The 116828-nt window shown below is 46.2% G+C and overlaps 2 protein-coding genes across 6 annotated transcripts; one reads left to right on the top strand and one right to left on the bottom strand.

The window, feature by feature from the left end:
- Nucleotides 1-10308: 10308 nt before the first annotated feature.
- On the bottom strand, nucleotides 10309-52772 carry DHX30 (DExH-box helicase 30). Of its 4 annotated transcripts, none has more exons than XM_061587779.1 (20): nucleotides 52556-52772; nucleotides 48449-48503; nucleotides 35467-35597; nucleotides 32010-32120; nucleotides 29471-29826; nucleotides 27889-28012; nucleotides 26610-26759; nucleotides 25574-25726; nucleotides 23749-24570; nucleotides 22930-23008; nucleotides 22099-22203; nucleotides 21276-21451; nucleotides 20915-21121; nucleotides 19547-19628; nucleotides 18843-19036; nucleotides 18601-18760; nucleotides 15964-16121; nucleotides 15739-15842; nucleotides 15482-15621; nucleotides 10309-10643 (listed from the first exon to the last, which is right to left on the bottom strand). In XM_061587779.1, exons 2-20 carry the CDS (start codon nucleotides 48474-48476, stop codon nucleotides 10408-10410), a joined length of 3516 nt encoding a protein of 1171 aa, XP_061443763.1. In that variant the 5' UTR covers nucleotides 48477-48503; nucleotides 52556-52772; the 3' UTR covers nucleotides 10309-10407. The 4 variants fall into 4 exon arrangements, with proteins under 4 accessions (XP_061443763.1, XP_061443764.1, XP_061443762.1 ...); XM_061587780.1 differs by lacking the exons at nucleotides 48449-48503; nucleotides 52556-52772 and adding an exon at nucleotides 41565-41890 and having other exon boundaries at nucleotides 23749-23943; nucleotides 24118-24570; XM_061587778.1 differs by lacking the exons at nucleotides 48449-48503; nucleotides 52556-52772 and adding an exon at nucleotides 41565-41892 and having other exon boundaries at nucleotides 22930-23005.
- A 4183-nt stretch (nucleotides 52773-56955) lies between these two features.
- LOC133365596 (KAT8 regulatory NSL complex subunit 1-like) lies at nucleotides 56956-111988 on the top strand. Of its 2 annotated transcripts, none has more exons than XM_061587782.1 (13): nucleotides 56956-57762; nucleotides 77283-77424; nucleotides 79066-79263; nucleotides 84129-84256; nucleotides 90037-90241; nucleotides 92464-92629; nucleotides 94654-94794; nucleotides 100757-100923; nucleotides 104202-104320; nucleotides 106868-106922; nucleotides 107638-107750; nucleotides 108708-108933; nucleotides 110829-111988. In XM_061587782.1, exons 1-13 carry the CDS (start codon nucleotides 56978-56980, stop codon nucleotides 111108-111110), a joined length of 2727 nt encoding a protein of 908 aa, XP_061443766.1. In that variant the 5' UTR covers nucleotides 56956-56977; the 3' UTR covers nucleotides 111111-111988. The 2 variants fall into 2 exon arrangements, with proteins under 2 accessions (XP_061443766.1, XP_061443765.1); XM_061587781.1 differs by having other exon boundaries at nucleotides 104199-104320.
- The last annotated feature ends 4840 nt before the right edge of the window (nucleotides 111989-116828 follow it).

Raw genomic sequence — 116828 nt, 5'->3', positions numbered from 1 at the left:
AAATGAAATGAATACACGTAGCTAACTTGGGTTCATTAATTTCAATGGGTTTACTCTGAGTAGAAGTTGGTGGACTAAGAAGACCCAATAACAACACAACCACCACCACGCTTCCTTCAAGAACCGACTGGGGAGCACCAGAACAAGTGAACGCAGCAGCTGCATATGGTCGATATCAAAAGAAAAAGGGGGAAACAAGACAAAAATGTCTCTGATCTGAACTTGCCATGTATATATATGCCTTCAAGTCGGTTACAGCTTATGGCGACCCTATGAATCAGCGACCTCCAAGAGCATCTGTCGTGAACCACCCTGTTCAGATCTTGTAAGTTCAGGTCTGTGGCTTCCTTGATGGAATCAATCCATCTCTTGTTTGGCCTTCCTCTTTTTCTACTCCCTTCTGTTTTCCCCAGTATTGTTGTCTTTTCTAGTGAATCGTGTCTTCTCATGATGTGTCCAAAGTATGATAACTTCAGTTTCATCATTTTAGCTTCTAGTGACAGTTCTGGTTTAATTTGTTCTAACACCCAATTAATTGTCTTTTTCACGGTCCATGGTATGCGCAAAGCTCTCCTCCAACACCACATTTCAGAGGAACTGATTTTTCTCTTATCCCTTTTTTCGCTGTCCAACTTCCCCATCCACGCACAGAGATCGGGAATACCATGGACTGAATGATCCTGACTTTGGTGTTCAGGGATGATTTTTTCTAGTTCTCTCATAGCTGCCCTCAGCGGCGTCACCAGGGTTGGTCTCACCTGGTGCGGTAACTCATGGTGTCGCCCCCATGGACCTCCTCCCGTATCAGACCATACAGAATCCTCAGTAATGTTTTTTGTACTAATGTTACTCGTAAATCGTAATTCCCATATATCACTGAATGTAACGGCAATAGTAGTGACATAAACAACTAGCAACATTAAAATTACACCTTTGAATTACAATATCATACGCACAGCTCAAATTCTTGCTCTTATCACTAATGGGAGTTAATTATCTTGCATATGCCCATAGTAAATTTTCAGATACTTTCAGACCCTCAGCAATTTTCAAGTGGTCTATGTAGAAGAAAGTTTTGGGAACCCCTGGAATAAGACACCTGCTTATGTCCCTATGCTGCTCTCACCCCTCATTTAGGTGCCTGGGATGCATGCGTGTGGACATACCTCCTTACAATGATGGAAAGTGATTCTTAATGATAAGTCTCCAGACACAAAGTTACCTAGGTATTTATCAGTTGTTTAGTAGAAAATTCAGAAGTGCAGAGTCCCTTCATGATAGTTACAGCTACATACACCCTTTTTTGCTCCTGGATTAAGAATGAGATCTTTGTTAATGCATTCTCTCACAACAACAAACATCTCTAGGAGCCAATCAGCATGAAAGTGGAGAGCGTTAGCAACTGAGAAGAGTCTTCTCAGTGGCTGACTCACCTCCTTTCACTCTGATTGGCTCCAATCTGCAGAAAAGGGAAGGAAGCCTATTAGAAGACTCTTCTCAGTGACTAACACACTCCCTTTTCATGCTGACTGTAGGATGCTTGGAGACATAGGGACCCTGCTCCCAAAAAAGCAGAGGAGCTAAGACCCCCTGGGTGACTACCCTCCTGGTGTTTATGGACATGACCGTAATATATTTTGTGATGTGCAAGTTCGATATTATTTATTAAGTGTGTTTAGGATTACACTGATGGCATTCCCAAATATGTACTTTCACACAGACTTTGGTTTTCCATAACACAATGTTTGTCCAAGCCTCCACACTTGGGGGGGGGCACTACTTGCACACCCCTTCCATAAGCACATCAAGGTTGGATACACACCTGAGCCAAGACCCAGACAACAGGGCACTCAAAACAAAAAGGTAATTACAGTGGCTGAGTAGATCTTGTGCAGTGGTTATACTGACTGGGCAGCCACTATCCTTCACATTTTACAAAATACTTTTTCCTATACAAAGATTAAATTTCTGTGTATGAAAAAGTAATATATGAAGTGGTCTCAATAGTGAGAAAAGTAAACAAGTGAATGGTAATCCAAATGTTTTTCATTCTCACGTTATGAAGCTAGCTGCCAGATGATGTATCACCTTCCCTATGCATGCAGCGTAGACTGAAAAAACAGCACCCAAGCCACCATTCAATACGTGCACCTGTTCTTTCCAACATGAATCTACAGGTCTCAAAAAGTAATGTGTGACAAAGTCCTCAAACACCTTATAACATGCCTCAAACATGGTCTCTTGTTCTACCAGCATGCCTCCACACCATCACTTTGCCAAAACATAAGGATAGGTAAATTGCTTTTAGGGAGGTTCACAATTATGATTTTATTTATTTTTATTTATTTTATTTTATTTAATTTATATACCGCCCTAAGCCCGAAGGCTCTCTGGGCGGTGTACATAAAAGGTAAAAGCAGGCACAATATATAAATACAATAAATATAACAACTCAAAAAAACAAAAACACAAACAATACGAGAACCAAACAACATCCAGAATAGAACATAGTAATAAAATACTGTAAAAACACACTTTAAAATGCCTGGGAGTATAAAAAGGTTTTCACCTGGTGCCGAAAAGACAGCAGCGTTGGCGCCAGGCGCACCTCATCGGGGAAACCATTCCACAGTTCGGGAGCCTATTTCCTATTTATTTAATCTAAAAAATTTAAATACATAAAAACAGCCAGGGGAAGATATTGGAGAAATATAAAATAAATACAAATAAAAAAAGTGGGGGAGATGAAGAGACCTTAAATGTGCTACTCACCATCTCTCAGCCTATCCTCCCCTCAGGATGAAAACAATGGAGAACCATGACCACCCCCAGGAAGAAGGGCACACTTAAAATGTAGAGGGAAAAATCATCTACAACCATAGTGTGAAATCAAATACTTATTGGGACACAGTATGAAGAAATATTTATATAAACATGACTCTCAAATATGTTTGTGAATTACACAATCTGTAAATATATTTATAGTGCAATCCGATGTTTGTTTACTCAGAAGCAAGTCCCAATGTATTCAAGGGGGCTTACTCAAACTGGGAAGTGTGCAGAGAACTACAGCCTCAAGTGATAAGGAACTTTTTCTTTTAAGTTGAGACCTTATCCCAGTCTGAGTCTGTGTTGGAATTGCTTTTTAATATGTTTTTAAGCCTTTTCTTTTTTTAAAAGCTTTTAAAAAATATTTTCAAAGATGTTTTAATATATTTTAAAGTCTGTTTTTATGATGTTTTAAAGTGCTTTTAGTGCTTTTGTTTGCCGCCCTGGGCTCCTACTGGGAGGAAGGGCGGGATATAAATCAAATAATAAATAAATAAACTTCATTCACCGAACCCAAAATTCAGAATCATGCCTCTTTAGGCTGTTTTCCAGCTGTTTATTCTTGCTTTATGGTTATTGGATTTTAAATGGCTTTATTTCTTGTTGTGAGCTGCCTTGGTTTCCAACCCGACCTCACAGGGTTGTTGGAAAGACTACACACACACACACTGCAGATGTATAAATACATACAGCCCATATAATCCTACAGAATAAAAACTGTAATACCTAAGTAAGCCCTGCCTACTTGCTTTAAAATAGGACTGGAGGAGGGAGGGACAGAAAGAGAACACAAACACAATTCTTTTTACATTCACTCCAAAGTCCCATTGATTTTGAGCACATTCATAACCATGTCTACTCAAAAGTAAATCCTATTGAATTCAATGGGATTTACTCTGGACATATGGGATTAGCAATGCTTTTACCCCCACAAAAGCAAGTATTGGGAAGGTTTTGAAAACACTGCCCAGGATCTGACTCCTACACACAAGAGGGGAAAAAACTGAAATGTATATACTTACCCAATTTATGAGATTTTCAGATAAACGGGGGGGGGGGACCACCATTTTCTGGCCTTGCAATGAGGTTTACTAGACACTGCCACAGGTCAAACAAACACTTCACTGATTGGCTGCAATCCTGAATGGGCGGGGTTAAAGCTGCGAAGTGCTATACAGTAGTTTAAAAAAAGATTTAAAGGGGGCGGCTGAAGTTTTTATGTATATCTCGAGAACCGGACCACCTAGAAACTTAATTTTTTAAAAAAATTAAAGCTGAGACTCACCCCCCTCTGATGGTGTCACCTGGTGCACTCTGCACACCCCGCATGATGCCACTAGGGGGCAGCTGACATTTTTATGTATATCTTGAGAACCGGACCACTAGAAACTTAATTTTTTTTAAATTAAAGCTGAGAGTCACCCCCCTCTGATGGTGTCACCCGGTGCGGTCCGCACCCCCTGTACCCCCCTAGTGACGCCCCTGGCTGCCCTCCCCAGTCCTAGCCTTCTTCTCATTTCTTAAATACAAAGCCTCTTACCATATATGGACCGAGAAATGCCAGACGTCCAAGCCGGATTTAGAAAGGGAAGAAGCACTAGAGATCATATCACAAACATACATTGGATAATGGAACAGACCAAGGAATTTCAGAAGAAAATCATCCTGTGCTTTATAGACTACAGCAAAGCCTTTGATTGTGTAGAATAATGAAAAACTATGGAATATTTTAAAACGACTGTGAATTGTGCAATAGCCCTCAGTGTCTTATCACTTTGTTAAAAATGTTGGCCAGATCCTCCCGCGTTTGCAGGGCATCTTATGCGCCCAATGACTATATTTTAAAATCTCGTAGTTTATTAATCCGTAGACTGGGGGGTGACCCTGCCAACAACAACACCAAAAATAATGTTAAGGTGAAGAGCACCTTCTGTCTTCAGCATGTAATAGTGAAAACTTGAAAGAAATATCTTGCTAGACACATAGTCTTCTACCCACACCCACCCCAATGCACCTGTAGCTTTCTTAGATACTAATCACCGCAGGAAGATGGTGTGCAGATGAGTTTAAATTTAATAGGTCTCCTAGGATCTTCGCATGAGTCGGGCATGGCACATATGAGAATATCACGTTCAGCAAAGAACAAGTAAAGCAGAAGATTGTTAACAGCGGAAACTTAACCAGGAGATATCTGGAACTCCCAGAGAAAGGACCGAAAACCCTCAAATCTTTGTGCTGCCATCCTCTGCTAAGTAACATAAGAATAGAAGAAGAGTCTGCAGGATCAGGCCAGTGGCCCATCTAGTCCAGCATCCTGTTCTCACAGTGGCCAGCCGGATGCCCCGATGGGAATTGGAAGGGGCCTATAAGGCCATCAAGTCCAGCCCCCTGCTCAATGCAGGAATCCAAATCAAAGCATTCCCAACAGATGGCTGTCCAGCTGCCTCTTGAATGCCTCCATTGTCGGAGAGCCCACTACCTCTCTAGGTAATTGGTTCCATTGCCGTATGGCTCTTAGCCATTATCCATTGTGGCTAGTAGCCATTGATAGCCTTACCCTCCATTAATTTTTCTAATTATTTTTTGCTGCTCTGGGCTTCTTCGGGATGAGGGGTAGAATGAATGAATCTGTTGGATAACTCCAGAGACATAAGGAGGGGCAATCTCTCACAGAGTCAGAACTAACAGTTTCCCCAAGGTCACACAGGTGGGAGAAAAGATGTTTAGAACTTTAGAAATTATCCTCTTTTTTTCCCCATGAGAAGCCCCCACCTTGCTTCAAAGATTGGAAAGTGCTAGATTTAGCTCGTACAAGTAGAGTGCCCACCCCACTCTCTTTTATGTGGAGTGTCTTGGAGCAAGAGCTTTGTTGTGACAACTTTCCATTGCTTCCATAGCCAGGTGGTGTTCTGAATCCTGATCCATGCCTAGCATTTTTTTTATGTTACGTTCCTCTCTGGCCTCTGGAATAAAACTCGGTGCAAAACCCATTCTAGGAGTCCTGAGTCTGCTTCTCTGATCAGGATCCAGGACAACTTTGGGGGCCTTTGGGAAAAAATAATATTACATAAATAAACCATAGCATGGATTAAGAGACATGTTATTCTGGACCAGGGCCGAGATATTTTTATTACATACACAGGCCTGAGGATGAAGTAGATTATCTGAGCATTGCAGCACACCATAGTATAGTATTCTGGAAAAACTGGATGATCCTGTAAAATCACATATTGCTTCTTTATGGTGGGGATATTGTTGGGCAAAAGGAGGATTTCACTACACGAAGGGTGAGAAAAATCCGTGCTTGTCAAGAACGCAAGGAAAATCTTCAGAGGAGCTTTCATGGTTCAATATCGAAGAAGCACCCACAGAGATAGAAAAGACATATCCATGCCAAGATGGGACAACTATTTAAGGCTCAAGAAAAAAAAGTAAGAAAATCCCTTTTTCTGCCCAAAGCATGGAAATATATCGCTTACATGTAGATGGAAAACAGAGATTGTCAGGAAATTGATAAAACAGAGGTTTTCTATCAATAATGTGGAAAAAGGTGTAGTGCAAAGATATCTCACTAAGTGCCAGTGAATCGACACAGGCTGAAAGACAAAGTGAACCTTTTGCTCCATCCAAGATAATTTATGCAGCCTTAAAATCTGCCAAAAGGGTTAGGCTTCTTAGTTATCCTATGTTTTATTGCACACCTGAGAATTGATCCTCGGAATAAACTTGCTCCTCTTTGATTGGTTTCAGGGTAGGGAAGCCCAAGGGATAAGAAGCTGTGACCCTCTTTTAATACCCAAATGGCTCAGACGTATTCCTGAAAGACCTGCAGCCTTGGTAATTATGTAGTTAGGATTCCATTCAAATTCAGTTGAAATGTGGGATTAAAAAAATGTCATCTGTGCACTAGCACTAGAGAGATAGATGGGGATAAAATGGAAATGGACTGCCTTCAAGCCAATCCCGACTTATGGCTACCCTGTGAATAGGGTTTTCATGGTAAGCAGTATTCAGAATTTCCCATTGCCTCCCTCTGAGGCTAGTCCTCCCCAGCTGGCTAGGGCCTGCTCAGCTTGCCACAGCTGCACAAGACAGCCCCTTCTTTGTCCGCACCTGCCAGCTGGGGGGCAACTGGGCTCCTAGTCACTATGCCGCTTGCCCACGGCTGCACAGGTGGCAGGGCACGTAACCCCTGAGCAGAGCTTGGAAAAGTTACTTTTTTGAACTACAGCTCCCATCAGCCCAATCCAGTGGCCATGCTGGCTGGGGCTGATGGGAGTTGAAGTTTTAAAAAGTAACTTTTCCAAGCTCTGCCCCTGAGCCACTTACAGTGGGGGTGATCTTTAGCTGGCCCTTGACAACCAGGAGACACGAGCGGGGATTTGAACTCACAGACTCTGGACTCCCAGCCAGGCTCTCCTCCCCATCATGCTATACCAGCTGTCAGATGGGAATAATGCTGCCCTATATCTGACACAGCTGCAGTCTTTGCAGAGCTGTGAAGAACTGCAGCTTGAAATTCCCTCAGCCCGTGCTGCAAGCATGAGGTTTGGGCTACAGATTATCAAATGCTTTCTGGTAGTATATTAGTTGTGTGCCCACAAGGCTGAACTGGTGCATGCAACAGAATTCCTTTGCTGTAGCAATCTCACTGGCCAAGGTGGGTACTTGGAAGGTTCTAAGATGAGAATGACGATGCTGTGGGCTTCCAGGTGCCATTGGACCCCATCGTTCCTCAGAAATGGCTATGCTGCCTGGGGTTGATACTGGGCCAGTCTTCAGCAACATCTGTACGGCTACAGGTTCTCCACCCTGGTTCTATAGAGCAGTAAAAGGGCTCTTCTCCAAGCTGCGCCACCAGTTTTACTTCTCATGAAGAAACCAAGAAGGGAGAGCAAGAGGGAATGTTCAGAAGACCACAGACACCAGGCTGGGGGGGGGGAGAGAGAGAGGCTGCTTTGGGACCAGCTCTCTTCTCTCACCTGCTGTCACAGATGCTCTGTCACAGATGCTCTGTCACAGAGACAGTGAGCTGAGACATATTTTCCTGGCTTGCAGTGTTCAATAAGCAGATGGGGGTTGGGGTTGGATGGCGGCTCACAAGGTGTTCTCTGCCCTTGCACAGGCCAAGAGCAGCCAGTGGCAAGTTGGCATCACTAACATCTCAGGTGACAGAATGGCAGCTGAGATTGTGAGAGACTGATAGCACTCCCACGCCATGTCTCCTGTGCAAATGTGCAAAAAAGAAACATTTTCAAGAACATAAAACATGCTTAGTTTTGTCTTCATGTGCATGATTCAGATAACATAGTTTTTCTTGGTACATAATTTTTAAACCGTGGTGCAGAATACTCAAGATAGTTTTATTTTCTCACAGTAAGACCTCAGAGAAACCCAGGCAGATGTATTCATCCCACCCCCCCCAACAGCTCAGTTGCTGACAAGGGAGAGGAGGATGGTGCTTCTGGCTAATGGATAAGGAGACACATACACACATGGGCGCACACACACTGCCAGCCAATAAAAGAGTCAAGGCGGTTACTATTTTTATCCCTCCTTTTATTATCTTTAGATGAGGGTGTAAAAAGATTCAGAACCACGTAATTGTTGAACTTCCCAACATCAGTCAAAAACCAGCTCAGAGCCATTCCTCCCAACCACTGCTGTGGGTTTTCTCCTCCCTCCCCAGTGGCAGGGGGGTTGTGACACACCCACCCCTCCCACCAGCCTAAGAAGCAATAACAGCCACACTGGTCAAAGGCAGAGAGATGGGAGATGTGAAGACAGCGCCAGGTGCCCAGGTGGTAAAGGGCCTGCTGGCAACAGATCACAGGACACAATCCACACAAAACCCCCTTGCTTGGAAATTCCCCTTTTCCCAACTGTTGGTGACTGCTTCGACCACGTTAAAGGCTAGGCATCCCTCTCTCATCCTGGGACTTGAGGATTATACACGCGGCTGGTGATGGTGGGCTGAGGGGCTGCCAGCTTTAGCAATCTCCCTTCAGAAAGAGAGCAAATGAGCCGCATTCACCTTTCCCTGAACCTTGTCTCTCAAGGACGGCCAGGGCGTAACGTGCAGGGGATGCTGGGTAGGTCAGGATCACCAACCCCTGCCCTCCTGGCAAAGGGCTTCTTCTGTGTGTGCATCCAAGGCTACTTTCCCAGCCCTCATGTGGCCACATTTCCCCTCTGCTGTTGCACACACATTGCAAACGACACAGGCAACATCCTAAGCAAACTCAAGGGCTTGGGCAGAGACACTGGTGGGGATCAAGAGCTATGGGGGGGGGGAACTGGGAGCTCAGCACATGTGATGGGAAGGCTGGGGCTGCTGACTGGGAAATTATACCCCCTTCCCCCGGCTGCCAAGGGCCCTGTTTCCAAGAGGCTAGAGTTTGGGAGGGCTTCTGTTGGGGCCTGGGGGTGGATGGGCTGTGGAGTTGGTAGAAATGTACTGACTCCAACATTAAAATAAAAACTCTCATAGGAATTTAGGAAAGTTTTCTGGTTCAGAAATTTTAATCAAATAAATAAATCTAGCCTGATAATTCAAGTGGTAGTGATGAAATGGCTTGTGCTACCATTTTACTACAGTAAATTTGTTATTACTAGTTAATATAGATTTGCCATTTATGACGGAGTCGGACAGTAGAATAATAGAGGAGTCGGAGTCAAAAGTTTGGCGTACCGACTCCACAGCCCTGTTCAAAACCACCACAGATGGTAGCACAGGAGCGTCTCCCATGCCTGGCCTAGTTCAAGGAAAAACAAAGGGGTCGCCCTGCCATCTGGCTATGCCTTATTCCACCTGCAGCCACACAGCTTCAGAGCAACCCTCTCCCCCCCGTTTCCCCCTCCCTGCTTGCTTGGGGTGAGCGAGAGGAAGCGTGCTCTCAGGCCTGGCCTATCAAGGCAGCTGCTACAGGGTGCAGAGGGAACAAGTCCCTCTCAGGCCAGCTGGAGCAACAGGGCAGCTTCTGCTGCACCAGAACTAGCTCACCTAGAACCAAATGCGTTTTATTCTTCTAAAAAAAGTGCATGATGAAAGACTCCCCCACAGCGACACCCATCCTCGGGCAGGCAAGGGGGCCGACGGTGGGGGGGATCCCCCTTCCTGCAAGTGCAACGTTGGCTCCTGCACACTTGAGGACTGGCTTCGTGCTTTCCCACACCTTCAAGACCTGGAGACATGTTAAGATGCAACAGACCAAGCCAGGGCAAGCTTCTTTTCTCCGCGCAGGTGGCAAGTAATCTGTCCTTGTACGAGGACCCCCCCCTACGGGGGCTGAGCAAACACGGCCACAAGTGAGTGGCCCCAACCATCGGACTGTTCTCTGGGGCCTTGACCCGTGCAACTGGCATCCTCCGTCCTTGCTTGCAGGTAGGCAGCTGTCGCCTTTTCCCACACCACGGCAAGCCGCCAAAGGCCACAATGGGAGAGCGGACACTATGAATCTTCCGGGACGGAGAGAGATGTCACAAGGGATAAATAGAACTTTATTTAAATAAACATTTGTCAACATCTTTTTACAAATTACAAGTCCCCGTGTCCAGATCCTTGGGCTGCTGCCAGATCTAAGCTCCAAAGCTGCCTGGAGGCCCTTTGAGTAGGTCCACTAGGATGTCCAGGAGCTGGCTGTGCTGGTGGTGAAGATCTCCAGGAATGGCGGCCATCTCGTAGCAAAGGCACGTCTCCACCATCCTGGAGAGGGCCACACGGAAGTCACGCAGGAGCCGGATGGTGTAGGAGTCCCCTTCCAGTACCAGCAGGTCACTGTCAACGAGGGATACGGTTGCTCGCCAGCCATCATCTGGGGGGAGAAGGAAGAGAACCTTACAGAAGAGTCCTAGTAAGGTACTGGACCAGTTCCCTGTTCCAGGAAGCAGAGGGTGACGGCAGCTGACCTACTGCCCTCACTTTTAGACTCAAGGCTGAGGCCAAACAGTCTAGAAACCTCACCTCAAAGAGAGCAGGAAAGGTTCAGAAAAGGGCAACCAAGATGAGCCAGGGGATGGAGCGACTCCCTTGTGAGGAAAGGTTTTAACATTTGGGGCTTTTCAGTTTAGAGAAAAGGCAAATGAAGAGGGACATAGAGGTGTGTAACATTATGCATATCATGGAGAAAGTGGATACATAATTCCCATCTCTCATAACAGATTGGTAACAGGGACCTGATGGTTTAAACACATAAAACCAATTCTGGCCCGCTTGCATTGGCTGCCTGTATGTTTCCGAGCTTGATTCAAGGTGCTGGTTTTAACCTATAAAGCCTTACATGGCTTAGGACCACAATACCTGATGGAACGCCTCTCCCAACATGAACCCACCCATACACTATGCTCAACATCAAAGGCCCTCCTCCGGGTGCCTACTCCGAGGGAAGCTGGGAGGCTGGCAACAAGGAAGAGGGCCTTCTCAGTGGTGGCCCCCAAATTATGGAATGATTTCCGTGACGAGGTGCGCCTGGCACCAACACTTATCTTTTCGGCACCAGGTCAAGACTTTCCTTTTCTCCCAGGTATTTTAGAATATGTTTTTAAGTTTTTAAATTTTTTTAAAAATTGTGTTTTTAAATTGTTTATGTTTTAAAATGTGTATATTAGTTTTTAATTGCTGCAAACCGCCCACACAGCTTCAGCTATGGGGCGGTACATAAATGTAATAAAATAAATAAATAAATAAATAACACTGGGACTGGTGGACATCCAATGAAGCTGAACATTGGAAGATTCGGGACAGACAAAAGAAAGGGCTTCTTCATGCAGCTGATGCGAGTTGTCTGTCCAAAACACCTGGAGGGCACCACATTGGGGAAGGCTTCCCTAACAATAGTCCAGTCCTTAAGTTTCTGCAATACAATATTCCCTCCAACTCCAGCAAAATGCCCTCCATTCTGTAACAAGACCACAGTTGCAGGTTAGCCTGACGTAGACCTCTTGGAAAAAGAATCACAAGGGGGTTGGACTTGATGGCCTTATAGGCCCCTTCCAACACTACTATTCTATGATTCTATAAGCCAAAGGCTGTCAGCCGATACAAGAATCTACTGGTTAAAAGGCAGATGAGCAATCACTTAAGTAAATCCATTGTCAACGCAGGACCGTACTTTTTTAGAGACAGCGAACGATAAAAACAGCTTGCTGCTAGTCACAGTTAGAAGCAAGGATGACAATTTCTTTCATTCTCTGCTGCACACCAGAATTAAGACACTACAAAAGCACATGCAGGACAAACAAAAGGAGGATGACCTGAGCGCTCAGCTGACTGAAGCTTTATTCAGGTACCAATAGAATCTTGTAGTCCCTAGTGAAACATCTAAAGACCTCCTCCCTCCCCCCCCCCCCCCCCGCAACATATACCACACTAACTAAAATATTGGAAAACCCTGGGCTCATAAAGGCTTGCCCAGATCAAAGAGCCTCAATGCTGCACCTGGGAGAGAGCCTTGGGTCACCTGGTCAGCCTGGTGACCCAGTGCCTGCAGGAAGAAGGAGAACATCGCCACCCAGGGAAGGAGAGCCTGCTGTTGCTGCTGCTGCTGTTGGAACACCACCTCCACCACCCTTCCCAGTGGGACTGCTGCCTGGCAGACGTGCCTCCTGCAGGACCAGGTCCCAGGTACCCAGCCAGCTGTGACTCATTTCCATCACCTGTCCCTCTTGGGAGGGATACATAAGCCGGCTGGCTGAGGTGGCCTGGGAGACCCAGCGCCTGCAGGAAGAAGGAGAACATCGCCACCCAGGGAAGGAGAGCCTGCTGTTGCTGCTGCTGTTGGAACACCACCTCCACCACCCTTCCCAGTGGGACTGCTGCCTGGCAGACGTGCCTCCTGCAGGACCAGGTCCCAGGCACCCAGCCAGCTGTGACTAATTTTCATCACCTGTCTCTCTTTGGAGGGATACATAAGCCGGCTGGCTGAGGTGGCCTGGGAGACCCAGTGCCTGCAGGAAGAAGGAGAACATAGCCACCCAGGGAAGGAGAGCCTGCTGTTGCTGCTGCTGCTGTTGGAACACCACCTCCACCACCCTTCCCAGTGGGACTGCTGCCTGGCAGACGTGCCTCCTGCAGGACCAGGTCCCAGGTACCCAGCCAGCTGTGACTCATTTCCATCACCTGTCCCTCTTGGGAGGGATACATAAGCCGGCTGGCTGATGTGGCCTGGGAGACCCAGTGCCTGCAGGAAGAAGGAGAACATCGCCACCCAGGGAAGGAGAGCCTGCTGTTGCTGCTGCTGTTGGAACACCACCTCCACCACCCTTCCCAGTGGGACTGCTGCCTGGCAGACGTGCCTCCTGCAGGACCAGGTCCCAGGCACCCAGCCAGCTGTGACTCATTTCCATCACCTGTCCCTCTTGGGAGGGATACATAAGCCGGCTGGCTGAGGTGGCCTGGGAGACCCAGTGCCTGCAGGAAGAAGGAGAACATCGCCACCCAGGGAAGGAGAGCCTGCTGTTGCTGCTGCTGCTGCTGCTGGAACACCACCTCCACCACCCTTCCCAGTGGGACTGCTGCCTGGCAGACGTGCCTCCTGCAGGACCAGGTCCCAGGTACCCAGCCAGCTGTGACTCATTTCCATCACCTGTCCCTCTTTGGAGGGATACATAAGCCGGCTGGCTGAGGTGGCCTGGGAGACCCAGTGCCTGCAGGAAGAAGAGAACATCGCCACCCAGGGAAGGAGAGCCTGCTGTTGCTGCTGCTGTTGGAACAGCACCTCCACCACCCTTCCCAGTGGGACTGCTGCCTGGCAGACGTGCCTCCTGCAGGACCAGGTCCCAGGTACCCAGCCAGCTGTGACTCATTTCCATCACCTGTCCCTCTTGGGAGGGATACATAAGCCGGCTGGCTGAGGTGGCCTGGGAGACCCAGTGCCTGCAGGAAGAAGGAGAACATCGCCACCCAGGGAAGGAGAGCCTGCTGTTGCTGCTGCTGCTGCTGGAACACCACCTCCACCACCCTTCCCAGTGGGACTGCTGCCTGGCAGACGTGCCTCCTGCAGGACCAGGTCCCAGGTACCCAGCCAGCTGTGACTCATTTCCATCACCTGTCCCTCTTTGGAGGGATACATAAGCCGGCTGGCTGATGTGGCCTGGGAGACCCAGTGCCTGCAGGAAGAAGAGAACATCGCCACCCAGGGAAGGAGAGCCTGCTGTTGCTGCTGCTGTTGGAACAGCACCTCCACCACCCTTCCCAGTGGGACTGCTGCCTGGCAGACGTGCCTCCTGCAGGACCAGGTCCCAGGTACCCAGCCAGCTGTGACTCATTTCCATCACCTGTCCCTCTTGGGAGGGATACATAAGCCGGCTGGCTGATGTGGCCTGGGAGACCCAGTGCCTGCAGGAAGAAGAGAACATCGCCACCCAGGGAAGGAGAGCCTGCTGTTGCTGCTGCTGTTGGAACACCACCTCCACCACCCTTCCCAGTGGGACTGCTGCCTGGCAGACGTGCCTCCTGCAGGACCAGGTCCCAGGTACCCAGCCAGCTGTGACTCATTTCCATCACCTGTCCCTCTTGGGAGGGATACATAAGCCGGCTGGCTGAGGTGGCCTGGGAGACCCAGTGCCTGCAGGAAGAAGGAGAACATTGCCACCCAGGGAAGGAGAGCCTGCTGTTGCTGCTGCTGTTGGAACAGCACCTCCACCACCCTTCCCAGTGGGACTGCTGCCTGGCAGACGTGCCTCCTGCAGGACCAGGTCCCAGGCACCCAGCCAGCTGTGACTCATTTCCATCACCTGTCCCTCTTTGGAGGGATACATAAGCCGGCTGGCTGAGCTGGGCTGGGGTTTTGTCTTTTGTTTTGTTTTCTTTTGGGTGCCATTGGTTTTAGCTATGGGTGGGTTCGGTTTCGTTTTATATTGTAGTTCTTGGGTTTTTATGTAGTTTGTATGTTGTATTTTACTTTATCTTGTACGCCGCCTAGAGCGGCCGCTTGTGCGGCCAGATAGGCGGCCTCGAAATAAAATTTATTATTTATTATTATTATTATTGGGAGCAGCTGATGGGCCAGACTGGTACCTCCCCCACCCCTTGTGGGCCACGTGTGACAGGTAGACGGAGAGGCCCATCTGTCAAATCATCCGATGTCACAATGACACCAGTGTAACTTTTTTTCCTACAGGGGCCTTATGAAGACCGTATGAAGTTCTGTTGTGGGCAACACTTTACATGGGGCTCAGCTCCACCGATCAGCTGACTGATGGTGCCTGAAAACCCCCTTTTGACTGAGCCAGGTTTTCACCTGCCACACACCTGGCATCATGTATGGCATCAGGTGTAGGGCAGGTGGGTGTTGCTTGGCTAAAATGCTCTTGCGGGTCAATTGGGGAGGCTTGGAGGGCCAAATGAGGTGGTTTCTCATCCCTGGAGTAGAAGATGACAACGCAGCATGAAATGTGGATGAAGTCTCCCCAACCTGTGTGCTGGGGGGAGGAGACAGGGACAAATGTGGACATGAAACCAGGTTGGAGCTCTGGGGAACCTCAAGAGGAAGAGTGTGCCAGACCTGTGAGGGATTCACTGAGAAGGACTCTCCAGGCAGGTAAGGCCCACAGCCTGTTTGACCTTTCTAAGAGCCAAGGGCGCGGCTGGGCCTTGCAGGAGCAGCAAGGGGGGAACCCGGAGGCCGTGTCCGCGTGCAACCGTGGCGCTCACCCCGCACGTGGATGTCTGTGTCCGTCATGAGCAGCACGGCCAGGGGGTGCACCTGCGAGGAGTCGCGCACAAAGACGCCGCCGTTGGACTTGACCGCCATGAAGTACGTCAGCCAGCGGCTGTAGAGCTTTGAGGCCTCCCTGCAGGGAAGAGGAAGGAAGAGACCTTCTCACGCCTGACCACCCTGCCCCTCTCGGCCCCCAGTGCCTGCCCAGCTGCCACCTGAGCTGGAGCACGCTTCGGCCGGGCCCACCCACCTGTTGATGGTCGACTTGTGCAGGAGGACAGTCCCAGCCTTGGTCCGGTACGTGTAGCTGTTGGGCTTGAACTTGCCCTGCCTGGTCACTTTGCCTTGCCTGACCTGGGAAGGTGAGCAGCAAAAAGGATCTGTTAACCACACGCCTGGCAAAGAGTTGATGGCTGCGTGGCCAACGGGAATAAATTTGACACTGCAGCTCAGTATGTATTACCGCCTCTCTTACCTGGATGAGGTTGGGGTACAGCCCAGCCATAAGAACACCCTTCACCAGCTCTTCTTCTTCACTGTACTGGTTGCAGACAGAGGAGGGCAAGAGGCAGCCCGAGGGGGTTGGCACCAGGTAGGCCTCGTAGAGGTTTTCTGAGAATTGCTTCACCAGGCCTGCAGGGGACAGAGGAGGCACAGCTGAGCGACAAACGCAAGTGAGGGAAAGTGCCCGGGGCAAGTTCAGTCAGGGGCTCTGTGATGTCCCTGTATATATATAATACCGTAAATATGGTAAGTACGGGTTTATTAGAGTATATGTGGTAAGTAGACTAAGTGAGAGGGGGGAGTACATGGGTACATGTTGGAGAATGTTGGCTGATGATTGGCTGAGAATTTGAGCGTCTGAAGGTATAAATGAGAGGATGACAGTTCTGTTGCTTCGGAGGGTTCTGGAGGGTTGGTTGGTTTTGGAGAGGGTTGTTGGGTGGATTGGATTAGGCGGGTAGTGAGGCAGGTTATTTATGACTAAGAAACACAAAGAGTAACGCATCTTATGAAATCACACGCTTGCTGACTAAACATTTAAGTAATCTTGTTATTCCCTGTGTATATAAATAAATATTTCTTGGTTTACCAAAACGCCTGTTCCTTGGCTGGGTTTACACAGACCAGAAGAGTGGGCAGGGCATATACCAAGTTGGGGAAACAGTATCAATGGTGGCAGCGGTGAAGAGATAGTGTAACATCATCAGGTATCCAGAGCAACCTAGGGCTGTAATCTTTACAGGCACAAAGATACAGGGGGGTTGAGGCCTGTAAGTGCACCCAGACACAAAGTAGCAATAAGCCAGGAGGAGACGAAGGCACAGTCTCAAGGCAATATTGTTTACAGGGAGTGTCTGGTGGTGCTGCCTAGCAGTGGGATTTTGAGAGATCTTTGCTACAGCCGGTGAGAGAACCGTTAAGAGACCAGGACCCTGAGGTGGGACCATGACAAGGCAGTGACCACACGGGAGGGAGCCTGACAGGCTCCTCCACTGGCTCTTTCCCCTCCACATTGACAGAGGCAGGGCTGTGAGGCACAGAAGGCAGCAGTTGCCAGCAACGCCCTTAGCAAGGCAGGACTGGGGGAATGGGAGAGATCCAAAGCTCTGTGGTGCCCTTCCTTTCACCCAAAGGCCCAAATTAAATCTCCCTCTCTGCACCACTCACAGCTCTCTCACTCAGATCCACAGCAACAACCCTGCCCACTCCCTCAGAAGTAGGCAGACTTTCTCAAGGGCACAGTTCTTCTCTCTTTCATCAACAAAGAAGATGGGTGGGCATGTTGGGAACATGGTGCCAACGGGGATCCAGGGCTGCCATTTAACCCAGAGTATGGCATGGATGGAGAACCTGTGCCCCCCCCCGAGATGTTGCTGGACTCCAGCTCCCATCAGCCCCAACAAACATAAGTCAATGGCCAGGAATGTTGGGAGTTGTAAGCCAGTAACATCTGGAGGGCCTCACAGACATTCACCATCCCTGCTCTGAAGAAGCACAGCAATATATTTTACCTACCAACCTTTAAAAAAGTGCCAGGCTGTTGAAGCGACGAACACATTATGAACAAGGCTACTGAGTTTGTCCCAGAATTCTTTTAAGGAAAAACAATCAGAGGTAGCTGGGGGGGGGGGAGAGAGAGCTTCAATGCTATCCAGTCTATAAACTGAGTAAAATCTCACACGGCAATTGGCATTGCTGTTCCCCTCCTATTTAAGAAAAAGGAACGCCTGTGTTTTTGCATGGGTCTGGGAAAGAACAGGCCTTTTCGCTACAAGAATTATCCCAGCCTTCACCAACCCTGGTGCCCTCCAGCTGTTCTGAACTACAAACTAGCAGAACAGCTGAATTGACCTTCGAAGGTGTCACCCTATTTTGTGTGTGTGTGTACGTAAGGGAGAGAGCAACATTACTGGGTTAACACAGCCTTTCCCCCCAACACGGTGCCCCCCCAATGTTTTGGACTACAACTCCCATCAGCCCCAGCCAGTATGGCTATGCTGGGTGGGGCTCACAGGAGGGGCAGTCCAAATAACTGGAGGCCAAGAGGATGGGGAAAGGCTGTCCTAACGCAAGAACAGTTTTATCGGTGTAAGCTGCTTCAATTAAAAAAAAGTCCACTGGACAGACAAGGGGCCACTTAGATGTTCCACCTCCAGGCACTCACTGAAGGAGCAGAGGGCTGTGCAACGGGGAAAGGAGCCGTCTAGGCCAAGGCAAAAACAAGTCATGGGGGGAAGGGCTGGTGCTCAGTTGCAGACCGCATGCTCCAAGGGATGGTCTGAAGGCACACAAGGCCACCACCGCACTGAAGCCAAGCAGGTCTGGGCCTGGTGAGTGCCGGGATGGAAGACCACTTGAGAACCACGCGTATCCTGCCTGGGGTTCCTTGAGGCGGGGTATCAATGTAAGGAAATAAATAGATAAATGCTTTGCTTGCCGAAGGCCCCAGGATCAACGCCTGGCATCTCTAGGTAGGGCTGGGAGAGACTCCTGTCTCAAAGCTGCTGCCAGTCCGTGCAGACCGTGCCGGCTAGACGGACCAAGGGTCTGACTCAGCGTCATGGGGCTTCCTACGTTCCTTGTACGGGAAGGGCACCCCTCCACTCACCGTTGACGAAACGCAGGCTGGGCGCATAAAGGAGGTAATCCTGCAGGTAGTTGTCGCGAGCTCGGCTGTCCCTGCGCCGCAGCACGTCCTCCCAGCCGGCCACCGCCCGCACGAACGCCAGGTGGTCGCTGCCGCTCTCCCGGCTCAGGACAGCCTTGGCCTAGGAAAGAGGAAGGCTGCTCAGATGCCTGGTGGATCCTCCCTCCCTCCCTCCACTCCTCCCTCTCCGTGCTGGCCCTCACCTTGTCCACCTCCGTGCGGTTCTGCAGACTGCTGCTGAACGGGTCCCTTGTGAGGCAGGAGACGATGACCAAGAGGGGATGGATGCAGCGGTAGATGGAAGCCAGCACTATTGCCTTGGCCAGCCGTGGGTCCGTGGAGATCTGAGCCAGGCGCTTGCCCAGAGTGGTCAAGGCCTCCCTGTGGTCCAGCACACCTGAAAGAGGGGCAGCATCAGCAAATGACTGCTTGGGAGACCGGCTAGGAGGGGAAAGGGCACGGCTGTCTGCGCTGTCTGCGCAGCCTCAGTGGCCACAGGACATACGGAGAAGCAACCCAGCCCAGCCACAGGCAGAACGGCTGGGGCTCAACAGCAGAAGGTCCCTAAGCCAGGCCCCAATGGCATCTCCAGGGAGGACTGAGAACGACCCTTGTCTGAAATCCTGGAGAGTCGTTGCCAGTCAGTGTAGGCCAGCCTTTCCCAACGTTTGGGTCCCCAGATGTGGCTGGACTACAGTTCCCATAATTCCTGACCACTGGCCATGCTGGCTGCAGGGGCTGATGGGAGTTGCAGTCCAGCATCATCTCTGTGTGGGGGGACCCAAAGGTTGGGAAAGGCTGGTGCAGACCAGACTGAGGGATGGCGTAGCGGTCTGACTCAGGGTAGGGCAGCCTCCTTACATCCTTATGAGCTCTCCGTTCCCCAGACAGCCTCCCTGTAACTCACCAATCTCCTGCAAAAGGATGACTGCTTCATCCACAGCTTTGATGTCAGGACTATCCACGGCTTTGGAGAGGAACTCAACGGCCTGGGGACAAAAACCACACAGAGAAGCCCCATAAGCTCCAGGGAAAGGGGGCTCCGGACAGCCCACAGGCCTGAACGTGGGTGTGCCAGTTTTGGCCTTCAGGGACATCAACAAGCAAAGTCAAGCAGAGAGCAGCTCACTCAAAGCCTCTCTCGGTTCTCAGCCTTTGCCAACCTGGTGCCCTCCAAACGTCATGGACTCTAACTCCCATCAACTCCTGGGTGATGCTGGGGCTGATGGGAGTTGCAGTCCAAAATATCTGGAGGGCACTGGGTGGGCAGAGGCTGAGCTAGAGAAACTGCTGGCCTGATTATTTAGCAATGCCTTCCATTTACAGCCTTGAAAGCTCAGGAGCAGAATATCAACAGTCACGGTTCTGTGTCTGCAGCGCACAAAGCCTGAAGATGGCCAACCCTTCCAATAATGGAGAGATGGACAACCAATAGTTACATTCCCACACCTCAGGCACAATTGGCATCACGTACAGGTTTTGTTTTTGAGATGTTTTATAGATGTTTTTAGTGTTTTCTTGTTTGTTTGCCGGTGGGATATTTATCTATTTAAAGGCTCTCCGTAACAAGATCGTTTTCAGAAGTCTCCAGAAAACCATCAGGGAGGGAGCAGAGAGGGCTTCTTGGGGTAGAATATTCCAAAGCCTGGGCGCCACAGCTGAAAAGGCTCTCTCCCATGTGCCTGTCACTCTAATTTCTTTCACTCCAGGCACGCAGAGGAGACCAGAGGCAGATGATCTTAAATCCCGGGCAGGTACATATGGGTGTAAGCGGTCCCTCAGGTAGAGCTTTAAAGGTCAGAACCAGCACTTTGAATTGGGCCCGGAAACAAATTGGGAGCCAGTGGAGTCAATAAAGCCCAGGGGTGATATAAATTTAATAAATCATCATCATCATCCAAGGCATGGGATGCAGGGTAGAGAGGTGACAAGAAAGATGGGACAGCTAGGAACCGGAAGATGCAAATATACTATCTCTTCCTGACCTGGACATCCAGCATTTCCTTCTAAGTGCAATAAACTCTTTGACAAGTTGAGCCTTTGGCTTTAAACAGCTCCAAAATGGCTCAGAATCCTGACCTAGACACCTATTCAGACACCATCTAAGCATTTGGGGGTTTTGTGTGTGCAGTTTGTAAGCTCAGATCTCCTGGCTGCCCATTAGAACAAGCCACAGAGCAGGATAATTGCTTGTGTTGATGCTTCACTGTTACCTTTATCAACAGTAAAAATAAGAAATGAAGAGGAGCCCTGCAGGCAGGGGGCCTCTACGTACTGTCTTCTCCGGCATGTGTATCTTAGCTTGAACCACCAGGTTCTCAAGGGGGGTGCGGAGGATCTCAGGCACTTGGAAGGTGGGCATCCTTTCCAGGCGGCTGCGAGGGAAGAGGTGGTAGGCAAAGCCAGACTGGCAGCGGCCGGCGCGCCCTCGTCTCTGGATGACGTTAGACTTGGATACCCAAACAGTCTCAAGGCACGAGACCTGGGGAAAGAGACGCGTTACGATCCCACCCAAGACCTCCACTCTCCCCCTGCGGATCAAACTCTCTTCTCATTTCGTGGCAACCTGTGATGAATACACCTCTCTGGAGAGAACAGTGCCCCAAGACAGACTGCAGAACAAGCAAGAGATGAACCTTGGTCTTGAGATCGTAGCGCTCCTCCTTGTGGGTCCCGCTGTCCACAACATGCACAATGTCGTTGATTGTGATGGAGGTTTCGGCAATGTTGGTGGCCAGGACGATCTTCCGTACGCCGGGAGGAGGACGTGGGAAGATGCTCTGCTGGTCCATCATTGGGATGTTGGAATGCACTAGTGATGGGTGGAGGGGAGGGGAGTGAGGAGGAGAAACAGCAGTGAGCATCTGTCCCCCTTCCCTCCAACCTAGGCCAGTGGTAGCCAAAGCGGTGCCATCCAGATGCCGCTGGGCTACAATTCCCAGAAAAAAGAACAAATAATGCAAAGCCAGGAGAGCATCCAAAATGAACACAAAGCCAAGAAGAGACTGTATCTCAGGAGGCTGAAAAATGAATTTATTTTTGAAACAGCCCAGTGCATTTTGGCCAGTTAGTATTTAAAGGCCCTCTTCAGGGCTCCAATTGAAAAATGGCTGCAGAGATGTCTGAGACACATTCACATTAACCGGCAACTGAAGGCGGCCTTTAAATTGGTGAAAACCCGTTGGACTGTTTCTGCTTCTCTCACTTCTTCAGCATCTTGAGATACTGTCTCCTTTGTTTTGGGGGTCTACAATTCCCATCGGCCCTAGCCATCATGGCCAGTGGGAAAGAACGATGGGAGCTGGAGTCCAACAACATCTAGAAGGCACCATGTTGGCTACCTCTGATCCAGGCAGTTGGTCTGAACAAGACATGTCGTCCTACTCCCAGCACTAGTCCACTCTACCCACACCCCAGCAAATCCCACAGTGAGGCAGACAGAAGGCAATACCACCTCACCTGGTAAGACAAGGTAGCGGTTGCTGTGAGGACCAAGAGTCTCCAAGAGACGCTGCTGCACTCCTTTGATCTCCTGCCAGCCAGGGAGGAAACACAGAATCCCGCCTGCAACGAGCAAAGGCAGGACGATGCCTCTTTATGAGGATGATGGTATCTCCACCCCTCCTTCCCACCAGGGAGCTCAAGGTGGCATGCGGATGGGGTGCAGTGCGGTGGGGGGCTGAGGAGGTTTCCCATCCAGATACTGACCAGACCAAGGCTGGCTTAATTTCAGCAAAGCCGCAGTGCATCACCTTTCAGTTTGCCTTTGGCTAATGCTCCCTATTCAGAGACAATGTCTGACCTTCCAAATGAATCAGTAGGGAGAGGAGAGCTGGGCCTAAAGCAGTGCCTGACCCCCTTTGCTGGTCACTTCGTGCCAGTGGGGTAACCTCTGCCAACCTGGTGCCCTCCAGCTATTTTGGACTACAACTCCCATCAGCTAGCTGTGCTGACGGGAGTTGTAGTCAAACAAAGCTGGAGGGCACCAGGTTGGCAGAGGCTGTTGTATGGTTTAAACAGTCCTTCCCTCTCCCCACAGGATTAGGCCAGGGTTACATGCACACCTATTCTTCCCCACCCCACCCCGAAACCAAAAACTGTACTTTGCTCAAATTTTTACTTCCTCCCACCCCCTGGCTTGAATGAGTACTTTTAAACTCCTTCTGCCCCACGTGCATTTTTACAGCCCGATCGTGCTTGCCCATCTGAACTGGGTCTCTCCCAGTAAAAAGCCCTCTGGCCGATCAAAGCAGAGGATGAAGGCTGGGAAGCGGCAGCTCTGCCACCTACCTGGCTCTCCGTGGGCATCGATCTGAAGAATGAGGTCAGTGATCAGCTCGAGGTCAAGGACACACTCCTCATCCGACTGCTGAGGGATAAGAAGAGGCAAACATATGAGGACCTGCGCAGCAAGCGGGTGAGAGCACGAGGGGGAGAAGTCCGGGAGACCCTCAAAGCCAGCAGCAGCATAACTGAACCGTCAACAGAACACAGGAAGCGGCCTTATAGTGACTCAGACCATTAGTCCATCTAGCTCAGTGTTGTCTGCGCTGACTGGTAGCTGCACCCCAGGGTTTCTGGCAAGCAGTGACCGAGCTGCCAGCAGCCACTGGGTATAAGCAGAAAAAGGGGCAGAGGCAACAGAGGAAACAGGAAACAAAGCCTTATGAGGAGAGACTGAAAGAACTGGGCATGTTTAGCTTGGAGAAGAGAAGACTGAGAGGAGATATGATAGCACTCTTCAAGTACATGAAAGGTTGTCACATAGAGGAGGGCCGGGATCTCTTCTCGATCGTCCCAGAGTGCAGGACACAGAATAATGGGCTCAAGTTGCAGAGAGCCAGATTTCAGCTGAACATCCTAACTGTTAGAGCCATACGACAAAGGAACCAATTACCTAGAGAGGAGGTGGGCTCTCCGACACTGGAGGCCTTCAAGAGGCAGCTGGACAGCCACCTATTGGGTATGCTAAGCTGGATTCCTGTATTTAGCAGGGGACTGGACTTGTTGGCCTTATAGGCCCCTTCCAACTCTACTATTCTATGATTCTAGGATGAGGCAGAAGCTCAGAGAGCACTTGCACTACCTTCCAAGCAGCCTTGGGCTCACCTTGACCTCGTAGTGCCGGTGCCTGTGGCGCCGCAGCATGGCCATGATTTCCTCCAGGTAATACTCTTTGACAGGATACATGAAGCCTGGCACCTTGACCACCGGGCAGTCCCCAAAGTACTGCGAGAACCGCTGGTTGTCCCCCGTGGCGCTCATCAGCACCAGCCGGAGCCCGGGGTTTTGCTTCTGGATGCCCTTGAGCAGGATGAGGAGGAAGTCAGTGTTGACATCGCGCTCGTGCACCTCGTCCACAATGATGTGGCTGACCCCCTCCAGGCGAGGGTTGCCCTGCAGCTTCCGGAGGAGGATGCCCACGGTGCAGAACAGGAGGGCTCCCCCCCGGGCAGGCGGCTTGCTCTCCAGCCGCACCTGGTAGCCCACGTTTTTCCTCATGTTGGGGCCCAGCTCCTGAGCCACGCGCTGGGACACGGAGATGGCGCTAATGCGCCGAGGCTGGGTGATGACCATGTTGCACTGTGCGCCGCGCCCCTCCAGGATGTAGTGCTCCAGCATCAACTGGGGAATGCGAGTCGTTTTCCCGCAACCCGTGTCCCCAGCTATCACCACTACTGGGTTCTGCTCCACGGCCGAGAGGATTGCTTCCCTGTGGGAATCCACAGGCAGAGGGTGGGTCTCCTGCCAGGCAGTGCCTTTCCGCTTCCAGAGGGACAGGAGGTTCTGGCCGAGACGCACTTCTTCGGACTCCGACATGGGGATGTAGCTTTTGCCCGTGATGGCGTCGCTGAGGGTGCCTGTCTCCTTGCTCAGGTTCATCATGTCATCTGCAAGGCGTGGCCTGGACTCCCTGGTGTCCACTGGGAACTGAGAGAGGGGAGGAAGTCAGCAGAGAGGCCTTCTCTTCAACCTCATGCCTTTGTAACACACTTCTGCTGGCTAAAAACACCCGCCCACAGCTGCTCAAGCATCATGGCTCTCAAGTAGGGAGAAAGCCCTTTTCCAGGGTTCTCTGGGACAGATTAAACATGGGCAACAGTTATTAGTGGGGAGAGAGAGGGGACAGTGGCCTCGTCCTCTGACTGCTACATAACCTTTACGAGGGTGGAGCCTTGCTTCCATGTTTAGCATGGAAGAGCTGAATTAGACCACTGGGTTGGCTATGAATTTACTCACGGGGCTTGGGCTGCCCACTCTTAAAACTCGCTTCTTTGTAATATTTACTCATCCAGATTATTGCAAGGAGAAGAGTATCTGCATAATGCAGACACTACAACCACTAACAATAGGCAAGCTTAAGAGGCAGTTTTGAGTCCTGGAGGGAAAATGTGGGATACTAGAAACCTGGAGAGAAAAACTTGTCCGGCTACATTCAAATAAATGTGAAACTAGCATTCCGCTTCCCACCCCAAAGTGTCTGCAATGCTCTAAAGCTCTCTTGTCTACCTGCTTTCAGACAGGCTCCCTTGTGTCTCCATGAGCCCCATAGCCCTTCCTCAGGTCAAGGGCTTGAGGGAAGCTGTTCTCCCACCTGAAGTCTGGATTCCAAACTGACCTTTTGTTTCACTCACAGAAGTTCTGCTACTGCTCAGTATCAGCAATAATACTTTCACCCCAAGCAGTCAGAATGTTTACCAACATTCCATGACACCACAGCTGCTCAGCCAATGATGTGTGGGGAGGCACACTTGCAATAAGGAGGCAAGACAAGATTTCTTCAACTGTTTCCCTAAGCCAGTGACAGAAAGAGAACCACGTTTGGCTGCTCCCAGATATATCCGTACACACATCCTCTGCGATGACACACATGCCAACATTCCGATCTGGAATCTAAGCTCAGCCTGCTCTCTGTGACACAGCCACGGCTTACATGGTTCAGGTAGTTCTCGATCTTGCGCAGCGTGGCCTCGGGGACCTTAATGTGGCAGGGCTTCCGCTGGTTCTCGCCCAGCTCCCGCAGGGACGTCATATTGTACATGGCATGGCTCAGGGGGTTGTTGTTCTTGTCCACTAAGCCGAGGCTCTGGAAGGGAGGAAGGGTGAGGTGAAGCTAGAAGACGGGGAGACAGGCCAACCTCATGCCTGGGCAGGCGGATGGGAGACGGCGCCTCCTCGGGGAGGGAAATTTCCTGCTCTGGAAAGGAGACTGGCAGGCAGAGGTCCTTCCTGGCCCAGCTACCAGAGACCAGCGCTGGCTGGTGGCCACTGGGACAGGCGGGACAGAAGGCAAGGAGCCCAACAGTAGGTGGAGTCAGAGCCAACGACAGGCAGAGTCAACTAATTCCGCCTGAGAGTTCTGCAAGGGAAACGCAGATTAAGGAGGAAGCTGACAGCTAGGGCCACCCACGTAAGAAGGCAGGCAGCTGCAGGCTGGCTGAGGGCAAACCAGGGCTGGTGGGGCAGTGCCCCCTTGGCCCTAAGGGGCCAGCCTTCACTGACAGAGCTCCTTCATCAGGAGATGCTGGGGAAGGAATCTTGGGCCCCTGCCCCACCCAAATCATCATTATCTTCAGAATGTATTACTCGCCCTTCACCCAAAGGGCCCAGGGAGGGTTACAACAATTTAAAAACACATAATTAGAAACAACCTGAACAACATCACAGCAAAAAGGGTTGTCCCTAAAAATATACATATCAGGTGGCGAAGGCCAGGGTAAAGAGATGCATCTTCAGCATTTGCCGAGAGTTGTACAATGAAGTTGCCAGAGGCACCTCGGCGGGGAGGGAGCTCCACAGCTTAGGGGCCGCCACAGAGAAGGCCCTCTCCGTGGCCACTCCTCCCCCGATGGTGGGACTACCAAAAGGGCCCCTTCTGCTGATCTCAACCCACGAGAGGCTCCGTATGCCGCCTCCTTGCCTGCCGACTGAACTGGAGGTCCTGATTAGGCCCTGTGCCGGCAACTCACCTTCAGCTTCTGGCAGGCCAGCGCGGCGGCTTTGTTCTCCGCCTCGACCTTTCGGCGCCCCTTGGCAGCAAAGGTCATGGGGCAGGGCCAACGCAAGGTCAGCTTGCAGATTTTGGTCTTGGTGCCCACCGTCCGGAATTGCATGTACTCCTGGCAAGAAGAAAACAGAAGGCTCAGGAGGGGGTCCCCCTTGCAGTGTGTGCTGCCTCCCTGCCCCCTGAAGTTTGCAGAGCCAGGGCTGCTGGAAGATTCCCCTGTTTAGGGCCACAGCACCTGGGGATTGGTCCCTACTCCTAAGAAAGCGACTCGCCAATCTCCCCGCTGCCTGAAGGCTTAAGGTTTTCAAACAACTAAATCCTACTCAGAGTAAGCCCACTGAAACAAGTGAACCTAAATTAGTTAGGCCTATTAATTTCAGTGGGTCTACTCTGAGCAGGACTAACACTGAGCACCACCTTCAGTAAGTGCCAGACTGAGCATTCTTGTGTCTCAAAGCAAACATACAAGTCACAGTAAAGTACACCAGAAACATTATTAAAACCCCCAAAATGATTAAAAGTGAAGCACAACTGGAGGCAATTAAAATAAGCATCCAGGAACTGAAGCATCCTGATACTGAAGACAAAAGGTGGGAACTGCTGAACATTGCCCCAAGGACTATTTCAGCCTTTGCCAACCTGGTGCCCTGCTTTGCTGGCTGGGGCTGCTGGGAGTTGTAGTCCAAAACACTCGGAGGGCACCAGGTTAGCAAAGGCTGGACTGTCAACACAGAGAAGCCAAAACAGAGCCTGCTCTGAGGATTTCCCCCGGGGCAGACTAGCCTGTGATCCTATAGGTGCTGGCATGCCCTTGCAGACAAGAGCGTGTGGCTGCGCTTGTTGGCTCAAGTCACGCGAAGTCCTTTGCTCTGCAAGCCCCTTTGGATGCTGGGTTACCTGCTCACTGCTTATTATCTATTATTGTTATTATTAATTACATTTCTACCCTGCCTTTCTTTTCATGATTGAAACCCAAGGTGGCTTCCATATGGTTCCCAGGAGGTCTCCCATCCAGGCACTGACCAGACCTGACCCTGCTCAGCTTCAGCAGGGTGCTGGCCTCACGTGCCTTCTGGCAGCTCCTGCTTTGGCTGCCAGTGCTCGCACCCTGTTGCTGTTGGAGCTCAGTGTCCCGGAGGCTCAAGTCCCATGCCCCCTTTGGCTGCTTTAAGAACAGCCTCTCCAAAGGGAATTGCCTCCGTCCTCTCTGTAGCTGGATGTCGTGACCCACAGCAACTCACCTTGACGGTGGACGAAGAAGTGGCAATCTGGATCACCTGGGCCAGGAGGTTCTTGGGCAGAGGAAACTGGGTCAGAGCTCGGAGGGCTGTGTTGTCATCAGTCATTTCAAGACAGAACCCATCCCTGCAGGAGGAAGAGGGAAGAGAAGGTGGCTGCTAGATCTCCTCTTCCTAAATGTTGCCACTTTCCCTCCATCTGCTGGTGCCTGCCTTGTCTCTAGATTTACCCCTCCCACCCACCTGGGATCAATCTGTAGCTGCAGGCACCCAAGAGCTTGTTCTTCTGTTTTATTATGGGCTGCAGAGTTTGCCTTGGGGTGAGCATGTAGGTGACAGATAGGAGCAGAGGAATCTGAGGAGGGCTACGGGGAAGAGCTGGAAGCTAGGTGAAACACGGTGCCCACTCCCTGACCACAGGCAGCCACACCTGGACAGCCCTCCCATCGTGGCTCCAAAGCACACACAGTCTTCCTGGTTTTCAGTTTTCTCTCTGTAAGTGGCAGGAAATGACTTCTGGTTTTCCCCTCCTATTCTTTTCAAAAGTAAAATAAGACAGCTGACATTGCTACCAAAGGCCTGTACAGAGACAGACATTTGGGCAAGGTGAGCCTCTCACGGACGGTCACCCAGAGGGCGACCCTGCAGGTGCCTCTCGCCATCAAAGGCAATGCCATTCTGTGCTCTGAATATTGTTTGCATCACACTGACTCCAGAACCCTGGAGCATTCTAGAATGTGGCCAAGACCACTTGCCTCACACCTGACTAAGAAGGGACCACGCAAGGTGAATGAAGGCTGCATTTGCAGGCTGCAGCAGCAGCAAGGCACACAGCAACAGGTTAGGTTCACAGGAATGGGCTTTGGTTCCATGTCTGCACTGGCCGGGGGGCGGGGAGGAGACTCTTGCTGCATGTCAGGTGACAAGATTAGTCTTCCCACCTCACTGCTCTCCTGGCCACCACAGGGCTCCAGAGGGACATCATGGAAACAAACGTAGCAAAGACTGATGAACTGCAGAGACGTAAGAGCCCAGAGCAGGGGGTGGGGTGGGGTATAGAACCTTTTCTGGCCAGATTCTTATCTCCCCACCGAATTTGGAAGCCCAGAGTCGTTCCAAGCAGGGGAACAGGCATGCACAGCCAAACTGAGGAGGATTGAACCCTCTGCTCGCCAGCTGGCGAGTGGAGAGTTCAATCCTGCTGGCCGCAGGGGGCTGCTTCGACAGCGCGTTCCCCACAAGGGCACAGGCTGGCAAAGCAGAACCCGGCAGGATTCAGCCCCACCCTTTTGCCCACCAGCTGACTGCACCCAGTGACATCAGCAGACGGACATGTGGGTGTGGGTTGGGCCAGAGGTCCCCCACCCGTGGCCTAGAGGATTCTCAAGAGATCCTGCCGTCTTGATCCCTTAGGGCTAGACTCCAAGGTGGTGTTCTTGATTTGACGCGATCCAGTGCTGCCTCTTCTCGCTCCAAGCCTGGCAACCACAGCACCACACAAAGCAGAGGCCCCCACTGATGCCAGGGGGCAGCCGTGTGCGGACAAGGCCCCTTGCCCGCCCTCATCAGTGTTACATGGTAGTACCTCATGTCTCTGGGTGGGGTGTGAGCCCCCGGATGCGTCATGGACAGGTAATCAGAAACGTCAATTGCGTCTTCTTCCAGCTCGCCCTCCTCCAGCTCTCCTTCTTCCAGCTCGCCCTCCTCCAGCTCTTCCTTTCTGATGGGCTTTGGGAGCCTGTTGTGCTCCAAGGGCTGGATGGGCTCGCTGGGCTCCATCCGCCGCCAGCAGGTCGAGAGGTCGGCCAGAGACGGCCCAGACTTGGAGCGCCACCTGCCCTCGGAGTACCACCTGTCATCGGGGCAGCCCAGCTGCTCGGCAAGGATGCGGTACTTGGCAGCGTCGAAGAGCTCGTTTCTGGGACCCAGCAGACCCCAGCCCTGCGAAAAGGAAAAGACGGACTCTCAAGGTCACTGGGGCACATGAAGGGGAAAGAAAAGGGCATTTTAAACATGCAGCAATGAAGAGGCTAGATGGGGAGGAAATGTGTGGGTTTCCCCCCTGAGGATTCCCTTGCCTGAGTCTCTCTGAAGGAGAGTGAGCTCATTCCGCTTGTTCTCTGCTTGCATCCCATCCTGCCACCTTATAGTCTTCTTTCACAAGTAAGAGATCTTACACTTCCAAGCTCAGTTCCACTCAGCTGAAAAGGCCTTCGCCACCTGATGCTGATTTACACCGAGCTGGACTTATCTGGCCCAGTACTGCCCACTTTGACCACCAGCAATGGTTTCCCAGGTGTCAGGCACAGAAGAGCCTTTCCAATCCCTTGCGACCTGATCCTTCTAGATGGACAGGGAGGGCAGAGATCTCCAGGGACTGAACCTGGGACCTTCAGCATCCACAGCGTACGCTTTGCCACCATGACAGGGACCTTCTCCTGTCGGCACTTTGAAATAGAAATGGACTGCCTTCAAGTTGATCCTGACTTATAGAGAACCTATGAATAGGGATTTCATGGTGAGTGGTATTCAGAGGGGGTTTACCATCGCCTCCCTCTGAGGCTAGTCCTTTCCAGCTGGCTTAGGGCCTGCTCAGCTTGCCACAGCTGTGGTTTGGACCACAACTCCCACCAGGCCCAACCAGCATGGTCACATGATGCTGGGGCTGATGGGAGCTGTGGTCCACAACACTGGGAGGGCGCCAAGTTGGGGAAGGTTGGCTGTATTGAGAGCTAGTCCTACTCACGAGTAGATCCACTGACACAACTAACTTAGATTCATTAATTTCAGTGGGCCCGCTCTGAGTAAAACTTAGTTGAATGCATCTCAGGGCAAGGTAGTGAGGCAGCATTTCAGATTCTGGAGTGTGGGGGCAGAGGGGAGGAATTATTTACAGCAAGTTTCAAATGCATATCTGTATATATAAATTCAAGATGACATTGGGGGAAAAAAACAATCCAGGGTTTGGGAGCATTTGAGGGAGATACTTTTTATACCTGTAACCTTATTTTACAACCCCCCCTTTTTAAAAGAAAAGTAAAGGTATTTTTTCTGCCTTTGACATGCACGACTAGCGTCTAGGCTGACTGAGTTATTGACCTCAACAGTCACTCAGTGTGTAAAACCATTTTGCTGACCCAGGAAGGGTGTGTGTGTGCGAGCACCAGGGCTGTGGAATCACAGAGTCGAAAGCAATTTTGGGTGGAGTCGGTAGAAACGTACTGACCCCGAGTTCAAAATAAAATTAATATATTAATATTAATTTATTAATATTAATAAATTAATATACATTTGTCGTTTGTGAAGCAGTCGCAGTCGGACAGTAGAAAAATAGAGGAGTCGGAGTTGAAGGTTTGACATACCGACTCCACAGGCCTGGTGCGTGCGCTTTTGTTGCACATGATCTGAAGCACTGGTGGGGGAACCCTCAACAGATTAGCTCAAATGATAGGACAAGGGCTTTTGGTGGGTGTGCTGACCTCCCCCTGGCCCCCAGGACGCTTATCCCATGGCTACAGGGGGCTGCCTGAGCCTTTTCCCTGCCATTTGAGCTTTGCCATAACAGAAGCCAGAGGGAAGGCAGGATTCCCCCCCCCCTTTTTAAATTAGCTTTTGAGAATCAGAGGCAAGCTGCTGGAGGCCTGCAATTTTATTTAACAAAATTAATGTACTGCTTGAATGTAAAAACCTCCAAGTGGTTTACAAAAAACATTAAAATTATCAATCAGTTAAAAACAGGTAATTAAAACATATTTATAAAACATTAAAACAGCCACTAACATTTTAGTAGATGAAGTGGGGCGGCTAACATTGGTCTTAGCGTATTGCAATGGGACCCATCCCAAGCGTAAATAAAAGTGGATGAGATTCTGCGCTTCCTCTCTGTGCTCTCTAAATGGAACTAAACTCCCCCACCCCAAAAGGGAAGTCCCATTTCTAATGCATTACTGGTCTTCGGCACCAACCAGAAGCCCACATATATGCCCTGCCAATCATAGGAGCAGATAAGAAAGCCACTGAGGAAACAAAAGCATGAACAGACCACAGGACAAGGGCCGAGCACGTGGGAGAATGAGTGGCTGCCACTGAATAGGGGCAAGAAGGGAAGAACAGCCCCTGATCACCTTGAAGAGCTGGCAAGCAGCGGCTGCAGCCTGTCGCTCAGCATCAATCTTTTTGGTCCCATAGCCTTCCACTTCCACATTCTTTGGCCACTTGATGAGCAGCGTGACTTTCTGCAGAGAGATGAGAAGGGCAAGATGTCAGACATACTGTATGTGTACATCTTTTGAGCTCATACTTTGCTTTTAACAGATGACTCAGGGTACCAGGGAAGGAGAAGGTTTCTCCCCATACAGCACCTGATCTCTTACAAGATTTATCGTTGCACCAAATTAAGACACATTTTTCATGGAACTGCAGAGCTGGAAGGGGCTGTGGTGCTTATCTAACCCATTGCCCTACTCAAGGCAGGACTGGCAATGCAGGATGCAGCAACAGCTTCCCCAACAGATCCCCCCGCCTCCCTCTGCTTAAAGGAGAGCCCACCACCACCACCTCCAGAGGCAGAGTGCCCCACTGTCAAAGAGCTCACACTATCCGGCCGTTTCTCCTAATGCTCAGCCAGTCTGTCCTTCCTCGCAACTTCTATCCTTTCATTTTAGCCCTGCCCAACGAGGAAGTAGAAAGGAAGAAGTCTGCTCCCTCTTCCGTGTGGCAGCTCTTCATACATCTGAACACTGCTGCCATGCTTCCCCCTTAAGTCTTCTCTTCTCCATGCTAGACACGCTGTTTCCCCAACCATTCCCCCTAGGACTGGCCTCTGGTTCCCCCCACTGTCCTGATTGTGCTCCTCCTCCGGACAAGCTCCAGTTTGTCAATTCAATTCTCCAAATGTGGAGTCCTGAACTGGATTCACAATACATGAGATGCAGCTGGCGCAGCACAGAGTAGAATGGAACCATGGCTTGTGGGTCACCTGGACCCGGTGGTTCTGATAAGACAGGCCAAGGCAGCATCTGTTTTCCCCCCCTAGCTACATCACACTACTGGCTCAAGTCCAGCTTGTGATCATCACCTAGATCAGCCTTTCCCAACTAGTGGGCCACCAGATGTTGTTGGACCACAATTCCCATCTTTCCTGACCACTGGCAATGCTGGCTGAGGCTGATGGGAGTTGTGGTCCAACAACATCTGGAGGCACACTGGTTGGGAAGGGCTGACCTAGATCCTTTAAAGACCCACTGATGCAAAGCCAGGTCTCCCCCAGATTTGTGCCTTTGATATTTTTTGTAGCTAAATGCAGCATTTTACATTTGTTGAATTTCATCTTGTTTATTTATTTTATTTATTTATTTATTTTATTCAGCTTATATCCTGCCCGCCTAGCAAACAGCTCTCTGGGCGGCAAACATAGAAACATATACAATAATAAAATTACAAGATCAATATAACAAATATAAAAGTACATCATCTAAAATACCAATTACAACATTTACATAAATAACTTAGATTAAAATGCCTTGTTGGTTTCGGCCTGGCGCTCCAGCATGTCAAGACTGCCTTGAACCTTGATTCTGCCTGATGGAGTTAGCTGCCCCTCCCAACCCTCACGTCACTTGCAAACAGAATAAGCGCCCCCTCTACCCACTCACTTCCAAGTTATTTATCAGAGATGCTGAACAGCACAAGGGCTAAGGACCGAGCCCTCTGACATTCCACACGAGACCCTCCTTCCAGGTTGATGCAGAGCTAGTGAAGTTGGACAACCAGCTGTGGATTTACAGCTAACAGCCGATATCATCCAGTCCTCAAGGATATCAAGGGGTGAAGAAGTGGAAAGGGAGAAAATCTCCTGCCGAGAGCCAAACATCTGGAACAGGACACGACCCCCCCCAGCCACAGCTTCCATCTACTGCTGACTCTGGTCCCTTCTTTGGGCAACCTGGCTGCTGCGTCACTGCCTCTGGGGGTAGTTTACTTCCCAGGGAGCTTTCCCAGCCCTCACCCCTCTTGTGAGCGCAGCATCTGTTTCTCCTTCCAGCTCCTCGGCCTCGTGTGAAGGTTCTCTCTAAGCCAACATGCTCTTTTGCTTCTTAGATCATAGAATAGTGGAGTTGGAAGGGGCCTATAAGGCCATCAAGTCCAACCCCCTGCTCAGTACAGGAATCCAAATCAAAGCATTCCCAACAGATGGCTGTCCAGCTGCCTCTTGAATGTCTCCAGTGTCAGAGAGCCCACTGCCTCTCTAGGTCATTGTTTCCACTGTCGTATGGCTCTAACAGGAAGTTTTTCCTGAAGTCCAGTCGAAATCTGGCTTCCTGCAAATAGAGCCCCTTATTCCATGTCCTGCACTCTGGGATGATCGAGAAGAGATCCTGGCCCTCCTCTGTGTGACAACCTTTCAAGTACTAGAAGAGTGTTATTATATCTCCCCTCAGTCTTCTCTTCTCAAGGCCAAACATGCCCAGTTCTTTCCGTCTCTCCCCGTAAGGCTTTGTTTCCAGTCCCCTGATCATCCTTGTTGCCCTCCTCTGAACCCGTTCCTGTTTGTCTGCATCCTTCTTGAAGTGCAGAGACCAGAACTGGATGCAGTACTCAAGATGAGGCCTAACCAGTGCTGAATAGAGGGGAACCAATACTTCATGCGATTTGGAAACTGTTTGAGCAAATCTTGTGCAGAAGCTACACATCAACATTCTGAAAGCCAGGCCAAGAGACTCCGAGAGACAGCCAGGGCAAGCAGAGCGGCTGGAGTGTCAGAGTTGAACTCGGGACAGCTATGTTCAAACCCCTGCTTAGCCATGAAGCTCACTGGGTGGTCTTGTGCCCACCATTATCCTCAGCCTAAAGTACCTTCCAGGGTTGCTGAAAGGGTAAATATGCAGGAGAGAACCACCTATGCTGCCTTGATCACCTTGGAGATAGAAGACTGATAAATAAAATCAATAATAAATAGTTCTACTGCCAATTTCTGCCTGCTGATGTTGAAGGCTTTTCATAAACATTGGTTCATGACAGCTCAACCAATGGCTTGAAGGTGAACTCACAGGGAACAAATGAAATATTTTGTAAAAGTTTGTTGTAATCCAGAAATGGGGAACTTTTGGCTCTCTAGATGTTGGTGAGAGGTTTTCTCCAGCTGTACCAAACGCAAAATGGTCTGCATAAAACGCCCATGATCTGCCCCTGAGCTATAGTCCTTACTTCCTCTCAGCTTGTCTCTCCACACCCACTGTCACAAACAGCAGGAAGTGGCTTCTGTCTCCCTGGTCCCATAGGAGGATTTTCTTACAAAACGTTGATATCCCCAGGGGAAAGCCAAACAGAGTTTGGCTGGGAATTCCCCTGGTGTCTTTGGGTGGGAGTGGGCATAGCTAGATCTGGAACGAGGCTTCCTGCAAATGTCCACGTATTTCCACTATTATCTGGAAACAGGAAATTTCTATACATTTGTGGATAATTCAAAAGTGAGAAAGAACAACGGTTCTGAGGCAGGGATTGGAAATTAAGAACTCTCTTTAACTGCTTGCCCCTGAACCATCCTAGGCCACTGTTCGCTGGCCATTCAGCACTGGTTACCTTTTTCCGTGGCCCGTTGGTGTGGATATATACCAGCTTGTCTCTTGCATGAGATATACCAAGTGCTCTTCCAATGACACTGTTGAGCAAATTTTTAGGCTGGGGAAATTCCTTCAACAAATCTCTTGAATCTGAAAAAAAACAGTGGGGTGGGGGTGGAGATTAACTTCCTATCAATGCAAGAACACTTCACAGGATAAATGAAACATACAATGGCTGTACCATCCACGTGAGGTCAGCAACGTCCGATTTTGCAGATGGCAGAATACACAGAATTTAAGTGGCTCTGCCTTGAGGTCTATATATCAGGGTATGAATCACCAGGAAAGAGGCACCCTATCAAAACATCTACAGCTAAGCTACCCCCCATGGAGGCTGATTAACATAACAGTGAGCTTTCCATGTGTGGTGAAGGTGCATTGCATCAACTGCTCCTCTTTTTCAAGAACTCCACTTGCTCAAATCACTTTGTACACGCATCTAGCTAGCTCCGGTGTTTGAGCTGGAAGCAGAGCTAAAGCATCCTCAGAGTTGTCACACAGCAGATTACAGAGAGCAATCCTTTGGAGACACACACAAAAGCACACCAGCTATTGCAGCCGCTAGACTTGCCAACCGCGGAGAAGGGAAAGTGGAAGTGACTCACCTACTTGCATTGTTCTATCTAAGAGGAAAACAAGAGGAAAAAGATCCAGAATAAAGAAAGATTTAAGAAAACGGAGCTTAAACAGAAGGATATCCCTCTGTGTTTAATGCCACCCCCAACACCCTCACAAAACAGCAACTTCTTTTTTGTACCAGGACAGAATGCTGAGACACTGCCATTAAAAATTCAGCAATGGTGCCATACATTGTAGGGAATTAATATCCCAACCTTTGGACAAAGCTGGGCCCTCAAGGAGGATCTCAAGAGGAAACCAATAATAAAACATAATTAAATTTAAATACAGAACAAACTCTAAAACCCGCAGTTGGGAAACCCCGCTATTGGGACCAACAAAGTAAGCTGTTACACAAAGCGGGTGGTGAGGGGAATAAGGAAAAATAAAAATGTACAAAAAATTCGATTGATGAAGTAGTCATGAGGTCAGCTTATAGACCAGGTATGGAGAGCTGGATCTGTCAGGCAACCCAGATCCTCAACTCCCCTACCACCGCTCCCTGGCCCCAAATCACGTCAGGTCAAGTGGGGATTTGAAGCACCAGCCATCAGCTGATTGTTGGGACTTCAAAAGTGCTTGCAAAGAGTCCTGTGCTGTGCTTTGGAGCCCAGCTGATCATAAGTGCTTCAGAAGCCCCCCTTGGCCCAGCTGCCTTTTATTTGCCAACACCTGACATCAGACGTGTGGCTTGGCCAAAACGACCTGGTGTACCCCATTAAGCCTGTGGGCCAGAGGTTCCCTACCCTTGATATAGGCTCAGTTCCAAGACAGAGACTGCAGGCTAAGTAATCTTACCCAACTCAGCCCAGATGCTATAGATATTAAAATTCTGGAATAAAGAAGCAACGACTACTCCACATCTCTGAGAAATAAAGTCTGTCTCCTAACCCAGATTCAGCTTGCAATCTCCATTTTGGAACTGGTTTGCATAACATATTGCCTGATGAAAAGTTCTGGAGAACTTAAGAGCACCTGCCACAATTCTAACTGTGGATTTTGAAGATTGTTCTTATGGACCAACACAGCCACCTTTGCTTTTTAAAGACAGAACAGTGACCAACTGAAACTGAAAGACAATAAAACCCAGCAATTAAACAACAACAACAACAACAACCAATCAAATAATAAAACAAGCCCTGCAGTAGGATGCTCATATCAAAGTTTTTTTGAAGTTAAAATCTCTACTGATTGCAAAAGCTAATAATGAATGGGTCTTCTGGCCCTCTCTAGTAAGGGAGATTGCAGGGGATAGGTGACAACGCGAGAAAACCAAGTGAGTTGTAGCTACCAACCCGGCCTCTGAAGTATGAGGCATTCAGAGCAGAGTCTGCTTCAGATGTTGCTCTATCTCAGGGTTTCCCAAACGTCTGAGTTCACTGACTCTGTGATGAGCGTAAAAGTTGCCATCAACCCCCAGCCCAAATTCTTAGGAATGTAAATGAAATGAAGTCAAGAAATATCAATATATAATCCTTCTCCTGAGAGGAAGGGAAGGATATAAATTAAATAAATAAAAAACAATAATTTATTAATTGGCAACCACCATCACTAGGAATCATAAAATGTAAAAAATAAGGAACACAATTGTAGTATGGAGCCATCGTATTAAATATAATGGCAAGGGAGGTATGCTCTGTATATTCCTATGCCCTTTATTTCTGAGGCTCACCATTCTTTTTATGATGATGATGATGATTATAGTGTACCTCATAAACTTCTTTTCCATCCAGGCATTTTTCAATCACCCCCTGCACAGTCCCAGCAACACAAGGAGGTCAGTATCAACCATTTTGGGAAACCCTGCTCTGAACAACACGGAAGGCAGATGGGGAAAAGGAGCACTCCCACAGGAGATAACGGCTTTTTACTGGGTGCTACGGCTTAAGCCATCATCCCCCATTGATTCCATATTTATGGATCAGAATGCTTTCTTTGTTGAAAAAGTTGGAAACAGCCACCCTTCTACTATTCTTTAACCAGCTTGATTGGAGGTAAGTCAAGGTTTGGATCAAGAAGCAACTCATCCTCGTGAAATGATTTCTTGTATGCAGCCTGAAACCCCAAAGAACGGTGGGTGGGGTTTGCGGACAACCATGTGGAATGTTGGTGGGTAGAAAAATAGGATGATTATTATTGATTAGACTTGCATTAGAAAAATAGGATTTACCAGAAGTCAGCTTGTCAAACAGAAAATTAATTAGATCCCCTCCCCTGATTATCCTGAAATGTAAAACACATTTCCACTAAAAAAAGAAAATGTTCAGTACAAAATGGGATGGCACAGGTGACAGACCTAACACCACAAGGCAGCACATTCCCTAAGTTTTGGTTACATTCAAATCTCAGACTATGTTTTCAGATTTATGCCTTTTAATTTATATATATTCATAGAATCATAGAATAGTAGAGTTGGAAGGGGCCTGTAAGGCCATCCAGTCTAACCCCCTGCTCAATGCAGGAATCCAAATCAAAGCATTCCCGACAGATGGCTGTCCAGCTGCCTCTTGAATGCCTCCCGTGCCGGAGAGCCCACTACCTCTCTAGGTCATTGGTTCCATTGTTGTATGGCTCTAACAGTTAGGAAGTTTTTCCTGATGTCCACTGCTTGTATTTCCATTGCCATTCAAACAGGTCTTTTGCCTATTCTCACATAGGAATATTTTGTTCCAATAAGTGTATTCACCGAAATAAGTTGCTACCATTGTACCCTACAATTGTGTGTGTTGAAGGGCGGAGCTTATCTCAGGGGTACAGCATTGGTCGTGCATGTAGAAGGTCCCAGGTTCAGTCCCTGGCATCTTCAAGTAGGACCCCTGCCCGGAATCCTGGAGAGCTGCTACTGGGCAGTACAGACAATGCTAAGCTGGATGGACCAATGGTCTGACTCTGTATATGGCAGTGCCCTAACACAGGGTGTCTGCTGAAAAATAATCTGGTACTTCGAAATCTTTACACTCCTCTCCTTTGCTTATGCAGTAAAAACTGCTCATTGACAACGCACCCTATAAATGTTTAAACTGGTTCTAACCACAAAATACTACCAACGTTTTGTGAGTAATTAGAATAAGGGTAATATTCAAGCGTTTCAACCCATATTTGAGGTAGTCAAGGTAATAATGGCACACAAATAGGCCTTTGTTCTAATAAAAGCTAGAGATCATTTCTTCACCACTATATGATTGACATCTTTAAAATGTTCAAATATTTTGAGGTGGTGCAATGCTGTGGCCAAAAGTGCTCTATCTTCAGAAAAGCCCAAATATGTACCTTTTCCTTAATAAAATGACACAGAACTTATGTGTCTTAAATGAGCACAACAAAGAGTTGCCATTCTTAAACTACACAAACATATCATCATCATCATCTTGCTCTCCGCATAAATGTCTCAAGGTGACATACAAAATATAGTAAGAAGAGCAAAACACAACAACACAGAAAACAATATGCAGAAACTATCATACACAGCAATTTTTAAAAGGCACATTAAACCCATACAGTATTTTGCAGTTGGAGAAGAGACCCAACCACAACCAAAACTAGGTAAAAGGGAAGCCCAGTAACCAGGTATTTTTACTACTTCAAACTCCTAGACAAATACCCAATGACTTTTCATTAGATGTGATGCCTTCCTTAAACATGTGGAATGGCCATAGCTCAGTGGTAGAGCATCTGCCTTGCATGCAGAAGGTCCCAGGTTCAACCCATGGCATCTCCAGGTAGAGCTGGGAGAGACTCCTGCCTGAAACCCTGGCAAGGCACTGCCAATCAGTGTAGACAATACTGAGCTACATGGACCAATAATCTGTCTCAGTATGAAGCAACTTCTTGTTTGTAAACTCACAGGTTAAAGCAGAGCAGGTGAAAACACTAAACGCTGTTAAGAAACATTAGAGAAAGTATCCATGACTTGGAGCAAGTCTGTCAGAAGACTGCAAATGATAACAAGCAGAAAGGCTGTGTATACTGTACACTGGGCACATGTACAGATGAGAACTGGGAGGATAACACACAGACACAGAAGGTTTGCTCAAAGGAGAGCTGATTGCTGTTAGGTCTGATGATCTTATCAGTTTCTTTTATACCCATAGCCACATATTTTAATTGCCAGTTTTATAGATATTGGTTTGTTTATGAAACTGACTACGGTTCTTTCAGTTCTACTCCTCAAATGTGATTCTGGATTCCTCTAAAGGATACTTTTATTCAAAATCTTCTAAGAGTAGGCAGATAGTAGATTGGGACACATTGGTAGATCTCTGGGCAATCTGCTCCTTTCCCAGAAAGAACATCTCAGAGGCCAAAGAAAGAACTGTTGAGTGGAGGGGTGGCCTATATGCCAACTTTTGGACCCCCTGAGAAACTTGCCAGACTAAATTTGCTGTAGCCTAGAACTGGGTGTGGGCAGTGCAGCTGAATGGGACACACCTGTGGGCAGCCTGAGGAAACTCTATCTGCTGTAGTGCTGTCATAAAAGCAAACCTAGAGTGAGACACTAGGAGGATGTAAGCAGATCCCAGGAGTCCTCTTTGTTGGAGGTGTTTTGTGAATTTCTATGAGCCCTGGATGAGAGCCAGGGTGGGTGCATGGAGCCTCAGAGACCTGAGCAGTGTTGAATGGGGAGAAGGAATGGATATTCGTCTATATTTATTAGTAATTTGTATTAACGGTTTTATTGTGTATTTTTGTAACATGTCTTAGTCTTCTGTACACCACTTAGAGATATTTTTATATATTAAGGGGTATAGAAATAGTCTAAATGCTAAATAAACAATCTGCAAATGGCTAAAGTAACATTTTCACTAAAATGACTTCCAATGTACTGAAATTGGGGGGACAGGAACCAGGGAGTGGACCTTTGCGTGAACGCTCCGCCAGCTCCATTCCCAGGCTCTGGGTGACCTTAGCCGCTCTTGGCTCTGACCAGCAGACCAGCTGGGGGTTCTGGAAAGAAGACCCGGCAAGCTGAAGGCCTGCCCACCTTCCTGACCCCCAAAGCATCCCCCAGTGCTTATTGTTTATGGGATCCTCTTTTGAGCCTGAAAAGGCCCCGGTTGCCGGGGAAGCAGGGCCTACCAGCACACGCGCGGCGCCTCTTTCAGCCCGAGACAGCTCTTTGGACGCGTGACCTTGAGCGCGTCTAGCTCCATCAGAACCGCACCAGAATGCCGGGCCGCCTGCAGGGCAGAGGAGAGCACCGAAGCCCACCTAACGCATCAAAGGAGGAACACTCCGGGAAGGAGGGCGGGGGGCTTCCTCCCCACAACCCCCCCGCACCCCGCCGTCTGGGCACCTCCCCCCACCCCTTCCCTGAAAGGAAGCCTCGCGATCAGGCAAGGAAGTGCTTGTGCACCAGCGAAAGAACTGTCCTGCGCCCCGCCGCCATCATCCCCACCGCCACTGCGCCCCCGGCCCGCAGAGACCCGGCGCTCGGCTCACCCTGGCGGCCCATTGTGCCGTCGCCCTCGTCGTCGTCCTCCGGCTGCTGCAGCTGCTCCACCCCGGCCGCGCGCTCGCACAGGCCCCTCCGCAGGGAGCCGCTCAGCCCGGGCCGCGCTCGGCATAGCGGCCTTGCCGCGCCATCGAACAGCATCTGCAGCAGGAGCCGGCTGGACGCCGCCATCTTGGGAAATTGGCACGCACGCGCCGCCGAAGCCGCACTTAGTCCCGGAGCAGACGAGCGGGGAGCGCCGCGCGCAGGAGCCAAGCCACAGCGTCACCTGGCGGGCACCTGCGGGAAGCGCGCGGAGGCCTTGCAGAGAGGAGGGAGGACTTGGCCGAGACTAAGCCCTCCCCTCTGCAGCCAGGTGCTGCCCCACCGGGTTTGGACAAAGAGGGCAGAAGCGCACCTGACGAGGCCAGCGAGCCTCAGCTCTGCCCCCAGCTCTCTAAAAGGAAAGCTATTTTACGGGGGGGGGGTTGGTGGTGGCGTGGGCGTTGTCATCAGGAGGGCTGCAATACCCACAGCCTAAAAGGTGAAGGCTGTTCTTTTCAAGGTCAGAAGGGCTTTAAACACCCATCGACATGAAAGCTTACGCTACTTCTTCATAGAGCATTCCACAGGGAACAGAAAACCTGGTGGCTTTGTTTTACAGCATAAAATCACAACTACTTTTAGATAGTCAAGGCTTGCAAAAAGAAGTTGTTAGAATTACAAGAATTCAGACGGCTGGTGCCATCCTGGCAGAGTTGACTCCATTGGAACCATTATATTTATGCCTGAATGTGGGACAGTCATACACAGGTTCAGTGAACAAATGGCCTCTGCCAAGGTTTGCCCATTTTCTTGACTTAAGCTGTCCATACAGAGCTGCTTTGCTCCGTTGGTAAGACCAAATGTTTGGCCTGCAAAACACCCCAGGCAGTCTGTTAGTCATAAAACTTTATTACATGTAGCCAAAGGCCATTACAACTACCCTAGCAGACTGAGGATGACGTTGCTCTGCTTCAGGAAGCAACAGTGTACTGGCTTTGGGGCAATTGTGCTTGATCCAGAGTGCTTCTTTGCTACAGCACAAGTTCACAGGATTGGGTCATAAGATAGTGGCTGATTTTAATAAATAATCAGAGCTTCACAAGAAAAATATAAATGTGGCTATCCCTTGCAGGGAGACATGGAAGGAAGGAAGGAAGGCAACACCCCTCCCAATAAGGAAATTAGCTTAAACAATGTGTCTTGCGACACACAGTAATTCCTACCATATCCAAGGGTAGATTTCTAAGATACAAGACTGGAGGCTTCCCATTCTTAACATGGCCTCACTGCTCAATTCTGTTCTTTGCCAAGCTAATGAAGCTAAACACCAGACTGACATTGTGCAGAGATTGTAAAACAAGATCATGACCACACCCTTGCACTGATTGGTGCAAGGCTGTGCTGTAGGTCGAGACACAACAGCTGCAGGCATATCAGCAGCATCAAGGCAGCACATTGGAAGATGACAATGCTATGTACACTACATGTGAAAGGGAAGAGCAACACACTGTTTTCTTGGGATACATGAGAGTGCTAGCGGTGGGTGTCTGAAATTATGCCATGGGGAGTAATGTTGAAAGGGTACCAAGCACAAAGGGAAGTGCCCCACAACCCAGTGTCTTGTGCATTTCAGATTCCTTTTACAGAAACTCTGCATGGGGCCTTTGAACATAAATAGCCCAAAGGAACTTCAGGGCTGTAGCTGCAACAAATGGGTGCAAGGACACGGAGCTTCCCTCCTAATGACAGAGTGCCGCTGAACAACTTTCCCCTAACTGCACAAGAAAGAAAGGGAAGGGACAGCTGCCTGCTTATTACCTAACACGACCCCCTGTCTATTGCTATGGGAGATGGGTATAGCCATTTGCAGTCTGAATCCTTTGTTTTTATGGGTTCTTAGGGTGGTAGGGACAGCAGTCTACACCAGTCATTACTAACTGCTGTTCCCGATTGAGAAAGTGGTAACAGCAAAATAAATACATAAATAAAATCCATGGCAATTTAGAGAGTCCCAGAGAATGCCAATGGAGGCAAACTCCAGGTAAGCCTCTACTGTTGGCAGGCACAACACCTCCTGGCTGGACAGTTAGCTCTGTCTTCCCCAGACACACAGCCAGGGGAAAAGCAGCCGATTAGTCCAGGACGGAAGACTAATTTCAAGGCAGCGTGGCAAGGTATGATACAGGTTGGTTGCTCCTTCCACAACCCAACCAACCAATCCACCCATCACTTGGAAGACAAGTACTTGGTACAGAGATCAGACCAGGTGTATACAAAGAGAGCTGTGCCCATCTCTCCATGGCAACTGGAAAGGGAAGAACCAACCTCTCAAACAAACTGTCTTCACAGTGGGATACTCTCCCACGGGAAAAGCACTGAATGCCCAGCCTCAAGGAACCAGCAAGGGAAGGGCTCAACATCTCCCCAGGAATCAGTCACCCAAAAAGAAAGATGACTGCCAAGCCCCAGCATCCAGAAGGGAAACTGTTTAATATTCACTAGCCATGGCTGGAGAAAAATGTTAATACTGCCAGGAATGCAAAAGCCAGCCTTTGCCAACCTGGTGCCCTCTAGATCAGTGGTTCTCAAGCCTTTTTGTGTCATAGACCCATTTGTGAATTTGATGAAAGCTACAGACCTCCCATTAATAAATACATACATACAACCCCCCCCCTTTAGAGGTGATTAAGAGGGTTGTGGCGCAGCAATTGCAAGTACTCTCGGATGAAACAATATCTTGACCCATCCCAATCTTGGTTCAGGCCTGGTTATGGGACTGAATTGGCCTTGGTTGCCCTGATGGATGACCTTTATTGGGAGGACAAGGGGAGTGCGACCATGTTACTCTTACTTGATCTCTCGGCGGCTTTTGATACCATTGACCATGGTATCCTTCTGGGCCGACTTGGTGAGATGGGTATTGGAGGCACTGTTTTGGAATGGTTCCGATCCTATCTCTGGGGTCGTTTTCAGATAATAGAATTGGGTGATTGTCTTTCAGCCCCCGGCAGTTGTGCTGTGGGGTGCTGCAGGGTACTATCTTGTCTCCAGTGCTGTTTAACATGTATATGAAGCCCTTGAAAGTGGTCATCAGATTTGGGGTGAGGTGTCAGCAGTACGCTGATGATACCCAGGTCTATTTTTCTGTAACATCTGAATCAGGAGAGGCCGTGCAAGCCCTGGACCGGTGCCTGGACTTGGTGGTGGGCTGGATGAGGGCCAATAAATTCTAGCCAGGTGGAAGTGCTGTGTGTTGGCAGTTCCTGAGTTTGGATGATTGGTCAGTTGCCTGCTTTGGATAGGGTTGTACTCCCTCTGAAAGAGCAGGTCCATGTCTGGGGGTACTCCAGGATCCATCTTTGTCGCTAGAGGCCCAGGTGACCTCAGTGAGTAGGAGTGCCTTTTACCGGATTCAGCGGGCAAGACAGCTGTGGCTGTTTCTGGACCGGGATAGCCTGACCACTGTTGTCCATGCACTGGCAACCTCCAGGCTGTATATCTGTAATGTGTTCCTATATGGGGCTGCTCTTCAAGTTGGTCCAGAAGCTGACGCTGTGTGAAATGCAGTGGTACGACTGCTCACTGGGGCAGGGTATCGCCAACATGTTACCCTGCAGCTGAAAGGACCTTGCTCGCTGTCAGTTAGCTACCAGACCAAATTCAAGGTTCTGGTTTTGGTGGGCTAAGCCCTATGCAGCTTGCCACCACGATAACTGAAAGATTGTTTCATCCCTTATATATCCACTTGATCACTGCACTCTGCAGGTGAGAGCCTCCTGAAGATACCATCTTATCAAGAGGTCCATTCCGCACAACATAGGAAGCAGAACTTTCATGTTGTGGCACCTATCCTTTGGAATTCCCTCTCCTTAAATATTAAGGCATGATCTCTGTTATCTTTTTGGTGCCTACTGAAGCCCTTCCAGTTTCAACAAGCCTTTTAAGTAGAGACCACATCTCAGTCTGCTTCAGTGTTGGCATTGCTTTTAATATATTTTTAAAGCTGTTTTTTAAAAAGATGTTTTAATATGTTTTAAAGTCTTTGTTTTCAATACATTTTAGAGAGCTTTTAGTGCTTTTAGGTTTGTTTGCTGCCCTGGGCTCCTTCTGAGAGGAAGGGCAGGATATAAAATAAATAAATAATACAATTAATTTTGTTGAATTGGAAATTGATTTTCTTTGTGCCTGATTCATGGGCCATGGGTTAAGAACCTCTGCTCTAGATGTTTTGGACTATAACTCCCATCAGCCCCAGTCAGCAAAGCCATATGATACTAGGCCTGATGAGAGTTGCAGTCCAAAACATTGAGAGGGCGCCAGGTTGGCAAAAGCAATATTGCTGTGTGGCAACTGAAATTTCCCTTGCAAGGAGTGTCACCCAGGTAGACCATTGTGTTAGGTGAAACAGCTGTGCCGCTGCAATGGAATCCGTAGGGGATGTCTTGTTATTTCTGTGTTTGAGGTTCTGTACTTACTGCTGTTTCCAAGTGATATGTCCAGTTGTATACCTTTTAGCCCCTCCTGACATTAAAAGGAAGCACTTTTCTCCTTATCCCAAGTTGGCATTGGGGCTGCTCACACCATAAATAGGCACAATTTCTACCCAACTGAGTTCTACGAGACCCACTGAAATTCATGGCCCCAAGTTAGTCATGTCTATTAACTTCAATGGGTCTACTCTGTAGGAGCAGCATTGGACATCACCCTTTGGTGGTGGCAGCACACACTATAAGAAAGCAAGAACAAAGAGTCCTTTTTCCTGGTCTAAAGTGAAGGAAAGGCTAGTGATGCTGGTGCGAAAGATGTAATCAAACTGCTAATGCGGGAAGAGATGGTAGGCTTGCCCCCCCTCCCCAGGGATTACTTAAGAAGGACAACCATGTCGTGAAAGGAGTGATCAAAGTGTGAGGCTAAAATTATACGAAGGGGCAGAACTAGGAATATGGGAAATCCGGCATATGAGGGAACAGGCTGTGGGTATAGAATAGTTCAGCTACCAGGAAGGATTGGACACTAGATTCCCCCCCCCCATGTTTCTAGAGAGAGAGAAAGGAACTAGGTGAGTAAAATACGTGAAAAGAGCAGCATCTAGAGCCACATCTTTTGACAGGAGGAGGACACAGCTGGAGCACAGAAAATGGAGGACGGAAGGAGAAGGTGAGATGATGGACGACCAGCTACGCATGAGGGGGGCTAGTGGTTTGTCACGGAAAGCTAGTATAAAAGCTTGCAGCTCCGAGCACGCCCATGTGTAGGAAAGATGCCAAAAGTAAACAATCTACTTATTTGAAGTCACAGAATTCTTTTTATTAAGCAATGTAAAGCATTTAACAGCATTTAATTTCGACATTTTACCTTGTGGCCTGTCAGCTCGGGTGGAAAGCACAAATAGCCTCTCTCATCTTAAGGGGGTGGGGATGTAGATCCAGCAATGATCAGGCCTTTCTGAGACAGACAGGAAGGTAATTACTCTATTTTCCTCTCCAATCACAGCACCACCATGAAATCCATGACAAACCACTAGCCTTGTTATGAGGACTCCTGCTCTGCTTTGGGTCTCTGGCCACAGTCTGGATTTAGAAGGTTTTTTTCAGATCCTGCAGTTGGTGTTCATTCAGCCATTGCCATAATCAGCCAACTCATCTGACAAATGAGCCAAATGTGTGTTTAGGAAAAGAATCCTTGAATGCATTGCTCTTAGTGATGACAATTTGCAGTCTCCTTTATGTCAGAGGGCTGCAAAGGTGATATGGTACTTCACTGAGCGGACAGAGTAATATCTCTCTCGCAGCCACCACTAGGAATTCTTTATTCCTGCACGAGCACCTCGTTTTAAGATCAACAGACAGGAGCTCAGAAAGAGCAACAAGGATGACTGACGGCTTGAGTGGCTAGCGTGGAGAACTAATAATGAGCTACATGGAGAGTGTGGTTAGGCAAAAGAGGAAAGAGACAACATGATAGAGGATGAGAACATGTTGTAAAGATGTTGTCAACACGGAGGACAGCAGTCTCACTGAGGTGGTATGAAGTAGCATAACTAAGCACAAGGGATATATGAGATTTTAAAAAGAGAATGTCTTTGACTATTTCAAATCAGAGGGGGCAGTCAATTTGAAAAACCAATATAAATGCTAAGTTGGACGGAGAATTGGGCTTGCAACACACATGAGTTCTATATCAGCATGGTAGTCAAACGCCACCTGGATCTTTGCAGGGAGGAAGAGGGCCACTATCCATGCAGCTACTGAAAATTTACAATGTGAATCTTTGAACCTGTGACATTATTAATACGAGAATAGTTACATGTTCACAGGCAGGTTCAATTGCTTTTGTTGTGCATGGTTGAAATGAGCCTTGACGGAACGTCTGAAAAACACTTCTGGGACCATGGACCAATTGAGAGCCTGAGACATGACATGGTTTTCAGCTCAAGAGATGACACACAAATTTCCTTTCCTAACCCCTCTCCTCTTTTTTTCCAGGTAGGACATTTAAAGGACTAGACTATGTTGTACGCCAGGGATGGGGAACCTACAGCTCTCCACATGTTGTTGAACTCCCGTCTCCCAGCATTCCTGAGCACTGGCCTTGTTAGCTGGGGCTGATGGGCTGATAGTCCAATAGTGTCTGGAGGGCACCAGGATCTCCATCCTTGTTGTAAGCTCAGCATCTGAACCAATGTGGGCAGAGCATGCCTGGAAATGTCATCCACAGCCACAGTGAGAAGCTCAAGTCTCATAAATGGCTGGACTGATGGATAAGAGACCCAGCTACAGTGCTTCTTGCACTAAAAATAGTGCCCCCCCATGTCCCCTCCCTGGCCTCCAGTCAGGCAGCTTCTTACCTCTTCTACATGAATTCAGGGAGAACATCGCTGGCAGAGCGAAACGGTCCAATTCCTGGAAAAACAAGAGGGTGAGGAGATAGGAGATAAAATACATCAAGGAAAGCCTTACCAATTTTAATCAATCCTCCAGCCTGAACTTTGTGTAACTCTTATGTCTGTGAGAAATACAGGAAGCCAAATGTCTCATGGTTACGTTCTTATCAGAAGTGTAGCCAAACTTCTGGTTGGAGTTCAAAAGTTTCCTTTTGATCAATTTCTGGAAGGAAGTGTTTGTACCACTTTTAAACCAGCTTAGCAATATCAGAGGATCCCAACATATCATTATCTAACCACATACATAGTAGATTCCCCTGTTGTGATTGCACATTGCCTGAGATCCTTTTAGTTGGAGGTGCTGGGGATTCAATCTGGGAACTTCTGCATGTAAAACATATGCTATACTGTTGAATTATCCCCCACTCCCAAGAGAAAAGCTATACTTTTTGTTAAATGTGATACATTTTAATGTCAATATGTTCCATCTAATGTTTTTGTTTAATTTGCTGTTCTTCGTCACTGATTTTATTGTATATTGTATTTTAATCCTGTTTTGTTCACTGCCCAGAGAGCTACTCGCTATGGGCGGTTTAAAAATGAAACAAACAAACAAATAAATAAATAAATCTGTCCTTTAAAAAACATTAAATAGCAGTGTATGTGCTGCAGACCCTCCCCCACCCAACTGTCCTAATGAAAATAATCTCCCTTTGAGAGGATCAATACCACAAGGCAAGGAAAGAGTTAAACCCTGCCTGATCTTTCTCCAGCTGCTACTTGAAGGTGTTTTTTTTTATATAAAAAAAACATGCATAGCCAAGTGAGGTGCATTTGTTTCCATTACTATTCAGAAGGAAGTTGAAAACATTTCTGTTTAGCCAGTCTGATGGCTGAAGGGGACTGCTCTTGGCAACCTGAAGATCATTGATGAAATAACGTTTTAAATTGTTTTTAGTATGCTTTTCTTTTTCTTGTTAAATTGTTTTGTTTATGTTTGCTGCCCTGGGCTCCTTCAGGAGGAAAGGTGGCATATAAATTCAATAAATAAATTAATAAGCTATGCATTTAACCTAACATGTAGTTTGACTCCAGCCAGTAAGTAGTCTGTTGATTACTGGAATGAAAGAAAATTCAATATAACCAAGGGAGTTGCAAGATCCCCATGATATTTCTAAGAGCCATCCTTAACTATTATAATAATCTACAAGCTGCAGGGATCCCAACGACCTGAACAAAGCCAGGCTGGCTGGCTCCTCTACTTTTAACTGCAGCTTCATCTGCAGAAAGCCAGTGGATGAATCTTTTTAGGACATACAAAGTGCCACCTGCCAATGTGGAGGGAGCCAATGTGATGGCCTCCAGATATTGCTGGACTACAACTCCCATCATCTCTAATCATTGGCCATGCTGTCTGAGGCTGATGGCGACTGTAGTCCAACATCTGGAGGACATCTCATTGGCAATCCCTATGCTAATGTCTTTACTTCAGCCTGCTGTTAACGGCCCAGGAGCAGAGGATACTACGGAAGCCGGCATCCCTACTGACCGACCTTTGTAACGGAAGGCAGGCATAGCAGTTTGGGGCTTTGCTTTGGGAAGGTCACAAGGATGTGAGCAAGTTTAGGCAACATGTAATCCATTCATTTTTTCTAATAGTGCCCAAGGCTGGCTAAGTGCATGGAGGCCCATTTAGAGTCCATACATACAATGCTCAAATAAAATACACATTTTCTACAATCATCACAGTTAGTGTGATCACAGACAAAGGATAACATGGTTCCAGTGACGTTCAAGAGTGGTGCAGATAAGGCTTTTGGCTGACTTGTAATGTAGGGATGGAAAAAGTGTACCCACTGAAATGGCCTCTTCTACACCACCCTTTTGCCCTTTATTGCATACATAGAGCTGATGCAGAGCCAAAATCCCAAATTCCCAGGACATACTGAAAACAACTGTGGTTGAAGAGCCATGCAGTAAATAGCATGGCACCAGCTATCCTAGAATTTTCCCGTCATAGCTACTCCAAGTGACGGAAAAGATTACTTTCTTTCTTTCTTTCTTTCTTTCTTTCTTTCTTTCTTTCTTTCTTTCTTTCTTTCCAAAACTTGGTATAAACCAGAGATCAGTACTAGTAATAGTGGATTGAGACTGGTGCTGATTACGGAGTTCAGATTAAAATCCTTGCTAAACCCTGGAGCACAGTTCAGCTTTTGGCAAGTCACCACAGATCTCAACCTAACCTACTTCAGAGCTGTGCTGAAGATGACTGTTTAGGCTCCATGTTGGGATGTTTGGCACACGCTGCCAGAGGTAGGTTCTCTTCATTGCTTTGACCAATCACGAACTGACCTCTGCCAATTCTGATATTCTCTACAGCTATTAATTCCAGCCTGCCTCTGCCCTTCAATGCCCCATTCATTTCTGCTCCATTTATTAAAACCTAAGAGGTATGAACAAGCTAATGCTGCCAGCTATGGCTCTCCTGCAACTTACGTTTCAAGAACGTAAAGAATTGCTTCTCAACTGCCTAGCAACTAACAAATTAATCCTATGCCAGCCTTCACCAACCTGGTGTCTGCCAGATGTTTTGGACCACAACTCCTGTCAGCCCTAGCCGGCCATCAGCCTCAATCTGAGCCTTGCAGCTTTTACTCCAATGTTAAAATGAAGCTTTTACAAATTGGAACACCCAACATTTACTTTCATCCCAACTCTATGTGCCCCCCATTCCCCTCCTCTTCTTCCATAATCACACAGGATTTGTACCTATTTGTGATCTGATGTGTTAGCCGTTTATCTGTCCCTACCACACCATGAGCAACTATCATTATAGATAATATAGCTTTTTTCTGAGTATGGAGAGGCACCTGCCAGCTACTTCCTTAAGCAGAATTCTGCCCCAGACAGCAGACCTTGGGATGGCCCAGAATGGCAAATCTTACGATGTTGACGCAGCCCCCTCAGATTCAGACTCCCACCAAACTAACCTTTGCCAAACCACCAGGCTTCCTTCCCACCACCTAAACCCTCTCCATGGCTCTTTCCTCCTCCTCCTCCTCCGCTGCTGCTAATCAGATATCCCTTCACTACCATCAGCCGCAGCACTACCAGCTTCCTGTCCTACTCTTTCTTCTCCAGTCCCTCCCATCTTCCCAACACCACTTTATCCATCCATCCATCCATCCATGGCTGACACAGTCACCATCTAGGTCCCCACCTCAAGGACCCAGACCTGATGCTACTCATCCCTCCCATCTTCCTGAAAGATCCACCCCCTCCCCATCCCATCCTTCCCTCTACTCTTCTCAGTCCTCCCCACTGCCCCATGCCAGACCTACCTGTAACTCTCCCATCCCTAGCCCCTCCCCCACCAATCAAGGCTCCTCCCATCTTTGAGGTGGGTCCCAGCTGGGCCACCTTTCCCAAGCTGATAGTGTCTTCATCCAGATTCTCTCTTGTGCTCCAAAAGAGATACTCTTTTTCAGCTCCACGCCCCCCTCAACCGTGACCTCCATTGCTACCTCCTCAAGCACCCACACAACCTCCTGCAAACTCTTTCACCCCACATCACATTCCCCACGCAGCATCCCACCAGACATCCTCCTTCCTCCCCTGCACTTCCAAGCCTCCCTTCTCCATCGTTTCGACTTGGCCCCATTCAATGCCTACTCACACGACATCCCCTCCCTAAATTCTTCCTCCTGACTCCTCCATGTCTTTCTCCCCCCCCAATTCTCTCTTTTTTTGTAACTCTCCGCCCCCCTTCCAAGCCTGCCTCCCTGCCCATCATTTCGACTTGGCCCCATTCAATGCCTGCTCACACGACACCACCTCCCCCAATTCTCCCCTTCTGCTTCCTTCATCTCTTTCTCTCCCCCTGCCCCCATTTTTTCCTCGCTTCTTCTGAACTCCCACCACCATCAAGCCAACCCCCCTCCCCGCAGCGCCTCACAACAGACGCCGGCTGGAGGATGGGGAAGGGGGCCGGGGGGCCCGCGCACGGCTATCCTGACCTGCCCCCTTCCTTCGCCGCGCCCCCGCCCACTCCCCTCCCCCGGGGCCACCGACCTCCTTCCCACCGCAGCTCTCTTCACCGCGCTCGGCGAGGGGCAGAGGAAAGAGAAGCAGCAGCGGTGGCTGAGCGGAGGGGGCCGGAGAAGGGGCGGTGGGTGGGCCGGTGGTCTCTCTCTCTCTCCCTTGCTCGCTGGCCGGCCGGTTCGCTCATTTCCCTCTCAGGCGCCGGGACTACGGCTCCCAGCAGGCGCCGCGAGGTGCCGCGGCTTCCGGTTCATCAACGAAACCGGCACTGAGGTAAGAAGACGACGAAAAAGAAGAAGGAGCGGCCGGGCGGGCGCTGGCCGAGAAAGAGCAGCGGTGGAAGGGAGCGGGGGGGAGGGGCTTGTTTCTCTCCATGGCAACGGAGCACGCCAATGGGAAGCGGAGTGGGCGATGCTGGCAGGAAAAGACGGAAGGTGATGGGCAGGCCCGGAGAGGGAGGAAGAGGAAGACGAAGATGCTGCCGGCGTCGGCCGGTAGATGGATTGAGTGAATGAATGGGGGGCTGAGTGGGACGCCCCTTCCTCTCTCCGTTCCTTCTTCCTCCTCCTCGTTGTCCCATCCACCTTCCACTTTCCTGGTCTGTACCTGTTGGGCTGCCACCTGTCCCTCCTCCTCTCGCCCCTACCAAGTCTGGCAGGCAGAAAATTTGTAGGTGAGTCTGTTTCCTTCTCTGCCCAGGAGGGGAACAAATAATAAAAAACTTTGCCTGCTAGGTTCCTGCAAGCCAGGCTGCTGTGGAAGCCCCTCTGCTATGGATATTTTATTATTATTATTGCTGTGGAAGCCCCTCTGTTATGGATGATATTATTATTATTGCTGTGGAAGCCTCTCTCTTGTGGATGATATTAGAATAATAGAATAGTAGAGTTGGGAGGGGCCTATAAGGCCATCAAATCCAATTCCCTGCTCAATGCAGGAATCCAAATCAAAGCATTCCTGACAGATGGCTGTCCAGCTGCCTCTTGAATGGCTCCAGTGTCGGAGAGCCCACTACATCTCTAGGTCATTGGTCCCATTGTTGTATGGCTCTAATAGTTAGGACGTTTTCCCTGATGTTCACTTGAAATCTGGCTTCCTGCAACTTGAGCCCATTATTCCGTGGCCAGCACTCTGTGTGGCAACTTTTCATGTACTTGAAGAGTGCCATCTTACTATTATTATTATTATGGACTCAGAGCTGTGGTTATGATCCTTTTCATAGGTGTTACAACTCTATATGTTTATTAGTCTTGAGTAGAAATCTGTTTTTGTGCTTAAGCTTCAAAACTTACAATCACAGTTGTTAAAAACATCCTTCTAGGTTAAATATGGGTGAACCTAAAGCAGAAGGAACTTACTTTGATGTCTTCATTGTGGACTGCAGTGCGGTGTTGCAATTCTTTCGGCACTTCAGAAATGGATGGGTCAGAAAGGGGAGTCTCGTGAAGGTAAGAACCTCTTATAGAAATGGCTTCTTGTGTTGCATATTATGTTTGTGTGAACAACATACTAATACAAAGGAAAGATACAGTTAATCAAACGAAACAATATAAAATAGTACAGTCACCAAATACCCATCAATCGCATTCATGCTCTCGCTGCAGACGCAGGTCCTCAGCATTCTGCCTCTCATTTGGCAGGCGGGTTATCTCACATACAACCCCAGCCCCACTCTAGTCTCTCACATAGGACCAAACCAATCCACAATCAATTACCCAGTTGCCCTCGCTCTCATCACACCACAAAGAAGTGACCCAAAGGGTAGATTCCCATTTATGTCATCCCTCTTGGAGCTGCCCGTTATATAAATTATACCAAAGTAATGTTTTCAAGCTGGGGCATGCATCCAGAATGAGCGAACACACACTGCAAGGGAGTATATGAGAGCAAAATATGTTTTCCTATGCTAGTTATTATCTTTTATTACTGCTGCTTCTGTTTTTAATCATATTGTGCTAGCTGATTGTTCATGCTATACATAAGCAAGAAAAGGCATAGTCTCTGCCCAGAGGTCTCTCTTGTGGTCTTTATATGCTTTCATATAGCCCAGTCCTATGCATATTTACTCAGATGTCCACTGAGTTCCAGGGGGAGTTACCTCCAAGTAAGCAGGGTTCCAAGTGTGTCCTAGTTTTAAATAATGTTAAAAGAGACCAAATTAGATCTTCAGGATACAGACAGAATAACTGTCAATGCTGTCTGCCGAGCTTTAAAGTATACATTTGTTGTGAGGGTTCTGTTGTGGATTTGGGATGCTGCTTATATCCATTACAAGGTGCTTGTGTGTGTTAGCAAAGAGCAATGTGACAAAATGGCAAGACATTTCTAAATAAGAAGCATGATGCAAACTCCATTAAATGCTAGTGAGCATGCTTCTTTTTTAATTTCATCAGTATTGTGTGGGGTTTGTATGAATCTTAATTTAAAACAGTTTTATTTATTTAAAAATATAGAATATCCTAAAATGTGCTCTTGAAATAATAATGGGAATCAAAGAGTAACAACATACTCCAGCAAACAGTAGCAATGAAATGTTATCATTTGGAGCCCCCCAGTAAAATGTGTTCCAAAATAAAGCTTTATGCATACCATGGACAGATAACTGGGTGTTAGAACAAACTAAACCAGAACTATCACTAGAAGCTAAAATGATGAACTGAGGTTATCATACTTTGGACACATCATGAGAAGACATGATTCACTAGAAAAGACAACAATGCTGGGAAAGTAGAGTAGAAGGGAGTAGAAAAAAGGAAGGCCGAACAAGAGATGGATTGATTCCATCAAGGAAGCCACAGACCTGAACTTACAAGTTCTGAACAGGGTGGTTCACGACAGATGCTCTTCTTCTTCTTGGCAATCACTCGTAACCGAGTAAGATTGTCTTCCAAAATAAAGTCTTTAACAAAGGATCTGTCTGAATCTGTATCCACCACCGATGTACCAGTTCATGACTAGGAGCTTCTGGATTTCACAGTCCTGCTCCCGTCTTCATTCACTGATCACCATGGGACTTTTGTTATGGAAGATGCCTGTGCGTGAATTTGTTTTATGTGGGGAGATCGGCGCACCACGATCAACACACAATCTTGACAGAAAAAGGCTTTGATCCAATGGCATGGGGACCTTGACGATTGGAAGTCCTTTATCTGCTGCATCCTTCATCTGCCTTCACAGGCGTTGTAACATACACATTGTTATCCTCCGCCTGTTCTGCCATTGAGGACAATCTTGGATAGTTCTTTGTCTGGTTCCTCTCTCTTGACCTTACCGCCATGGGTGACCCTGCTGGGAGTACATGACTCCCGACGGCATCGCTCATAGGGTTCATTGGAACACGGAAGCCCACTCACGACTACAACGTGACAATCCAGCGAGGGGAGATGCTGTTGGGGGTCGCCGATTCATAGGGTCACCATAAGTCAAAATTGACTTGAAGGCACATAAAAGCCAGTGTGGTGCGGTACTTAAGGTGCTGGACTCCGACCTGGGAGACCAGGGCTCGAATCCCCACACAACCATGAAGCTCACTGGGTGACCTTGGGCCAGTCACTGCCTCTCAGCCTCAGAGGGAGGCAATGGTAAACCCCCTCTGAATACCACTTACCACGAAAACCCTATTCATAGGGTCGCCATAAGTCGGAATCGACTTGAAAGCAGGCCATTTCCATTTTTTCCAACAAGAACAAATGTTGTTGGAGCTTCTTTGCATAAGCTGTTTGATGAGAACAGAAAACTTGCCATTAATCTTCTTTTGTAAAGCAATAAAACTGGTGTCGAACAATCATGGTAAAAGAAGAGTGTTAGAACATGGTGGTCAGCAGTTGGCAACCTCCTGGCATGCCTGACAACTTGGCATTAAACAGGGGTAAGAAGGTTGTCAGGCTAGGGCTTTTGGAAGAAGGGGTTACATGCCCATGATGAAAGTAATTATTCAGTGACTACAAGAGTGTTTCTTTAGGGATAATTCCTGCACCACTCTGTGTTCCCTTAAAAAAAGGAGCAGCTTGCTAGCATATAACTAAAATGACTGGATAGGGATTGGGTTTTTTTTCTGTGCATATTCTTTGTTTCATGGTATCTGGTAAAAAAAAGTACTCTTCAGTTGTATTGCCATTTTTCTCAGATGGGCAACAAGCAGAAATTCAGAAGGTGAAGCTTCTGGGAAACGCGTCACGTTTTGGATTCCTACCTGTTGTGCACCACTGTGGCCCCTGTACGCAGGAGGTTGTGGCTGTTAGTGCGCAGGCGCTAGCTTGAAGCGCCTGAGGCAAGGCTGGGCGTGTAGAGCAATGGCTGTGCGCATGCGCCTCCTTCGAGTTACTCTGCCTGGCAGGGCAAAAACTGCTACGGCGACGACGTGTGTCTGCGCATGGGCCGCGGCCAAGCCCTCCAGTCACGTGCGCTGGAGAGGGTGCAAAGCTGTGGCCGTTCGCAGGTGCGCACGCGCAGATGCTCGGCCGACCCCTGTCGGCCGCGCACGGCCTGCGGGCGCGAGCAGGCTTGTCCGTGCGTGGGCTAGCGAGCGCAGCGCGGCCGGGGCTGGTTGGGGCCGCCCTAGCGGCCCTCCGGATCGCCCGTCTAGCGCATGCGCGTGCGGCGCGGCTGAGGGGAATCTCGGCCCCGGGCGCGCGCTGTCTCGAGCGAGCTTGTATTGTCCCGGCTGAGGGAGTCCATGGAGAGCCCGGAGCCGCCCTGAGGAGGCGGAAAAGGCGGGCGGCGGCAGCGGCGTCGCCCGCCGTCAGGCCGACGGCTCGTTTCATGGCGGCGACGACGACGACGGCTGGGCCCGCTATGGCGGCGCCTGAGGAGGCGGCGGAGGAGGGTCGTCGTCGGCAGGCGGAATCGCGGGCTCGGCAGGCCGCGCTGTGGGCTCGGGCGCGGAGCCTCTGCCGCCGTCTGCGGGCGCTGCAGGCGCGGCAGGTGGAGCGGCACGTTCGGCAACAGCTGGCCGGGCTTGCGCGGAGCGTGGGGCGCCCGGGCTCCGGCGCTGCGGCCGCCGGCGGTGCCCACCTCCCTTCTCCCGCCACGCTGGGCTCGGAGTTGCGGCAGCTGGCCGCCAGCGCCACCGCCCGTCTCCGCGCCGCCCAGCGCGCCTGCGACTCGGACGCCACCGACAGCGCCAGCATCTCGTCCTCGTCCTCTTTTTCTTCCTCCTCCTCCTCCAGTTCCTCCTGCTCCTCTTCCTCGGACAGCGAGAGTCCCGAGCCACCGCCCGAGCGCCCCGTCGGCGAGGGGTGAGTGGGATGGGGCCAGCGGGAGAGGCGCGGTTGTTCTTGGGGCGGGGGCGTTTTGGAAGAAGCAGAAGGGGGGGTTGTGATGCGTCCTTCTCAGGCTCTCCCTGTCAGGTTCCTACCTGCTCGTGGTTACTGTCTGTCTCTAGGCACCACCAGGGACTCCACCAGTCCAGACCGCTCTCTCTTATGATTTCTCTCCCCGCTCTAGCACAGATCTCAACAGATCCCCCTGCTAGGCAACCGCCAGTCACGTCCCAATACTAGTATTCCCAGAGACTCTGAATACTGGTATTGTTATTCTCTTCACCGCTGCCACCATTTGTTACAGTTCCCCTTCAGCCTTGGTCATTACCTTACCCTCCCTTCTGGTCTGTGAAACCCCAGCCAAGGATCAGGCCTTTGGTAAACCAAATTAAGTATTTATTAAAGATAACAAAGCTAACAAGATTAACAAGATTTCTTCTTAAGGCACATAAGCATATGGTTTTACTCAATGCTAATCCGAACTCCACCTCCCTCCTTCTTCATGCTCTCCTGGCAAACAACTCTCTCAAACCCCACCAAGCAATCCACTCTTTCTCTTCTCCCCCCAGATTCCACAATTTACCACTTCACATTTCCCAAATTTACCTGTCATCCTTTCATTTATACTGTCAGCCATTTTAAACATTCAGCCAATCATCAAGCATTCTATTGCCCATTCACTCCCCCTCCTCTTTCACCATGTATACTCTAAACAAGCAGCACTTACCATATATACACTAATATATAGGAACATCACATTTCCCCCCCTTAAACAACGGCAGAGTATTATTCCTGTTCCAGGATTTATATGTCGCGTTAACAAATAAAAGTCTCTATGGGGAAAATGTCTTTCTTTGTTCCTCTGTCTGGTCACGTCACTGCAGTCCCAGCCACTTGCCTGGAAAGTTCATCGGCCAGTACATTGTCCTTGCCTTTGATGAACTGGAAGTCCACTTGATAGTCCTGTAGGGCCCAGGACCACCTCTGCAGCATAGTGTTATGGTTTTTCATAGTCTGCAACCATAACAAGGCCCGATGATCCGTAGTCACTGTGAATCTTCGTCCCCACATGTATGGGCGCAACTTGTTCAGTCCCCACACGACCGCTAGGCACTCCTTCTGGACCGACGAATAGTTTTTCTCCCTCGGCGTCAGCTTGCGACTCAGGTACGCCACTGGATGTCTGGTGCCTTCTCTCTCCTGCAGCAAGACGACTCCCAGCGCCAGGTCCGATGCATCTGTAGCCACGATGAATGGTTTCTCATAGTCTGGTGCTATTAATATGGGTCCTTGGCACAAGGCTTGCTTCAGTAGATCAAAAGCCTTCTGACATTCATCCGTCCATACCACACGCTCAGAACACTTCTTCTTTGTTAAGTCATGCAAGGGGGTTGCTATTTCCCCAAAATTTCTCACAAACTTCCTATAAAATCCAGCCACACCCAGAAATGCCCTTACTTGTTTTTTGGTTAAGGGGATCGGCCACGCTTGTATTGCCTCCACCTTGCTCCATAAGGGGCTGATTTTCCCACTCCCCACCTTATGTCCTAAATAGATTACTTCCTTTAGTCCAAACTGGCATTTCTTAGCTTTTATTGTGAGGCCTGCTTTTCTTAAGGCCTCCAATACTGTTGTCAGGTGTTGGACATGCTCAGGCACCGACTTGCTAAAAATGGCCACGTCATCGATATAGGCCACTGCAAAATCTGACATGCCTCGCAACACAGTATTGATTAGCTTCTGAAATGAACTTGGTGAGTTCCTTAGTCCCATGGGTAAGGTCACAAACTCATATAACCCATCTGGTGTACTGAAGGCAGTTTTGGCTCTGGGTTGCTCGTCTAGTTCCATTTGCCAAAATCCTTTACAGAGATCTAGTGTAGAGATAATGGTTGCTGCCCCCAATAACTCTAACATTGCGTCTACCCTAGGCATAGGATACGCATCTGGGACAGTAATTTTATTGATTAGCCGATAATCAATGCAAAACCTTGTCGTTCCATCTTTTTTCGGAACCAGGACAATACTTGAGGCCCAGGGACTGATGGATTCCCTGATCACTCCTAATTCCAGCATATCTTCCACCTCCTTTTTGATCTCATTCAAAACTTTCCCATTCACACGGTACGGAACAGATCTGATTGGGGCATGATCTCCAGTATCAATGGAATGTATAACTATACTGGTTCGGCCAGGTTTGTTGCTAAAGAGATTCCTATAGGTTTTCAAAACTCTCAGAATCTCCTCTTTTACTTCCTCCTTTACCTCCTCTGACCATTCCACTTGATCTACCCCTCCTTTGTCTTTGCTTTCCTGTACCAAATCTGGAAGTTCAGGCCCACTTCCCTCAGGGAATAAGGTAACTTGCAACACCTTTGCATCCCTGGTATGGTAAGGCTTTAACATATTTACATGAACCACTTTGCTTTTGTTTAATTGGTCTGTGGTGATTACATATGTCACTGTGTCAAGCCTTTCTCTGATGGTATATGGTCCTTCCCAGTTAGCCTGTAATTTGTCATGTTTCCTGGGTATGAACGTCATAACCATATCTCCCACATTATACACACGTTCCCTGGCTGTTCTGTCATACCAGTAACTTTGCTTCTGCTGTGCTTGACTGGGATTCTTTTTCACCACCTCCATCATTTGTTTCACTGGTTCACATTCATCCTTTCTCTCAGTAGGCATCCACAGTCTATATAAAATCCCATTCTCACACCCAACTTGATTCCTCAGTTTGTCAGTGAAAGGAATCTGTTGGGCCAGAGCCTGTTCCTTTATTTGATTCAAACTGGTATCGTTATGCAGCTCTTCCCTGAATTGATCTGCTTCTTCCCCAGAGACCACTTGATACAGTTTGTCTTCTTCAGCAGGCCTGCTAGTGGTTGCTATGGTGACCTGAGGCTGGTTAACAGATTCCACCCTGTTCGTTTCAGCCCCCCTTAATATGGCTTCTTTTTCTCTGCCAATTTGCTGTCTGGTCACTACATATATTTTCCCCTGTGCCCCCATAACATCTCTTCCCAGTATTACTGGTTCTTGTTGCTGGGCATTAATACCAACTTTATATTGGCCCTTTCGGCCTCTCCATTCCATTTTCACTAGGGCCACAGGCAAACTCTCTGGTTGACCCCTCACTCCTTGGATAGTCACTGTTTCCTGAGGTAATATTTCTTCAGATTTTATTAAATCTGGCCTCAGTAACGTCTGAGCGGCAGCAGTGTCAAGCAATGCCCAATAAGTTGCCCCTTGTACACTCACTTCCTCTCTCAGACTTGAATCCAGGTCTGTTACTTCTGTCCAGTTTATCTGGCAAAACTGAACCTTTTTCGCTGCTTCTAAAGCCTTGGGCTCTGTTTTCACTGCCCTTGTCTGAGCAGGATTACTAATGGGGTTGGCAACCTCACATTGAAAATGTAGGTGCCCCGGTCTACCACATTTGTAGCATAATTTCTCCTCACTTTTAGGGTACACAGATCCACTCTGGGGTGTCCTGTGCCCTTCAGATTTTAATGGAGGACTCACTCGCTGTGGTACCACATCCCTTCTGCCAGCACTATATGGTCTGGGTTTAAAATCTCTTGATGTTTTCCCCACCCAGCCAGTTCTATTGGAGGCGAAGTGATCCGCCAACTCTGTGGCCTCCTGCACAGATGTAGGGGAACGGTCTTTGACCAGGAGCCTTATTTCTGGTGGTAACTGATGGTATAATTGATCCAGTATCATGAGGCTTTTCACCTCTTCCACTGACTGAGCTTTGGCACTACTCATCCACTTTCCAAATATATCCATCAACTTTGCTCCCAGTTCCACAAAAGACCTCCCTGTCTGTATCTGGCAGTTTCTGAAAAGCTTTCTAAAATAATCAGGCCCCAGTCTGAATCTTTTAAACACTGCTTCTTTGAATTCAGCATAGGTGACGGGCCTGTCTGAGGGGAAATATTGGTATACCTCAGCCAATTCCCCTTTAATCAGATTTGATAAATACTGCATGTATTAATCTTCAGGTAGCCCCCACAACTGAGCTGCTTTTTCAAAAGTGCTGAGGTAAATTTGAGGATCTTGACCAGGCTCATAGACAGCAAAGTCCTTTGGAGTAATTTTTATTTTTGCTCCATCTCTCTCTTTCCTTGTCTCCTCAGAGTGAAATTTCTCTCTATCAAATTTTAACGTTTCTACTTGTAATTCAGCATCCAATGCTCGTTGCTTCTCCCTCTCCTCAAACCCCAATCTCATTCTCTCAGCTTCCAACTCCCTCTGCTTGTCTTTTTCCTCAGCTTCCATCTTCAATCTCTCAGCTTCCATCTTCAATCTCTCAGCTTCCAACTCCCTCTGCTTGTCTTTTTCCTCAGCCTCCCTCTTCAATCTCTCAGCTTCCAACTCCCTTTGCTTGTCTTTTTCCTCAGCCTTCCATCTTAACTTCTCTCTCAAGTACTCTATATAAGCGGGATTGCTTAAATATCCTTCTGGGGTCTCTTCCCTGACAGGTTGTTTTTGCTGGGCAGTTGCAAATCCTATAAGTGCTACCCTCAATTCATCTACCCCTTTACCCTCGTGAGGTAAATTGAATGTTATGCACTTCTCCACCAGCTCCTCTCTTTTCATTTTTATGTATTCAGCCATGGTCACTCACTCTTTGCCACACACTCTTTGCCAGTCACTCTCACAAGAAATCTTGTTTTGTTATTTCTGTTTGCCACACCACTGTATCTGGATTCTCTGTTGTTCGTATCTGGATTCTCTGTTGTTCGTATCCCACCGCTACCACCACATGTGATGCGTCCTTCTCTGGCTCTCCCTGTCAGGTTCCTACCTGTTCGTGGTTACTGCCTGTATCTAGGCACCACCAGGGACTCCACCAGTCCGGACCGCTCTCTCTTATGGTTTCTCTCCCCGCTCTAGCACAGATCTCAACAGATCCCCCTGCTAGGCAACCACCAATCACGTCCCAATACTAGTATTCCCAGAGACTCTGAATACTGGTATTGTTATTCTCTTCACCGCTGCCACCATTTGTTACAGTTCCCCTTCAGCCTTGGTCATTACCTTACCCTCCCTTCTGGTCTGTGAAACCCCAGCCAAGGATCAGGCCTTTGGTAAACCAAATTAAGTATTTATTAAAGATAACAAAGCTAACAAGATTAACAAGATTTCTTCTTAAGGCACATAAGCATATGGTTTTACTCAATGCTAATCCGAACTCCACCTCCCTCCTTCTTCATGCTCTCCTGGCAAACAACTCTCTCAAACCCCACCAAGCAATCCACTCTTTCTCTTCTCCCCCCAGATTCCACAATTTACCACCTCACATTTCCCAGATTTACCTGTCATCCTTTCATTTATACTGTCAGCCATTTTAAACATTCAGCCAATCATCAAGCATTCTATTGCCTATTCACTCCCCCTCCTCTTTCACTACTTACAATGTATACTCTAAACAAGCAGCACTTACCATATATACACTAATATATAGGAACATCACAGGGTTCCCTTTTATTTCTGTCTGTTCTTAGCTTACTGAGTTTTGTTGCCCTTATTGTGGCTTTAACTCACAGCAGCCCTGTGAGGTAGGCCGCTCTTGTTCATTTTTGTTTAAAATAGGCTGGGAGTTATGGCTGACATGTCCAAACTTGAAAAATCCCCCTGGGTGGCCGCCTCTTCACTGTGACCTCTTCATTTGCACGGAGGCCAGAAGACTAGCCTCTGGCTATGAGATGGGGTAATCTTGCCTCTCCACTGCAACGTTTCCTTCTTTTCTGCATTACCAGCCAATTGTGGGAGGTGTTTGCCACAGCGTGGTAATATGCCATGTGCATAAATTGCTATCACAGAGGAAGTAGTACTTTAAGTGTTCATGGGGTAGGAGTTGAACTATGATTCATCTAAGGCCAGCATTTGTATATGATCAAGACCACAGGCTGGGTGCTGCTTAAAATAAAATACTAGGATGGGAAGATGCAGGTTCAAATCCCCAGTCCCCAATTTAGTTAACTGGGTAACCATGGACGACTTATGCTCTCTCGGCCTGATCTTCCTCACAGGGTTGTTGTATGGATAAAACGGAGTGAGGGTGCTTTGGGGTAAGGGTGGGGAAGGAAAGAATCCATTGGCCCTGTGACAGTTCTGACTTCCATGCAGGTAAGAACTTTTTTCTCATCTTAGGGCTGATTCTTAATTGCTGCCACTCCTTTTGTGTTTGGAGTTCAGGTTGCATTGGTAATATCTGTAGGAGACTTTTAAAAAAAATGTTTTATTTAAATTCTGTTCTTCAACATGAATGGCTTACAATGATTAAGCATTAAAACACTGAAAACAAAACGAAAACCCTGGTTAAAATAACAGCAGAGCAAGAACATAAAGGAGAAATTGAGACAACCATGTGAGCAAAGCCATTTCCCATGCCAACAGAGGCAAGACAACATTGGCATGGTAAGTAGCACATTAATCACACCACACATATTTTATCTTATGGATGCCACCAGTGTGATCTGGGAAGCAGCTTCCACATGGTGAATTGGTCCAAATCATCCTTGCAGCAAGCCTTGTGAAGGAGTATTGTTTCTGTTCGTGCTAGTGAAAGTGAAGCTAAAAGATAATGTATTGTTCAAGGTACTATGGATTGGATTATACAACCAGGATTAATGGATTTTATTGATCTAGGATTATTACCTGGAATTGGCAGTCTCTGCCTTCCGAGCCTGAGCATCTCCAAGAATTCTTCCAGGGTGGTGATGGTGAGGGGGGGGGGAAGTAAAATACTGAAAAGGGGAGGGAAGCAGGCTAGCTTGTTGCACACAAAAAATGGAAAGAATAGTGTCTACATTTTGTCAAGTGTATCGAGTACTACAAACTCTAGAAACATGCTTCTTTAAAAACGAAATGAAAGCTGGGAATCAGGGTGGGTGTGGGTGGGATGCCCATGTTTCAGAGAACAATATTTTCAGGGAATTTCAGACAAAAATCCCTGTTTATGATTTTGGATGATTCAGACACTCACTATCTGTTTGTATGGAACCTTGCCTGCCAGAGATTTTGTTTTGTGTTTTTCAAGAAAATTGTCCTGCTGTTCTGTTTGAAATGACTGGGGCAGCTAACAGTTGGGGTTAATAAATATCATACGATGACAACCATAAAATAAACAACAAAAATGAAACAAGTGTCCTCTCAAAACCCAAGAATTAGACACTAAAATCTGGACCTAATTATTCTGACCAGTAGAATAAAATAACCAGAAAGTAAGCACAGCAGCAGTCATCAATTCATCAGAAATGACTGGCAAAAAAAGAGCCAGCTTTTTGCTTGCACTTAGAGGTATAGAGTATGTACCTGGAGAGGGTATTGCACAAGGTTGGCTTGGCATCAGAACTGGAAAAGCCCTGCTCTGTATGGATATCTGTCATACCGATGACCAGAGGATGATGACACACACGGGAGAAGGTTGTCTTTGTTTTCTGGTTCCCGAGCTGTTGAGGACTTTAAAGGTCTTCCCTTGGCTACAGAATTGGGGAAGGGTTATGAGAGCCAGTGTGGCGTAGTGGTTAGGGTGTTGGACTATGACCTGGGAGACCAGGGTTCGAATCCCTACACAGCCATGAAGCTCACTGGGTGACCTTGGGCCAGTCACTGCCTCTCAGCCTCAGAGGAAGGCAATGGGAAACCCCCTGTGAATACCACTTACCGTGAAAACCCTCTTCATAGGGTCAGCATAAGTCGGCATCGGCTTGAAGGCGGTCCATTTCATTTTTTTCCCTACAACGCACACACACACACATGAGAGCCAGTGTGGTGTACTGGTTAGAGTGTTGGACTTTGACCTTGGAGACCAGGGTTCGAATCCCCACACGGCCATGAAGCTTGGGCCAGTCCCTGCCTCAGCCTCAGAGGAAGGCAATGGTAAACCACCTCTGAATACTACTTACCATGAAAACCCTATTCATAGGGTCTCCATAAGTCGGAATTGACTTGAAGGCATTCCCATAGCTCAGTGGTAGAGCATCAGTGTAGATGATACTGAACTGGATAGACCAATGGTTAGACTCTGTGTAAGGCAAGTTGCTATGTTACATAAGAAAATCCTTGCTGGATCAGACCAAAAGTCCATCTACCCCAGGTCCTGTTCTCACAGAAGCCTATAGGAAGCCTGCAAACAGGACATGAGCACAACAGCGCTCTCCCTGCTTGTGAGTCCAAGGCATACAGTCTCCCGATACTGGAGGGTAGGACATAGCCATCATGGCTAGTAGCCATTGATAGCCTTATCTGTGAATTGGTGTAAACCCTTTTAAAGCCGTGCAGACTGGTCGCAATTATTACACCTTGTGGTAGCAAATTCCATAGCTTAACTATGCTCTGTGTGAATAGCATTCTGGTTAACTACATGCTATATATGTTTAAGGTGTGCGTTACTCAAATAATCCTGGTTATGGGTGATTCAGAAATAAATAAAGCTAGCAGTTTAAACTGGATACTTAACTATTTGTTTCTGGGCTTAGTGTAAATAGAGCAAAATCAGAGTAACATGTTGTAACTGACTCAAGTCCAACAAGCAACTTGATGGCAGCATTCTGTACTAGTTGAAGCTTCAGAACACTTTATAAGGCCAACCCCATGAAGAGCACATAGTAATAATTAAACCTGGAGGCAACTGGAGAAGGTAGGGAAGGGTGTAGGTAGTGAACCCGCTCGAACATTGCAATCCTTCCCTTGCTTGTTTTCTTGAGTTGAAAGAGACAAGATCTAAGAGTCCTTTCTTCTTGTCATTGCAGCATCTTTGTGAACAGATCATGCAAGAAACAAGTTAAGGATTGTGTATGTGATCAATAACCCTTTAAGACAAAATGTATCAGTGTAATGAATGTAATTTACTCAGTGGCAGTTATAGTGGTGGATTTTACCCAGTCGATATGCATACCCAGTGTATTTAACTGTGCTGAATTTGAACCAGGCAGGGTCTCTTCAGTTTTCAGTTCAATTTTCTTTCCTTTTGACTGTTAAGGTTACCTAGAGAGGGGAGGTTTTGGAACTAAATTGCTTTGTAATGATTTACATTCTCATTGTCAGCTAAATCCTTTGCACATGGCAGAGTTTGGTTATCAAAGGCATCAACTTTAGAAAGTAATCTTTTGACATACTTGAAGATTCTAGATTCTGACATTTCATGTGTGTAAGTGTGAGTGTGGCATGCCCCAAATGGGAGACCTAGTGGGACAGTTTTCACCCATGGACTGGAGATTCTTCAGCACTGATCCAAAAGTTAATTCAGGTCATGTTTGCATAGTGTTCATAGGGAGGGAATTCCATAACATCAGAGCTGCCACACTTAATGTTCCGGTTCTGGTGCTCACAAACTGGAATCGTGTAGCATTGTCAAAAGTGCATTTCTTAACTGTCATGATCATCAGGAAAGAATGTAGGGTGCAAGGCAAGCCCCTACAGTAAACTGGCCCCAAGTTCTTTAAGGGTTTGTATACTAACAGAACCTTATATTTCGCTTGAAAGCATATTGGCAGTCAGTGCAGGTCTTTCAGGAGAGATTTTATATGCTGTCAATGGTCTGCACCCATCAACAGCCAAGTTGCTGCATTCAGCGCTAGCTGCAATTTCCGGACCAATCTTAAGGACAGCCTTACATAGAGGCTGTTGCAGTAATCCAATCTCAAGGATACCAGTGTCTGAACTGCTGTAGTTAAGCTGCCTGAGGAGCAGCTGGTAAATGGGACTTTTAGACGCTTAGGGCTGCAGCAACAGATGGATCTAGAAGCACCCCTCTATTGTGCACTTCCTTCAGAGGGAATGAAACTGCTAAAGTAGGTAACTGTCCTATCTCCCAGACATGGGAAGCAATCACATATAGAGTCACCATCTTGCCAGGATTCAAACTAGCCCACTGCTGCCTTCAGGCAGCGGTCCACCTTGCAGAGCCATACCTGATTTGAATGTTATGAAGAAACAGAGTAGGATTCATACTGATGACAGCTTTCAACAGCATTGTACAGATGTTAGATAGCATTGGGGTTTATATTGTGCCCTGCAGCATCTCCTAGCACAAATGCCAGGAGGATTAGGAGCGCTCTCCCAATGCTGCTCCCAAGCTGGTTTATGGGGGTAGGATTGGAACCCCTGCATTACGGTGTTCCTGATATCTGTCCAACAGAGCACGCCCAGGAGGATGCCATTGTTGATGGTATCAAAAGCTGCACAGAGATCAAGAAGACAATGCAAGGTTGCACTCCTGTTGTCTCTCAGTAAAAGTCATCCATCAGGTAATCCATCAGAATGACCAACGCTGCTCAGTTCTGAAACCAAACCTGAACCCAGACTGAAATGGATCTAGATAATCAGTATTCTCCAAGAATTCTTGCAATTGCCTGGCCGTGACTTGCTTCTGTAAGAAGGGGTTGGGACTGGTCAGTACTAAACCAGTGGATCAGAGGCGGGCTTCTTTATTCAGCACACACACACAAAAACCCTTGTGTAGTCTCACTCGGATAACCACAAATGCGTTGTCTTGTGCTCCTGGGAAGAAGGATGGGGTGACAGAGATGGTAAATTGTTGATTGTTGAGTGGAGGTGGAGTAGATTTTTGTTGCTTGCTCCAGTATTGTGTTGCACCCATTGGTACAAGTTATTCATGAGCCTTAATTTGCTTAAACCTTCTCTGAGGAACACTAGAAACTGCCTTTTATCAGGTCGGGATATTTGTCCATGAAGCCCAGTAGTGCTCTGATTGGCAGCAGCTTTCCAGTATTTCTGAGAAAAGGCTTTTCTCAGGCATGTGCTACCTGATCCTTTTAGCTGGAGATGCCAAGAATTGAACGTACAAACTTCTGCATGCAAGGTTTGTGCTCTACTACTGAGCTATGACCACTCCCCAAAGGTGCCCAATGAAAGCCAAGTTCATGTATCCCAAGAAGCAGTCCTGTTACCCTCAGTAATCGGATCCTTTACTATCTAAACTGGTTCTGGGCTCAATTTAGGATGCTGTTTTTGACTTGAAAACCTTGAAGTTCTGAGACCAGAGGAATCAATATGAGCCTCCCCAGCAACTCATTTTTACTTCATACGCCCTTGTTCTGTGCTCGCACCCCCATCTGATGGGTACCAGGTGGGCATCAGAGACAGAACTGTTTTAGTTGTGGCACTCAGAAGTGCATCTGGCTCTCTTTTATTTCAGAATATTGCTTTTAAGGATATATTGCTGCTGCTGCTTCAAAATTGTTGCTGCTGTTTGGTTTGGATTTTAGATTTTTGTGTTTGTTACTATTTTATCATTTGTAAGCCATCTCGACTACAACTTAGAAGGGCAGAATAGAAATTCCATACCTCTGTGCAGAAAACAAACGTGTCATAAGCACCAGGAACAAAAAAGGGATAAAAGGCAATCCGTGTACAGTATTCCAAAACAGATGCAGTCCAAGTCTTAATATTATTCAGTCTTATTTACTGTTTTCAGTCTTCAAGTCATCAGTCTAGGAGGTTACAAAGCAGTTAAAATTCCAAATTACACTGCTGGTTTGCTTCACTTAGGGATGTGTTTATTTGCTGTTTACTAATTGAGAAGATGCTGTAATCTGAATTGAATTCTTCATGTGCTAGTGGCAGTCAGTGAAGGCCTTCTGTTGTACCAGCCAGGAGTGAGTCATTCCAGAAAGTGGAAAGTTTTGTTTACCTTAAACTGCATTTAATGCTTAAGTTCACAGAGGACTGACTTCTAGAAACATTTGTGGCAATTAAGTGGCTGTGCAGGGGGAAATGGTTTACAGAAGGGAAAGAATAAGAATTAGTATATTGTTCAGCTTTTGAGCTGAACTTATCTTTTAAATCTCATTGTGGATATATTTTGATACATAATTCTACTTGATTAAGTCTAACCAATTAGAAGCTAAGATACCAAGTAAAATTATGCTCAGGACAGGTTAGAGAGAGGCCAACAATACCCGAGATAATTTCTATTCCTTTCCAGCCAGGTGATGATGTGGCTGACTGGTTAAGTGAAACCTTGCTGTGCACGTGATGGGCTCTGATAAATAATCTCACAGTCTAAGACACAGCACAGAAGGAAAAATGCACAGGAAGGGAGGAGGAAAAAGGCAAACTTCGGCACCAGTTCTTAAAGTTACATTTCTTGTAATAACCAGCTCTGATGGAAATAGCTCAGGGAGCCTGAACTATAGGTGGCAGATGAGGGGCAAGAAGAGCCAAAATACAGCTGGACTCTTAGCAGATCTCATGGAATAGCTGATGAATCTACATGGAATAGTTTCATACTTAGTATAGTCGGGGTTCTAGAGGAGAAGGGAAGTACACTCTGTCTTGTGACTGAAGGGCCACTGGGAAGGACATCACAGTAAGGGGTAGAACAGCCAGACCCTATCCATGGGTTAAAGAACAAGCAACTCCAGAGAGCTTATTCAATATTTGTCTGAGAAGTGGAGTGGACAAACACTGTTTTGAAATAGAAATGCAGTGGCTAAGAAAGTGAGCTGGGAAGTCCCCAGCTGAAATCTTGCTCCAGCCATTAACTCATTAGGTGGCCTTGGACATCTAATTCTGCAAATTACTTCAGAAGATAGATGGACTAATGTTAGTGTTTTGAAAGAAGCAAAAAACAATGATCCTTCAAATGCCTGATGACTGTCTTCCAAAGCAACTACTTTACTCCCAGCTTAAGGATGAAAAACGAAATATTGGTGGACAGCAAAAGAGGTTTAAAGATGTTCTTAAAATGAATCTAAAAAAATATAACATGAGCATCGAGAGCTGGGAAGTCTTGGCCCGTGAATGTCCCAAATGGAGATCGGCTATTACCAAAGGTGCTATGGACTTCGAAGAAGCATTGAATACAGGGCGAAAGAGACAAATGAGCTAAGCGGAAGGCACATCAAACAAATCCTCATCACAACCGTCTTCCATCTGGAAACCTATGTCCTCACTGTGGGAGGGTGTGGATCCAGAATTGGCCTCCACAGCCACTTACGGACCCACTGTTAAAGACCTTATCTTGGAAGACAATCATACTCGGCCATGAGTGATTGCCAATGAATGAATGAAATGAATGAGGTGGCCTTGGACATTATTATTTCATTGCCGCCCCTCCAGAAAAATAGAAGTCACAGTGATCTACCTTTTGGTCTGCTGTAAAAATGTATGAGAATTATTCTGAATGCTCTAATTCTCTGTACACATTCTAATTATTATTATTATTATTGTAGCTTCTGAAATTGAAGTACTTGTCTTTGGTTAGTTTATTTCGGTATCCAGTTGGTGACCCTTAGCTGATGGAAGGCATTCTTCAGTGGAATGGGGAGAAAGACAGTTTTCAGCCATTACCCCCTCCCTCCTGCAGTTCTCACCCAAATTGGCTTGGGAAGGTCAGGGCTGCTGTTGAAACATCCGAAATCAGCTGTCTTTTTCTCTCCTCTGTCTCTGTCTCTCTCTCTCTCTCTGCCCCCCCCCCCCAAATCTGGTAAAAAGTTTACTGGGGGGGTTATTTGGGTCTTTTCTCAGTGCCCTTGGTTCTGGCTTAACTTGCTAATGAGAAGTGATGGCAAAATATTACTTTTCTAGCCTTACCATAAAAATGCTAGCCAGCAACTTACTTTTATTATAATAATAAAAAAAGAAGAAGCAGACTGCTTCTATGCTGCAAAGGAATAGGGGTTCCCCCTATACCAGAATTAGTGATCTTAGGCATATATTTGTTTTTGGGAGGAAAGATTTGGTGCAAGACTTCTCAGAAAGTTATACAATTTGATTTGATTTTGATTTTAATATTTCTACGCTGCCTTCTGGCCAAAAGGCCCTCAAGGCGGCTTACAAAAAGACCATCAAAATATACCAATAAAACATCAATAAAACAATAAACAATAAAATTTATAATACATTTCAAGGCTAACACAAACTGCCTCCCCCCTCACTTTGGCAAAATAGGTATTGTAGACATTGGGCTACTTTGCAAGGCTAGCCACACTCTCTGTCATAGTCCTATCCCATAGTTCTGGATGCGGCACGGCCCTCTCAGCCCATGAAAGCCGGGGCTCCCGCTTTGATAGCGACGGCATGGCGGTTCTGGCCCTGGAGCCGCCGGTTCGCCTTGTGAGGGTCCCAAAGGTGGAGCCCGATGGGGGGAGGGAGGGAGAGCGAGAAGCCGCTGGAGGCCTTTCCTCGCCGTGACCTTCCTGCGTCTTGGGCCGCAGCATCATCCCCAGACAAATCTCTGTTGGTGATGGCGGCGGCTAATGCTGGGCTCTTTGGCAAATATTGGGGGTTACTCATAAGCCACCTTGGAAAGATATATATCCTGGAGGCTCCTCCATGCCCAGCACCTCTGAAGGGGAGATCAGCACCGCCACAACCCCAAGGAGGACCCCCAAGTACAATGCGAAGGAGCCCCCCCTCCTCTCTCCCCCTCCTCTGCCCTGCTCAGCCCTGGGAAAAACTCTTGGGAGAAACTCTTGCCCAAGCCCTGCCCCTTGACCCAGGGGATCCCAATTTGGATTTCGTGTCTCTAATTCAGCCCATGTAATTACATTTTTAGGAAAATACATCTTCCTGTGTAAGAGAAACAGGATTTCAGGGTTTACTAGGAACAAATGAGCCATGTCTCTCCTCTCCTCTCCTCCCCCTCCCCATGGGTACGCTGTTTTTGTGTTTGCACTTCATTAACCTTTGTTTAATTTTTAGGCACAGTGTATTGGCTTTCATTTGCCTCTCTGTGAAGGTTCAGAATTATCTCTCCTTCCTTATCTTATCTGGCTGATTAGTGGGTTTCAGTTGTGAATTAATGGCATGTGGAACAAAGTCCTAGTTTTGAGTTCTTTTTTTTAGTGAAATGTGGAAGAGAGTTACACGTAAAAAGAGATGAAACTTTACTTTGTTGAGTGTGCTTGATGTTTATCCGTCTCACTTGAGAACTGTTTTCAGTGTACCAGAATGGTGAAGATAGAAACACAGAAAGCTGTGGTAGTTAGGCCATTGGTTCAACTGGCTCAGTATTGTCTGCACCTTGGGAAGAGACCCTTTTTCAATCTAAGGGCTTCCTTCCCTCATGGGCAACCTTCTTGGGGCTGCATGGCAGTGGAGGGTAGGGCTGGAGACTACAGTAGGTGGGGCAGTGGTTGCAACTTACCTTGGTAGAGTAGGCTGCTTTTGAGTCCTACAAGAATCAGAGGCTTCTTCGGCACATGCACACAAGCCCTCTCTGTCTTGGAAAACAAGAGGTGTTGTAGTTCAGGCAGAAGTGCTCAAGGAGGGTGCGGAGTAGGGCTGGTGAGAGGTGTTCCCTAGGAAAAGGGGTTGTAGCCTGGGAAGAATCCTGAGAGCGAGCTCGAGAGACTTGTCTGGAAAGCTGCATTTAGCCCTCGAGCCTGAGGTTCTCTGTCCACCCCGTCTATTTCTACCTGGAGATATCCAGGTATGAATGAATCAAGACTTTCTGAATTCAGAACATCTGTACCCCTGAGGTGAGTCCTTTCCTAAAGATGTTTGCTTAATTCAGGTAAAGTGCTTTGAACTTCAAGTTTGTATTAATAAAGCTTTTGTTTGTCCTTCAAGGATTTTATACAGCATGCTTTGTAGCGCAGAAAAAAATGGGGAGTAACTTGCCAAACAGTATTGATTTCAGTTGCAGTGAACCCACAATTCAGTAGGTTCTATCTAAAATCCTTATGCCATAATAAACCAGTTAGTATATAAGGTGTTACCAGACTACTTATCATTTAGATGTGTTTTCAGTTGCGTTAATGGAGACTGATACTTTAGAGCAGGGGTGGGCAGAATTGCAGTGGTTTAACAATAGGAATCGCTAAAGAGGCTTTTAAAAATATAAATTAGCCTGCTCTATCTAATAAAGCAAGCTTGGAGGAAAACAAAGCATGAGTATTTGTGTGAATCTCTGAACTCAGTTCTGATACTAAAAACAAATTCTTGGGCTTAGCCTAACCTCTAATTGTAAATGTACAGAAGCTCCCCTCTCCATTCCTATTCCTCATTGTTGCATCTGTCTCCAGTTGGTGAGCCTCAGTGTTCTAGGAAAAAACCAGAGTAAATCTATCAAGCCTAAAGTCTGGTCAACCCCAATTTAGAAAAACATTTTTATACCTGGGAAATCAAAATTAACACAGAGAAATACAATCGATAATTTTAATAGCACAGTTCTGTTCATGCCTAGTCAGAAGTAAGGACCACTGGAATCACTAGGGCTTACTTCCAGTTAAGCGTGTGTAAGATTGCAACCTAAATGTCAGTCATGTAGAGGAAAATGATGACAGACAACCAGATTGCAGCTATAGTGCCGGGGGGGGGGAGGACAACAGTAGCATTGAATGTGGCTGGTCTGAGCCTTTGAGCCTTTACAGAGACCTCAGGCATATTTGATCTCTTTATTAAATGTAATTGGAAGAATGGTGGTTGTTCCAAATTTCAACACAGACTCATTTTGACAAGTGTGAAGTGGTTAACAACTCAGAAGTATCTACTTGTTCCTCTGTAGATGGGTGGCATTCTGTGAGTACACATTCCCTAATCTACTTGTGCCATTTTTGAGTATGTGTTCTTCTGTGTATCCACTCTCAAATTCTATTCTTTGTTATGTGAACATGCTTTGAGTTAAGAATATTGCATAATGTAGAAACTTTCAGTCTCCTGTTCTGTTTGTTCCTTCAGTTATCTAAGGCTTGGATGTATGAAATCACAATGAAATCATTTTAAGTATGAATGCTGTTGAGGCACATTACTATGCACAAAGTTGTAATTACTGGTGCTGTCTTGATTGCTTTTCTGCTCAACCACCAGTGTTGTGTAGTATCATTTTCTCTGTCTTTTTTGGGGTTAGTTGATTTAGTGCTTCAAAATAACCTCAAGACCTAGATTTGCAGTGCTCAGTTCCAGTAACTTAAAGGTCATTCTAGGAATGTGGAAATGGAAAATTGATGGACTGAAAGAGGTTTCTACCATGTAGGTGCAATGTTAACTCCTAACAGGACTAGGCGTTTAGATTAAAAGGTTGTTTAGATTAAATACCTTTAGGACATGCATAAAATGTGCACACTGTAGCAGTTTTCTCTTCCATCGATATCTCTCTTTTTATGTGCTGTGCCGAAGAGCCTGCTTGGCGTATGCTGCATAGGTTTTGATGCATTGCATGCCAAGAAACCCAGGACAGTGGTTCCCAGACTTTTCCCCCCACTGACCATTTGAAAACTGCTGAGGGTCTTGGTGTACCACTTGACAATTTTTCTGGCTTCTATAGCAGTTGTCATGTGCTATGCTGTATGCTGTATTTTAATTGTATTTTAATTCCTTCTTTTATTTCTTATATTACAATTTGAATTCCATAGAATTCAGACTAACTGTTCTTCATAGACATGCTGTGGACCATCTGAATGAAGCTTGCAGGCCACTGATGGTCCATTGGTCACAGTTTGGGAACCCCTGACCTAGGGCATGTATAGCATAATGAGAAAAAAATTGCAGTGTGTCAGAAACAATTACATTGCTTCTGTTGCTCAAGATATTTTCTCTATCCATTATTCGGGTTGATATGACAGGCTATGCCCCTCAGTACCTTTTGTCAATTGACAATCTTAATAGTAGCAGCTGTTAATGTCTACTCAACAGTAAGACAGAATTGTGTTAAATACCAATGCTCTTCTGGAAGACTTGAAAAGCAGTCCTTCTCAGTTGTTGTACGCAGCGTCATGCCAAGTACATTGAGGGTCTTCCTCCCCATTGTAAATGCAATAGTGATAGGAGGGCACCTATGATCTTTGTCACTGTGATGGCTGTGTTCTTCCTCTTGACCCCCTGGGTTGCTGGGGTTGGATGGCTGCAGTTACAGTACATGGCTGGTGAAAGAAGGTAGGCCTTGTAGCCTAACTGAGACGGCAGAAGTCTGGAATAGTCAGACAGAGTTGCCTAGTCCTAAGTGAAAATTATGTCTGTGTGTTTGCTGCCAGGATAGAGAGTCACTTCTTGTCCCTGTCTGCTATTGAATGACCCAGTAACGTAATTAAAATGTTGACTACCAGTTATACAAGTGCATTTTTGGAATTCTTTATAATATGTGACCCATGATAAAAGAATAGGGAGGCAGTTATCAGTGTGGCATTGTAACACAACAAAGCATCATTCTAATAGCAGTTGAATGTCTGAAAAGGGCAGACCATTTAATTATTAATACCTATATAAGTTAAACAGTTAACATTCATCTTAAAGAAGAGGAGTGATGATGCAGAAGGTGTGATGTTCTTATAACTGAGACACCATCAATGTACATAGCACTTCAGAACAGCAAAAATAGCAATTATCTGAGTAGTTTTATAGCCTACTTGATTAATATTTGGAATAGCTAGAACCTGAATTCTGAAGCCCCTAGGAAATAATGCTGTTCTTTGAAGGATGGCATATGTACAGGGCCATTGGAGATAGTAACATGCAGGTAGATTCCAGGAGAAGAGCCAATTGGGATATGAAGGAAGCTTGAAAAAACATCACATTTAAAATTTCTTGTATGTTTAAATTTTTCAGGACACTTCTTGATTTAAACAAGCTATGGGCTGCTTCTTAACCATTTTTTTCCTGCTTGGAGTGCAGTTACTTTGATTTAAAAGTCCTCTAGAAGCACCGTGTTTTGGTGAAAAGATTTCTGCTAAATGTTGCTTTGACTTGTTTGGAAGTCCAGAGAAGGATTGCAAAGCCTGCATCTGGCTTTTTATTTGTTGTTACCACGTTAGAAAGTGGGAGGTGGCTCTAACTGCCTTGTAGGTAGATGCTCCCTACTCTGCCCTTACTGTTCAAAGAAAAAGATATATCAGTGGTTTACCTGGTATAGGAGCAAAGTGATGGAACTATTGGGCTTGCTTCTGAATGTAAGAAGTTCTGTGCTAGGTAAAAAAGAGCATCCATCTAGTTCAACATCCCGTTTCGAGCAGTGGCAAACTAAATGCAGTAGCTTTCCTCTGTTATGTCATCAGTATTCGGCATTAAGAAACATAGAGCATCTGAAAATGGAGGCTCCATTTAGTTTGTGGCTTAATAATAGCAGTAAATAGATTCTGAAGAAGAAGAGTCCTGCTGGATCAGAAAGAGGGTTCATCTAGCCCAGCACTCTGTTCTTCCTAGTAACTAACCAAATGCCTCTAGGAAGCCCACAAGCAGTGCACGAAAGCAGTCACTCTGTCTTGCCGTTGTCCCCAGCAACTGGTACCTAGAGGTACATTGCCTCTGAACCTGAATGTTCCATATAGTCCCCCTGACAAGTAACGATTGACGGCTCTACCAAGATGGAGGCCGTGACCACTTTCTGTGGTAATTAATTCCATAGTTTGAACAGTTTTAATGGTTATAATTTGTCATTAGTGATTTCCTAGGTGAAATGGTACATGCTGTAATTTATGTGTGTTCCTCGACTGCATTTACAATAATAAACAATGTAAAGAAAATAGGTTGAAGCATTAGGAAGTTGTACTAACAACATGCAAATGCTTGTGTTTCAGACGACGCCTAGCAGAGCGCCAGTGGGCAATGGAGAGAGCGGCCATTATCTGTCGGTGGACATGGCTACAGGCTCAGGTTTCCGACTTGGAATATCGCATAAGGCAGCAGACTGACGTTTATAAGCAACTCCGTGCCAACAAGGTAGGTCAGCTTCCTTCCTTTTCATTCCCTAGACTCTTGTTTGGGCAACATACTAAGTGTTTTCCATGATAGTTATGGATGTTTACCATAGGTTTTTATCACAGTTTATCTTGGGAGTTCAGGACTAGATCACCCATGATACAGTTAATGTGCACTGTAAGTTAAGGCCCACACTGTGGTATAATTAGAGTTGCAAATTGTGTTTGGGCTTCGTAGCTAACCATTTTTTTTAAGCCTGCTGTGAGGTCCAGTTCCACCTCAATCCTTCCTCCAATAGTATGATTTTAAAGCAGTTAGAATTATGTTAATAACATGTTGGATGAGACTGGACATGTCTTTCTTACATTGGGGCTAGAGGAGAAACAGACAACTTTGGGATACTTGTGGTGGTTGTCTGGGTCAGTCTGTCTTTGTATGGGATCTGATTAAGGGCACCTGCTGGCTGCAGCACTATTTGCACTACACAGACAAAAAACTATAGGAAGTTTATCCAACAGCAGATATCCGGCAAGTCCCCTACAGCTGCCAAACATTCCTGCTTCCGGAAGATTTGGGGACAGAGGAGGCAGGAAGGGGGAGATCTTAAGTGAATAACATTCTGTACACCACAAAACTGGATTTTAATCATACATGTGCAAGGCTTACCAAATCATTAGGGACATAGCAACCAAGCACCTTATAAGTCCCACAACAACACTTGTTATGCCTATACCCCTTTACCTTTGTGAGATGCAGAGCACTCGTAAAGGAGTTGATAGGCAGAAGAGCAAGCATATGCACTGCAAATGGTTGCTGAAGCCTGTGTCCGCAATGTCCTGATGTCACTTTCTATGCTAATCTACACAAGCTCCTGCCCTGACTCCCCTGTGTACACTAAGAACAGATCAAGGTCCCTTTCCTGCTGCTTCCTTCCAGCCTGAGGTGAAGCCATGCAAGCTCTCGCCCCAAGTCCCGGTCCTGCTACCTGCTGGGTAGGACTGAGCTGTGCCCAGGTAGGACTGAGCTGTGCCCAGGTCCTGATTTCAGGTTCTTTTGCATGTGCAAGTTTCATCCACATTGATTAAGGATTGTATAGGAGGAGAGCCTGGCTGGGAGTCCAGAGTCTGTGAGTTCAAATCCCCGCTTGTGTCTCCTGGGTGTCAAGGGCCAGCTAAAGATCACCCCCACAGGGAGTGGCTCAGGGGTTACGTGCCCTGCCACCTGTGCAGCCGTGGGCAAACTGCACAGTCCCAAGGAGCCCAGTTGCCCCTCAGCTGGCAGTTGCAGACAAGGAAGGGACTGGCTTGTGCAGCTGTGGCAAGCTGAGCAGGCCCTGGCCAGCTGGGGAGGACTAGCCTCAGAGGGAGGCAATGGTAAACCTCCTGTCAATACCGCTTCCCATGAAATCCCTATTCATAGGGTCGCCACAAGTTGGGATTGACTTGAAGGCAGTCCATTTCCATTTCAATTCTAATTAACCAACAAAACTAATTTATAATTTGTGTTCATGTTTTTATTTTGAATATATGTATGCATTAGTTGCCTTGGCGATTCATTGCAAGAAGACAGGAGATGGATTAGATAAATAATAAATAAATGTGCTGTAGTTCATTTATAACAGCGCCATATGTGTGAATAATGTCTTTTTAAAAAATTCCTTAGGGTCCTATAGTCCTGGGTGATCTCCAGCGTGAAGATGGGATGAGACAACAGAGTCGTCTAGGTTCTGCAGCAGTGGTGAACTCCAGGAAAAATACAGTACTCTCCTCCTCCTCACACCTGAAGGTGCCTACTGGAGACAGGCAGCGTGACTCGTCTCCCTGCATCACTTCCTACCTCCTGCAGAATGTAGAGAAACAGGTCAGCATATAGAGAAAGCATACAGTTTTACGATAACAAATTTTTTCTGCATTGATACTGCTTAGCAATGTATGGTCTGTTTTTTAAAATCTGCATTGTCTTGGATTTTGGCTTGAAGTAACCCCTGCACTTCATTAATGAATGACTAGAAATGTCATCCTGTTAAAAAAACACAAAACCAATCCTGTAGATGCGCAGGAGTAGTGTATAAAGTGAACAGATTGGTACTGGTTTCTAAAGAAAGCAGGATTTGGATTCCCCACCCCACCTTAAATAAATTGGTGAAATGTCTTGGTAGATGCTGTGTTCGCAAAGAACTGCTTTTAATTCCACCTGGCCTCTGTTTTAGTAGATGTCACTTCCCTGTTAAAATGCAAATAAAATCTTAAGTTTTATTTGTGATACAATCCTCTAGGAGTGTTCTTGAAAGGATTTGCACAGGTGAGGCTCCTGGGGAATTCTGCCTCTGGCCTTTTTGGATGGGAGTAGATAGATATAAAATGTGCATTATTGTCACAGGGACTGCATACACCTCTTCTGGTGGTCCCCTTGTCTTGAAAGTTAGCCACTTTGCAAAATACAAAGGAGATAATTATAAATAAGTTCTATACGAATGGTAATGGATTTCCTCTTAAGAATCTTTCCCCCAAGGACATCTTTTAAAAAATTATTACACTTTACTTAATCTAAGGCTCAAAGTATGTAATGCTGTAACGGTGACTGATTTTTGCAAGTGATGATATGAAGCTTGAGATGTAATACCTATTGATAAATGCAACCGTTCTCCCAATAACCTAAACTACCTTTCTCGTATTAGCTTTCTGGAGAGTGGTGAATACTTTTTCATACTTTTTAAGCACATGGTTTCCAGTTTACTTTTATTTCTACTGAACTTCCTTTTACTAGTCTCTGATTTTTACCATGGGCTCTTATTTAATAAGGATTTCTTGGCCCCAATGCCTGATGGCTGCTAGGGACCATGGTAATAGCAGTCTGGGAAATTTTGCTTTTCAATTTCTCTTTTTGCTCTTTCTCTGCAAGCTTCCAGTTCTTTCAGACTTCCCAATTCTTCTTTCCCATTGCTCCTTTTGAGGTATCTTGCTGCAGTCTATTCCTCAGGAGTTGAGATGAGGTATTAATCCTGATACCTGAGTGACAGGGAGTAAAATGCCTATTTTGCACAGCCTTCTGTAAGCCCAGTTTTCTGTAGTGAGATTTTGTAATCATGCATAGGATTGTGCTGATACATTATTTAAAGGGGGGGAGAGTTTTATTTATTTATATATTATATTTATATCCCGCCCTTTCTCTCAGTAGGAGAAATTAAATAGGAAAAAGCTGGTGGGATTTTAAGGGATAGCATTTTAGCTGTTGAAAAATAGCAGGACATAACACCACTCATTTGCTGCCAAGTGAATTGGACTGAGAACATAAATGTTTTAGTAAAGTCGCATGAAGATTTTGCAGAACTGAGCTCTTCCATAATTTCTTGGAAGCTGTTAATGTAATCAAAACACGTGTTTGTTCCCTGGCATTGGCTGTCATGGTGGCTTGCTTCTTAAAGAGCAAATCCTTTCATTAAAGGATAGAAATAACCCAAAAATAGATAAAGAGGGCTCCTGCGACCATTTCATGTACAAGCACTTCAGGAGTAGTGGGGAACTCCCACGCTGATGCTGGGGCTTCGTGGTGGAATTTGGGCTCATGCAGGTGATTCCTTGCCATGGTCCAAGCGCTGCCTCTTGGCTAAGTTTGCCTAGTGATGAGAATCTCTGTGGACTTCTCTGAGCCACCGCCTGGCCTTAACACTGAGCGTGTCGCTGGTGTGTGGAGGACTGTATTCCAAGAGCTCTTTTTGGTCTGACTGGACTTCATGTATCACAGGATGATTTTTTTTAATGGTTCAGGTTTTGTCTACAATTTACTATTACTGCTCAGTATTGCACTTTTTGGGTTGCGGTTTTCAAGAACTCTCTTGATGGGGAGGTTAGATTGGCATTTCTTGAGGAAGGCTGTGGAGGATGGTCATGAAGGATGTGTGTGTCCCCTAGAAAACAGATCCTGAAAATACTACCCCAGCTGATGTGGCTTCTGAACTGTTGCCACACATTTTTCTCTTTCTCACTCTGCTTGCTCCCGAATGTATTTTTCTCAGCAAAGTTACTGACCAATCCTGTGTGTGTCTATTTGGAAATAGGTTCTGTTGGTTCAGCTGAGCTTATTTGTAAGTATGGTTTCCTAGGATTGCAGCCCTAGAAAGTTAAAACAAATAAACAACCCTCAGGATGCCAAATTCTGTACAGAATTATTCAAGAGTGTAGCAAATGCCTGGAGGCATAGAAACATATGTCCCTGATTATAGCTTTCCTGTGTAATAGACACTGAGGTTTATGCATTTCCTGTTAAGCGACTGTTTGTGCATCCTCCCTACAACAAGGCCTACTTTCTTTTACTTATTTATTACATTTATATCCTGCTGTTCCTCTCAGAAGGAGCCCAGGGCAGCAAACAAAAACACTAAAAGCACTTTAAAACATCTTAAAAGAGAAAGATTTTAAAACATCTTAAAACAAAACCTCTTTAGAAACATATGAAAACAAACATCTTTAAAAAGTAACTTTGAAAACATCTTGAAAAGCAATTATAGCACAGATACAGACTGGGATAAGGCCTCTACTTAAAAGGGTTGTTGAATAGGAAGGTCTTCAATAGGCGCTGAAAAGATAACAGATGACGCCTATCTAATATTTCAGGGGAGGGAATTCCAAAGGGTAGGTGCCACTACACTAAACATCCTCTTCCTATGTTGTGCAGAATAGACCTCTTGTGCAGGAGGCCCTCACCTGCAGAGCGCAGTGATCAACTGGGTATATACAGAGTAAGATGGTCTTTTAGATATTCTGCTCCCAAGCTGTGTAGGGCTTTGTTCTAGAACAAAACTAGAGCCTTGATGTTGGCCTGGTAGGGCATGGACAGGCAATGCAATTCTTTCAGCAGCGGGGGAACATGTTGGTGATACTCTGCCTCACTGAGCAGTTGTGCTGCCACATTTTGCACCAGCTGCAGCTTCCGGACCAACCTCAAGGGCAGGCCCATATAGAGCGCATTACAGTAAAAGCGCTGAAGCTAGTAAAAGGCACTCTTAGCCACTGAGGTCATCTGGGCCTCTAGTGACATAGATGGATCCAGGAGCACCCACAGACTGTGAACCTGCTCTTTCAGAGGGGGTATGACCCCATCCAAAGCAGGCAATTGACCAGTTGTCCAAACTCAGGAACCACTAACCCACAGTGCCTCCATCTTGCTAGGATTCAGACTCTGTTTATTGGCCCTCATCCAGCTGAATCCAGGCACTGGTGCTCGGCTTGCATGGCCGATTCAGATGTTACAGAGAAATAGAGCTGGGTATCATCAGTGTGATAGCTGGTATAGCTCAGTGGGGTGGAGAGCCTGGCTGGGAGTCCAGAGTCTGTGAGTTCAAATCGCCGCTCGTCTCCTGGGTGTCAAGGGCCAGCTAAAGATCACCCCCACAGGGAGTGGCTCAGGGGTGACATGCCCTGCCACCTATGCAGCCGTGGACAAGCTGCATAGTCCCAAGGAGCCCAGTTGCCCCTAGCTGGCAGTTGCGGACAAGGAAGGGGCTGGCTTGTGCAGCTGTGGCAAGCTGAGCAGGCCCTAGCCAGCTGGGGAGGACTAGCCTCAGAGAGAGGCAATGGTAAACCCCCTCTCAATACCGCTTACCATGAAAACCCTATTCATAGGGTAGCCATAAGTCGGGATTGACTTGAAGGCAGTCCATTTCCCTTTCATCATCAGTGTACTGCTGACACCTTGCCCAGTTCTACTGATGACAGCTCCCAAGGGCTTCATATAGATGTTAAACATCATGAGGGACAAGATGGTACCCTGCGGCACCCTACAGCGCAACTGCAAGGGGGCTGAAAACAATCACCCAATGCTGTTCTCTGAAGATGACCCAGGAGATAGGGTCGGAACCAGTGCATTCGATATCCATCTCACCAAGTTGGCTCAGAAGGATACCATGGTGAATGGTATCAAAAGCTGCTGAAGGATCAAGTAAGAGTAACAGGGTCGTACTCCCCCTGTCCTTCACCCGCTAAAGGCCATCCATCAGGGCAACCAAGGCTAGTTCAGTCCCATAAACAGGCCTGAACCCAGATTGGCATGAAACAAGATAATGCTAAACAGATAGCTGAGCTTCCTGTGTATAGTTTAGCTGTTGTCTTCAATGAAGGTAGTTAACTTGGACTTTATGATTCTGAAAGTGACCTACTTTTAAAAATGCTTTGAGAAAAATTACCTGATGGCTTTTGTCAGAATATTTGTGGCCGGTGTGTGGGGTTTTGTGTGCGTTTCGGGGCTCTCTCCCCTCCAGAGCTTCTAATGTAATTTGTTGGAAATTACTGAATATGTTAAAACACCATATTAGTGAGAGCTGAAATTTTGAGAGGCATTTTAAAATGTTAACTGCCATTGTTGCATCGCAGGATTTCAGCAATAGAGGATAATTGGATTACTTAATTCTTTATGAGCATTTGTTGTTGGTCTAATCATTATTGAGGGGAAGGAAATGCTGAGCCCTTATTTTCAGTTAAAAACTGTTCTTAATTTTTGAATTGGAGCCTGTGGTGTATTACTGGATCTTTTTGAATTCGGTTATATGAAAAGGGACATGAGATGATTCTGGATTATCCCTTCTGGGATGGCAAACTACTTTCAGTTTTGTTCAATTGCTGCTTTTGTTTTCTTCACCTTCATGCTTCCAGAGCACCAAACAAATGAGTCTTCTGATTCATTCTGTCACGAGACTTGCTTGAGTCTGAGATTTTATTTTTCTCTTGCAGAATTCTCGCCTTGCGCAGTCTTTAAGAAACCTTGTGTGTCAAAGTCCCTCCTGTACACCCATCAATGGGTCTCCAGAGCCCCCCAAAGCCTGCACAGCACCCCATCAAGTCAACGGAATAAGTAACTGGTTAGTCCTACTTTTCTTACAGGTTGATCAGTGCAATGGTTTGGAGTTTGTCTTGTTGAGTAAACATTACCTTCAATACTGACTTTGATGAAAAGAGAGAGAACTGATGTGGTTTTGAGATAATAATCTCTTCTGTTTGGATTACCATAATTGTATCCATTTTCAGGCCTGAAATAGAATACATAGTTTTGTGAAGCTTGTTGTGAGAGGCGATACATTCAGGTTGCTTGTGTGTGGCTCATAACCTGGCATTGTCCACATATTATAGTGTGGGAAGCAAAGGCTTTCTGTGTCTTTTCCTTCTGTGCAATTTCATTTTCAAATGTAGCCATAGAAGAACCTTTGTTTGGGGGAAAGAGGCCTTAGTCTGTGACGAACAAACTCGCATCACAGTTTTCAGGTTCCAGATAATCAGATGTCACCTTTTGCCACTATAACAGCTTCTGAAGAAGCATTGATGGAGTCTCGAATCTTTCTTCAAAACAAATACCAGTTTACTACTGATCAAGCTTGATCAAGCTTATCCAATTCAATGGAAAAAGATCCCAATGTTGCCACAAGACAGTAAATACAAGCTATTGGCATCTACAAGTACCGCACATGGGATTTTAATTCCTCTGTTCTGCCGTGGCAAAAAAAAAAATTCTTGGACCTAGAGAAAGGCATTAAATTGATTGAATGAGGTGTAGATGGCTATTTTCATACTGGTTGCAGGCTGTTGGGTATAGATGGCTTTAGTATGGTTCGTGTGTGTGACCTGTTCTCTGGTCTGTCTCTACATGTTCTCTTTAGTGAATATTGCCTGTGAAGGAAAGATGCATTATTTGTAACTCCTCTGAAAGCCACCTGGATGCAGTGCCTGTGGTCCATACGCAAAGGGTAGTAGTGGCTCCTTACGAGGGAAAGTCTCGATGTGCTTAATAGCGACGTTGGGTTGAATCCAATCGAGTCATTGCATGAGCAGAACAATGGCCACTCATGAAACAGATCTTCTTATCCCTCTCCTCCCTGTCTGGGCCCCCAAATAAGGCTTGTAATGTTAGGGGAACTCTCAGAGCAGAGTTTTGGGGGCATGTGTGTTTGCAAGGGTCACACGGGTGGAAAAGTTCTCTTGTGCTCATGTTTTTCCTACAGTGGCTTAGTTGCATATAACCCATTGTTTCCCAATGAGAGTGGTGTATGCGTGTTTACACTGGACCTGGTTCAGCCTTCCAGTTCAAACTTGTTCTGTGCTTGGAATCTAAAGAGGCACTTCATCTCTTTTTTTGTTTGTTTGTTACGATCCATTTTATTTTGGCATTTGTTTACTCTTTCTTGTTGGTTTTGGAACATTTTGTATAAAGGACTCTTTCTCAGTTCTTATTTTTCAACTCTAGAGCATTGCTTGAATGCTTAGGGCTGAATGCTTAAGGCTGACCTGAAGACAGGGAATTACAAAGCAATGTCCTTGGGTTCATGTTGTGCAGACATTTGAAGAGACGTTTCCCTGCCCATTGCAAACTGATTGTATGAGGATAGGAAGTTCAACAAAGGCAATATTTACTGGAATATTCCTGGAATGCTGAGAACACACCCTCCCCACTGGGCTGGCATCACAATGTTCTGAAGTGATCGGGACTTTTCATGTAACGTGATAAAGGAAGCCCCTGTGCTCTAATGTTGTCCTACTTTCCCTTGGGGCAACTGGCTGGCCTCTGTGGAAAATAGGATGTTGGACTAGATGGACCTTTGGGTCTGATTCAGCAAGGTTTTTAAGTTGATAGGACAGTCTTTAATTAAACTTATATCAACTTTGCTTCTTCCATCTCCTGGATTTTCTTGAGGTTCTAAGATGCAAGGCCTATTTGGTTTTTTTTGGTTTTGTTAAGAAGATAAAATGGATATATATGTTTCATATAGAGACTCTTGTTGATTCATAGCTATTTCAAAATGCATAAATGAATGTGCAAATTTATTTTGTCTAGAAGTTTCGTATTTCTACATTTGGACTCATTTCTTCTAAGTTATAGGCATGTTATTTTGCAGTTGCTTCAGATGGTGATTTTTAAGAGTGTGAAAAAAATAAGAGGACTGGGCTTCATTTTTTTTGGCCTTTTAATTATTAGAGCCAATTATAGATATTGGATTCATCTGTTAACTTCTCATTTTACAAACACATTTTTGACTTTGAATTGGAACTTTTGCACTCTTCAGATGAGCCTTTTTAAAAATCAGAGGGTTTTGCTTAATACTAAGTAGAAGTAACAGGATGCAATGGTCTGGCTTTGCATGTAATGCTAAGCTAGGATAGGATTTCCAGCATTTCCAGCCCTCCTTCCCTCCTTACCACAGCTGTGAGGAGAAGTCCAAAAGCTTCCATTTGTGTTTTAGATTAAACACAGTTTAGTGGTACATCTAAACTGTGGTTAATTTTGACTATAGTTAGTGAAAACAAACCAGTTTAGTAAACTGTAGTTAGGAAGTTGTCTTGCTTTCACTAACCATAGGCAGAGATGTGAAGGCCCAGGGTTTTATCCAACCGTGTCCCTGCCCAAGTGGAATGGACTTTCACTCATGCAACAGGACTGTGCCTTGGCTTTCCTTCCCCTGCAATCCCGCCCCCAATCTGCTCCAGAGGAATGGGGGATCCTCTGGAGTAGATTTAGGGGATGCGCCCGGGGGGGGGCTGCAGTCTGAAAGTCTGTGCAAGGCAGTGTTGAATCTCTCCTTATGTTTTGTACAAACCTGTGTCGCCCAGGCATGGCACAGTGTATTGCAACAATTCATGGTTTATTGCAATGAATGCAGCTATTGTCAAATGCTTAGAGTGACTGTTTAGTGTTGCCTAAGAGACTGAAAATCTTCACATGTTGGCCATTGCTTGGGTATTGTGATCAGTATATTTTTAATTTCTGTTGGAAGCAGATAACTCGCTAAATGTTGGGGTGAAATGCTAAATGGCTATGACCGCAGATTCTTGGCATGCACCCTCCCCCTTCAGTTGGATCCCCACCTCTGTTCCTGTCTGCTCAGTTTTGCTCTCACGTAGACACTTTCCCCCCTAAGTTACCACAGCAGTGAGGATGCGGAAAGCTTGCATCAGGTGCAGATTACTAACTTGGGTGCTTTAAAAGGGGTGTAGGCAAATTCATGAAAGATAAAGCTATCAGTGGCTACTAGGCATAATGACTTTGGAAGCTTAATCGGTTTAACAAATATCTAGAACAGCCTTCTGCAACCTCCAGATGTTGGCCTCTCAAATGTCATGAGCCCAAGCTAGCATGGCCAGTGGGCAGAGTTCATGGGGAGTGTAGTCAAACAAGATCTGGAGGACTTCCGGTTGGGGAAAGGTGGTTGAACAGATTGTTTCAAAAAATAATACAGTATCTTGAAACTATTTTCGGGGGGGGGTAGTGGCAGCCTTCACTAGTGTCAGCACATATGCTTTTTGTAAGCAGTAGCCTACTTGATCTAGGAATGAAATGGACTTTTTTTGTGCATGGTCTGTTTGTTGCCAGAAAGAACATCTGGGTGTGTATGATGCATCAACACTTCCTCTTAAATGCTGGTTGTTTGTGTTGCAACCAGCAGTCCTTTCTGATTCTGCTGATTCCATCAGCTGTGTGGCATTAAGTTCACTCTGCCCTCCCTGCCTATGGTGGTGCGATCCTCCCCAGAAGGAGAAGTGGTTCTGTTTTGATGGGGTTGTTTTGGCTTGAATTGTAAAGCACATGGCTGCCTGCTGTCAGACCTTGCGATATAATAGGCTATAAAACAAAATAAACACAGCAGTGTATTGCCTGTCTTAAGGTTTTCAGTTTGAAGATGTTTAATCTTGATGAAAGAGACTCTGATCTCAGCTTGTGCTGCTGTCTTTGCCAACACTATTTCTTTGGGGTATCCAAGGGTGTGCATCAGCAGGTCACTGCTCCTTTTTAATTGTTTAGGCTTTATATTTTGTTTTTATAAACCAGTTACTCACAAATATTAAAGTTTAATATTGCAAGTACAGGATAGAGGAGAAAGCTGGTGACTTTTCTTTCCCTCTCAGTCTGTGCTATTGTAATGCCGGCTGCCTGCAGCTTGCTTCTGCTGTTAACTTTTATTTAAATAGGTGGGCCATACTAGCGTTTTTCTGATGGCCCACTAGAGCTAATCTGTCCTTTTTTGTTACTTTGCTATTACTCTGTAATGCAACTTCTTGATAAATTGTGGCACCACTGTGAACAGTCTTCTGCTGCCGCTTGCATGTGAGTTCACAAAGCCTTTCTAATCCATTTTTTCCTTCCGCTCATGGTTCTGTGGATCCACACTATTGGACTGGAGCCAAAGATTGCCTGAGCAAAAGGCCACTTGCTGCTCAGCAAATTTGCCTCATTTCATCCTCCCCCTTTGTGTCACAGGGAAGCAACATTCCTGAATAGTGTGGGCAGTTACGGCAGTTTTCTTCTCCCATTTCAGCTCTCCATGATAATAGTGCATATTGCTTAGGTGGGTTTCGGACACTCTGGAGAGTCTGTTCAGAGGGGGGAGGGTAGGGGATATGACTGTTGCACAAGCAATCTTCTGGATCCAGGCCATCGTTTCATAACATTAACAAATAAGATAATGGACACCATACCAATCAAATTGGGCAGTTTCAAATACTATACATAACGTTTTTCCAGGTGACTCTCCTTAGGAAGCCTGCATGCATATCTAATTTGTGTGCTTGACTTTTTGAGTGTCCTTAAATTAATATTAACAGTTTTCAGAGTCTTTCTTGTTTTTTAGAATTTCAACAATTAAGGAAATGTATGCTATTATCATGTCTTAAAATGTATAATTATTCCAGTATAAATAATTTCAAGTAAAGCTTTTAATTTTTTTTTTAAAGTAACCTTGAAACTACATTTATTCTTTTTTAAAATCTTTTATATCCTGCTTTCTTTCCTCATGGAACCCAAGACAGCATACATGTGGTTATGAAGATGCCTCCCACCCAAACACTGACCAGATGCAGACCTGCTTAGCTTTCAGCACGGTGGCCTTGTGCGCCTTCACACCTTAACCTGGAACCAGAAACTTCCTTTGCTGATTTTTTTCCTACAGTACTCAGATTTTTTGCTGTTGGAAAAACTTGCGAGATATTTATATTGAGATATTTATATAGCATGTTAACATGGTGTGCGTCTGTAGTTTTGTTTACTAAATGAATGTTAAAACAAATTATGCAAAACCAGATTCCAGTCAGTTTAAGGCACTGGGAAATACTCTGGAAAGCCCATGTTGCTCCTTTAAGGGCAGGGTTGCTTACAATTGTCCTACTAGTTCTCTGAAGTTCTGTGCTGTTGGTTTTATGGTTTTCTGATTGTGGTAAATCAAAGCTGCCACAAATAGACGTTTTACCCTATTCCTTGGTTCTTGTTGACTCTGATTGGGACAGTATAATCTTAGCATTTTATACAAATGTTAGCCCTGGTAAGAGAAGTGAAATTATATACTTTCTGCATTTCATTTCTTGCATAACCTCACTGTTTACACACACACTGCATCCTGTGTGTATATATACTTGTAACTCATGATAATACTTCATACATTTGATAAAGTGGACTAAAGTCTATGAAAGCTGATGCCATAATGTTCGTCTTTAAGGTGCTACAAGATACTGCTGCTTTAGGTAGGGCAAATGTGACAAATGCGGAATGAAACTGTACAAAACTATGTGCTTTGAGAGATTCTATCAAAATATACTATTGAATCCTTTGCATTCGCTTATCAGTAGAATTTTCAGTGTGTGAATTTCTTCCTTTTGGCTGCAGCTTCAACACATGCTCCACCAGCAATTCCCAAGATGGTGTGGATGCTGACAAGATTCTCAAGAAACCGAAGCAACTGAACAACAGCCTGCCTACTACATTATCTTCCCTTGACAACAGCTGTGTTGCCGCTAGAATCCGTCCTATTTGCAGATACAGGAAACGCAGGCTGGTGAGAGTCAACACAGTCTCGCACCTCAGTAGAAAGGTAGGTGTGAGGTTTCACCTCTGCAACTGTTGCAGAAGGTTCTTGTAATGCTTGTCTTAATGTCACCTTTTAAGGAAAGGCAGGACAGATTTTGTATGGTGGCCCCAATCAGATGGTGGTAGCCATGTTTCCTTTTGAGTTGCGGTTTCTAGAAGTTCCAGGTAAAATCACAATTCCATGCAATTCTGTGGAAGAAGTGCCCTTTCATTGTGAATTTGAGCACCTAAGGTCTTCATCATCAGAGGTAGTAAATAAGTAGTATTCCACAGGTACATCTGGCATGGGTGCATCTTAGTTCCTTATTTCGTCTTGGCGCACACACTAATCTGTATTATTGGTGTCTTCTCTTGTGTGCACTATATTAATTACTTGATTCAGTTTATGAATTGCTTCACACAGTCAAAAGTAGTCTTGAAGTGATTTAGGAAAGTCAGCAACACAAAATACAATATATATAGTCCTTTAAAACAATACAAAACATATGTTGGGATTCTCCATCCACAACAATGTATGTGTTGGGATCCTCCATACCCAAACACTCCCGTCTTTAAACAAGGGTTCTGGCAGCTGGATTGGCTCAACGTTGCCCTGTGCCTGCTCAGATGGTTTGCATAGCTACCACTGCAAACCATTCTTCTCCCCACCTCCTAATTTTCCCATCCACATTTGTTTTGTCAGCCATTTTGAACATGTGAAGCTGCCTTATACTGAGTCACACCATTGGTCCATGTAGCCCAGTACTGTCTCATTGGCAGTCTGTCTCCAGCAGAGGTCTTTCCCAGTCTGCTGTCTGTGGTTCTTTAACCGAAGATGTCAGACTGAATGTGGGGGGGCTTATGTCTGCAAAACATGTGCTCTATCACTGAGCTAGGGCCCCTCCCAGTCTTGGTGTGGTTTAGTTCCTTGAAGAACTGTAAACAAATATTTTGAACACAAGCAGGATTTGCAGCAAAATATTCCAGTGAGAAGTGCCTCCTGCTCAGATTTCCAGCCATTCAGTCTCATCCGTCTTCATCTCCACTCTGGTTTTCTCCCCGCAGCCCCAAACAGAGTCGGCATTCCATGCCCACTGAGCATGCTAAGTTTCCTTTGACTGTGTGTGTGCATGGGGGGGGACATCCCCCGCTGAAAAAAAATGTGCTACTGCAAATCTTGGGGTTCCCCCCAAGTGTGGCAATACCTCCCTTTTGTGTATGGGATGATGTCATTTTGGCTACGCAGCGACAGGCACTCAAGATAATGAGTTTGCTATCTAGCATTCTGTCTCCCTCACACATTTAGGATGCATATGTGAAATTTAACTGAATTATGTTTATTGGAAAAAGTTGGCAAATTTAGTCCATTTCAGATCTACGACAGCCTCCTGTGATGCAGGTGACCTGATGAGCTAGCACCATTTTCTGAAAACGATAGGCAATGCTAGTTAGATGAGCTATTATTCCACAATTCTTACCCGAAGTATGTTAGCAAGAGAAAATTGGCTGTTTTGGGGGTGGGTGAGAGGGCATCCCATAATGATTTGCAAGCAATAAACCTGTTAGGATTTTAATTAGATTTTTATCCCATAATTCTCCAGGGAGTTCAGGTGGCACACATGGTTCTTTTCTTGCTTCCCTCCTTTTCATCCTCAGAACAACCACGTGAGACCAGGACTGATCCAAAGGTCACATAGGGAACTAAGGATGATATCCAACAGAGTGACTTAAGTCCATTGATTTCAGTAGGTCTCCTTGGAGTATGTCTACTTGGAGTATGACTAACATTGGAAGTAACTCTAAACTTTGTGATTGCAGGGATCTGAACCTGTATCTTCCTAGTTGTAGTCATTCTAGTATTGCCGAACGTTCTGCTAAAATAGTGTACTGTATAGCAGTATAGAGAGGCCCATGGAAATAGGTAGCACAATGCTTATTTTCTTGACGCATGTTTTGGACCCAAAGAAGAGCCAGAATTCTGAATAGAAGAGATTGGAAAGGAAGCAACAGTTGTACTTCTAGGCCCCACCCCTAATACTGAATGTTTGCACTGAGAGTTGCTTGCTTTTCTTTAATTCTCTGGAGCATCACTGTGCCCACAAGAAGAAGCAAAGTTTTTCCCAGAGCTTGTCGCTGCTTTTTCTTTTTGAAGTACTGGGCATCTGGGTTACTTGGTTTGCAGTAATCTTTAATGTGGTTGTTTTTGCCACTAGATAAGTATCTGTTTTAATCTCCTTTTTCTTCCAGCCACAAAAACCTCTCAGCATGAAATGTAACTGTGAACTGCCCAATTCCTGCATCTTGTGTGATTGTAAGGCCTCAGTCCAGACCATAGACCCAGAGACAATGACTTTAGAGGAGCGGGTAGCTCTGCTGGACTCAGGCTTCCATCCCATTCTATCATTTTCTCATGGTGAGTAAAGTGACATACAGCCTTTTCATGTGGAATGTAGAAGCCTCTTTAGGTGGCTTTTTTCATTCTGCTTGTGTGTGTTGAGTGCTTGCCCATGGTGGTTGCATAATCTCTCAGAAGGGGTTTTCAGCACTGCTGTTCACTGCCGTATTTGTAGAAGCTGCATTTTTATAATGTAGGAAGATAATTTCCTTTTATTTCACTTCCACTTCCATGGAGGAAAGGTTTCTCTAAAGAATTAATGTATCACCTTCTAAAGGCAGGTAAGGGTATTCTGTACAAAGATTATCTGAAAGCAAAAATTGGGAGCCTAGGTTTTGCAAAAGCAATACTGTGTGCAACCATTATGTAGTAAGTACCAAGGGTGGTGGTTTTCTAAGGCGACCAGTAGCACTGAGTTTATTTGAGCTGTGCTTTAGTAATGTTTCCTTGTACAAGTATTTGTGTGTTAAATTGGGATTCTCTCACTGGAGGAAGTATCTCTTGAACATTGCCCTTCCCTGTAGTTAGTTTAAAACAGGGGTGGCTAACCTGTGGCTCTCCAAATGTTATTTCTGTCAATATCAAAATTGACTTTCAGTGTGGTGTTGGGAATTAGATGTAACTCAGAAAAGCCATATACATTAAATACCTAATGATATGACACTATCTGCAAATAAAAATAAATAAATCGAGCCTTCATTGAGAATTTTAGTTTTTCAGTAAGAGAATATAGTTGCACACAAACAGTTGGGGTCAACAACACTCCACAGTGTAATGTACATAAACCCACAAGGAAGTATGTGGGCTCTAACTGACCCTTTCGATTTTGTAAACACGAAACAAAATACTGCGCTATTAGTATGTCTAACAATAAAAATTAAAGTGGTATAAAAGTGCAGTTATCATGAGTTGTGATTTTTTTGTAACAACAACAAATCTCTCAGAGCTTGCAACCATAGCGAACACTATTTGAGCAGTCTGTGTAGCATTGCCACATTTCACAACTTCATGAGTAGGAGAGACAAAATGATTACGTGAAACACATTTTTACTGCAGTTTTTCTACCATTATGTCAACAGTGGAAATGGCATCTACCCCTTTTTCTGGTGTCAGCAGTGGTGCTTCAGAGAACCTTAAAAGTGCTCTGCACTACAACACCAAGTCACATTAATTGGCCAAAGACACACACGCAATGGCTTAAATTATTTCTGAAACTTGCTTTTGGAACAAAGGAGATGGGTTTGGATCTAAGCAGATGGGAAGAGGTGGAACATTGTCTTCAGATGTGGCAGAGCTAAGGGGGACATAAATTTTCCCATCCCAACCCTCAGCCTTGTGAGGATTTGCTTGGCAAATCCTAGGAATCATGAAAAGCAACCCGTGCCTGCGTAAGTCCTCTTAGGGTGGGCTTGCTGTCACACCTGCTATCCCAGTGTAACTCCTACTGGGAGGGAAGGGTGGGATATAAATCAAATGAATGAATAAATAAGCTCAGAAGTGCAAGTCTGGCATGAATCAAATTCCTAATGCATACATATTTACTGTTCAGTTGTCAGGTATTACAAATAACATTTCTGTTGCATTTGGGATGTGGCCCACAGTTACTGTAAAGAAGTAGTCTGAGCTCTGGATTTTAAGGAGTTGCATTCAGATTTTATTTTAGTCATGTCTCTTTGGTCCTGCAGTTGCTCAACCTCAGGACCTTGTCTGTTAAAGGGAATTGGAATGACTACCTTCATTTTAGAGCGTGCATGAGATTTGGTTGAATAAAATGGCAGTGAACTCAGTATGTAGAAATTCTGCATGTATGAATAATAGTAATTCTGATTCTCTTGCTGCTGCTTTTTATTTTAATAAGTTTTATTTGGTTGCTTTATGAGGGCTCTTTTATGGTTTTAATCTGATTGATCTGAACGATGTTAGCTGCCTTGGATGCTGTGTGTGGAAAGGCAGGATATAAATATGAACCATAAATAAATAGTAACAAGCGTGCTTTTGAAATGGTTGTTTCCAGTTAACTTGTTTTCTTCTGCTGTTGATAGGCAACCCTCTTCATTTACACTTTGAAGCCTTGTTAAGAGAGGACGACAGGCTGACGCGTAAACTGAAGACTCCGAAGATACCCCACTGGGGCTTGAAAGATCTTACCAACAACATTTGCTCATCTTCTCTATCTGCATCTGGTAAATTACATGAAATGTATGAGAAGCACAATTTAGCTCTTGACCTAAATTCTCATTAAAGGTGCCACATCCTCTCTGAGAAGAAAGGTAGTGGTTCTAAATCAGTCTATCAAACCAAAGGATAATCTAGTCTAGCATTCAGTTTCCAACAGTACCTGATGCCTCTGGACACTCAGCAATAGGAGCCCAAGGGAGGTGGATGAAGCATGTTTGTCCCCAGCCTCTGGCAATCATGTGTATACTGCATCTGTGCAAAGATCTATCAGGAGCTTTTCAGCTTGATAGCAACCCTCCATGAACGTGTCCACTCATTTTAAAAAACATCTGAGTGGTCATCTTCATGTCGTATGGTAATGAATCTCTAAAGTTCATTGTATCTTGACTACATGGTGTTTTTGTACGTCCTGAAACTATTGTATATTAATTTTATTGGATGACTGCAAGTTTGAATTTTACGGGAGAGACGAAAGAAAATTATCTTTCTGCTCTCTCCACGCTGCTCATAGCCTTGTATCAATTTAGCAGGAGAGTTTGGTGGTTTAGGTGGAGCCACCTACAAAGCAAAGGGTATCAGGAGCAATATTTCAGGGTAGCACGTGTATTAACACTCTTGCAGTGCACCCCTGTCTAATCATTGGAAGAACTACAATTTTTTTAAAAAGTTCTCGGTCAGTGGAGCAGTGGAGTATAAAGGAAGGAGTTAACTCCTCCTGGAGGAAGAGTCAAATCACTTTTGAAAAAAGTTCATTAGTGGCCAGCCGGAAGGGGAGGTAACCTTCTCTCTACTTTCAGTTCTTGACTCTGCCTTCAGCAAGTAACAGAGTCCACTCATTTCTCCTTTATGCTGCTAAGGCTTACAGGAAAAGTTTGTTCCTTCGTTTGCGGATTCCTTTTGTCTTCAGTTTATCAGCCAGTCTTTAGAAGAAGCAGCCTCTACCCTCTCTACACCTGCCCCCATCAGTGATTATGCAGACAAATGAGAGGGGGGAAGAGGGGGGAGTTTTTCTTTTTTGCCAGTGACACGTGTCTGGACACAGAAGGTAGTTACGATCTGTCTCCTGCAGTCCTTTCCACCATGCCTCACCTCAGCTGCGTCCAGTTAGAGCTCCCCAAAGAGTCAGCCACCCAAGCAGAAGAAACTGCGGGAAGGGGGCAGGGATCCTCTGACATTTTTCCTAGGTCCGGGGATCAGCGTGTAGTCATTCCATTTCCGGAATAGTTGGAGGAGTGGGAATGAACAACCAAGCCTAAGTCTCCTTGATCACTCTCCAAGAAGCTCTATGGCTGACCTGCTACTGTGGTGCACAGTTTCAAGCTCCCATCCACTGATGAGCCCATGTCTGCCATAGTGGCCAAAATAGTCATTCCAAAGTGACACCCATTCTAATCAAAGCAATAGATGCAGTGCAGCAGCCCCACAGCACGCTCACGAAACCTCAGTACTGGCTATGACCCTGCACAGCCAATTCCTTCCTAGTGCAGTCCAGTGGGCCAGGGCCCTCATAGCCAAGGTTCCCCCAGACACGTCAGGGAGGGCTGAACAAGCTAGCTAAGACAGCAGAGTTCTTGACTCACTCTTCAGTGAGAGCCTTTTCAGTGGTTGGTACTCAGCGCACACACACACTGGGCTACTTGGGTGATGAGGCGCAACATCTGGCTGAACCTGTGGACTACCATTCCAAAGCCAGCCTATCAGTCCTACTGTACACTGCTAGTCAAGTCATTGGCAAGTCTGTAGATCAGCACCTGGTGGAGACCAAAGATAAAAAGAAGGCTCTACCTTCTGCTCACAAGGACAACAGCAAATCTTGCAAGAAGTCTTCTCATTCCTTTCGCCCCAAGGGATATCTGTCCATCTACAGAACCATTCGCCAGTTCCATGGCTCCTGGAGTTCTTCCTGGAACTCATTACACCAGCAGAGCTGGACCCACCTTGGGAGGTGGCTTCAGTGAGCATTGCCAGGAGACCAAGACCACCAGCCTTAGGCCTGATGTCAGAAGTACGCAGGTAGGAGACAGGCTTCAACTTTTTGCCCATGCTTGGGCAGCCTCTACCTCAGACAAATGGATCCTGAACACCATCACATTGGGCTATTCCCTGGAATTAGCCACTCTGCCATGGGGCAGGTGGCAGGCAGCCCCATCATCTCGCAGACCAGAAAACTCCGAAGGACACTGAATGCTATCTCCCACCTACTTGATATAGGCACTATAGAGCTTGTACGAAAACATCAGAGTTCTTCTGGGGTTTTATCTGTCTTCACAGTGCCCAAACACAATAGTGACTTTTGTGCCATCTTGGATTTAAAGTTCTTGAATCGATTCAACCTGTTCAAGATGGAGACCCTCAGATCCATTGCAGAAGCCATCTAACCAGGGGACTTCTTAGGATCCATAGTTCTCACAGGTGCTTACTTATATGTCCCCATAATACTACAGCACCGATATTGTCTCTACTTTGCTCATGTTTAGGATCAGGATCAGTACACCGCCATGCTGTTTGGCCTATCGTTGGCTCCCCCTGGTGTTCATCGAGCTCATGGGGGCGATTGTGGCACACCTCTGCACCGGGGGAGGTGCAAGCCTACCCCTATCTGGACGACTTACTAGTGCACACCTCCTCGGCCACGGGAGTCCAATGGGACCTGGAGACCACCATCCATAGTGCCTGGAGAGTCATGGCTTCATCAATGGGGCTAAGAGTCAACTGAACCCAGTCAACAAGTTGACCAGCATCATTCCTGAGCCTGCCACTTCCGCTGCACGAAACTGAAGAAGCAGGTTGCCCCCCCAGCCAGACACGTTGGCATTTGTGGTGACCACCGTGACCCTTGGGGCTCTGAGAGGGAGACCCCTCATTAAGGGAGGCGTCCACCACTGGAAGGACTCTTCCTGGGAACAGCAATGGTTGGTGTACAAAGCCCTATACAGCTTGGGACCAGGAAACCTGAAAGAGGGTCTTACCCCTTATATACCCAGTCGATCACTGCGCTCTGCAGGTGAGGGCCTCCTGCAGATACCATCTTGTCAGGAGATCCGTTCTGCACAACATAGGAAACAGACCTTTAGTGTGGCGGCACCTACCCTGTGGAATTCCCTCCCCTTAAATATTAGACATGCGCCATCTCTGTTATCTTTTTGGCACCTATTGAAGACTCTGCTCTTTCAAAAAGCCCTTTATGTTGAGACCTTATCCCAGTCTGCTTCTGTGTTGGAATTGCTTTTTAATATGTTTTTAAACCTTTTTTTAAAAAAGTATGTTTTTTAACCTTTTTTTAAGATGTCTTCAGAGCTTTTTTAGAAAATGTTTTTAAAGTTGTTCTGTTTTAATATATTTTAAAGTCTGTTTTTATGATACAGATATGATACAGAACTGTGTACAGTTCTGGTCGCCTCATCTCAAAAAGGATATTATAGAGTTGGAAAAGGTTCAGAAGAGGGCAACCAGAATGATCAAGGGGATGGAGCGACTCCCTTATGAGGAAAGGTTGCAGCATTTGGGGCTTTTTAGTTTAGAGAAAAGGCGGGTCAGAGGAGACATGATAGAAGTGTATAAAATTATGCATGGCATTGAGAAAGTGGATAGAGAAAAGTTCTTCTCCCTCTCTCATAATACTAGAACTCGTGGACATTCAAAGAAGCTGAATGTTGGAAGATTCAGGACAGACAAAAGGAAGTACTTCTTTACTCAGCGCATAGTTAAACTATGGAATTTGCTCCCACAAGATGCAGTTCCGCTTTATGGCAATTTCCGCTTTACGGCAGGGGTCTGGAACGGAACCTGCCGTATAAGTGGGGCCCGCCTGTACTTCTTTACTCAGCACATAGTTAAACTATGGAATTTGCTCCCACAAGATGCAGTAATGGCCACCAGCTTGGATGGCTTTAAAAGAAGATTAGACAAATCCATGGAGGACAGGGCTATCAATGGCTACTAGCTATGACGGCTGTGCTCTGCCACCCTAGTCAGAGGCAGCATGCTTCTGAAAACCAGTTGCCGGAAGCCTCAGGAGGGGAGAGTGTTCTTGCACTCGGGTCCTGCTTGCGAGCTTCCCCCAGGTACCTGGTTGGCCACTGTGAGAACAGGATGCTGGACTAGATGGGCCACTGGGCTGATCCAGCAGGCTCTTCTTATGTTTTTATGTTCTTATGATGTTTTAAAGTGTTTTTAATGCTTTTGTTTGCCGCCCTGGGCTCCTGCTGGGAGGAAGGGCAGGATATCAATCAATCAAGTGCATACTCAGAACCTACATAGACCAAACCAAGCCCTTCAGGAAGACACAATTGCTGTTTGTATCCGTCAAGCAAGGAGAAAGTGGATAGAGAATAGTTTTTCTCCCTCTCTCATAATACTAGAACTCGTGGACATTCAAAGAAGCTGAATGTTGGAAGATTCAGGACAGACAAAAGGAAGTACTTCTTTACTCAGCGCATAGTTAAACTATGGAATTTGCTCCCACAAGATGCAGTTCCGCTTTATGGCAATTTCCGCTTTACGGCAGGGGTCTGGAACGGAACCTGCCGTATAAGTGGGGCCCGCCTGTACTTCTTTACTCAGCACATAGTTAAACTATGGAATTTGCTCCCACAAGATGCAGTAATGGCCACCAGCTTGGATGGCTTTAAAAGAAGATTAGACAAATCCATGGAGGACAGGGCTATCAATGGCTACTAGCTATGACGGCTGTGCTCTGCCACCCTAGTCAGAGGCAGCATGCTTCTGAAAACCAGTTGCCGGAAGCCTCAGGAGGGGAGAGTGTTCTTGCACTCGGGTCCTGCTTGCGAGCTTCCCCCAGGTACCTGGTTGGCCACTGTGAGAACAGGATGCTGGACTAGATGGGCCACTGGGCTGATCCAGCAGGCTCTTCTTATGTTTTTATGTTCTTATGATGTTTTAAAGTGTTTTTAATGCTTTTGTTTGCCGCCCTGGGCTCCTGCTGGGAGGAAGGGCAGGATATCAATCAATCAAGTGCATACTCAGAACCTACATAGACCAAACCAAGCCCTTCAGGAAGACACAATTGCTGTTTGTATCCGTCAAGCAAGGAGTGCAGTGCCTTTCAAGATCTGCCATCGATAGATGTGTGAGAGAATGTGTGATCAGGGCCTACCAGACCAGGGCCAGAACCCCACCACAGGCCATCACAGCACATTCTGTCAGGGGAGCAGCCACCACAGCAGTGCTACACAAAAATGTCCTGCTGGAAGAAATTCGCAAGGTTGCCACCTGGATTCATCTGTCCACCTTCATCAGACACTATACAGGAGGCAAGGTCACCTCTGCCGATGCTGCCTTTGGCAGGAGGGTTCTCCAGAGGATCGTGGCCTAGATCTGCATTCCACCCAAGAATGTATAGGGTTACTGCTTCCATACATCCCATTCCTGTCTGCTCCACTCCTGCACTGACCGGAAACAGAAAGTTGGCTTTGCCATGAAGTGTCCTTCTGGTCAGTGCAGAATGGGGCATACAGAGAGTTCAAGGTTGGTGGGTGGATGGGGTCCCCTCTCTCGTGACAACCTTCTTACCTTGTATTCTAATGTTCCCTTGTTCTTTTTCTATCCACTGTTCCAAGTTACGTACTTGTTTACATTTGGAGGCCGGCTGCTTGGTGCTTCAGCTTTGTCATGAACTGAAAGCAGGGAGAAGGTTACCTCCCCTTGCAGCTGGCCACTAACAAACTTTTATCAACAGTGATTTGAATCTTCCTCCAGGAGGTGTTAACCCATTCTGTATGCTCCACTGTCCGCTGAACAGAAAGTCACTTCACGGAATGGCCAACTTTCTGTCTAAGCTGTTTCCAGAAAGTATTGCAGAAAAAAATGAAATCCTGTGGTGCTTGGGCAGATGCTGCAGAATTAATTTTTCCTAGTGTCAGTCCTGATGAGCACAGAATAGCTGTGTCTTAACAAAATAACTTGGATTTCACTGGAGTTCATCCAATTTCACGTTTTCATTACCAGGTTCTCTGCTGAAAGGGCCAGCCAGTCGCAGCTTGTTTGTTCCTAGACCTCAGATCTACAGGCCTAGTTCTTCACATAATGTGCCATCTCTGTGCTTAGAAAATACTCCTATCCCACACTCCAACCAACTTCCTGGCAATTCCATGGCAGCCAGCAGCTCAGCATTGGTGAGTTGGAACATAGCCCCTCTGGCAAACAGAACAGCAGAGAGGAAATAAAGCACTGGTATAGTTGGGTGACTTTGCTTCTTCCAGACTTAAGCCGCTTCTGTCTTTCCACTGAGTGAAGCATGTCCGAGAGTGCAAAATTGTTTTTAAAAGATGTGCTGTTCTCTTCACCTTGAATTATCTCCAGTGCTGTTTCAAGCGTATCTATTGTGGAATGCCTTTTTTTTTCTTTTTAGAATATTATTAGTTAGATATTCAGATTACTACACTAAAATGGATGAACCATGGGGCGATTAAAAGAAAAGTAAGCCCTGAAGGTTGAATAAAAATGTGCAATAGAAATAGAGGCAAAAAAGACTTATTATACAGCCACAAGAGTGGCTGTATACTATAGTCAGCATGGATTTTTCGCATTCCGCAACGTTAAATTGAAAATGCCCCCAATACCATTTTGATGCTTCCCATAAGTTCATTTCACAACAAAACCTTACAAAATTTATAGTCCTGAACTCAGAAAGCTTGCTTAACAACCCTCTAAATTTTCATGGTGATACACAAAACAGTCAGAGAGAATCGAGAGTTCAAAGTGTAAAAAGAGAGAGAGAAAAACTAGACCCCTTTTGGACTTTTCTGTCAGTTCTCATAATCTGTTGAAATTAATTAAAAATCAGCCATGTTCACAGAGTACCTGTAATCCTATTCCTGACCTTGCCCCATACCCTGACTTTCATCTTCTGCAGTTTAAAAGTTTAAAAAAATGCCTGGCTGATTTTTAATTAATTTAAGAAATTTTGCCTTGAACTCAAACAGGCATGCTCAGTAAAAACCAACTGTCAGTGTTCTAAAAGCCAGATTCACAGCCGCTGGGCTTGCCTAATCGGGGCCACACCCACACCAGACCTTTATTTCACGTGAGACAGTTATGGCTTCCTCCAAGGAATCTTGGGAAGTGTAGTTTGTGAAGGGTGCTGAGAGGAGACTCCTATTCCCCTGACAGAGCTCCAGTGACTAGAGTGGTTTAACAGTCAGCCGCTCTGATTGAAGCTCTGTGAGGAGAACAGGGCATCTTCTAGCAACTCTCAGCACCCTTCACTGATTACGCTTCCCAAGATTCTTTGTGAGAAGCCATGACTGTCTAAAGTGAAATAAAGGTCTGGTGTGGATGTGGCCAGTACAGCTTTGGTTTAAATTCGTGTGGAAGGCTACATGTGCCTGTTGTAGCATAAAAAGGTGGGGGAAACCCTGAAAAGGAATGGTACTGTTCACAGTGTTTTCCTTTGGAAAAGAAAGGGGCTTCCCCTCTGCCCAGTGCCCACCCACACAATCTCCTCCTCTCCCTCTCTCCTCCCCCTCCCTGCCCTCCTCCTCCCCTCCCTGCCCCTCACCCAGATCAGTTTCACCTATCCTAAGCATAATTGCACAAGAGTAAATTCCACTGAACTCAAAAAGCATGCAAATGATCAAACCTGTCCTCCCCTCCTCCTCCCTCCTATCCCCTCCCTCTTGCCCCATCCCCTTCTAATCCCCTCCTTCCCCCCTCCGCCTTCCCCTCCGCCTCTGTCAGTTTTACCTATCCTAGGACTACGATCTGGGAGACAGGGTTCAAATCCCCACACAGCCATGAAGCTCAGTGGGTGACCTTAGGCCAGTCACTGCCTCTCAGCCTCAGAGGGAGGCAATGGTAGACCCCCTCTGAATACCGCTTACCATGAAAACCCTATTCATAGGGTCTCCATAAGTCAGATCAACTTGAAGGCAGTCCAATTCATTTTCAAGCATGATTGCACGGGAGTAAATCCCATTGAACTCAATAAGCATGCAAATGATCAAACCTGACCTCCCCTCCTCCTCCCTCCCATCACCACCCTTTTGCCCCTTCCCTCCCTCTTCCTTCACTCCTCCCCTTCCTCCTCCCACTCCTGCTCCCCTCTCCCCCTTCTTCCCTCTACTCCCCCTCCTCCTCTCCCATGGCCAGTTTTACCTATCCTAGCCATGATTGCACTGGAGTAAATCCCATTGAACTCAATAAGCATGCAATGATCAGACCTGCCTTTCTCCTCCTTCCCCTCTCTTCTCCCTCCTTTTTTCCTCTACTCCCCTCTTCCTTCTTTCTCCTCCCCTGCCCACTCCAGGCTTTCCTCCTCATGGCCAGTTTTACGTATCCTAAGCATGATTGCACAGGAGAAAATCCCACTGAAAATAAACATGCAAATGATCAAACCTGCCCTTCTCCTCCCCTCTGCCCTTCCTCCCCTCCCTCCCCCCCATCCCCTGTGGTCAGTTTCACCTGTCCTAAGCATGATTTCAGGGGAGTAAATCCCACTGAACTCAATAAGCATGCAAATGATCCATCCATTCTCAGCAAACTTGCACAGGATCCCATTTCTTACCTCCTGGACTAAAAATTAGGGAGATTCACTAATAGGCAAAAAACCTTGCTGTTAAGGATGTACCTATAGCCAGCAGCTATTTCTATCCAACTTTAAAAAGCAGGGGAATTGGGCAGCTGTAGTGAACGCACCAGGGGAGCAGGAGACCTGACCTCCTCTCTGAGATGTTGTCCTGCCCTACAAAGTGGTCAAACTGCAAACACCATTTGGGTTGGTCTTTCACAGTCCAAAGCACTATCCTGTGTAGCTTGGAAGCATTTGGTCACATGTGCCTCTGAGCATATGGTGAGTGGTGGCAACAAAAATGTTTTGTTCTCTAGTCCAGGAGTTCCCAAAGTGTGGTCCCTGGACTACCACTGGCCCGCAGGCTTCATTCAGGTGGTCCGTGGCATGTCTACGTTAAAGATTCATGTTGATTTTGATTGTATTTTATTGCTGCTTTTATTTCTCATCGTATATATTCATTCCATGGAATTCAAATTGCAATACAATAAAATATGTCTATAAGAATTAAAAGAAGCCATAGAAATAGAATAAAAACCATAGTTCACCTAGCACAGCATACTTCACTTGCGAGAACAGGCAGAAGAAACCATGAAGCAGCAGACCAAGACCACCAGCCCTTTTGGGACCCACTGCTTCGGATCAGTAGAGATGCTGTTGCAGGTATATCAGTGCTGATCTGCAGTGCGCAGTCTCATCGCACGTGGGCAATGTACTGGTGTGGATAGTTGTTCAACTTGATCCTAGAAATTATATTTGCCAGTACAGTGATTTATGAGATTAAGCGACACTGGTTAACTGGTCATGAGATGCTTGATACATTGGGAAGAAAGGTGACTAACAATCCTGTATTCCTTTCTGATGATCTTTGTGTTGTTTCAGCAGCCTGCTAAGAAGAAAAAGGTTGAATGTTCCTATGACATCAACAATATAGTGATCCCAGTGTCAATGGCTGCGGCTACTCGGGTGGAAAAGTTACAGTACAAAGAGATTTTGACACCAAGGTGGGTTCACTTGGAAACTCTTGAGACTTAAGTCAATTTAAATAGCAGTTGGAATGTGTTAATTTATATACAGTAGCATTGTCTTTCGTGGGTGTGTGTCTGTATGTAGGCAAGCAGTGTCTGTAAAGAGAAACCTACTTTTTTTTAAAAAAAAATGACTTTTTTTCAGGACCAGTGCTAACTAGTTTTTATCCTCTGTGTTGGATTAATTGCTTTATGAGGACACTGTTTTAAATTTCCCAGGGATGTTATATACTGCTTTGTTTTTCATTATACATCATCCTGGAGTCCTAATGGACAAAGGGTGGTTTTATAAATATAATTAAATACAGCTCCAATAAATCCAATTGTCATTTGTCAAGAGTAAAAACATAACAAGCCACACACCAGATGACATTTTGCTAGTTAAGGACAGGGCTGGATTAACAGTTCTTCGAGGTTCCTGAAACTGTTGTCATCTCACCATATATTCCCTTCTAAATTGCCCTGCAATTCTGAGGCACACTGGTAGTTTCCTCATTCTTCATCATGGCAGAGTAGTAGCTATGTTGCCAGGAATTGTTGTTGTGTTATGCCTTCAAGCTGATTTCAACTTATGGCGACCCTATGAATCAGCGACCTCCAAGAGCATCTGTCATGAACCACCCTGTTCAGACCTTGTAAGTTCAGGTCTGTGGCTTCCTTTATGGAATCAATCCATCTCTTGCTTGGCCTTCCTCTTTTTCTACTCCCTGCTGTTTTCCCCAGCATTATTGTCTTTTCTAGTGAATCATGTCTTCTCATGATGTGTCCAAGGTATGATAACCTCAGTTTCATCATTTTAGCTTCTAGTGATAGTTCTGGTTTGATTTGTTCTAACACCCTATTATTTGTCTTTTTCGCCCTCCATGGTATGCACAAAGCTCTCCTCCAACACCACATTTCAAATGAGTTGATTTTTCTCTTATCCGCTTTTTTCACTGTCCAACTTTCACATCCATACATAGAGATCGAGAATACCATGGTCTGAATGATCCTGACTTTAGTGTTCAGTGATACATCTTTGCATTTGAGGACCTTTTCTAGTTCTCTCACAGCTGCCCTCCCCAGTCCTAGCCTTCTTCTGATTTCTTGACTGTTGTCTCCATTTTGGTTAATGACTGTGCCAAGATATTGCTCACTGTCAACTTTAAAGTTACATGAATCTTCTGTCGTCATTACTTTAGTCTTCTTGACATTCAGCTGTAGTCCTGCTTTTGTGCTTTTCTCTTAAACTTTCATCAGCATTCGTTTCAAATCACTACTGGTTTCTGCTAGTAGTATGGTATTGTCTGCTTATCTTAAAATATTGATATTTCTCCCTTGAGTTTTCACACCTCCTTCATCTTGGTCCAATCCCTCTTTCCGTATGATATGTTCTGCGTATAGAGTAAACAAATAGGGTGATAAAATATACTCCTGTCTCACACCGTTTCCGACTGGGAACCAGTTGGTTTCTCCATATTCTGTCCTGGAATAGAGGGACTTAAAAAGTCATGGACTTGGCTTTAAATGCCTGATTATTCTACGTTGCATGAGGACTGGGGTATGGTGTGGAGCCCACTTCTGTCTGTGCACTTCCTGCCGGTGGAGGAGGTAATGAAGTTCCCAAAATGCAATTCAGCAAAGGCGTTGTGTGTCCTTGGCTCTGGTCAAAATAGACCTATGTAGCTAGAGCAGGGGTGGGGAACCTGTGGTGCTTCATTTGGTGGACTCCAACTTGCATCAGCCACGATAGCCAATTGGCAGGAGTGGTGGGAGTCTGAATACAGCAACGTCTAGAGTCTTGCGGGTTCACTGCCCCTGAGCTAGAGCACAGATTCTCATTTTCATCCACTGCAAACTCTGTTGCTTTTAAAAATGGAATTTGGCAGCTCTGGAGCAGGTTTCTAGTCCTTGTGGCTCTTGAGGAATACTGGGTGCAAGCAGTATATGATGGTTAGAAACTTGCTTTTTAATCATGGTTCATTAAAGAAAAAAGGCCATTTTTCTGCCATATAGGCAACTTTCCCAGTAATTTCCTATAAATCTAATAGTGGTGTGCATTCAATAACAGTGGTACGGTTGAGGTAAGTGAGTTGTGTACTGGACATTGCTGAATGTTTTAAACGTGGAACAGAAGCCAGATGCCATGGATAAGGGATGGGCTTGTTTCATGAGGGCGTGGGAGGAGGGTGTGTGCCTCCACTCGGCTTTGGTGCATTCTACGTTTTTCCTCATTTCAGCAATAGATGCTTAGCAGGCCCACTTGCTAACTACATATGAGAGAGGTGAAATTTGCATAGCTTTTAGGATTCGCACAAGTGAACACTGTAAAGTTAATGGCGAGTAGCCACTTTTGAAATATACTTTGGCATTTTTGAGCAGGGTCTTTGGCTTCAGAATTTGGCTTTGCCCCAGTGTCTCCCTGGTGAGGGAGAAGCAGCACCACAGCAAGCCAGGCCCTGGTGTTCTGTCTTGGTTAATGCAGTTGTTTAGACTTCAGTATGAGCAGACATTACCCTAACCCTGAGTCATTTTTCCCGGCAGCTGGAGAATGGTGGATCCCAAAGAGCTGAAGACCTCAGGAGAAGCAGACTCAGAGGTGAGGAGGAGGAGGACGAGGTCTGGTCATTATCTCATGCCTCAAGCAGTGTATCTGTTTGGCTAGGTTCACGTGGACCAGGCCTCCTCTTGCCTTGTATTTGCTACATACAGCATTTCTTTAGATAGATTTGGCTGCTTATGTGGCAGATTACCATCCTTGCCTTGTTAGGTCTGCCAGCAGTCATATGAAAGTTCCACAGTACCTCCATTTTGTGACTTGAACCATTCAGGCATCGAACAAACATGTACTCCTGGTTTGCTCTCATTAAAAATTGCAGGTTGCATTTACTAGGGAGGGGCGTGAGCAACACTGTTACGCAGGAATATAAAACATATTTTGTAGGGGAAAAGGTTATCTCCATTCTTGTGTTTTCAAGTTAACTGTGTACACGTTCCATGAATTTAGCTATTGAAGATGCAGAATTGGTTCCATTTTTGGACAAAAAAAATTAATGCTCCTTTTGAGGTAATCATGTATACTTAAGCTGTTCTATCTATTTCTGTGTGTGTGTGTGTGTTTCAGTTTCCAGCAACTTAGTGGCAAAGGGGAAACTGCACCTTCTGAAAAATTTGCAATAATTTTGCAGCACTGGGCCTCTACAGATTATGTGGTGGTAGCTTTCCCCATATATCTGCAAAACAACCACTATTGGTCTAGAAAAACTTTTGAGTCTTGTTGAATTTGCAAAAAAAACAACTTTATTTTGCCTTAGCTGGAAGATACTTCTGATGAGACATATCTGAACCATCACCAAAAATTTGAAGAGGTGGAACGGGCCCGCTGGGATTGCTGGTCAGGAACCATTTCTTACAGGCGAGGGAACAGGTATCCATTTCCTGTTAGCTTTGTGGTATTGTGGAATAGTTCTCTTCCCAAATCAGATAGTATTCAGAACTTCATATCCTGCATAATTTATGAGCAATGCATTGATGAAAGTGGGTAATTGGGGGCTGTCAAGTGAACTCTGATTGAGTGGATTAAGCGTTTGACTTGAGCCTTAGCAGCCAAGCTTTAAGTTCCTGTCCAGCTATGAACTTATTTGATGCTTTGGGGTCAGTTCCCCCTGCCTCAGGTGGACATGTTTAAAATATGAACAAACTAAGCTTCTTGTTAAGGGTTCTATAGTTTAATTAAAACTGCTCCAACAATATGCAACATGCAATGAAACTGCTGTGGAATATAGAGATTTACCATATTTTGAGCCTTGGTGTTTTCAGAAAGTGAGGTAAGAACAGATAAAGGGATTTGGGAGCATCATAATAACACAACAAAATGAGTAAAACCTCATCCCCAGGCTATAGGAAGACCAACTGCGTTTCCTTCTTAGCTTCAGAGCCTTGGTATCTGCCACCTCCCCAAACACTGAGGACTACAATTACTGTAATATGTGGCAGCTAAGATATGTGTTACAAAGCTATAGTCCCTTATTTCAACCATGCAGAATTTCTATCTAGTAGTGGTAGCCTTTCCCTCATTGTCAAGTCCAGGAATAAAGAATTAACACCATAGCGAGATGCTTCCAGACAGCTTGGTCATTAATGTGCCCAGTGGACTCTACCTTCCCCTCCAGTGTCGTCCTGTTTTTTCTAAAGACTGCATAGTATGGTTAAAGAGTTGGTTTTGAAATTCTACAGCATACCTTTGCTATAGCCTCTCTGCTTCTGAGGTTGAACCTTTGGGTCTTACATTTGGCAGAACGTATTTTCCATGCATAACAGTTGTCTTCAGTGTGTGGCTCCATATTTGCAGCTTGATTGGTTTCTGTGGCATGTTTTTTTTTAGGAGCTCTAACAAAGCAGATGGCCGGTGGATACCTCAGCCGGGCTCTCCAGATGCCATGTCACATAATCTTAACCATCTCCAGTATGCAAACTCTCCCATGAGGTCTCTCAGCCCAGAGCTTTCCAATGTTCTGCAGCCCCTCCTTATAAAGGGGAGGGGCAGAAGTGGCCTATCCTTTAATGAAGACACAAGTTTCTCCATCTCAGAAATGGATGAAGATATCCAGGTGAGGACTGGTGCTTCTACTCAGAGAACTTTATGCCCTGTTGAATTGTCAAATCAAATATATTTAATGAGTTTCTTTTACTTTCATTACCTACCATGATTGATCATTCAGAGTATGAAATGATGATGACACCATTTTGGATTTGCCATGAAAAGCAAGAGAGTACATGGTTGGTTGTTTTCAGTGTCTTGACTGGAACAGCCAATTAAAGAACTGCTCCCAAACAGGTGCTGGGTTAAAGATGATGGGGATGTAAATAAGCCTTTTGAATTTGGGTTTTGAATGTGCCAGTGCAGTAGATTGGTTCCATTTGAATTCTGGAACAGTTCGTAATGTTAGTGTCGTAGCAATGAGTGATTAAAAGTGTGATTTCATTTTAAAGCACCAAGGAGACATTGATTTTTAAACCACATTTATTTGGAAGTAAGCAGCAATTAAATCATGTAATTTGCCTCAAAAAAGGTATCCTAATAATTGGATAGTTAGTCTCTTAGGTTGCATGCTGCCAAGTCATTGTTTGTTTTTACTTCTGAACCTATATTGGCTCCTAAACCGTGGATTGCAAGGGCAGCCAAACAAGAGTATCAAACCTGTTGTTGTTGTTGTTGTTGTTGTTGTTATTATTATTAAATTTTATTTATACCCCGCCTTTTGGCCAAAGGCCCTCAAGGCAGCTTACAAAGAAAAATAAACACAGGTATAAAAATACAATAAAAATACAATAAAAGCAATACAATTTACAAAAATTAAATAACAAATAACATTATCATAACAAATACAATTAAACAACAAATACAATTAAACAACAAATAACATTATCATTATCGGCACTGCCAAGAAAGAGGAGGTGGTGTTAGCAGGGGCGGCAGCTCCCGAGAGGCAGAAGGGCAACGGGCATTTGTTACAGCAAAGCTGTGCAAGAAGAGTTTCTCCTTTCCTAAGGTGATCAGATGCTTCCGTTTCAAAGGAAAACAACTTGGCCTCTCAGCTAGCATACAGTACAAATCAAACTGTTTCTTAATACCTCTGCTTGCTTTTCCCATTCCAGTATGCACTTGAATTCCTCCTGCACAATGGTGACAGTTGGCACATACTCATGGCAGTGGAGGTTATTATGGTGATGCAGCTCTTTTGGACCCTGCTCATGGTGCTTCTTCTTGGGCACTGGTGGTTTTTCTGCCCCCAACGGCAATGTAAAGCCTGAATAGTAGCATTCCTCTTGGTGTCTGCCACCCCAATCCCCCACCTGAAGTCTCCTGGGAATGATGCTATGACTTCACGTAGCATTGTTGCTAGGAGGCTTCTGGAGGAAACACATTGGCCACCAGCTGCTGAGAGGAGCATCATGATGCGATGTACAAGCTGACTTGCAAATGTGCTGACTTTGGCTTTCTCATAGTTAAAGCACTTGCTCTGCCTCTCTCTGTCCCATGGAGATAGAAGTCAGCCTCTGAAGCTGAGCAGACAAGTATCTCTAAACCATGATTTGCGTAGATGCTCTTGCCAAGGTGTGGGTTCTTGATTGTGGTTATCACAAACTGTGGTGTGGCATGGTGTCTGATCTGATCTAATGTATTCCTGGGCATCTTGATGCCACTGACTTAACACAGCTACATTGTCTATGGATGGCACCATGTTTATCCAGATAAATTAGAATATGTAACTTAGATTATATTCATAAAATTTATATCCTGCCCTTCCTTCCAGAAGGAGCCATGGATTGAGCAGATGGTTACTATTTACTTTAATTATTTTTTCAAGAGAAAATCTTTCCAAGGTGGCTTGCCATCCTCTACTCTGATTTTTAACCTAACCCAATCAAGGTGGAAGCATGCAACTCCCCATGACATAATACCTTGTTTCATTCATACCGTTGCTCTTTCTCTCTGTCCTAGAATGTACAGCCATGGGAGCCCCGCACGTTCCCCCTTTCTGACACAGAGTATCAAGCGCTTCAGGACCCACCGTGTGAAGCTCTTAGCAAGAAGACAAGTACTGTTCAGCACTGGGACTCTAGAAGCAATCAGGGCTTGAGGACTAACAACATAAATCCCTGCACTTCTAATCCCAGGGAGCCATTTATATCCAGTTGGCATGTGCAGCCAGATGGTAGCGAGCCTCAAGAGGAGTTTGCAGGCCAGCACTGTATTGCGCCAGTGCTCATCAACAACAGATGAGCTTTCGGGCCCCATGATTATTAACACATGGAAGAGTTGCACCCATACTCTATAGATTGGTATCACAGAGCTTGGCTGATGAGTTGGCCTAGCAAGGCAGTGGCAGCAGAAAGCACTGCTGTGCCCGAAGCAGAGGTCCTCCTGTGAACTTGGAGCTCTTGCTCCCCCAGATCAGTAAGGGCTGGACAGGCAGCAGGGGCGAAGTGTTAGGCCTCCGTAGTGTGGGAAGAGGGGGCCATCCAGAAACGCCTGGCTGCAGGTTGACTCGGGCACGGAAGGACTCGAGCGCCTCACTGGCAAGAAGGTCAGGTGCCACAAGCGCAGCAGCCCAAGGTAACCCCAAAGGGAGCAGCAGAGAGGTGGAGAGATAGCACAAAGAGGGGAAGCCGAGCTGTTTCAATTTGGATGTCTAACTCAGGCAACACGTCTTTGAAAGGGTGCCAGTCAGTTGAACATGCAGTCCTCAGAAGGTTTTCATGCAAATTCGGGGGCCGGAGTTAAGTATTGATTGTGGAAACTCATTCACACAAATCACAGGCTTTGTCCCAGTGCCGCAGATGGCAGGGAGGGATTTAACTGAGGGGTAGTTTGTGTGTGTGTGTGAGCACTAAATAAATGCCTGTAAGGGAAGACAGATACTTCCCCTACAAACTTACATATGGTTTTTAATTTTTAAATATAGTTCTGAAATCATTGGTTTTCTAACATGCAAATCATGTTTTCTTAGCCTTGCAGAAATGCTATTGTTGCTGATAATAAATAACAAATCATGATAAAACTTGTTTTCACATTTCCTTCAGAGAAACTGTAAATCTTGTTCATTGTATGGATGTTCTAATTTATCTCACAGTACATAAAATAAAACGTGTCAGGATGAATGTCTTGGGTGGCCATGTAATTTTTTATTAGGACATCACAAGAGCAACCAAAGGGCAAGTGGTAAAAGGGCAAGGCTTCTCACGTGTGTGATGACATGGCTTCATTTGGAATAGCTTTGCTGTTTTTAAAACAGTTCCTGAATTGCATTAATTGCATAGTAAGGGTGGGGAACCTTTGGCCGTCCGGGCGTTGCTGGCCTATAACTCCCATCATCCTCGACGGTTGGCCATGCTGGCTGGGATTGATGGAGATGGAGCTCAACAATATCTGGGGGCCACTAGGTTCTCTTATCGCTGTTTGAAAAGACGTGAGACTATTCTGTGAAAGGTTGATTTCACAATTGCTATTGCAGTTGGCTTCTGAGTGAGGGGTGTGTGTGTGTGTGTGTGTGTGAGAGAGAGAAGAGAGAGAGATTCTTTGCAACATGACTGCCTGCTTTCGTTTGGGATGTTTTGAGTAATCCACCTGGTGGGAAAGGATTTGTGGAGGCATTCAGGTAATCTGAAGGCAACTCAGGCACTGTCTTCATCTTTTCTCTCCTTGCTCCCCTTTCCATTTAACTTAAGGCAAAGTGTAGCCTTTTCCTGAGAATGCTGTCTTGATTAACGTCTGTGGTTGTGGAAGAAGGGACTGAACTTAATAGTACTTTAATCACCCAGGTGATTCTGTTAACATCTTGAAACATCTTGATGAATAAATAGTGACTTGCTTCCACATACCAGACTGTGGCAGATAAAAGTGCAGCCAACAGCACAAGGACAGACTCCTTTAAGAAGTCTTGTAGGGTTGCTGGGGCCCTTCATCATGCACATCTTGAAACAAAGCGTGGAGGATTCAGATTTGTCGTGATCAGGAAAGGAGACCAGCCTGAAGCAGAGTTTCTGCATGCTGGCAATGAATGAGCTTGAGGGAGGGAAAAAGGGGGGGGAAGCTTTGGAGAATTCACACTGCAATATTTTTAAAAAGTCTACTCAGAAGTAAGTCCCATTGGGTTCAGAGGGGTTACTGCCAGCCGCCCCAAGCCACAGAGCCTCTCCGCCGCCACCACCAGCAGCAACATCTGCTCCTCCAGTGTTCCTCGCTGCTGCCGCCTGGCACAGGCCTCCTGCTCAACAACAGCCACGACCTCCTCCGCCTCCTCCAGGCAAGGCCCAGGCCCCTGAGCCCAAGCTGCCGCAGCCACCACCCAACAGGGACCAGCAGCAGCAGCAGAAGCCTGGGCAGCAGCAGCTGAGCGAGGACGTGGAGATGGAATCAAGCCTACCTCGACCCCAGGAGAAGGCACCGCTGCCAAGGAATCTGCTACAGACTTCTTTGAAGGATATGGACTGTTACACAGTGATGGGACTTTACTGTATATTTGCTTTTTTCTCTCTTTTGCAGACTAGATTGATTTGAATATCAGCCTGTTTTATGATATTTTGTGGTATTGATACTGTAGTAGTTTTTTAATTATTATGTTCTGAATTGTTTTTATCATATAATTTTGTTCTTGCTATGGAAGCTGCTTTGAGGTCACCTGGTGATGAAAAGCAGCATACAAATATACTAAATAAATAAAAAGGTTTTTTTTGCTCATACTTGGTAACCTAAAGTCCACTTGCTACTTAATTCCAGCAACCGTGGTAGGTAGGGTACCACGGTTAAATTAGCATTTCCCTTGTGACCCCAAGTCAGGATTATTACTTCCTACTGGAAGGATCCTTGGTAATTTCTAGAACAGTCAACATTCAAGGGGGCCCTGCGGGATGGTTATCAAAGTTGGAGTAACTGCTTCTGTCCCCCTGGCCAGAAATGGCTGCTGAGTGTTTTTGTTAAACACAGCATCCTTCATCATGCCTTTCTAATGAGGTTGGGCAGCTAGCCCCAACGTACAGTGAAATGGAATCCCGTTAATACTGTATACCGATAAACTTGAATGTTAAGTTGGGTGAAGGCAAGAGAAAAGAACACACAAACCACTTAATTAGGCAAGTAGCAAAATTCAACTTGGCTTAAAAGCACTGAGATGGTTGGTAATTTCATGCCCCTTCTCTCAAATTTTGTTTTTAAAAGACTGCAACTTGCAAATCCATCCGCTCACACTTGTATTTTTTTTATTTTAGAGCTTGAATCCAGGCAAGCTAGCACATAGCATTTGTGAGGCCGCACTGTCTACTCGGCATACATTTTGTGTAGTTCTGTATGTAGCCGTCTGTCATTTTGGCATTTTCATATTGAACGGAATGGATTATTCTGATGATGACTTGAGTCAGGAAAGGCTCATTGTACAGCATGCTTTAGTAATTCCTGGGAAAAATAAAATTAGGGGCTCTTACAACACACTGGCACCATCTTTTTCTTTGCACAAATACACGTTTCTTTATCTGGTCATCTTGTCTTGAACTAAGCACAGCTCACAAAAGCTAACGTTGCGGTATTGCTTCCAGTTACCAAAAAAACAAAGGAGGGGTGTGGTTTTTTAATGCAAAGTGTTTTTCTGAACCTCTAAGTCTAGCGAAAAGCAAATGATGACAGTAACAGACAAAAGGTAGCTTGGCAGGTAGAGTTTCCTGTTTGTCTTGGCCACAGAGTTGCATAGTTTACTGGGGAAAGGGGAAGTGGGATGCAGTTGAGTAGATATACAGTGTGAGAATGAGAGCAGCTACCTCCACATACTGAATGCAGTTGTTTAAAATCTGTCCCCTTAAGCATCAGTGTACAGGTGGGCCCCGCTTATATGGCAGGTTCCGTTCCGGACCCCCGCCGTAATGCGGAAATAGCCATAAAGCGGAACCCCATTGAGTATAATGGGGCGCGTCGCACAAAAGTGACGCGGTAAAATGCCGCAAAATCGGCTTTAAAACGGAGAATGAAAGCCGCTGCATTAGCGGAACGCGGAGAAGCGGGGCCCTACTGTAATGGGTGACACATAGGTACTCAGGTTAACTGTTTTGAGATCCTGTATCGTCTGCTGTCTCGAACTATAAGAACATAAGAAGAGCCTGCTGGATCAGGCCAATGGCCCATCTAGTCCAGCATCCTGTTTTCACAGTGGCCAACCAGGTGCCTGGGGGAAGCCCGCAAGCAGGACCCGAGTGCAAGAACACTCTCCCCTCCTGAGGCTTCCGGCAACTGGTTTCCAGAAGCATGCTGCCTCTGACTAGGGTGGCAGAGCACAGCCATCATGGCTAGTAGCCATTGATAGCCCTGTCCTCCATTAATTTGTCTAATCTTCTTTTAAAGCCATCCAAGCTGGTGGCCATTACTGCATCTTGTGGGAGCAAATTCCATAGTTTAACTATGTGCTGAGTAAAGAAGTACAGGCGGGCCCCACTTATACGGCAGGTTCCGTTCCAGACCCCTGCCGTAAAGCGGAAATTGCCATAAAGCAGAACTCCTTTGAGTATAATGGGGCGCATTGTGCAAAAATCGGCTTTAAAATTGGGAATGAAAGCCGCCGCATTAGTGGAATGCTGGGAAGCGAAGTGCCGGTAAGCGGAGCCCTACTGTACTTCCTTTTGTCTGTCCTGAATCTTCCAACATTCAGCTTCTTTGAATGTCCATGAGTTCTGGTATTATGAGAGAGGAAGAAAAACTTTTCTCTGTCCACTTTTTCAATGCCATGCATAATTTTATACACTTCTATCATGTCTCCTCTGACCCGCCTTTTCTCTAAACTAAAAAGCCCCAAATGCTGCAACCTTCCCTCGTAAGAGAGTCGCTCCATCCCCTTGATCATTCTGGTTGCCCTCTTCTGAACCTTTTCCAACTCTATAATATCCTTTTTGAGATGAGGTGACCAGAACTGTACACAGTATTCCAAATGCGGCCGCACCATAGATTTATACAACGGCATTTGATATCGGCTGTTTTATTTTCAATAACTCTTATTTATCCCTAGCATGGAATTTGCCTTTTTCACAGCTACCACACACTGGGTTGACATTTTCATCATGCTGTCCACTACAACCCCGAGGTCTCTCTCCTGGTCGGTCACCGCCAGTTCAGACCCCATGAGCGTATATGTGAAATTAAGATTTTTTGCTCCAATATGCATAATTTTACACTTGTTTATATTGAATTGCATTTGCCATTTTTCTGCCCATTCACTCAGTGTGGAGAGGTCTTTTTGGAGCTCTTCGCAATCCCTTTTTGTTTTAACAACCCTGAACAATTTAGTGTCGTCAGCAAACTTGGCCACTTCACTGCTCACTCCTAATTCTAGGTCATTAATGAACAAGTTAAAAAATACAGGTCCCAATACCGATCCTTGAGGGACTCCACTTTCTACAGCCCTCCATTGGGAGAACTGTCAGTTTATTCCTACTCTCTGCTTTCTGCTTCTTAACCAATTCCTTATCCACAAGAGGGCCTCTCCTCTTATTCCATGACTGCTAAGCTTCCTCAGAAGCCTTTGGTGAGGTACCTTGTCAAACGCTTTTTGAAAGTCTAAGTACACTATGTCCACTGGATCACCTCTATCTATATGCTTGTTGACACTCTCAAAGAATTCTCATAGGTTACTGAGACAGGACTTTCCCTTGCAGAAGCCATGCTGGCTCTGCTTCAGCAAGGCTTGTTCTTCTATGTGCTTAGTTAATCTAGCTTTAATCATACTTTCTACCAGTTTTCCAGGGACAGAAGTTAAGCTAACTGGCCTGTAATTTCCAGGATCCCCTCTGGATCCCTTTTTGAATATTGGTGTTACAGTTGCAACTTTCCAGTCCTCAGGCACAGAGGAGGACCCGAGGGACAAGTTACATATTTTAGTTAGCAGATCAGCAATTTCACCTTTGAGTTCTTTGAGAACTCTCGGGTGGATGCTATCCAGGCCCGGTGATTTGTCAGTTTTTATAT

This window comes from Rhineura floridana, chromosome 10 (assembly GCF_030035675.1).
Source record: "Rhineura floridana isolate rRhiFlo1 chromosome 10, rRhiFlo1.hap2, whole genome shotgun sequence".
NCBI lineage: Eukaryota > Metazoa > Chordata > Lepidosauria > Squamata > Rhineuridae > Rhineura > Rhineura floridana.
The sequence above is the reverse complement of the archived record's forward strand: the minus strand, read 5'-3'. Positions and strand labels throughout refer to the sequence as shown.

Excerpts from the sequence above, each read along its gene's own strand:
- LOC133365596 (XM_061587781.1), top strand. The coding sequence starts at position 56,978 with ATGCTCGGCCGACCCCTGTCGGCCGCGCACGGCCTGCGGGCGCGAGCA. Across the intron at positions 57,763-77,282 it reads GAGCGCCCCGTCGGCGAGGG|ACGACGCCTAGCAGAGCGCC; the intron begins GTGAGTGGGATG and ends CTTGTGTTTCAG. Across the intron at positions 108,934-110,828 it reads AAATGGATGAAGATATCCAG|AATGTACAGCCATGGGAGCC; the intron begins GTGAGGACTGGT and ends TCTCTGTCCTAG.
- DHX30 (XM_061587777.1), bottom strand. The coding sequence starts at position 41,748 with ATGGCGGCGTCCAGCCGGCTCCTGCTGCAGATGCTGTTCGATGGCGCG. Across the intron at positions 29,827-32,009 it reads CTGCTTGCCAGCTCTTCAAG|GGCTGGGGTCTGCTGGGTCC; the intron begins GTGATCAGGGGC and ends TCCTTTTCGCAG. Across the intron at positions 19,037-19,546 it reads CATCCTTTTGCAGGAGATTG|GTGTGCTGGACCACAGGGAG; the intron begins GTGAGTTACAGG and ends CCCCTCTTTCAG.